At 41.1% G+C, this 144179-nt stretch overlaps 1 long non-coding RNA gene across 2 annotated transcripts; it reads left to right on the forward strand.

Annotated features, from left to right (window-relative positions):
• Positions 1–4479: 4479 nt before the first annotated feature.
• On the forward strand, positions 4480–86539 carry LOC139037838 (uncharacterized). Of its 2 annotated transcripts, none has more exons than XR_011490770.1 (4): positions 4480–4725; positions 68901–70205; positions 74380–84140; positions 85297–86539. It is a non-coding gene; the product is annotated as an uncharacterized lncRNA (long non-coding RNA). The 2 variants fall into 2 exon arrangements; XR_011490774.1 differs by lacking the exon at positions 85297–86539 and adding an exon at positions 73142–73261 and having other exon boundaries at positions 74380–80697.
• Positions 86540–144179: the final 57640 nt, after the last annotated feature.

A 144179-nucleotide genomic window follows, 5' to 3' on the forward strand; every position in this document is an offset into this window, starting at 1 on the left:
TAAAGCCACAAATGTTTGATGCTAATCACAGCAGTGAATCGTGTGACTGGGCAGTGAAGGGGGAGACTGGTACATTCAGATCCCCCCACCTCAGAAATGCTAAAATGGAGCGCATGGCTGGAAACAAATGGGAAGGAAGATTCGAAGGTTGCAAGTGGTGGTGGAAAATTCTAATGAGACATTTACGTCAGCTTGCAAAGCTCCTTGTTTTCCCAAATGTTGGAGTGTTTCAGGTTGTGTCAGTCTTTGCCTGAAAAGTCCTAACAGGGAAAGCTTCTGAAATGCTCGTGGAACCATCAGGATGGTGAATTTAAAAGGTGACCACAAATGCATTCGCTGGAGATTAACTACCCCATATCAGAGAACAAAATGAAAAAAAAGAAGAGAAGAGAAGGCAGTGAATGCGTGTGTGCTGATGGATGGCCCCTCCAGGGGCCCCCGACGTTTATCAGAAATTCTTGCCCCCCTTGGCTCCGGGGGCCCACTCCTGGCTACTCAGTGGGCACTTGCGCTGGCTTCGATTCCCCTCTGGGGGAGGTGTTCATGATGGCAAATTTGGCCAGAAGATTTTTTTCATTACCCTCCAACATCTCCTTTCACCTCCAACCTCAAGGCAGGGCCCTGGCTTTCACTTTCGAGCCGGGAGGATAAAGACGTGGGGCCATCCGGGCTGACCCCCAGGGCCCAGCTGTCAATCACGGCCTCCCCGTCTCTGCCCCCTTTCACACCAGGCAGCTGGACCCACGGCTGTCAACCAGGTAACAACCTCCAGACAATAGAGGCCTGAAAGCCTGGTCTAGACACTCTTTTAGCCACTTATTTGCTGCTCTTGGCAGCTGTTGAAGCATAAATAAGCAGTTTGTAATCAGAAAGCTGACATCATCGCCGCTCGGCTGAGAGGGGAGATTGTTCCTGAGGTCTGAACGGCTTTTTTTTTTTTTTTTTTTTTTGTGAGTGTGACAACAGATTCTGGGGTGGAGAATGCAGATTTGTGCCATGCTAAGCTGGTCTTTCTTTGATTTACAGAAGACAATTGGATCAGGTCCCCGGCTCCAGGACACACCAGAATTTTTTTTTATTATGTTCAGTTACTGATGACCAGTAAAATTGGATAATAAATTGTGTGGCCATGGGCCATGGGCCGGTCCTAAGAAAGAAGAAAGCAGGATGCATGGAAGTTTGGACTTGGGACCTTCTCTGGGCCACCGGACATACATCCCATCCTCCCCTTGAATGAGAGACTGGGGCATAGTTTGGGCGGGACGCACAAAATGGAGTTTTGGTGTTGGAAGTATATTGTCTGTATGTTTCGTTTCTCAGGAGGCAGCAGAGAAATGGGGGTGTTTCTTGCCACTTCCCAAGTGTGGTTCCTTGTTTTTGTTGTTTTTTCTTCCAAGACCAAGTTTGCCTTTCAAAGTGACTGGCAGTTATCCTGGTGAAAGAGAAGAGACTTGAGCCCTTCTCCTGAAATGTGGACTCTCCAGCATCTCCACCGCTGAGAAAACTGCCCCCTCTCTGAGGTTCTATCCCCCAAAACTGAGGTCGTTATCAGAAGGAGCCTAGCTAGCAAGATGGCAGATGTTATTTATATATAATAATTGTTTCTTATAGTTCTTTTGAGGATGTTCCCCAAAGGAGGGAGAGCTTCTCCAGTTTCTTTTAGCAATATGGTCTTGACGGCTCTCATGTCTGCCTGGAAACCTGCTTAGGGTCTGTTGGTAGATGCCCGGCCCAGATGAATTCCAAGGTGCCAGGGAGCCTGTTACCTGAAACCCATTCAGGTGGTGTTACCCATCTCCAGTTTCACTGACCAAAAAAGAAAAAGACAGTTTCACAAAAATATTGACTTCCTATCTCCCCGAGGGTCCCTGGTATTAGTTTGCTATAAGTAGCTCATGATTTAGAATACAAAGGCATTTCCAGAATGCATGTTGAACAAAATGACATAGCAGATAATTGAAATTTATTTGCAATTTTCAAACTACAATAAACACAATTCTCCTTTTCTTTCATTAATAATCGCACGGCTAATGCATAGCAATTCCTTCTGCAGCTTTTACAAGCAAACTTGAGCTGCTGTGTTGTAATAGCTGGAAAAGTTAATGTAGCTTGAACAAGGTTCCTAATTGTCCCTGTCTCTGTCATATTTGTCTACTTGAATGGTCCTAAATACCACAGCGATTAATTACTCCAGAGCAGGTATTACAAGATGTTATCATCTTTCCCCGACTGTCTGGGTGAATGGAGAGAAGCGGGAGACTGCGCCAGTGTTTCATCTCTGCTCTTCCTGTAAGGCACTTTAACCAGAAGATTTAACGTGTCAAAGTTAACTGCGTTCTCTAGCAGATATTCACATTCTAATTAAAGATTAAGAACGCAGTACATTACACTGTGATTTGTCATACATGGCTTGTTAAATAGGAAACCTACCGGGATTCCCTAACATTTTATAAACATTATTCAGGGCTTTTAATGTGGGCAAAGAAAAAAATGATTTGACTATACTGCAGTCTGGAAAGCGGGTCGCCCTCCGCCCAGCCCCCTGCCAGCCCCCAGTAAATCACAAAATCAGACGACAGCTCGGGCAGTTGGGAAACTCTCTTGCTGCAGATATTTTGTTCAAACCCTGAATCAACTCTGGTTTGTCTTGGGTGGTGCAGCGGAGATCTTGGTTATTATGCCGCGGTAATTTTTTTTCTTTTTCTTTTTTTTTTTTTTGACTTTTGCTTTTTGCTGTCTCCTAAGTAGAGGAAGAGTCTTTGTTTGAATATGAGTGCCAAAGGACGGCAGGAACATGAAACAGTGTTTTTACCGAAGCCTCTCATCCCCTTGGCCAGAGCAGCACTAGTGGCCCAGGACTGGTTCATGTTCTCTGATTGCCTGAGGAGTAAATTAATGAGGTTACTGAGACACTGCACATTTGCATATCCACAGATGCTTATTAGGTATGAATGCCAGGTGCACTGAATTTGGGGGATGCAGGATTTGTTAAGCATTAACCGTCTTTCCGCTCCTCGGAAAAGAGGTGTTTTGTCACTAAAAATAAGATGCAGGCAAAACTCCTGCTTAATAACTCTCTGAATAATTATGATCAAATAGAAAGCCAAGGAAAAGGATGGTCTTTCCTGAAAGCAACAGAGAACCCACTGGGCTTGCCCTCTTTGCGGGGAGGCCTGGACGTGGTGGTCCCAGAGCATAAAGGAAGTTGGATGCGACGCTCTGCTCGGAATATGGGCTTTAATGATGCTAGTGGCAGGCGCAGCAGACCATGATGCCGTCATCCCGAATGCAAAATTATCAATTGAAGGAGACCTTACATCTGTAAATATTATTGACTGGTCGCCAATCCAAGCTGGAGCAGGAGAGACCTTTGCTGAGAAAATGATTCTCAAGCCTGAATCACAGAATCAGTCCTGCCTGTGTCTCTGAGGGGTGTGGGCGCATGGTTCCACCCTTGGGTGATTTCTGCTGTGTGCAAGCACATTGTGTATATCTTGTTACTGGGAGAAGTTTCATGGTGCCTTAGTGGTGGCTTGGAGACTCCGTCCTCAGAGCTTCAAGGGTCAGGTTTCCTGTTCCTCCTATTCTTAGGAACACTTGGCAAAACAGAATCAGGACTATCCATGATTTTCAGAGCCCTGTACAGGGTGGGAAAGCCTGCCTGGCCTTTTTGCTCTCATTTTATACAGGTAGGTTTTCTTACTTTCAATTTCTTTTTTCCTCTCTCTTTTTTTTTTCCTCTTTAAAGAAAATGATTGGCAGCACTCAACCTCAAGGAACTGATCTATCAAAATCAAGCTGGGATAAGTATTTCTTTGAGAAATAATATATATTTACCAACAGACTCTGTTCTGCCCCCTTGTTACCCTGTACCTGGCACACCACTCCCCGCCCCCACAATCAGACCAGTGATAACCCTGTATTAAGAACATAGTCACCGTGTCTGTATGCAAATAAATATATTTTTTTACAAAGATTCCCTGATACATATTTTCTATTTTACAATCTGTTTTCTTGATTGTAAAAATATTTCCAACATCTAAAGAGCGTTTTGAAAGATCCTCCCCCCCATTTAAAAAAATAGCCCTCTAAATATGAATGACTTAAGCATCTTCCCAGAGAAAAGTCAGAGCCTTTATTTCAATCTTGCATCAGACTTAAGCTTTTCATTTATTCTGTTGAGATTCAGAGGTAGAGTAATTGTCAGAACACTACCCCCTCACCCCGCCTCCAATGATCTGCACATGTTTTAAAATTTGATTTATTTTCTCACACAAATTTCTGAAGCATTCATAAACATACTGAGAAATCACAATTATTCCAATGTGGCAGACTTGTAACGAGGCCCCTATATATTTTCATAAACTGGAGTATTACAGATTTACTACTATTTGTTAATAACATTATATAAGACATTAAAAAAAAAAACCCTGCATTTCACCCCAAAAGGGCCTGCCTGCAAACATACACTGCAGTACAATCACTGGAGTCCAGGGTTTTTGTCACACAGGCAGAGCACAGATTTTTTTGATTATGTAGATTTCTTTTCCTGCCGTAGTTTCATATGCAAAGCATGCAGAGCCCCATCCGTGCTATCTCCTAAAGCAGTCATTCTGAAACCCAATCTGGGGACAGTGCAGACTAAATAAAATTTCATTTTGATTTGGCCTCCTGCTGCGAATGGGACTGCTTTGTCTCAGCCGACAGAACGAGCGAGCCAGAAAGGTATGTCCTGTTTTGCATGGCTGATGGTGTGTCTTGCGGCTCCCAGGCAGGCCCTCCTGCAGCCCGCTCCTGCTCAGGCGGGCTCCCAGCTCCTAGACTCTGTGTTTCTCTTCCCCCTTCCATTGCTTCCGGGACTGCCTGCCTTTACCTGCAAGGCAGAGCCGGGACAAACCCACACCGATGGTTTACTTTGGCAGATGCTTAATAGCTTGTGTGGCTGTGTTCATTTTTTTTCTCCCTGTCTTTGTTGTTGGTTTTTCTCTTCTTCTTCTTTTTCTTCTGATTTGGTTTTTGTTTTGTTCTGCTTCCCTGCACCACATTGGCTGTCCCTGTTTCTCAAGGTGTTGAATGCCAAAATCTGAACTTAAAGAAAAATTGTGTATTGCGGCTGGGATGCTCCTGAGATTTTCCTGGGAGATTTTTGTCATGCTGAATTTTATTGTAAATTGGAAGCTGCAGTGGACAGCTTTGAAAGACTTTCGTTTGCACGGCCCTTTTGAGCCTCCTTGGCAGAAAAGCAATCGCCCATTTTAAAGAAAGGGGGAAAACAGAAAATAACAACTCTTCCAATAGAACTGAACTGTTTTGCCACCTTGGTATGTTTTTTGTAAAATGTATTGTGGTGTCTGCCTGAAGAGCTGCAAAAAGTGACTCTTTTTTAAATGGTGACCTTGATCACAAGAGGCTGGATGGTGTCAGAGACTGTCGTTCCCCCTTTTGGAGAATGGATAGTGATCAGGAAACGACCTGCTCTGATGTTCTCAGAAGAGGCTACAGATAACCATGGAGATGTGCCAGGGAGGCTGACAGTGGGGGAAGTCAGTTTTTAAGCCCAAATTTCTCCTTGGAATTGTCATTGCCCTTGATCGATTCTTATGGCTCCATAAGGGAAGGAAGTTCTTCCCTATTTAATATGCTGAGATACTATTAATATAAACTAGATAATAGCAAATTGTTAAAGGTGGGTATAAAGTAAATAAAAAATAAATTAAGAGAAGAGCAGGGAGGGGCTGCTCTCTGACTCTGGGTTTGATGTAAGTAATTCCTCAGAGGAGACAGAGGAGTAGAAAAAATGCTAATTATTTCATAGGGATCTCATCTACCCCCACCACCGGAAGTAGAAACAAAACGTCACAGAAATGTGTAAAGGGTCGGAAATTAACTTCGTAGCTCCACACTTTGCACTGTGGCAGTCACTCCTGTGTGCTGTGGTGCGTGCACCTCTAGGGGTCATTCTTGATGCCATTTCTCAGACTCAGTGGGTGAGGTCTTTGCTATTGCGATGAACTGTCCTTTTGTCACTAAATCTCCAAGTTCACTATGTTGCATCATTTGGCCAAGAGCCATCAAAAATTTTCCTAATGTGTTGAGAGACCCCTGCTTGTCAAGTACAATAGGTTAAAGAACAAAGTAAAAGCTGAAGAAGACATTGAGGAAACTGTAGCCTGAAAATAGCACATGTCTGATAAAGATGGCACCATCTTTATAAGGAAAAGGAAGACGGTGGGGTCAGATGGGACTGGCAGTGTTTGGTTGGACAGAGGCGTAGTTTCTCCATCATCCAACAGCATGTCTTTTTAGTCTAGCCTCAGTAGCAGAGTCAACTCAGTTATTTTACAACTGCTAGTTGATTATATTAAAAAGCCCAAATCTGTGTTTTGTCTAATTTGTAAATGTTTTCACAGGACCATTTATTGGCATTATAGGGACTTTTTTGCTGACTAAGTGAACACATCAAAAAATAAAATCCACTGCATTGCCTCACTGACTTTTTCAAAATTATGATTATTTAGCCACGATAAAATACTTTTTAAAAATCTATAATATGAACACTGGTTTTGAATAACAAGATTTTATATATATACATACACACATTTGTATACATGTATATGCATGGTTTCCCAGGTGACTCAGTGGTAAAGAATTGGCCTGCCAAGCAGGAGATGAGGGTTCCATCCCTGGGTTGGGAAGATCCCCTGGAGGAGAAAATGGCAATCCACTCCAGTATTCTTGCCTGGAAAATCTCATGAACAGAGGAGCCTGGCAGGCCTACAGTCCATAGGGTTGCAAAGAGTTGGACACAACTTAGCCACTACACCACCACCACCATATATGCATGGAGAGAGAGAATGAACCAATTATGCTGTTAAAAAGAGCCACAAAGTTTATCTCGAGGGAAAAAACAACAAGTATATCTAGCAGAGAAAATTCTATACTATGTTTTGCTATATCATACACATGTAATTATCACCAAAGTTTACTGTGAAAGCATGGGATATTTTAATTAGTTCATGTCTTCATCTCAAAGCCTGTCTGCAGGAATCAGATTATTATAGGAAGATTTAACCTCTTTTGTGGTTTAGGGAAATGACCTCAAAAAAGAATGGATGCTGCCTTAGCATCAACTTCTTCATTCCAGTATTCTGGTGTCTGCCATGCCTGTTGGCCTTCAGGTTTCAATTCATGTGCTCCATAAACTTGATAGTTCAGTATGTCTGCAAGCCTTGACTGTAACTAGCAGAAGTATTGCAGGTATAGTGACTGCAGTGGCTGTTGGCACATGAACTTAGTTTTTTCTTGGCACGTGAACTTAGTAAGTTGAATCCAACTCTTTGTGTCTCCATAGATTGCAGCACACCAGACTCCTCTGTCCTTCACTGTTTCTCCAAGTTTGCTCAAATTCATCTCCATTGAGTTGGTGGTGTTATCTAACCATCTCATCCTCTGCCACCCTCTTCTCCTCCTGCCTCCAATCTTTCCCAGCATCAGGGTCTTTTCCAATGAGTCAGCTCTTAGCATCAAGTGGCTAAATTATTGGAGCTTCAGCTGGGGCACTATTCAGCTCTGAATATTCAATATTCATCCCTGAATATTCAGGGTTGCTTTCCTTTAGGATTCACTGTCTTGACCTCCTTGCAGCCCAAGTGACTCTCAAGAGTCTTCTCCTGTATTTTATTTGCCAATATTTGTGATGAGCATGGTCTGACCTTCCATAATTCCTTATCTGGATTCCTTTACAAGTAAGGGAAAGATAGAACACTGACTGGAGTTAAGGCGAATTGTGGCCAAAGCCACAATTTTTTGTTCTGACCCCTCCTAACTCTTGATAAACAGCAGATACACAAGAAATCCTCCTTGAAAGAATAAACGAGTGAATAAGTGACCCTGGTTGAGGGCAGGAGGAGAGCAACAGGAGAGCTTTCCATCCTTGGAGCCCACCTCCTGTACATCCAGTGATCATCACACATGAGGAAGGAAGAAGACTTGAAAGTCATGGATTCTCCACCTGGGGCCCACAATCTTCTGAGGCATGCGAATCCATTGAAAATCCATGCACATCTTTTTCAAAAAAAAAAAAAAAAACTGCATGACATGGTCAAAAAGATTTAACTAGAAACCTCTGAATGTTAGGGCTCTAGGATTTTAAGAATATCCAGCCAGAAAACAGTCACATGTGGCAGGCAATGGAAATCTTAACATTCTCTGAAAAGCTCGGTAAGAGAAGTCTAATTTATTTACTCTCTGCAACTATTTCCTGGCTACAAAGAAAACATGCAACATACAGAGGCTAAAAAAGAGCAGTGCTGAAAAAAAAAATTACAGGGAAATTTTGTTTTACATTTCAGCAGGTGTGATAATAGACAATAGAAAACCATAACAATAAAGAGAATGCAAGTTAGAATCCAGACTTTGGTCTCTGGTGAGGTACCACTGAAAAAATACCTTTGGCTTTATTTTTCAGAGAATCACACTGGACTTGGAAATAAACTGCTTATGTTGTTTTCATAAAAATAGCTACATTTAACAGAAACGCCATTTACTTTATCAGTCTTAATATGCATAACTCTCTCTGCTCTTTCAACGTATATGATAATAATAAAGAACATTTCTAATCCAGAAACAACATGAGGAACTGTGAACATTTAGGTTTTCTATAATAAGTTAGGTAACCTGGAAAATCCCCACAAAGCAGCAGATCAGGGAGGCGATTACAGCAAGGTTAGTCCTTGGACAATGTGACATCCAACTGTACTGTTGGAGAGATTTCTACTTGACCTGTGACATCAAAGGTTGTATTGTCAGAGAAAGTCTGTAAACTGGCTTTCACGTACATGGAAATAATACTAGACTTCAATATTTATCTCCTGAAACTTCAGTAGGTTTTAGCATCCAGATTAAAGAACTTGAATGTTAAATGTAGAGCAATGGATGTTCTCCATACAATGGTCATCCTCAGAAAAAATGACATAATGTTTCTTAGAAAGCCCACGTTGCAATGATCACTGACTTGTCAAGTGATTAACCAGAGGGTAGCCCTGTGGTTGCGCTTCCGTGGCTGCTCATGATTACTTGATGGGTGGGAGCTGCTGTCACAGCAAAGACTGGGAACTAGCCACTGGCCACGGAGCTGGACTGAGCGCAGGGCAGGGAGATGGGGTTCTCTGGATGGAGAAGGAAACTGGGGTCATACCCACAGGAGGAGGCCTATGCACTTCCCCCATCATTCTGCTCAAGACAAAATAAAGCATCACGAGTTCCTCAGCTCCAGACTGCTTGCAGGAAAACAAGTAGCCATCTAAAGACCATGGAGACAATCATCTCAGTCAGGAGAGGACCAGAAGACATTGATTCCTGCTCTGTCCCCAAGGCCACCAGGATGCATGAACTGGACCCACCTTTCCCCACACACTAGAATGTCATCTTAGGGGAAGAAGCAGAGAAGGGGGTAAACAAGAGACTGGGTGTTTTATTCAAATGAAAGAATGAACACCAACTGAGAAAGACAGCTTAGATGATCAGGCCTGACAGCTCCAAACTTGATTGGACTTTTAATTAATTTTTCTCCTGTACCCTCACTTGCTACTGTCTGAGGGCTCAGGAAGAAGCTGAGATGAGCTGCAAGCAAAATAAACTAAATTAAACTTTCACTTCATATACAAGTCAAATTGTCACAGAAATTTTGCAACAGTTACACTCAAAAGATTCTAGGTTTTCACATAAAACTTCCCGTCGATGACCCAAGAAATGCTAGAAAGTCTATATGCCAGTCTCAAAAAGGAGGGGCAATAACATTGAACAAGTATTGGTTGCAATATGTCAGATTAATCTTCTTCCATACCTGCTTTGGAAGGACTGATGCTGAAGCTGAAGCTCCAATGCTCTGGCCACCTGATGGGAAGAGCCAACTCATTGGAAAAGACCCTGATGCTGGGAAAGATTGAGGACAGGGGGAGAAGGGAACAACAGAGGATGAGACAGTTGGATGGCATCACCAACATAATGGACATGGATCTGAGCAAACTCCAGGAAATAGTGAAGGACAGAGAGCCTGATGTGCTGCAGTTCATGGGATTACAGAGAGTTGGACATGATTCAGTGACTGAATAACAACAAATATTTACCATGCTTTAACTCCAGAGGGCTCGACCTCACCTCTGCATGGATTTCTCAGAGCAATTTCTCCATCTGTGGGAGGAATCCTTGATGTAGAAGGGTGAGCCCTTAACTCATCTGCAAATTTCCTGAGTCCTGACCTAGTTCATGGGCTAGACTCTATAGGAGCTCAGATATAGGAGCCACTGTATTCCTCCCAAGAATTTAATGTTTGAAACAAGAATGCCCACTTTCCAGGAGGTGTTGAAAGTTGAAGACATCAATGTGGACATGGCAGAAGACAAATGATTTTATACCTCCTCCCCAAGACCTAGGTGCTGTCATCTTTCTGCTGCTTCTGCAGACTGGATCCATCAACTCTATGTCTGATGTCATGAAATGCCACAGTATTATCTCCATCAGTCCCCCTCTTCTGCCTAAGTTTTCTAGAATTTATTTCTCTTGTTTCCAACTTAAAGGAATCTCATGTGGTGCCAACAAATATGTGAACAGGAAATTCTTAGAAACCAGTGAAACGTCCTAGGCATTCAACCATGTGGCCTCATGGAGGAAGTATAGCGACCGAGAACGAAGTCTTGGACTCAGATCCACGTAGTGAAACTGAAGTGTGTTGTTGAATCTGATAATACTCACAAATGTTGGAAATGTTCATGATGTCAACCAGAAGTTTTCTAGAAAGGTACATAAATGTCTTCAGGAATGCTAATACTTCACATCAGGAAGATGCCATCTTTGAGGATTAAACGTTCCAGGGTACAGCACGTAGAATAACTTTCCAAAAGTTATGCCATCTTCCTTCTGTTTCATTGGCTTGTTTATTCATGTAAAACATGCACCAGGCTTCGTGAATGTAAGAAGAAAACTATCTTAAAATTCAAGAGGAAAGTCAAAAGAATTGAGAAGTATCATAGCATTCAAGGACAGAGGCAGAACCAAGCTGCTACTATAGGGATGGAGGATACAATAGGGATCTAATTATTTCTCTAAACAGAGACCAGGGGGCTGGAATTTTCAAACAGTGCAGGAAAGTAAATGGAAATCTCAATTTTTAAAAACATGCATTATTTTGAAGGTTTGCTACTAAAACACCATCTTTGACTTCACCAGTAAATCAAACTAGTGAAGTGGTCTAGATGTAAAAAAGAACAGCTGTGTTATGAATGAGACAAAAATTAAGGCTGGTTTTCACCTGTAGAATTTCTCCCTTATAATATTTTATATAAGCATTCAGTAACTCAGACTATTAGTATTAATGTCAATGGTTTTATTAAATTAATGACTGTTGATGGATAATTCCCTGGTGGCCCAGACAGTAAAGAATCTGCCGGCAATGCAGGAAACCTCAGTTCGATCCCTGGGTCAGGAAGATCCCCCGAAGAAAGAAATTGCTACCCACTCCAGTACTCTTGCCTAGAGAGTTTCCTGAACAGAAGAGTCTGGTGAGCTATAGTCCATGGAGTTGTAAAGAATCTGACATAACTGAGTGACTAACAGCGTATTATCAATTGATGTTTTTGTCACCCAAGAAAATACTCTTTCAGTTCACAATATGCAAAGATACTATTATAAAAGAACTAGTATAGAAATAGATAATCTTGGGGAAACGTCTTCACCCCATCATTTTAGTGGTGGTCTGTGTCTGTGTAAAGGGCAAAGGAAGGTGAATTTAGCTATACCATTACCACCCACCCACATTAAGAATGCATTTATTCCCATCTAGTCCATTACAGACTGCTGTGTTTTTCACTTATAGACTCTTTTTTTTTCTTTGTTTATTAAAAAAATACTTGAATCTTTTACCATTAAAGAATGCTTTTAAGGAGAACAGTGTATATGGAAACTGACATGCTTTTCAAAAAAGAAGGGACTATCTGTGGTGTAGCTAAATGGTAACCAAGAGTGTTTTTATTTTTTTACCAGTAATCTATGAGTATTTGGAGAGCATAAACATTAATGAGGGTGAAGGGCTCCGTGGAACGAGGGGATAGGGTTTGGAGTAATGGGATGAAATTAAGAAAAGGGAAAATTAGGTTGATTACCAATTGAAAATCTTGTTAATGTTGAGGTCTATTAGACTGTAGGGTAATCTTCCAAGGGAAGTGGTGGGACTCCCATTGCTTCGATGTTTTAAAATTAGAGTGGACAGAACACTATCAAGGACACCCTGTGGTGAATGATCCACCCTGTTGTGTGGAATGAGCCAGTTCACCTTGGTTGTCTTTAGAGGCTCAAGCTTCCACATGACATAGGGAGAGACAGGAACTGATTGGAAAATCATTTTTAAATATTTCATCTGCTTTTCATCTAGAACAGTCTTTCTGACGTCCAAAAGGCAGTTTTGTTTTTTTTTTTTTTGGCCACAAAGGCCTTCCCAAGGTGTCCTTTCTACCTAGGAAGTGGATATCTTTCTGAGATCCAGAAAACCAGCATCTTATGTCTCATGGTACTTTGCTTTTCAGGAAAGTAAAAATTGGGGTGACCAGGTAAACAATAGTTTAATAATATGGCTATCACAAGAATGTTCCCTCATTCTTGAAAGATAAAGAGATGGACTGAATGAGAGGGAAAGGTAGCAACTGAGAAAGAACAAAGCTGATTAGCAATCAGTGAGCATTGCACTGTGTTCCAGCATCATATAAAAATAGGTAGCACCAATCACATGAAAAAAATGGATATTTCCTCCTCGTCCCTGGGAGTCCATCAATGTACCTGGAAGTTCATTTCAGAAAAAAACAATCTTTATCTTAATGAGAACATTTCTTGAAATTAATATGTTAGAAAAGATAGTTACAGCTTCTAATTTTAATGAGATAGTACTTTATACTTTTTGGAGGTTCTGTCAATCATTATAAAAAAAGAAGGAATACCATACCTACATGGCGTCTGTCTCTTTGCACAATATCTCTTTATTCTGACTTAAATAAGTATGCCCAGCCTCATAAATCCCAAAAAGAAAACAGATCATAAGCATGTCTAGTAAACTGCTGAGCTGAGTGGACAGTGGGAGTCAGAGTGTCCATCAGAACAATGGAAATCAGACATCCAAATCCTAATATCCCCTCATTACTGGAGGTAGACCAGAGGAGGCTAAAGGCTGTAGGATGGTGAAGGCAGAGAGGGCGTGCACCCTGAAAGTCTGTATTAGGCAAAACCAGTGTGTTGAACCAAGTAGGAGGTCAACGCATGCCACCCCTCCTCTTCTGAAGATTTTGTTTGTTTGGTTTTGGCCGCGCTGAGGCTTTGCTGGCTGCACAGGCTTTGCTCTGGTTGTGTGAGCGGGGGCTGCTCCGAGCTATGGGGCTCAGGCTTCTCGCTGCAGAGGCCTCTCTTGTGGAGACGAGCTCTAGGCACCCGGCTTCAGTCCTTGGGGCACACGGGCTCCGCAGTTGCCGCTCCTGGGCTGTGGCGCACAGACTCAATAGCTGCGGCACATGGACCTTGTTGCTCCAGGGCGTGTGGGATCTTCTCAGACCAGAGATCAAACCAGTGTTCCCTGTGTTGGCAGGCGGATTCTTTACCACTGAGCCACCAAGGAGTCCGTCACTCTTCTTTCATCTTTACTCTTTGCCTTTCTAGTGACTAATACTTAAAAAGTCACCCTTGGTCTTCAGTAAAGAAAATTTAGGATGGTAGAAGATACGTATAATGCAGGATTTCAATTTGTCTTCCAAAAATGGTGCCTGGAAGAAGTGAGAAAGTCAGAGAAAAAGATTAAAATGGTACCCTTGATATTACATGCCCTATCTTAGTTTCCCATCCCTTCCTTCTGGTAAATTCCTTCCCTGTTAATGAGTTTAATGTTTTAACTGATAGCAAAATCACTGTAGTTGAAGATGGTCAATAGAAATCTCTCACTCCTACCAATTGGTTTCATACATGAAATGAACATTTTCCAGGGCGGGGGAGGGGGAAAGATCTTTCCTTTTGGTCTACCACGGGGAACATCTTTGGAAACTTGTGACTGTACAAGATGAAGAATATGTTTCTGAATTCAGACACTTCCATGCAATCCATCGCTGTGATTGTTCTTGAAATCATATTCATGCCGATGCTTATTTAACAGGAATGGCATTTGGAGAGAATCTGGGTCCAGTGTTATGAGCGCAAGTGTTGGGTTCTTGGCAAATGTGTGCTGAGCCCTTGGCTGAGGTCAAGGTCAGAGAGCTGGGCTGATGACAGCGGCTCCCTCTGGAGCCGAGCTGGCGGTACCATCTTTACACCATAAGCCAAAGAAAGGTGGTACCAACTTAAGAGGGGAGGTACAAAAACACCACGTCCATTTTCTTTTCTCACTTTCTGGCCAAGCTGACAAGAGATAGGTGACAAACTAAATTTTCTAGATAAAGAAACAAATGAAGTGCTTTCATGAAAGCAATTGTTTCCGGTCAAGAGTCTAGCCAAGAAAGGAACAAGTGTGCGCATATTCTGTTTTTGTTCAGTTGCTAAGTTGTGTCTGGCTCTTTGCACCCCCATGGACTGCAGCACACCAGGCTTCCCTATCCTTCACCATCTGCCAGAGTTTGCTCAGACTCATGCCCAATGAGTCAGTGATGTCATCCAACCATCTCATTCTCTCTTGCCCCCTTTTCCTCCTGTTCTCAATCTTTCCCAGCATCAGGGTCTTCTCCAATGAGTTAGCTGTTCATATCAGGTGGCCATAGTATTGGAGCTTTAGCATCCGTCCATTTAAAGAGTATTCAGGGTTGATTTTCTTCAGAACTGACTGGTTTGATCTCCTTCCAGTCCAAGGGACTCTAGAGAGTCTTCTCTAGCACCACAGTTCGAAAGCATCAGTTCTTCAGTGCTCAGCCTTCTTTACAGTCCAACTCTCACATCCACACATAACTACTGGAAAAACCATAGCTCTGACCATATGAAGCTTTGTCAAAACGGTGATGTCTCTGTTTTTTAATACGCTATATAGATTTGGCATAGCCCTTTTTCCAAGGAGCAAGCATCTTAGAAATCCCCAAATCACCAGTTGCTGTTGTTCAGTCATGTCCAACCCTTTACAACCCCATGGACTGCAGCACTGCAGGCCTCCCTGTCCTTCACCATCTCCCAGGGTTTACCAGTTAGGGTACCTTAAAGTCAAAATAAATACCATCAGAAATAAATACCAAAATTTTTCCTTATAGAAAACTCTTACTGAGAAAGGTACACAGTCACTTACATTTACTGTCAAAATTTAGTGTATTTAAATATCTACATACTCACTTCTTATGTTCAATTTGGAGATACTTTTTTTTCCTGTAGACCCCAACATTACAATTTATTTTTAAAATGATACTACTTTACATGTAAATAAAATTTAAAACACTTTCAAGCATATTATTTCATTTTATCTGTTAAGAAATGTTCAATTTTTATTATCAGTAACAATTTAATTATAGCTTTATTTTATTTAACCAACTGGTAGAAGAAATGTAGATTTGAAGTTATGCATCAACAAAATTCATATCCAATAATAAATGTATTCATAATAATAGACTGTAGCAAATTACCAAATTATAATCACATAACACATTTTCCAGGCAGCTTCCCTGGTGACTCAATGGTAAAGAACCTGCTTGCTAATGCAGGAGATGTGGATCTGATCCCTGAGTCAGGAAGATACCCTGGAGAAGGAAATGGCAACCCTCTCCAGTATTCTTGCCTGGAGCATTCCACAGAAAGAGGAGCCTGGTGGGCTACAGTCCATAGGGTCATAAAAGAATCAGACACAACTGAGCGACTAAACAAAACTAATCAACTGATCATTTGTGGGACCAGGTAAAATGAACCTGTGGGGGCCCTTGTTAAAAATAGTTAAAAGAGACTTGCCTGGTGGTCCAGTGGTTAAGACTTCACCTTCCAACATACGGGATGTGGGTCCGACCCCTGATCCAGAAGCTAACACCCCACATGCTTCACAGTCAAAAAACCAAAGCATAAAACAGAAGTAACATTGCTACAAATTCAATAAAGTTTTTTTTTTTTTTTAATTGCTGTTGTTGGTCAGTTGCTCAGTCATGTCCAACTCTTTGCAACCCCTTGGACTGCAGCATGCCAGACTTCCCTGTCCTTCACCATCTCCCGGAGTTTGCTCAAACTCATGTCCATTGAATTAGTGATGCCATTCAGCCATCTCATCCTCTGTTGTCCCCTTCTTTTCCTGCCTTCAATCTTTCCCAGCATCAGAGTCTTTTCTAACGAGTCGGTTCTTCGAATCAGGTGAACAAAGTATTGCAGCTTCAGTTTCAGCATCAGTCCTTCTAATGAATATTCAGGACTAATTTCCTTTAGGATTGATTGGTTTGATCTCCTTGCAGTCCAAGGGACTCCCAAGAGTCTGCCCAAAACCACAGTTTAAACGCATAAATTCTTCGGCCCTCGGCCTTCTTTCTGGTCCAACCCTCACATCCATACCTGACTACTGGAAAAACCATAGCTTTGATTAGATGGACCTTTGTTGGCAAAGTAATGTCTCTGCTTTTTAAATGGTCCACATTAAAAAAAGAAAAAACTGGTTTAAAATTTTGAGAGGATGATGGCAAAGTGTTAAACCTTACATGCAAGAATGGGGCCTCTGTCATCACTGGCTTTTCTGTGTCATTTGATTCTGCTTCCAAAGGCCCAGATTTCAGTTCAAGGGAAAAGGAAACTATATAACAATTCGTTGTTGCTCAGTAGCTCAGTTGGATCCAACTCTTTGCAACCCCATGGACCACAGCACACTAAGCTTCCCTGTCCTTCAGCATCTCCTGGAGCTCCCTCAAACTCCCTCATTGAGTTGGTGATGTAACAATTAGGGCTGTTTACAAATAGAGCAGCCAGCTTTGTTATACACCCCTTACCCTTCCATGGAAAGTTCACACAGAACCTGGAAGATGATCTGTCAGAGATGCTGAAGGAGAGATTTGATTAATCCCCATGCTACATTAGGACAGAGCCAGACGTGGCTTTAGAGGTCCTGTTTCATGCTGCAATTCTATGAGTCTGACAATTTTCATCATCTTCAAATTTTTTAAGGTAATCACCTTATACAATTCATTAATACGACCTAGGAGGCATACCGACATTCTCGACACTGTCACTTTAAAGGGATCATCTCCCTGCCATAAAATCTTGGCAATGTCATTGTTTGACATAAATAAAGATGGCCAAAGATACACAGGCTTCATGAGCATTTATATGACTCCACTCAGCATGAAGAAGCTTGTTAACAAACATGCAAGATAGTCAAGGGGGTTTGGGTATTTCACTTCTTGAAAATCCATGAGTCCGTCAGCACTATGCAAAGCTTACAGTCCCCTAATCCACAACTATCACAACCAACCCTTTGTGATCACTGTAAGTCTTCATATAATTGTGGCATCATTATACAGAGAGGCTAAGGTAAGAAGCTACTAAGGATGAATTCGAAATGTTGAAGCCATAATATTGAAACGCACATTAAGAAGATGCTACAGAGATAAAAAGCAGCCAAGAATCCCATGCCTCCCTGAGTTGATCAACAAAGAAACCAGCCCACAGGTAGAGTCAGAGCAGAAAAACTATTGAGATTCTCAGTTCGCACTGCATCCAAGGACCAAAACAAGGGAAACATGGAACTACCCGGGTCTTATTGTTTTGCCTGAGTAACATAATCATTAATGATATTAATATAGTGTTATTTTCATTGAGTCCCTTCAGGCTGTTCAACTACTTTGAATCTACTTAATGTTGGTTAAATGGCGTCTGGCTGGTAGTCAGATGGACGGGCTCTTGTTTTCTTCCAGAGCTCACATTCGGGAGCATTCACCATGGCCATTATGCTAATAAAATAAGGATGGGGCTGGTTTCTAGCATCCTGGATTTTTGTTGAGCACAGCAGCGTGGTGCATCAAAGGCGAGTCGAGAGATGTGACGTAAATGGAAATCGCGGAGTATCACAGTGCCGCACAACAGGTGCACAAAATAGATGTTCAAAATGGTTTCTATTATTTGGCTTTTTTGGAATCAAATCAGAATCAAGAACAATAGTGGCCATTTCAGATAAATTACTTCAGCACATTCTTGCAGATTGAGCAGCTGTAAAGGCGCGGGGTGGGGGAAGCTGGGGGTGCTTGCCGTTTGGAAGGTGGATGCAAATACATTTCTAGGGTGCATATAGTAGATGCAGGATATTGTATTATTTTTGCCTTTCATGTGTGATGATAAAAGTAGTTTCCTTTCCAGGGTTGCATGTTTCATTAGTACCGGCATTTTAATAATTAAGTAGTGCAACTCTAGAGCCAATAGCTACGATAAAAGTTTGCAGACAATCCATTATTTTTCTCAGACAGCCCGTTTGAAGAGCCCGTGGAGCTGCAGGTTAATGATTTAAGTTCTAAAACAGGTTGTTTCATAAAATCTTGGGTGTTTATGTAGTTCTGTTCTAGCGGATAGTGTCTTTTGTCAGGTGTGGTGTTATTAATGACAGGAGATGGGGTGAGGGGCCGCTGGTCCCCTCTGTACATCATTATCCACTTCAGCCCACTCTGGCTATTTCCGCTGTATTACAGTTACTATTTGTAATTTTTAATGTCGGGAAGGGAGAGGTTTGTTGTCTTTCTAATCCTCTCTGTTAGCATATTCTATTTTATTAGACATAATTCAGAGGAAGAGGGAGAAAAGGAGGCAGACACTGGTTAAGGGGGATATATAATTGGGTGTAGTGGGATTAAACTGTTATTAGTGTACACTCTTAATGGATGCCCCATAAAGAAGCCATGGCAAAGGCATTAATGAGCGATAAAGGAAGAGAAGGCAAGTTGAACAGCGTTTCCGATACTGAGATAATACTTAACCAACAAACTGTGTAGTAACCACTCAGAAAGCACACCAGACTCCTGATATATTTAAGCAGGAAGATTTTCCTCCAGAATTGTCTGTTGTTTTTAAATCTGTAACTTCCCATCGGCAGGATCTTTCTCACACCCCAATCCTAATATTTAGTTTTGCTCCAATGTCGAGCCTTGAATATAAAAAAATAAAAATAAAAATCCTGAAAATTTTAAATCGAATGGAGAAATACTTAGTGTATCTAAAAATATGGTTCTTCTTTGATTAAAAAAAAAAAAAAAGAGCAAAATATGTGAGCACTAATGCCCCCAGGTGATAGGAGTGGGAAATGGGGACATGATTTTTTAGATATAAATATTCAAATGTTGAAAAAGGTTAAAAGTGAAAATTGCAATGTACTTTTCTGTTAAACTTCTTTTTTAAAAAGTCAGGGCCAGCATCCTTTTGCTGTGGTCCTAGACGTTGCAGGTAAAAATCAAAGAGAAAGCGCAAGTGTAGATGGTTTCACAGATGATTTAGATAATGCACTGTAATCTAGTGGATGAATTACTCTTTGGGTTAAGTGTGTATCTGATGGATCACTTTCCACTTAAACTGTGTAAATGTAGACAGTAACTTTTTCTGCTTTATATTCTTTTCATTCTTTCCCTCTCTCACAATAAAGTAGGATTTTTTTCCCTCTCTTAAATAAACACATTATAGATTTAATGACCACAGCAGAGAAGCCAGAATACATTACTAAGAACATGATTTTTGTGTGATTATTTTTCAAACCTCAGAGATTTTTGATAAAACTTTTATTTAAGAATTATTACTACACTTAGATTGCACACTCATAACCGTGAATATTTGTAAATTGCATTCCCCAGAAAAAAATCATCACTCCACTTGTTGAGGACTTTTTTGGAGGCTTCTTTATTTTAAACTTTTATAAGAATTAATCCTTGAAGTTCTGTTCAATTGTGAAGTTCTGAATAATATTCTTTCCCATATGAATATATTTTTAAAAACAATCTAAATTCCGTGGCTGCCTATGTTCTCTATAAATCCTCTCTACCTCTCTTCTGTGGAAGACTGTCTAGCATTTGTGACTTGGAATGTGTTTGTAAAATATGAAGGAACCACGGATGGTGTCTAAGGAAAACTCAGCCACCTCCCACAATGGAATGTTTATGTGAGCAATTTCACAAGGTAAGGTTGACAGTCAAGGTGGCCCACCTCGAAGATCTAGGACTTAACCTTACAAAGATGCACAGTTTCTTTCTTTCTTTCTTTCTTTTTTTTTCTTGATGTATCTTTTTGCTTTTATAAAAATGGGTTTCGGTTCTCATACATAAACGACTCAGGCAGAGAAATGAAAAGTTCTTTGCATGAGAAATAGGATCTTAGGTATATGAAAACTTGGTGTTGGAAGTAGTTTTCGCTTTTTTCCATTCGTTTTTATTGCTTTCCAAAGTGAAAACTCCATAGAGTCAGAAGCCAAAGGGCCTTTTGAAAAATGCCACTTTCAGATTTCAGCCAACAGCCTCAGCTGACTCGACAAGAGAGGTTCTAACAAGACAGTTGCTCGCTGCCGGCTACAGTTCCCGCTTTTGTCTCCTATGGAAACTAACACGGGGCAAATTGAAAGAGTGATTATTTTAAGGCTCCACTGTCTCTCCTGATCCAGTGTCTACAGTATTTTCATAGAAAATGGGAGCAGGAAAAGCAGGGGGAGATGTCAGACCTTGTCAGTTTCAGCTGTGGTTGTTGGCAGAGAGCTGAAAGTTCTAGCTTTTCAAACAAGCTGCAGAAATCTCTGCTCCTTTTGCTTTTAAAACAAAAATGTTAGTTGAACACCAACTTCACCTTTACCTGCCCCTTCTATGCTTTCCCTTTGCATTGTGATTTTTTTAGGGAGAAAAAAAAAAAAGGCACAATAGTTCATTTGGGCAGTTCTGAGGGAAACTTGCGCTGCCAAAACTTTGTTCCAATAAATAAGCCATGAATAATGGATGCTCTCAAACCATGGGACACTGTATCTGTGAATGTAAGTAACTGGTTTATCCAATCGGCGATTTATTCAGACCCTTTGGTTTGCTCTGTTGTTCTTCCCCAGTGAACCTTTATTCACTTTGTAAATCTCACCGTTTATGGAGTGAGACAAAACAGTTGCTCAAAAAAAGCATATATTACAGATCAAATGAAGAATTAGTCTGTCTTTGCAATATAAACCTATCCTGTCCTATTAGCTACTTCTGTCCTATAAAATACTATTAATACTTATTAATAGTATCCTATTAGCTATTTCTTTAGTATGCTTTAATGATATTAAAAATCATTACAATTAATTTTACAAATTCAATGTATTTAACCAATTTTTGATCTCCCGATTCTTTTTTTTTAAATCACATAGTTTAATAACATTCTATTTTAAGACCTCAGAAAATAGAATTAAATAAAAGACTGTTTTTTAGTGCCTCAGACTATCATGACAGGCAGGTTCTTCTTATGACGATGTGTGATTGCATCTATTATTATTGGGTACTTACTGTGTACCAGGCACTTCACACGCATTGTCCCAATTAATTCTTCAAGAAACACTTTGAGGCAGCTGCTATTATCCTTATTTCACAGATGAGAAAGCTAAAGGAGAGCTTAAATAACTTTCCAACATGACACAGGAAGAGCTGGGAGGTGTGCAAACCCAGGCCTCTCTGACTCAGAACACATATTCTTAACAAATGGCGCTGCATCACAGTTTTTACCTCTGCTTGCTCACACGGGAGAGGGGAGGGTGGGGAGTGCTCTGTGATGATTGTCCATGTATTGCTTGCTGGTGTAGACAGATAGAAGGTCCCAGACTGCTAGTCTAACAAGTTGGAGGGCGTACTGTACCTACCCAGGATGATGCTGTGGGATAATTAGGAAGAAGGACAGCTGTTCACAGGCAAAGCTATACAAAGAGGTTTGGATTGTCCTCCCAGTTGGAAGCTCCCAGTGAGTCCAGCCAGCTTCAGTGCCAGTAGGTACCCAAGCTCCTGCCATGAGCACGTAGAAGGAAGTGGTTCTAGTCCCCACCGCTCTTTCCCAAAGCTGCCTGAGCACAGAGACTCATCTCAAAGCTGAGATGACAGAGAAATGCAGGAGGCATGTGACCTCAGAAATACATGCTCCCAGCCCCTGGCATCCGGGCATTTTGGACACAAAGGAGAGAGACGGTGTTGACATCAGCCAGAGGGCTGATCCAGACCTTCCCTCTCTTTTCCAAGGACACCACTCTCACCTGCCTCCATACACACACCCCTTGAAACAAACCACGTTTCCCTTTAACTTCCAAGTTAGGAGCATACCCTGTATTTAGGCTCCAGTTCAAAATTGACTTTCTTTTATGAGAAGAAAGAGAAGATATTTATTCTGCAAATCAGAGTTACTGCCATAAGGATTCAAATATCTGTGAGTTTAACAATTAATGTGCATGTTGTATTTAGAGTGTAGACAAAGACCTCAAATTATTTCCCAGGTGTAAAGCGATGGAGAGGCCCTCAGGTGTCACTAAGACCCTTACGGTCCAGAGGTTTGGGAGCCAGCGAGATGCAGCTGCCCCTAGGCGGAAGTGGGCAGAGCTAGGGAGTCAGGCCTGCTCCCTGGAATCTGGCTGTTACGTGTACTGTTAATTGTGCACCAGCGGTTTTGTCTACATTAGTTCATTTATAAAGTTGGAAAGGAAAGGTCTCAAAAGTATGCTCTCTGCTTGTTATTGAAGCAAGAGGGCTTTTTCCAACTTAATTACTGAGGTAAATTGCCAACTTTCTTTTCTTCAGTAACAAGAATCTTTTTAAGGACTGACTTCTCTTGGATTCCTATTAGATAACAGCATTTTTGAAAGAATTTGTGTATATTTTTTGATAGAATCATTTTCGATTGCTAGAAGCAAACCCCAGAAGTACTTTGAGTCATCCTACAAATTAAAAATACATAGCATTTTCAAAGGGCAAATATCCAAAATCTTCTAATTTAAAAAATCCTAATTATTCTATAAATTTGTACTAATCTTGCTGGCATATATTTGACGGTATATACTACACACACCACACACACACACACACACACACATAAATAAACACACACTCATACATATATACAATATACATACACCAATGTATATACATATGCATATACACATATATAATATGCATGCACATATACATAAGCACATACACATATACACATATGCAGTATACATGTGTGCATGTACACATGAATATACACATACATACACATATGCACACAGCATATACATACACACAATATGATATATATGCAGACACATATATACATATATATACATGATACATGCACATATATACAATATACATACACACATATATATACAGCATACATGCATAGTCACGTATACCATACACATTTCTGCAGACCTATACACACTATACATGCATATACACATATACACAAATATACATATATACTTATATACACATTCATATACACAATCTGCACCCTGTACACATATACACACACATACACATACACTTATATATCCACATACATATACATCCACAGACACCTATACATATATATGCATGCACATATTCATTTATATACATACATATACACTATATACATATACATACATATATATACACAATATGTATGCACTTATACCTACACGTTTGGGCTCAGTCATGTCTGAATCTTTATGACCCTATGGACCATAGCCCTCCAGACTCCTCTGTCCTTGGGATTCTCCAGGCAAGAATACTGGAGTGGGGTACCATGCCCTTCTACAGGGGATTTTCCTGACCCAAGGATCGAACCTGCATCTCTTGTGTCTCCTGTACTGGCAGGCGGATTCTTTACCTAGTGCCACCTGGAAAGCCCCACAGCTATTCTAATTCAAGCTTATTCTATCCCAGTGAGGTGGTATAGTTAATATGACATTGAACTGCAAGTCAACCTGACCCTAAAACCCTTATTCTTTCCAGTAAATCACATCACCGTCTTTTCCTAATTTACTCGTATCAATAGATCTTCTTCTTATATCTACTTATTATAAGGCTTATATTTTCTTACTTGAACTTATTCTTTATATATTATGGATGCTTATTCTTTAATAATTATGTAGCCATTTGTTTAAATTTGTTTTTTTTTAATTTTTTCATGTAGAAAAACCTTGTAGTGTGTTCTTTTTTCCTGTCATTTAAGAAATACTTAAACTCTGTATCAAAAGTATATTCTCATATTTTCCTCTGAAATGTTTAGTTTTGTTTTTCATATTGAAAACACTTTCCCATCTGGAATATATTTTTGTGAAAAGAGTGTGAGGTAGAGATCTAATTTTATCTTTTCAGTCTCTTCTTCCAGTTTTTTTGTGTTTATTTTTATTTATGTATGTATGTATGTATTAATATTTGGCTGCATTGGGTGTTAGTTGCAGCTTGAGAGATCTAGCTCCCTGACTAGGGATCGAATCCAGGCCCCTGCATTGGGTGTGCAGGGTCTTAGCCCCTAGACAGCTAGGGAAGTCCCTCCTTCTGTTTTTTTCTTTACCCGCTATTGACAAACCCATTATGCCTTTCTATATTTGCAATCCCAACTCAATATAGGGGCTCCTACGTGTATACACACATGTGTGTAGATGGCTGTTCATGAGCTCCTAATTCTGTTCTGACGGTCAATTTGTTTACCCTTCCACAAGCATCACAATGATTTAGTCTCTATGGCTTTATAATAAGCTTGAATACCTGTTTTCCTCCTTTCTATTAATGTTCTTTTATGAATGTATTTCTTTGGTCTACATGATTTTTAATTTCCTCTTGTACTTTTCTGCTGACTTGAGGGTTAATTATTTTTAAATGTTTGTTTTAGAGATTTATTTTGTGTTGGCAAAACTCAAAGTATGCATTCTGAGTATATATCTAAACAAGGATATATTGTCATAACTGTTTTTATTGAAGTATAGTTGATTTACAATGCTGCATAAGTTTCACATGTTCAGCAAAGTGATTCTGTTATACATACCTATTTATCTAATTTTTTTCAGATTCTTTTCCCTTATAAGTAATTATAAAATATTGGGCAGAGTTCCCTGTAGTATACAGTAGGCCCTTGTTGCTTGTCTATTTTATATACAGTAGAGTGTATATGTTAATTGCAATCTCCTAATTTATCCTTCCCCCGCACATCCCCTTCGGTAACCGTAAATTAGTTTTCTATGGGGGTGTGTTTCTGTTTTGTATATAAATTCATTGTATCATTTTTTTCAGATTCCACCTATAAACAGGATCACATTGTGTTTGTCTCTGTTGGATTTACTTCACTTAATATGTTAATCTCTAGGTATGGCCATGTTGCCGCAAATGGCATTTCATTCTTTTCTATGGCTGAGTATTATTCCCTTGTATAAATTTTTAATTCCTTGAGTAACCCTTTTTCAATGATGCCTGTGAATGGTAGCCTCTGAATCTCTGTCTGAATATGTTTGAATTTCAGTTCTAGTTTCAGTGGTTATTTATCTGTACTCAGCAGTCTCTGCCGACAAATTGGTTTCATTCTTCCAGTTCACCTTGGATACCATCCCCCTTCCTGCCACCCGAGGAGTTTCCATGTCAGAACACCTAAAAAATCTTCATTAAGTTACATCCCACTTTCTGGTATTCAGACCCAGAGGACATTCATGGTATCTAATCTAGCACACTACTAGACCCAGAACTCTTAGGATCCCCTTATCAGATCTCAGCCAGCAGCCGTGTTTCCAAGGTGCACAGTGGAAAAAATGGTGAGATCTTCAAAGACTAAAGCAGTCTCCTCAATCTTATCTTTGTATATTCTAGATGAATATAGAATATATATTGCTATACTCGATACATTTCAGATATGTGTTTTTATTTCCATGTGGCTAATATTCCAGTTAGGGAACAGTATCTGAATAGTTAGTCAATAGCATCTGTTAGCTAGCCACAAAATTTAAAGTTCAGAAAGCAGAACACTTCAGGACATGAATCCCACCACCTTTGTCCTGGACCCTCTGTGCATATCTTCTTTGTAGCTCTCTGGGCATTGGTGTTATCCTTGTTTCTTGTCCCTTATTCCAAGTAGACCATTTTATCCTCAGAAGTGGCAACATATTCTACCCCACCTTGTGTCTTTACAACCCAAAACAGTGATTGGTGTATAAGAAGGCTATTTTGAATGCTTGCTGAATAGAGGAATTATACAGAGGCAGGTAGAAGCAACAGGGATAAATCAACACAAATCAAGCAAGATTTAAAAAGCAGTGCACTGGGACTTCCCTGATGGTCCAGTGGCTAAGACTCCAAGCTCCCAGTACGGGGGGCATGGGTTTGATCCCTACCCAGGGAACTAGATCCCACATGCTGTAACTAAGAGTTCACATGACACAACTAAAGATCCTACATGCCACAACTAAGACTCAGTGCAGCCAAATAAATAATTATTTTTAAAGCAGTGTACTTATATTTGTATATAAAAAGTTACTTCAGGTGGGGAATTTGGGACAGGGGGAAGGCTAGTGAAATGAAGATACTTGTTTTGCTAAGAAAGAAAATGTAGAATTGTCCATGGACAGAGTGACCTGAAGTGGAAAAGACAGCCTAGTTCAAAGAGAAGGAACAGAATCAGAAAAGAGAACGTGGGAAGAAGCACAGCTTTTCCCAGCTGTGGAGGATAACAAACCAGATTCCTACTTAGGAATTCTGATTCGATTCACCTAGAAATCCAAATCTGAGACATACTATCAGCATAACAATTATGGAATGGTTTAAATATTGCACATGCAATATCAATACACATTATTTGAGAACCACCCATAACAGGAGTGCTCACTCAGTCATGTCCGACTCTTTGCGACCCCATGCACTGTAGCCCACCAGGCTCCTCTGTCCATGGGATTCTCCAGGCAAGAAAACTGGTGTGGGTTGTCATTCCCTTCTCCAGGGGGTCTTCCCTACCCAGGGACTGAAGCCACATCTCTTGCATTTCCTGTATTGGCAGGCAGATTCTTTACCACTAGCAGGCTGACTACTAGTTCACTCTATAAATATATTACATTTTGCTTATCCACAAAACACTTTATGGATATTTGGGTTATTTCTAGTTTGAATAGTATTGATAAATATTCAATTATTTATTGTGTACACATTTTTAATGGATTTATATTTCTTGGGTCATTTTATTTCATAAATACCTAGCAGTGAGATGGTTAGAACATATGGCAGGGGATTGTCTACCATTTTAAGAAACATATCAAACATTTTTCAAAGATTGACACTATTTTATTTCTCCAGCAGCTGGGTGTCAATGCTCTAATTCATCCACACCCTCCTCACGTCATATGAGGACAAGTGTTCTTAATTCTAGCCAGTTGCCATTCTAATATGTATGTTGTAGTATCTCATTGTGGTTTTAATTTGCATTCCCTAACCACTAATGATGTTGAGCATCTTTTCATGTGCTCATTTGTCATCTGTATGTCTTCCCTCGTGAAGTGTCTGTTCAAATATTTGACCCATTTGTAACTGATTTGTTTTTGTTTTCTTATTACTGAGTTTTGAAAGTTCTTTATGTTCCAAACATGTCTCTTTTTTCAGATATTTGCTTTGAAAATGTTTTCTTCCATGTGTGGCTTGTCCTTGCTTCTTAATAAGTGTCTTTTGGAGAGAGGAAATTTTCACTTTTGATGAAGCTCAATTTAAATGTATTATTTTTTTTTCCTTTATGGATAGTGATTTTCTGTTGTATCTAATTCACAAAGATTTTTCTCTTGTGTTTTCTTCCAAGTGTTGTATAGTTTTATGTTTCACATTTAAGTCGATGATATACTCTTAAGTTAATTTTTTTCATATATTAGATTATACGGCTCAAAGTTCATTTGTTGGTTATAGATATCTAATTGTTTTTTCACCATGTGTTGACATATGTAGTGTTTTGACATATACAGTTTTTCTTTTAGCTTTTTGGTTCAGTTAAACATATCAATCTTTACATGTTTCCCTTTTGCTTTTTAATGCTTAGAAAAGGCTTCTCCAACCAGAGATCAAATAAATTACATTTTCCCCAGGAAGTTTTAGATATATAAAGTATTTAATTAATTAGAAAATTGCAAAACTCCTTAAGCCAAAATGATTCCTATTGCTTTTAAAGGTTGCATGGGAAAACTAAAACTGAAAGAACAAGGACACTTACATTTTTGTTAGGGTAAGCTGGGGCTGAAATGTGCACTATTACTCATAAACAAGATGTAACATTTGTAATATAATATCTAATGTATATGCAATACTAATACATTTGGAAACATTAAAGAATCTGAGAAAATATAAAATGACAACATTGGCTGAGAAAGTTGACAAACTTAATATAACAATAAACATGGAAGAAACTTGAATTGTTCTCAAAGAATTGTCTCAAATGAAATGTAGATCCAAATAGTGTTATGGGTGAATTCTTTCAAAAAATTCAAAGAAGTTCCATGGTATATAAACTGAATCAGAGCATAGAAAAAGATTGCAAGTTTTCTGGCTACATTTGCAAACCTTGTACCACACTCAAAAACAAAACTACAGTCAAATCTCAAATGTGCACATGAATGTAAAAATTCCCAAACAATGTTAGAGGACCAGATCAATCAAATCTAGAAACACAGAGAAAAAATTAACATGCCATACCCTTTCAATCGAGGTTCTCACAAGTGGTTCATTATGGGAAATGTAGGTATTAAATCAGTAGAATTTATGTATTAACATAAAACGTTACCAAAGATCTGTTTTTTAAAAACATATTGAGCGAATTGTAGTCCACACACAGTTATAAGAAATAAAGCAGAATAATAACATGGAATTAATACACCCAGTTTTCCCAGTGTAACATCTTACACAGCTATAGTACAGCATCACAATCAAGAAATTTATACTGATGAAATCTATCAATTCTATTTAAATTTGGCTAGTTTTACATGCACTGATTTACATCTGTTTAGTTCTATGCAATTTTATCACTAGCATGACCGCCACCAGTCAAGATGCAGATAACTTTCATCATAAGGACCTCTTATGCCGATAGCCTCAGACACAGCCTGTGACTACCTATGACCTGTTCACTATTTCTTGGATTCTGTCATTTTATTTCCAAGAATGTAGTGTAAATGAATCACGCAATATATAGTCTTTCTTCACTCAGCTTAATGCCATTGAGATTCATCCAAGTCGTTGCATATTCCAGTAGCTTATTCCCTTCATTGCTGAACTTTATTTCATGGTATGGATGAACCACAGTTGTTTTTGTTTTGTTTGTTTGTTTTTAAACATTCACCTGTTGGAGGACTTAGACGAGTTGTTCGGTATAGTTTGGTTACTATGTATAAAGCTGCTATGAAAATTTATCTGCAGGTTTTTCTGTGAACATAAGTTTTTATTTCTCTTGAATAAATGGCTCACTTCATCCCAAAATGTTTTTTTTAAGTGCAATGGCTGGGTCATATGGTACGCATATGTTTAGTTTTGTCATCAACTGCATACTCATTTTCATTTTACATCCCCACTAGCAATATCTGAGTGTTCCAGTTTCTCTGTATCCTCACTGGCATTTGGTGATATCACTATTTTTTTATTTTAGCCATTCTTTTAGGTGTGTAGTAATATCTCCTTGTGGTTTTAATTTGCATTTCCCTAATGGCTAATGATATTGAACATCTTTTCATGTGCTTATTTGCCATCTGTGTATCTTCTTCAGTAAAATGTCTCTTCATGTCTTTTGCCCATTTTCTAATTGGTTTGTTTGTTTGCAAATATTTTCTACCAGTATGTAGCTTGTCTTTTCATTATCTTCACAGAGTTTGGGCATAGCAAAAGTTTTATTTTTGACAAAGTCCAATTTATCAATTTGTCCTTTTATGATTTGTGCTTTTGGTGTCATGTTCAGAAACTCCTGGGCAAGCCCTAGATCCTGTATTTTTTCTAAGTCTTTTTTACTACATTTAAGTTTGTGATTCATTAAATTAACTTTTTGTGGAAGACTTAGGTAAAGATTTGTCCTTTTTGTATATGGATATCCAGTTTCTCCAGCATCATTTATTCAAAAAGCTATACTTCCTCTATCAATTTATTTTTATACCTTTGTCAAACATAAATTGGACTTATTTTTGTAGGACTATTTTAGGGTTCTTTATTCCATTCCACTCTTAGGTGTCTATCTTTCCATCAATAGTAGATTATCTTGAATTATTATATAGTGGACTTATTATTGGGCTTCCCTGGTAACTCAGACAGTAAAGGATCTGCTTGCAATGCAGGAGACCCGGGTTCAATCCTTGGGTTGGGAAGATTTCTGAGAAGGAAACAGCGACCCACTTCAGTATTCTTGTCTGGGAAATCCCATGGACAGAGGGTCCTGGTGGGCTACAGTCTATAGGGTTGTAAAGAGTGGGACATGACTGAGTGACTAAACAAGCACAGCCGTATTATTATAAAGTGAGATCTTTCACTTTATTTTTCTTCAATTTTTAAAATTATTTTAAAGCCTGTGCTTTTCCACATAAATTTAACTTGTCTAGGTCTACAAAAAATGTTGCTGGGAATTTGAAAGGAATTGCACTAAACCCGTAGATCAATTACTGATATCTTTACTATGTTGCGTCTTCCAATCAGTAAATGAGGTATGTCTCTTCATTTATTAGCAGTGTGTAGCTTCCAGCACAGAGATCATCTGTCTATCTCTTTATGAAATAGTTATAAATCTAATGTTATTCATCTATCGATTGATCGATCGTTAAATCAAACTTTAGATTTGTAACTATTTCATTTGCTTCGGCACAATTATAGCTTATATTTTGTCTTTAGTTTTGGTTTCTGCTGGTCTGTTGCTAGTTTATAGAAATACTATTGATTTTTCTGTGTTGATCTTGTATCTTGAAACTACCGAAGTCACTTATCAGTTCCAGGAGATAGCTGAGATATCTTGAGAATTTTCTATATAGACAATGCAGTCATAATGTGAACTACAAATAGGAACACGGTTTTTTGTTTCCTTTTAAACATGCATGCTCTTTATCTCTTACTGCCCAGTAAAACTTCCAGCACTACGTTGAATATGAATGATGAAGACAGACATTCTTTCTTGTTTCTGATTTTAAGGAGAAGGATTCAGTCTTTCAGCATTAAGTATTATAATAGATAATATCGTCTCTATCATATGAGTATATTTTTTGTATAGCTATCTTCATGGTTGCTCTATCAAAACCCAATTCTTAAAAATGTCATAGTAAAGTAAAATTGAAAGGTTAGTTTCCTAACATAATAAAAATATCTTAAAATAAGTAAAAATCAGGCATCAGAGCAAAACACAAAGTGTTTCATTGAAGTCATGGCAGTGCAAAAATGCATGTTAATATCATTAATAGTGGACTTTTTAATGAAACTTCTACCTCATGCAGGAAAGACAAGAAAATAAACAAAAGAATCAAACCTGGAATTGAAAAGTCAGATTTATCCTTTTCTTCTTATATTCTGATCCTTTGATTGACTTCCTAGAAAACCAAGGAAAGAAATTCAAATTTGTGAATTGATAAGATATTTCAGTTATGTGACTAGCTATAAAATAAATGTATGGAAGTAAACAGATTCCTACAGTGAAAAAATCTTGTAGAAAACATAAAATTCACAGTAGAAAAAAAATCCTAAGAATAAACTTTTTTTTTTTTTTAATTCTCAAAACTGGACTTTCTTGGCTGCGCTTCCAGTGCAGGAGGCATGGGTTCAATCCCTGGTCAAGGAATTAAGATCCCACATGTTGCACGGCTTCATCAAAGAAAAGAAAAGGAACAAGGAAATAAAAATCCTCAAAACTTCAATGACTTGAAATAAAAATCCATAAAAGCATACTATGATTTTGACTAAAAAACTAGATATTTGAAAATAATGTAATACTTTTAAAGTCAAATAACATATTTACTGTAATTTTAATAAAATTTGTAACCAGGCAAAATTATTTTAGAGTAAAAAAATGAGTAAGAAGGACTAATAAAATTTAGAAACAGGAAAGTGATGAAAGACTTGACCTACTTATCATTTAATTGTCTTTAAAAGTTGCAGTAACTAAAACAGTGCAATGCTGATCCCAGAAAAGTCAGTCAGATTAAAGGTATGGGGTAAAACTTCAGAAATAAAACACTTAAGTATTTGGTATATCACAAAAATTGTATTGCAAAATAGGGGAGAACGGACTGTTTAATCAGTGTTTTTTCTAAACAAAATAAAATAGTGTATTGTAATTTTCATAAATTTAATTTCCTTTGAATCTAGAAATATATGGGTTTTCTCATCTTTTTTTCTTAAAAAAGACTAGCTAGATGTTGAAAATAATATTTTTCTTAAAAAGAAAAACTCAGGTTTCTTTATCTAATCTGCTTTTATAGTAATAGATCCGTTCTCTTTTACTCCTGGTTTGTTTTTCTTTCATGCTTATTTTTCTAACCTTTATATGAATAATTGACTTGTGTTATTCATTCTTGTTTAGTATCAAAATTATTTTATCCTATAAATGTACTTGTAATTAAAACTGTGACAACATCCCATAGATATTTTTATATGTGCATTTTGATTATAATTGTTTATTAAATATTCCATAGCCATTTCTTCTGCCCCTTTGTTAAGCATTATTTATGTTCTTTTTATTTTTAAAAAAAGATATTTTATGAGTATTTCTTTATATTTTTGTTATTAACTTCTAGATTTTTTGCACTGATGTCATATATTGTATGAGAAAATTTGTTTTGTGGACTATATTGAGGGCGGCTCTGTAAACAATATAATCATATTTAAGTGATCCATGTGTGTTTTAGTTGGACAGTCATGTCTGACTTTTTGCGACACTTTGAACTATAACCCTCCAGGCTCCTCTGTCGATGGGAATCCTCTAGACAAGAATACTGGAGGGGGGTGCCATGCGTCCTCCAGGGGATCTTCCCAACCCAGGAATCGAACCCACATCTCCTGTGTCTCCTGCATTGCAGGCAGATTCTTTACCTGTTGAGCCAACAGAGAAGCCCTAAGTGATCCACAGACATTTGAAATGTACAGCATAATTGCATATTTATTTCATCATATCTAATTGTTTTCATGGTTTCGATCTTAAACATCCTTTTTTTTTTTTTTGCCTATTATCTGTTAAGCACTGAAAAAACGTCAAAATCTCTCACTTCTATTCTCTGTCAACTGACTTTCCTGTTTTTAACCACAGTTGTTTACATACTTTGTTGCTATGTAATTCTATATGTAAACTTTCATGAGAATTATTTTATTTGGTGATTATACTCTGAATTTTTAAAAGAAAGAAAATGCCCCTGTAGGTTTTGTCATAGGTTTTTTTGCCTTCAAATATGTGTTTCCAGATATTAATAGGGAGTATGATCTCATTTTTATTTATTGTCATTAAGTGATATATTTAGTCCCTTTTTGTTATTATACATTTTTGTGTGTGTGCTTGCATGCTCAGTCACTTCACTTGTGTCCGACTCTGTGATCCCGTCGACTCTGGCCCACCAGGCTCCTCTGTCCATGGGATTTTCCCAGGCAAGAATATTGGAGTGAGATGCCATTTCCTTCTCCAGGGGATCTTCCCAACCCAGGGATTGAAACTGCATCTCCTGCATCTCCTTCATTGCAGGCAGATTCTTTACCCACTGAGCCACCTGGCAAACCCATAATGTTTTTTACTTCTTTCTATTATTTTGTTTCATTCTTTTTAGCAGTGTGCACTGTGATCTATTTGATCAATTTTCTCTAGTAATTTTGAAGCGATAAATCTTATTTTAACATTGCTACCAGATGCCTTTAAAACAGAGGCCGTACCGTCCTGCTATTGGCTCCATCTGCTGCCCTGCTGCTCAATGCAGCCACGCCTGATCTCCATTTTCGATCCTGTTATTAAAAGCTAGAGAAACAGATTTGGAGTGGTGCTCCCTTTCTCGTTTGTGACCTCCTCTTGCCCCTCCAAACTGGTGCAACTGGGTTTCTCACAGATTCTCTGTTTACATCTTGTTGAAGCACACTTCTTTCTGTGGAAGGAAAACCAGGAGTTTTCTCCTGGTGTCTTCATCACATCTAGTCTGGCGGCATAATGTCTGACCTGAATTTCTAATGTTTCTGTATCACAACCTTAATTTTCAGCACTCGTATCCTCCCCTGGTGGCTCAGATGGTAAAGAATCCAACTGCAATGCAGGAGACAGGAGTTCGATCCCTGGGTGGGGAAGGTCCCCTGGAGAAGAGAATGACAACCCACTCCAGTATTCTTTTCTGGGGAATTCCAGGGACAGAGGAGCCTGACAGGCTACATAGTCCATGGGGTCCAAAAAGAGTTAGACACGACTGAGCAACTGACATTTTCACTCTCCTCCCCACCACGCTTCCTGTTTTTATATTGCTTTGCTCATCTGAATTGGAATCTGCAGAGGAACAGTTCACGTTTGTGCTAAGGGGCTCGTTGCTCAGCTAAGACTGAAGCTTGAAGCCACGTGCGGGATCTGTTGAGCAAGAAGTCAAACTACAGAAGCTTGGATAAAACAATAAATCCCATTTGAGCTTTCAAAAATATTAATTTCTCATATCTGAAACTCCTTATACTAAACTAAGTCAGACAAAGACAGTATCATATGATGTCATTTGATACTCCTTATATGTGGAATTTAAAGGAATGGTACACGTGAACCCATTTACAAAGCAGAAACGGACTCACAGATGTAGAAAGCAAACCTGTGGTTACCAGGTGGGAAGGGGAGGGATAAATGGGGAGTTTGGGGTTGACATATACACACTACCGTACAGAGAATAGACAGTAAGGACCTACTGTACCGCACAGGAAACTCAGCTCAATATTCTGTAATGACCTATGTGGGAAAAGAGTCTTAAAAGAGTGGTTATGTGTATATATAACTGATTCACTTTGCTGTACCGCAGAAGCTAACACAACATTGTAAATCAGCTATACGCCAACAAAAAATTTTAAATTAAAATATTAAGCTAAAAAGTATATCTCCATATATAATTAATATAAGAACAACTTAAGAATATGAATTCCATATCCCAAATGGAAATACGATTGTTTGATCTTCACACTTTCAAGCTTAATGTTGAAATCCATGAAGAAATTCTTCTTTACTTCATATCCTTCCATGGGAGGATTTTTGAAAGGTAAAATAAACTATGATAAAAATATTGTTTCATAGTAGAATCAAGAATCATAGTCTTAAATCAACACAATTACAATTTAATCTATGTATTTTTACATATTCTCTTGGATTTCCCTAGAATAATTTAAATGATCAGATCTCATAACCCTATTTGTTAGTGACTTTCAGGTTTCTTTTAAAGGGGATAAACATATCTTAGACTGAGAACTTTTGTAACTCAGAATCTGTGTATTTTATAAAGGCCATGCATTTTGTATCTTTAAAAAACTCTGCTAAAGTTAAATGTCTTCAACATAATAATGCTTTCATAAAGAGCTTTATCATTCTGACAGTTTCTTTCATGCAGGTCAAAATGAAGCACACAACTTTTTCTCTGGTCTGCAAATAAAGCTGTTTGAACTCTTTTTTTTTTTTTTAAGGCAACTTGCACCTCTTCTCTTACCTTGCACTGTTTTCAAACCCAAAGTAACAAAACTTCAAAACAGCACCTAAACAAAGTAGTTTGTGTTCCTATCTTTATCCCTCTAATTGAAGTCTTATTTACAGTTTTACTATAATGTTTTTGAATTGTAATGGTTAGAAGTTTGTTTGAAATCTTCAGTACAAGTAAAAGTTTATTTTCCTATGATTAATTCACTCTAAAAGGCATACACAAAATAATACAATCATAGTAAACTTTGGAAAGAAACTTAGAGATCATTTGTCAAACTATCTTATTTATAGAGGAGAAAGTTTGGCCCAGAGAAGTTCTTTGATTTGTGTAATGAAAGAGTCATAATGTCAGTAGCATTTGTGTTTTCCAAGCAAAACAGAACTGAGGCAGAAAGTTGAATTTGTTCCCTGAATAACTCAGATCAAAAGAAGCTGAGGTATCTGAACTCAAAAGCCAGATGATAGGTTTGCCCTCAAACATCAGGACACATTTTGTTTGTAATTTCGCTTATCCACGGTATTCGTGTGCTTTCTGATTAAACATTTAATCAGTGATGATTAAGATGGGCACGATGAAGGACAGAAACAGTACAGACCTAAATAAGCAGAAGATATTAAGAAGAAGTGGCAAGAATACACAGAAGAACTATACAAAAAGATCTTCATAACCCAGAGAATCACGATGGTGTGATCACCCACCTAGAGTCAGGCCTCCTGGAGTGTGAAGTCAAGTGGCCCTTAGGAAGTACCACTACGAACAAAGCTAGTGGAGGTCATGGAATTCCAGTTGAGCTATTTCAAACCCTAAAAGGTAATGCTGTGAAAGTGCTGCATTCAATATGCCAGCAAATTTAGAAAACTCAGTAGTGGCCACAGGACTGGAAAAGGTCAGTTTTCATTCCAAACCCAAAGAAAGGCAATGCCAAAGAAAGCTCAAACATTCTTTGGTGATGGACAGGGAAGCCTGGCATGCTGAAGTCTATGGGGTTGCTAAGAGTCAGACACGACTGAGAGACTGAACTCTATGTTCTGCCTTTTTTGGCCGGGAGGCATGTGGGATTTTAACTCACTGACCAGGGATCGAACCCACATCCCCTGCATTGGAAGGGAAAGTCCTAACCTAGACAACCAGGGAAGTCCCCAGCACGTGTCTTAACTCAGTGAGCTATGCTTCCCTTAGCCCTCTCTCTGTGCGTTCCCCCTCATCTCCTCCACTCCCTGCCTTGTGTTCAACCTTCCTTCCTGTCCGTCACTCATCATGACATCACTCTGGCTTCCAGGGAATCCAGCTACAGCTGTCATCACATAGGTTGAGTCTGTTTTCCAGAATTCCACAGGAGACACATCTCCCCTCCTGACAGACTTGAGGCAGGAGTCCTTACCGTCATTGCAGCCACGTGGCTGAGCATCATTTAAAACTGGCCAGTCCGTTGGGCAACGATCGAGGAAACCTGGGTGGCTGACGCCTTTTAAAATAAGCATCTTTTTTTTTTTTTAATGTCTTTTTTTTTTTTTACATCTTTAGTCAGGGACCTCAGGACCCATTGCCGTGAAGCCACACTTATCCCTTCTAGGGAGGAAATGTGTCACTCCACCAAGAGAATTACATTCTCCAATTAGAATATGTGTGTTTGTAAGCTCCATGACTGCAGAGATGCACTGTGATGGTCAGAAGGGAACTTACACAATCATCACCGGGTCCAGCTCCCAGCTTCACAGAGGAGCAAACAGACTCAGGGAAGTGAAGGGGCCCCCCCACCCCCACACAGCTACTTACATCTTATGATAACACGTTGAACTGAGACACCGAGAAAAGAAACTGCCACAGCGGAGAAGACACTTCCATAGCTTTGCTTCACTGTGGTGGTCAGTCTGAGGCAAGAGGTAGATGTACCCACTCCCCCGCTGTAAAGCAATGGGAGATTCATGCCATTTGGACAGAAACTCCAAGATGAGAGCAGCATGACCATCAAGGGAGGCGGCTGGGCCCTGTCCAGACCACATATCTCTCATTCCTGAAGTCAGGAGACCTCCCCAATCACACTGCACAGAAAAGGCTCCTTGGAGGTCAAAGGGGAGTTATGTCAAGGGATGCTCTCCCCATAGTCTGCTTTGGTAGAATCCATCTTGGCTACGAGGTGAGTGCACACACACATGGAAGGAGCCTGAGATACACCAAAGACAGAGTGTGAACCAGGCAAATCAGAATGATTGGCCAGAGGAAACTGGCAGAAATGCCCCATATATATAATTCAGACTCCCATAAGAGTGCAGCTCAGCGATTATCCTTCTGAGTCTACCTGGGCCTATCCACATGCACTGTACTCTTTTTTTTCCTAATAAATATTTTACTTGCTTCACTACTTTCCATCTGTGTTGAAATTCTTTTCTGCAAAGCCAAAATGCCAGGGCCATTGGTCTAGTGGCTAGGATCTGGTGTTTTCATGGCACCAGAGACTCAGCCTGTCTCTGGTTAGAAACCCAAGCCCTGCTTGAAGCTACTGCAAACCAAGGCCACCCAAGACCAAGTCACACAAGGGGATCAGTACAGCTGTGTCGAAGAGCTGTGATCTGTCAAAGAATCTGTGGTCAGATTCTGAGTCACAAGACAAAATATCTCCCTTCATGGTTGTGTTACATGCACATGAGTTTCAGAAGAAATTACTTAATCATGTCTCATATAGAAGCTCAATTTAAATACCAATTCTCCTGTCTTACCTGTTGGTTCAGTTAGTAAAGAATCTGCCTGCAATTCAGGAGACCCAGGTTTCATCCCTTGAAGAAGGGATTGGCCACCCACTCCAGTATTCTTGCCTGGAGAATTCCATGGACAGAGGGGCCTGGAGGGCTAAAGGGTCAGAAAATGTCAGACATGACTAAGGAGCTAACACACCCTTTCTCCTGACTTAACACATTTAATTCAAACTATGGGAAAGAGGATTTATACCCAAGACTGCTTTGTCACTAAATCAGTGCATCACAAAAAAATAGTAAATGGGTAATTCAAGTGCACCACTCAGATAATTAGAGTTAAAAATCCATAAATGTATTTTCTCCTGGAGATAGACAACAGCCATCTACAAACAGCGACCCTGGAATGTAATGGTTAAGTGGGAGGTGACCAGTGGAGCTACAGAGCCAGCTCAGAGGAGAAAGGAATGACTGGGTCAGTAGGATCAGACCTTCCTTGTCCAGGTCAAGATTTCACTGGATGTGTCAAATCAGGGATGCTCTGCAGATTCTAAACCAGGGTTATTTGGCCCCAGTCTTTTGTAAAAAAACAGTTGCGGCTGCCAGGTGTTAAGTATCTTTTATTTTTCTAGAACGATAATCTGTTGATAATCTAGGACACGTCTGAAATTCTGAGTCTATGTGAAGATTTGTAGATTCTAGAATGGTATATGCCATTCAGTAAATCCCCTGGTTAAGAATCGGCTAGGTGGACACCATCCTGATGCGGAGACAGACTGGTCAGTAAGATACACAAGATGCTTTTCTCTGTCCAACACTGCAGCCTTGCAGGGAGACAGGTCCATGAACAAGCCCTGTGTAACTGGACACACAGGGGCAAGCAATGCAAGGCCAGGGAGGGGTCTCGGCAGCAGAGGCAAGGAGGGGAGAAGCTGGGAGAGGAGGAGAATGCTCTGCTGGGGAATCAGCCAGGCTCTGAGAGCAGGTGTTTTAATCACCTCTTCAGCATCCATGGAGGAAGTGCTGCTGATTCAGAAGGAACGTTCGCACAAAGACCCAGATGAAAATATGTAAAATAGCCAGTGTTAGTACCCCGGCCCTATGACCATAAAACTTGCATCTTTTTGCTTTTCAGTTGAAGTATAGTTGATTTACAGTGTCATACTAGTTTCAAGTGTACAGAACAGTGAGTTTTATATATACATATATATAATTTTTCAGATTCTTTTCCCTTATTTGTTGTTGTTATTGTTTAGTGGCCAAGTCATGCCTGACTCTTTGTGATCCCATGGACTGTAGCCCACCAGGTTGCTCTGTCCATGGGATTCTCCAGGCAAGAATACTTGAGTGGTTTTCCATGCCCTCCTCCAAGGGACCTTCCCCACCCAGGGATTGAACACACATCTCCTGCATTGGCAGGTGGGTTCTTTACCACTGAGCCACCTGGGAAACCCCCTTTTCCCTTATAGGTTGTTACAAAATATTTTAATGCTTTGTCAAACTTGCTTCTTGAGGTTACACATGCACCCCAGCATGTGAACAAAATAATTTCATGTCTGGGGAGCATGTTCAGTTCAGTTCAGTCACTCAGTCGTGTCTGAATCTTTGCAACCCCATGGACTGCAGGACACCCGGCTTCCCTGTCCATCACCAACTCCCCGAGCTTACTCAAACTAATGTCCATCGAGTTGGTGATGCCATCCAACCATCTCATCCTCTGTTATCCCCTTCTCCTCCTGTCTTCAATCTTGCCCAGCATCAGGGTCTTTTCTAATGAATCAGTTCCTCTTTCTCCTCAGGTGGCCAATGTATTGAAGTTTCAGCTTCAGCATCAGTCCTTTCAATGAACACTCAGGATTGATTTCCTTTAGGATTGTCTGGTTTGATCTCCTTGCTGTCAAGGGACTCTCAAGAGTCTTCTCCAACACCACAGTTCAAAAGCATCAATTCTTCAGCACTCAGCTTTCTTTATAGTCCAACACTTGCATCCATGAATGACTACTGAAAAAACCATAGCTTTGACAGATGGAGCTTTGTTGGAAAAGTAATGTCTCTGATTTTTAATATGCTGTCTAGGTTGGTCATAGCTTTTCTTCCAAGGAGCAAGCATCTTTTAATTTCATGGCTGCAGTCACCATCTGCAGTGCTTTTGGAGCCCCCAAAAATAAAATCTCTCACTGTTTCCATTGTTTCCCCATCTATTTGCTATGAAGTGATGGGACTGGATGCCATGATCTTAGTTTTCTGAATGTTAGGTTTTAAGCCAGCTTTTTCACTCCCCTCTTTCACTTTCATCAAGAGGCTCTTTAGTTCTTCTTCACTTTCTGCCATAAGGGTGGTGTCATCTGCATATCTGAGGTTATTGATATTTCTTCTGGCAATCTTGATTCCAGCTTGTGCCTCATCCAGCCTGGCACTTTGTATGATATACACTGCATATAAGTTAAATAAGCAGGGTGACAATATACAGCCTTGACATACTGCTTTCCCAATTTGGAACCAGTCTGTTGTTCCATATCTGGTTCTAACTGTTTCTTCTTGACCTGCATACAGATTTCTCAGGGGGCAGGTAAAGTGGTCTGGTATTTCCATCTTTTTAAGAATTTTCCATAGTTTGTTGTGATCCACAGAGTCAAAGGCTTTGGCATAGTCAGTAAAGCAGAAGTAGATGCTTTTCTGGAACTCTCTTGCTTTTTCAGTGATCCAGTGGATGTCAACAATTTGATCTCTGGTTCCTCTGCCTTTTCTAAATCCAGCCTGAACTTCTGGAAGTTCACAGTTCACGTATTATTGAAGCTTGACTTAGAGAATTTTGCTAGCATGTGAGATGAGTGCAATTGTGTGGTAGTTTGAACATTCTTTGGCATTGCCTTTCTTTGGGATTGGAATGCAAACTGACATTTTATAGTCCTGTGGTCACCTCTGAGTTTTCCAAATTTGCTGGTATATTAAGTGTAGTACTTTCACAGCATCATCTTTTAGGATTTGAAATAGCTCAACTGGAATTCCATCACCTCCACTAGCTTTGTTCAGAGTGATGCTTCCTAAGGCCCACTTGACTTCACATTCCAGGATATCTGGCTCTAGGTGAGTGATCAGTCACCTAGGGGAGCACAGATCCTTAGTAATTCTTGGCCTTACACATTTAGCGGCTCCCCTGACAGCTCAGTTGGTAAAGAACCTGCCTGCAATGCAGGAGACCTCAGCTCAATTCCTGGGTCAGGAAGATCCACTGGAGAAGGGAAAGCCTACCACTCCAGTATTCTGGCCTGGAGAATTTCATGGACTACAGTCCATGGCGTTGCAAAGAGTCGGACATGACTGAGCGACTTTCACTTTCATTTTACACATTTAGATATGTGACTGCGCCTTCTACTCAATTCGATTGCATCACTGAATAAGGCATATGGATTTACCAAAGTATACATTGTGAGTTTTAGATTCATTAGCCTGTAGACTTTAGGAAATCATTAAGCATGGGACTGCTTAGGCTCAATTCTTTTCAGCTTTGTAGGGAAATAGAAAATGCCTATTTCCAACAATGAAATAAAGGGAGCATCTTCTTGGTAAGCACCACGTCAACCTGTCAAACAGGGACCCACACAGAACCTCCCTCCTGCAGGTCTGGAACTTACGTGTCCTCGGTGAATACAAACGAGGGACAAAATCCCCCTTGTGTCAGGGCTCCACAAATGTGGAATCAGTCACCAGTCGATTTAAGAACAATTGGAAGCTTTTCCTGTTTTAAGACGGAGCTGAAACAATACCTCATGATGACTGGAAGTTGTCATAATTGTTTTAATTGATGTTATTCTTGTGTTATCTCAGTTTATTGTGTATTTATATGCATTGGCTTATCACAGGTCATGCTTGAAAATGGGCTTTCAGCTTCATTTACAGCCACAGTTAACAAATCAATCAAGACATGTATGTATGTTTCTCAACCCCACTTGTTTATATCAGATGGGGTTGCCATATGTACGCTCCATACATTTCATGCCCTCATGTTTACATCACACAGATAATCCATCTGAGATTGATTTCAACTTCACTTTTAAGTCCTTAGAACCGACACAGCAAATATGCATCTTGAAATACAAGCTGAAGTTATTTTACCGCAGAAGAACAAAAAGACCTAATGTTTTTTAACTCTTTCTCGTGGATCTATTTAAAGTAGTGTGCCTTTGGCTCGTGACAAGAATTTGCTGGAGAAGAAACTGGCCATCAGAATGCTGTAACTCTCTAATTTCACCCGCCACACACACGAGCACTGAAAGCAAAAAAAGATGGTGTAAACAAAACCACAGAGAAGATCACTTGGGGAGGAATGAATTCTAACACCGAGCACCGGTAACACAGCTGACGGAGAAACGGCATGTGTAACGCACACTCTGCTTATAGATGACAAACAGATATACACACATCCCTACCTGTCTGTCATTTCCTAGCATCCAAAACAAGTGAGCCAGCAAATACACAAGGAGAAAGGAGAGGGACAGGGTGTCATTGCTTCATCTAGTCCATTTATAAACTTACAAGCCACAAACACAACTCATCTGGGAAATGTGTTTTTCTCCAAACTTCGTAACATGGCTGTGTTCATTCAGACACCATCACAGCCATGCGGTCACCCTTGCCCCCTAAACCCTCACATTTGCAGCCTCCTAGGATGTATGCCTGGCAGGGAACAGAAGTGGGGGACAAATACAGACTTGAGTGACCTGATACCTGTGCATCATAAACCCCACCACCATCCAAAATGTAAAATAATCTCACATGTAGGCAGCATGTGGACTTGCAAAGGAAGAAACTGAAGAGCAAAATATCTTCCTTAAGGAAATGGCTCTTCAGAGCTACTGGGCTCTTGTATTTCACTCAATAAATATCCAAATCTGAACCCGGCCCAGGGTAGTAGTTTGTAAGCAAATATTCTGAGGGATGGGGTGTTCAAAGAGGATGAAAAACCTGAAATGGCTATTAGGATCCATTGTATCATTCCAGCTGCTACGCAGACATACTGCATCCATGTGTCGAAAATGCTTACTAAGTTTTTCTCTTGGAGGAAAATAAGCCATAAGCACACAATAGCCTTTGTCTCTTTCCAAGGCGGGATAACACGGGGCCTCTGCGCATCTCATTTGAAGGTACACTGGCTTGGCACCTGAAGCTCTAACCCATGCTTCCTGTGTTTGCCTCCACTCTCCAGGGGCCACGTAATTGGGTGACAGGGACCACAGAAAGCTCTGTGCTGGGACCCCAGGGTTCTCAGCGTATCAAGGGCCTTGAGAACTAATGCCCGTTGTTGATTCCACAGACATGTGCTCTCAGGGCTCTCCGGAGGCCCATGGTGCATTTCCATGAACAGATTAACTGGACCCTAAGGGCTCCCCTGGGGGCTCAGTGGTAAAGAATCCACCTGTCAATGCAGGAGACATGGGTTCAATCCCTGGTCCGGGAAGATGTCCTAGGAGGAGGAAATGGCAACCCACTCTAGTATTCTTGCCTGGAAAATTTCATGGACAGAGGAGCCTGGTAGGCTACAGTCCATGGGGTTTCAAAGAGTTGGACATGACTTAGCCACTAAACAATAACAACAAGGACTCAAAAATCTCCAAGGTGGTCCAGATGTTTACATCGAAGTTGTAGGCACCACTTCGATGATTCTCTGCAAACACTCAGGACAGGAACCCAATTGATAGAAAGATGTGAAATTCTCTTAAGAACAATAACTATCCCTGTAGGAGAACCATAGAAACCTTACAGTAAATAGATGCATGCAGTTGTAAAGCTGGAAGAGACCTCAAAGATAATACAGGGTAAGTAGGAGCTAGGAAGAACAGAATAGTAGAGCCATTTGTAGAAAACTGTGTACATCACAGCCCAGAGACCGTGTGGGACCCACAGCATGGCTTTCTCTGTACTTTCTCTGTACTTTCACTTCACTGCACACATGTGCACAAGGCCTTTCGAGAAACCAAAAGATGAGGTCCCTAAAAGAGAACAGTACACTGATTAAACTGTATGTTAACATGACTACAGACATTAAAACTCTTACAGCACATCTATCAGTGGAAAAGCATAGAAATGATTACACATGACCTAAGCCTCCTTTTCATTCTGAGCTTAACTCATGGTAATATTTCAAGACAGAGTCAAAACAACCAATCTATTGCCACAAGTGGTTTTGCAAGATTCCCAAATGATTTGCTCCCTTCCTTAATTTTGAACCTACCAGACCACATCACAATAATATTTCTCTAGATAACAGTCCTAGTCAAATATCAAAGCTTTCTACTGCAGACCTATGGTTGTCATCTAAAATTATGTATTTCTAATCATTCGTTTGCTGGAATTCTTTGAATTCGGAGAATCAATCTTGTCGTGGAACACAAGTATAGCATTGCAAATGAGAAATGCCAACTTCAAACTTTTTCATGTGAGAATTTATTACTGGCATATAAATGGATGCTGACCATGCCTGACTCCATAGAGAATGAACACAATGGCATTCCTCACGGAGTTTACAACAGATAAGCTCATCAAACTTAGTGAAAAATAGAATCAGTGCTTAGTAAAATTTTAAGGTGGGCAGGATGGTTTCACTGTCCATGTCTGACTCTTTGCAACCCCATGGACTGCAGCATGCCAGGCTTCCCCGTCCTTTACTGTCTCCCAGAGTTTGCTCAAACTCATGTCCATTGAGTCGGTGATGCCATCCAACCATCTCATCCTCTGTCTCCTTCTCCTCCCACCCTCAATCTTTCCCAGTATCAGTGTCTTTTCCAATGAATCAGCGCTTCTCATCAGGCAGCCAAAGTATTGGAGTTTCAGCTTCAGCATCAATCCTTCCAATGAATATCCAGGGTTGATTTCCTTTAGAACTGACTGGCTTGATCTCCTAGCTGTCCAAAGGACTCTCAAGAGTCTTCTCCAACACCACAATTTGAAAGCATCAAATCTTCAGCGCTCAGACCTCTCTTAACCAAAAGCAAAAAGAGCTAATCCTCAAGAAAGCAAAGAAAGATTGACAAGAGAGACATCTGGCATAGTCTGGGCATTTTTCTGGAGACAATGCAGAGTCAATAAGGTGTTTTTGTTTGTTTTTTGGGGGAGATTTTTAAAGTATAGTTGATTTTCAATGTTGTCCCAATCTATGCTGGATAACAAAGTGACTCAGTTTTACATATACACATATTCTTTTTTAATATTCTTTTCCATTATGGTTTATCCCAGGAAACTAGATATAGTTTACTGTGCTATACAGTAGGACCTTGCTGCTTATCCATACTAAATGTAATAATGTATAATAAGGGTTTTTGAACAGAAAACTTGGGTTGTCAGTTTTCAGTTTAGAAGGTGAACCTGGCAGCAATGAGAACAAGAGGTCGGAGGTGGAGGTAACTTTGAAAAAGTATAAAGGACTTGGAATTGGATAATTTTATGATCAAAAGTTTAGAAACATTTTATTTGTTTTTTAATGCCCACAGTAAGACTGCCTAAAAATTTTTTTTAAATTCAAATATCTGCTTATTTTGGTGTCAGAATTTCAAATATAGTTAAAAGGTTGAAATGTATGTTGATGTTAAATTTTAGCAAAATTTTGGAGTAAACATGATCAAGTAAAATCTGACTTCAATTTTTCTTAGGGACTTAATTTCTTTAAGAACAAAGCCCATTACTCTTAACGGATATTGGAAACATATTCAAAGCCAAGAAACAGAACATTGAATTGTTTCAAGTGCATCTCCTGGACACATTTCTCTACCTGATGAACTTGTGCTCAGTGCTGCTGAGATGATCTCCATCTGCAGGGCCGGGTGGTAATTTAAGTTCTATTTACCAGGAAATGTAGGCCTGGCATCTGCAGTCTCAACAGCTACAAATGAATGAAAGCTTGTCTTAATCCATTTAGAAATTCAGAATTATTTTGACGTATGCTATTTTCACAAAGACATCCTGGTAAGGTAGACATAGTATGTATTAAAGTGCTTTGATTTCTTATAAATGACTCCAGTGTAGTCGATTTAAATGAACAATTGGCAGCTGAAAGAGTCTGGGGTAAATATAAACATAGGAAAACCGCGGGAATCTCGAAAATTGTTTCACTGCTTTCACAATAAATGAGATAACACATATTTTAAAAGTCAAGATGACGGGACATTAAAGGAACATTTTGTAGCACCGGTGATTTCAAGAGAAGTTAAGTTTGTAATGGCAGCTAACCAGGGCTGCTCGTCTCTTGAATGGGATAGGTGAGCTGTTGCAGAAATAATATGCATCGTTTCCAATGGAATGAACTAAATGAGTCATTATGGAGACACTCATTACTGGCTGTTTCACTTAATGGCTCCATGAAAAGATGTATCAAGGGCTACAAACTTTGTGACCAATAAGAGAGTGGAGAAATAATGAGGTAAACTGGTCCAATCTGTATGCAGATAAAATCCCAATAAGCCACAGTGGGGGTGGGGGGGGGAGCGGTGCTTGCAGCCTTACAGTCCTCGATTCAGGTGCCCAGGGTTTTCTAAAGCCTGATTGAAACCAGAAAATGACAGAGAGGGAGAGAAAGAGAGGCAGAAAAAGAGAGAGACAAACAAAGATAGAGAGAGACAGGGAGGGGCAGAGAAAAGAGAGAGAGAGAGAAAGGGAGAGATTGAGGGAGGGAGAGACAGAAAGAGAGATACAGAGAGAGGCAGGGAGAGACAGGAAGAAAGGGACAGAAAGAGGAAGGAGAGAGCGAGATGGGCAAAGAGGAAGAAAGAGAAAAACAGAGGAAAAGAAAGAGGCAGAGAGAGAAAGAGAATCTACCCGTAATAAGATATTCTCCCTTATAGAAAGCACATTTCAATGTTCTTGTCACACACTTGTTTAGACATTATTGAGTGTTATGTTTCTGTAAAACATTTCAAAGGTTGATGGAAGTTGTACATTTCCCGAATTAGGAAATAGTACACTGTGCACTCTCTAATAACAGATGTAATAAATGTATTTTGACGCTCATTTAAGAATAGTGTTCCTTCTCTCCACACTATCATATACAGATGTAGGATGGGAAATCCTTAGACATAGATATCCATCCACATTCACACAGGTTCCAAGATCTATTATTCAAATGGAGGGATAAGATTAGATGACCCAGCATGCTGCACCTGCCAGAGAGGACTTGATTCAAAAACATCCAAACCCATCCCAGTGAATCACACTTTAAACTCATCCCCAGCCCTGTCAAAGGAAGACGAACCTACGCAGACCTTCCTTTATCTTCTCTAATTTCTGTTAATGTTAAAACCTATCCTGATATTTAACCTCAGTCTTCCCTGCCACTAGTATAAGCCTATTACTTCTTATTTTGTTCCATTGACTAATGAGAATAACTGGCCCCATCTCTTTATAATATCCTTTGATGTAGGAGTAAAATAGTTATTATGTCTCCCTTGGGAAACTGAATATGTCCAGTTCTCTTAACCTTTTCTCCTGGGTCATATTTCTAACCCTTTTATCATTTTGGATGTTCCCCTCAGAACCCAGGTTCCAAATGAAGCCTGTCCAAGTCAAGTCAAACAAATAATTGCCTAGCTGGCTCTAACTGTGAGCACCTCTTCACACAAACCGCCACCGTCCGACTTTTCCTGGCAGATAGTTGTATTTGCCGGCTCTTTACAGTATCCCCTGAACAGGTCACCTGGGGAGAGGGTATCGCTTTGCCTTTTCTCTGATGAATTCTCAGTCTTCCAAACAAGGATGTGCTTGCTGGAAGTTTTTCACTAACTGGATCCTTACTTTGCTACCATGCTTCTTGAAATAAAGCTCTTGTGCCGAGTATTGAACTTCCCCAAATTATGTGAAAGTAAATTTGCCTGATGGGACTTTTTATTGTTTACTATTTTAACTTAAATTTTATTTTACATTAGAGCAGATATTGGTTTACAGTGTTGCATTGGTTTTGGGTGTGCAGCAAAGTGAGTCAGTCACACACATACACATAGCCACTCTTTTTTCAGATTCTTCTCTCAGATAGACTCTTCTCCCATATACTCCCGTACAGAGTATCAAGTCCCCTGTGCTAGATTGTAGGTTCTTCTTGGTTACCTAATTTATCCATAACAGTGTGTTAATCCAAAGCTCCTAATTTTTCTAAATTATATGAAAGCAAATTCACCTGCTATGCCTTTTGTTTTTCTATTATTTTTATTGGAGTATAGTTGCCTTTTAATATGGTGTTAGTTTCTACTGTATAGCAAAGTGAATCGGCCACATGTATAGGTATATCCCCTCTTCCTTGGATTTCCTTCCCATCTAGGTCACCACAGAGCACCGACTAGAGTCCAAAGGAAACCATAATTCAAAAAGACACACGCACCCCAGTATTCACTGCAGCACTACTTACCATAGCCAGGACACGGAAGCAACCTAGATGAGAGAAAGTGATGCTTTCTGATTCTCAAAAACAGTAAATAAATAAATGCTCTCAGTAGTATTATCGATAGCTAGGGAAATGGGAAATAGGTTCAAATACAGAAAACGGCAGGTGTCTTTCCAGATTTTACCTCTGGTGGTCCCAGTTCCATATTCTCGGCAGGATTCCTGCTCAGTCTCCCCACCTATAACGCCAATGAGCGTCTCCAGAGCAAGGTCCCTTCACTGAATGTTTAACAAATTCCCTTCAAAGTCTTGGTGAAAATGGCAAATCCTCCATCATCAACCTTGTTATCTTATCATCTTTTCAATTTTATCATCTTTCAATAGTCGTCCTTGAATGTTAAAACAAAAGGGTCAAAATATATCTTACCTTCCTTTTCTATAAAAAAAAAGATGAAATATCTTTTAAAACTACAGGGAATTACAACAACAACGAAAAGCTGAAGATCACCCAGCTGAGGCCCAGACAAATGAAAGCAAGACAAGCGCATTCCCCACCCCGCATTGAATCCATTCTCAGTTTCTGACCCATGGAAACTCTGAGTATAATAAAGTGGCTATTTTTTAAGGACTGGGTTTGGGAATAAATAACTTGCTGTATGTGTGTGTGTGTCCAGTCTGACTCTTTGCAATCCCATGGACTGAAGCCCAACAGGCTCCTCTGCCCATGGAATTTTCCAAGCAAGAATGCTGGAATGGGTTGCCATTTCCTTCTTCAGCAAAACTTCCTGCAGGGATTGAACCTGCATCTCCTGTATTGGAAGGCAGATTCTTTATCACTGTGCCACCTGGGAAGCCCAGTCAGAGATAAATGGAAATTTTACGTTAACAGTTTTGAAGGGTGTCCATCTAGGGAAGATGATAAGACCCTGAAATCAGGATTTTGAGAGTGCTGGCAGGCTGGGACAACGTTGTCTAACAACACGGTATTAACCAAAAGGGCAGGATAAGACCGATCTAAGTGTGTAGCTACTTGACTCCCTGTTATACCTGCCAGTCTATTCCAAAGATCTGAAATGAAACCAAAACCCCAACCAACTTGCAGGACCCCTAAATACTGTTTCTTGTGGCATTTTTTGTTCTTTTCAACCATCAACACTTCAGGATGATTTAAACACATTTCTCTCTAATGGCACATTCTTCCATGAGTTTAAATGTTAGCAATTTGTTATAGCATTTCTCACTCTTCAAAGACATGTCGATTCAGACTATCATCGATAAATCACTGTTATGGTGTTTTTGTAGCAGAAATGGCTTCTGTTGACACAATGTAATTAGCAAGCAAGCAAAGCACGAAGTTCACATGTAAATACAACACTGATCCCGCAGCTGCCAGGCTCTGCCTCTGAAAACAGCCCATGTTGTGTTTCTACCTTGTTCCATGTCTTGTATGACAGAATAAAAGCTGGCAAATTGTAGGCTAAGGTAGTATTCATCAGTTACTTTTCTTTCTTTCTTACTCTTGGCTGCACCAGGTCATTGCTGCGATGCTGGCTTTCCTCTAGTTGCGGCAAGCAGGGCCTGCTCTCTTGCACTGCGTGAGCGTCTCTTTGCAGTGGCTTCCCTTGCTGGGAGCGTGGGCTCCAGGGCGTGCAGGCTTCAGTAGCTGCGGCTTCCGGGCTCCAGAGCACAGGCCCAGTAGTTCTGGGCCTGTGGGCTCAGCTGCTCCTCGGCACGTAGCATCTTCCCAGACCAGGGATCAAACCCATGCCTCTTGCATTGGCAGGCAGATTCTTTACCACTGAGCCACCAGGGAAGCCCCAGCAGTTATCCTTCTGAGTCCCTTCCTCCTTCCTTCTTAGAGATGCTGCGAACACAGGTGATTGCCTCTCCTCCGCAGAGATTCTTAGAAAGGGCTCCTGTTTCACTCTCTTGTCACATCAGATGATTCATCAGAATATTTCCTCTTTTCTTTCCTTTCTTTAAAGATGAAAACATGATTCAAACCAAGGTAAAGTGTACAAAGGACCCGTCCGTCTCTCTGTCTGATTTGGGTGTAGTGAGGCTTTGGTTTTCTAAGCAATGGAATCCCTCTGCCCCTCTCCTTGTCTTTTTTCTCTTTTCAGATGTTTATGTTCAGTGCATCCGTGGAATTGAGCTAAATGCCAGGCGAGCTCCCTGCTGTGCGGTGAGGGTCCACCCGCCACCCAGCCCCTGGCCACAGAGCTTCAAGCTATTTAATTTTGGAAATGACATTTCTTTACAGTTCTTCCAAGATAGCAATTTATGTCAATCATCTGAAAACTCCCTTTGCCAATCACAATGTCAATGGAACTTGAATTTCCTATTGACTTTGGGGTGAGAGGGCTATCTCTTTGACTCTTCTGAGTAGTACTTTTCACTACCATACAGAAAAGTTTCCCTCCCAGGGAATTTTCCTTGTGGTTGCAGACCTAATCTAACCTTCCTTTTATAGTGCCAGGAAATAGAAAAAGAGGAAAATTCTGTATAGTGTTTTATTGCCAGGAAGCATGGCTCTAGTTGACTCACTCTATCATGAACTCCTGTGATCTTATCCCAAAAAACTCAGATATAATTCAGGGGGAGATGAAAGTCCTGGAGCACCCAGACTTAGCCATGGCAGTGCACTGTTGCATCCTAGGAGCTGATGTGAATATAACTATAAAATCGTCTTGCATGCATGGGTTCTAAAAACCACTGTGTTTGTACAAACTAAACAATGTCTCTGTTTATTAGGATTATTAATGTTAATCTTAATAATTAAGTAACTAATTGGGTAGGATTAGATTTAATTCGTGTTTACCTTTATAAATGCATAAAGGAGGGTTTTATGTGTGTCGTTCACAGAAATCAAACATTCTTATCCAAAGGACACAGGTAAGATTAACACTTTTGCTGTTATTCAGTCAATAAGCAGTGTTCAGCTCTTTTCGACCCCATGGACACCATCTGTCCTTCACCATCTCCCAGAGTTTGCTCCGGTTCATGTCCATGGAGTCGGTGATGCTATCTAACCATCTCATCATCTGCTACCCTTTAGGTATTAAAAAAAAAATTTTTTTTTTACAATATTTATTTTCCTCTACTTTCTTGAAATAGGTGAATGACCTGAATATTTTTATTTTACTAAAAGTTCAAGGTTCGATTTTGAAAAGGTGAGAAAAATTGTCATGCAAATAAGGGTGATGATCTAGGATAAATGGAAGTGAGATTCAGGTGAGAAGGAAAATGATAAGATTCTGTTCAAAAAACTCACATTTTGCTTCCTAACTAAAAGGAGGTACGTCTTAGATGCAGTGTGTGTGTGTGTGAACATGCATGCACGCTCAGTCGCGTAGTCGTGATTGGCTCTCTGGGACTCTGTGGACTATAGTCCACCAGGCTCCTCTGTCCGTGGGGTTTCCCAGGCAGGAATACTGGAGTGGGTTGCCATGCCCTCTTCCAGGGGATCTTCCTGACTCAGGAATGGTACCTTTGTCTCTTGAGTCTCCTGCATTGGCAGGCTGGTTCTTCACCACTAGCACCACCAAAGCTTAAATTTATGTAAGTCTTGTGTCAGATTCTTTGGAGTTGATTGGCACCTGATAACGCTGGGATATTTGGAGAATAATAATGCTTTTAGAGCAAACTGACACAGTAACCCTGAGAAACTTGTTTTTGGAAGATGGTCACTTATCCCTGTAGAATAACTCTGATTTATTTAGGAACTCCTGATGCCAGCTTTGTGACTCTGAATCTGAATCTGATAGCCCCACTACTGGCTGTCCTTCAAGGCATCAGAAAGCAGAAGTTTCATAGCTTTAGTCTCCTACCCAGAATGTTGTGGGGAACTTCAGTAGCCAGGAAAGGATATAACTTATTTGCTAGTGGGGTGTGGGCATTTTCTGGGCATCATGGTTCTTTTGTAAAAGTGATTTGGGCAAGGAAAATCCCATGCAAATTCTGTTTCACATTCCCTTGGCGTCCACAGAAGCCATCAATTTAAGCTTCCTTCTGTCTGGATTTCCCCAGCCAACAATTTGCTGCTTGATTATTGTTTTCAATTGCTAAAGTGACCCTTAACTATGGTAGCTGGAGAATTCCCTGGTCCCCTCAAAGCAATGGAGAAATCCTAGACCAGTGGGTTGTTTTTTTTTTTTTTTCCATTAGTCTTGTGCCCTGTGCAAATACTTAGGTAGCTACATTTTCTCTCAGCTGAGTGCCTGAATAGGCACTCTTCAAAACACTGATGGTGTGCCTGACATCAAAGGGCAGGTGTGACTGTAAAGACAAGAGACTTCTAGAAAGACATACTTGTCCCACTGCTGGTTGTCCTTTAAGGCGTCAGAAAGCAAGAATTTTATAGCTTTAGTCTACTACCCAGAAGGTTGTGGAGTCCTTCAATAGCCAGGAAGGGCTGTAACCTATTTGCATGTGTATTAGTTTGGGTCTGGTGGTTTAGGCGCTAAGTCATGTCCAACGTTTGCGACCCCATGGACTGTAGCCTGCCAGGCTTCTCTGTCTATAGGATCTCTAGGCAAGAATACTGGAGTGGGTTGCCATTTCCTTCTCCAAGTTTGGGTCTAGTACCTGAAAAAACTAAACACGTTTTGTCATAGAATCAGCACGTCCAAGTTGAAGCTAAGCAAGAAAACTTTGACTCCTGTAGCAAGAAAGACAAAGAAATTCTAAGAGGGGACCACAGGGTTTGCTCATTTTCACTTCTGGGCTTGGTTGACTTTGACCTGTTCTCTTTTTTGAGTTTCTTGGGCTTCTTAGCAAGCCGTGGATGAATACCACAGATGCTCCCCCTTGCAAATCTGGGATTCTGCTTCACTGAAGGACAGGGGAGAAGCTGCTTTGGGGCTGTCATTGTTTTAACTTCTCAAGGTGAGAATTCAGATACAGCCTTTAAATATGTTACAGCCTATGGAAGAACATACTTTGGCCACCTGATGCGCAGAGCTGACTCATTTGAAAAGACCCTCATTCTGGGAACGATTGAAGGCAGGAGGAGAAGGGGACGACAGAGGATGAGATGGCTGGATGGCATCACCGACTCAATAGACACGAGTTTGGGTAAACTCCGGGAGTTGGTGATGGACACGGAGGCCTGGCGTGCTGCAGTCCATGGGGTCACAAAGAGTCAGACATGACTGAACTGAACTGATAGAAGAACTTACTCATTCATGGACAACTTCAGTCATTCAACATCTGCTGAACGTTTTTCATACTCCAGGAATCAGTCAGTCTCTAGGAACTAGGAAGTGGACAGACCGTGACTTTCTGCTCTCAGAAGCACCTGATAGCCCCAAGGGGACAGATGGGCAAGCACATAATTCAATACGATGTGATGATGCTTATAACTGAGGTGTAAACCAACCGCTATGACCGGGCCCCTCAATAAGCCACCCCCAGGGGAATCAGATCATGGAGTGTGATATTCAAGCTGGAGGTTTCTCATCCAGAGAAATCACTTTGGTAGAAAAAAGAAAAGGCATTGAAAATCAGTTTTTCTTTCAGTTGATAAATACACGGATATACAACCGGGGTTAATATACATTATTAATGCACTACAGAACGATAAGTTGTAGGTGAAAAATGTCATAGACAAGATCTTTCCTGTTATTTAAATTTTATATTTCCTAGAGAACTATGTAACCTGGATATTTAAAAGGCTTATTTCACTTTGCCAACCAAAGATTTTTACTTTTTAAGAGTCAATCATTCACAAACATGGGTCACTTATACACAGTAGATAACTTTTTATTCAGAATCCAAATTGAGGAGCTCAAAACAGTCATTTAAAACATGTCTTAGGGACTTCCCTGGCTGTCCAGTGGTTAAAACTTCACCTTCCGATGCATCGGGTATGGGTTCAATCCCTGGTCAGGGAACTAAGATCCCAAGTACCTCACAGTCAAAAAAATCAAAATGTAAAATAGAAGGACTATTGTAATAAATTCAGTAAAGACTTTAAAAACACATGTTCTACAGTTTCTTTAATAGAGAACCCTTACTAGCTCAAGTCAAGGATTTATTATTAAAATTAAGATCCTCATGGTCTGTCATAGGAACAGGACAACCGCATTAACGTTAAAAACCATGAAATTTTGAAAGACCTTAAACATTAAAACAAGGTTAAGTTTAGTAGACTATTATTGCTAAACATATCTGACTAAATGGTAATTCCCTGAAAACTTACTACTTTAGTATTTGACAAACAGTACCTAAGCAAACACAAGTATTAAGCAAATGGTCCCTGCCCCTACTGGTTTCACCCATTTCCTCCCCATCTTAGATAAGAGACTCCATCTTTGTAGTTTTTCAGGTCAAAAATGTGCAGCCTTAGTTGTTGCCTAAGATTAAGAGAGATAGGAGAACTGAGAATGAAAGCTAAAGAGGATAGATGTTTTGTTGTGGTGAAAATTTACCAAACTGATTTTAACAATGGTTGCACAATTCTGTGAACATCTAAATACCTATGTTACTTTGTTTCTGCTTTTATTGCTTGCCTTCTTCAGAATGTGAGCTTCATGGGAGTAGGTCTTAAAACTTTGTCCCGTTCACTGTTAATCCCAGAGAGCATAGAATATGTAGAATATATATACTAGACCCTCAGAAACAGATGTTAGATACACTCTCCTGCATGCTCAGTCATTTCGTGTCAGACTCTTTGTGACCCCATGGACTGTAGCCCACCAGGCTATTCTGTCCATGAGATTTTCCAGGCAGGAATACTGGAGTGGGTTGCCATTTCCTCCTCCAGGTGATCTTTCTGAACCAAGGACGGAACCTATGTCTTCTGCACTGGTAGGTGGATTCTTTATCACTGCACCACGTGAGCAGCCCAAACTCTCATGACCACATTACTATAAACACCGAAAAGCATTGATTGGAGGCAGAGCATCTAACAAGTGTCCAAGCCGACGTGTCCATGGCAGAGGGGCAGTATTTGGAGTTTTCCTGGACGACACAAATATTTTAGATTGAATAATTATATTCATTGGAAAGAATAGTTTTAAGAGATTCCTTAGATAACCCAGAGTTTACTACATTATTACATGTTTTAATGAAGTGTCCTCTCATAGAAACTGTTTCATCTAAACACACTGGAGTCCCATCTTAATTTTAACTTTGCTAATTAAGTTATGCAAAGGAAATGCAGAAGGGATTTCAATGAAGGCCAGACGCAGGTCCTGCTTCATATACAACATACATTTGAATCTTCTGACACATTTTAATGACTTTGTAGATAACCAGCCAGATCATCCTGATTATATCATCCAGTGTTAATAATTATCTTCCTGAATTTACAATCCATTTTCTAAGGAATCCAGCTATCAGAGAAGCATCTGTTTGTCCCTCATCTGTGATTTGTTTCTTGCTTTTAATTTCACTACTGAAATCAACATGCCATTTACACTATTTAATTCAAAATACAAAATTCCACATTGCTCATGCAATTGAGCATTGGATTCTTACCTAATGTAATGCTACAAAGTTATTTATAGAAGCTACAGTGTCTGAAAGATATAAAAAGCGTTACTCCCATGTGGCTGCCTCTGGAAAAAGAAGAAAAAAACTGAAGTAGCTGATAAAGTTTGGGCAAGGATCACAAGGTCAAATACAAATATATATTTACCACCTAACATATCCCACACAGGATATTAAGCTCAGGATTTTTTCGTAAAAATATGAATTTCTCAGTAATCCCAAAACTCAAATCACTTGAATAACACTTATTTACTTTACAGCAAATATTTGCACTGGCCCCCATTTTGTTCAAAGCAGTAGTAAATTTCTCCCTATTCCTCTGCAAAGGTACAAAGGTACTTTAAAAATATATATGTAAAATTATCACACAAAAGAGAAGCTACATTAAACTGTATCAATGGCTAATAACCAAATGGGTCATTATCGATTGGAAATAATCAGGAATTGCATGCAAAAATACTTTGCCAAGTAGCAAGGCTTTTTAAAAACCAGGCCATCAAGTAGAGACTAAGACAATAGAGAACAAATGTGTCGACACCAAGGGAGAGGAAGGAAATGGGAGATTGGGGTTGACAGATGCACACTACCGATACTGTGTATAAAATACATAACTAGTAAGAACACACCATAGAACTCAGGGAATTCCACTCAGTGCTCTATCCTGACCTAAGTGGGAAGGAAGTCAAAAAAAGGAGACACATATATGTACGCAAACCTGTGGCTGAGTCACTTGGCTGCAAAGCAGAAACTCACGCCACATTGTAAAGCAACTCTGCTCCAGGAAAAATTAGTTTAGAAACAAACAAACAAATAAAAGGCGGGTGGCCAAAGCCACTCTCATGGCTTTGAAGATTTCAAATAAAACGTTGTGCGAAAAACAAGTCGTGTTCGGTTCCCTCCTCCCCCTCCAGGGCTGCCATGGGAAAGAAAACGCATTTATCTGGGCTTTGGGGAGTGGTAGTCTGGCCCGAGATCCACGGGTGCCTGCAGACAAGAATAGTGTTCACAGGTTGGTGACGGCACCTCCTTAATCTCCAGGGCATAAACCCCTCACAATCCACCCCTCTCCACGATGGCTGTGGTTCTTCTGGAAAGAGGTGGAAAGAAACTTGAGGAAGAAGGAGGAAGCATAAAACAGAGCTGAGCATTAATCTGCCTGAAAGTGTTTAGAGTAATCGATATTTCAAAAATTAATGTAAAACAATGTGAGAATTCAAGGTCTTTTGAGGATTTTCTCGCAGTCAGCTTACTCTCTTATTTAAGCAAGATTCAAACAAGAGCTTGGGACACTCCAATGCAAAGCAGTGGGTCTCTGTAAATTCCAGGGCTGGAACAGAGAGAATACGGAGAACCACTAGTCTTCCTCCTCAACTTTACCAAAACCACGTGTTCTATGTGGCTAAGACAGAACTGTATTCTAGATTTTAAGCTTTTGCAAGGAAGTATCTCTTTAAAATATTAATAATCATTTCCTGTCTAGTGCATGCTTGCTGTAGTGCTTCAGATTGAATATGACTTACTTTAATTTGAAGGTGTATGTTAAGTCACCCCAAAGCATTTTTCCTTTACATGTAATAATATTTTACAGCCAAACCACGTCTCTTTCACTTGAAGCCCAAAATCCTCTAAAGTCTCATGAAGGAGTTCAGTTGACATCTTTCTGGCAACAGTGGGAAGAGTCCTCCAACTGTTTTCTACAAGGTTTACATCCACATTTCACATTTTAAAATGAAGGCAGGGATTTCCCTGGCCATTTCGAGTGGTGAAGACTTTACCTTTCAATGCAGGGGGATGCAGGTTCGATCCCTGGTCTGGGAGCTAGAGCCCTCATGGCCAAAAAAACTAAAACATGAAACAGAAGCAGGATTGTGACAAATTCAATAAAGACTTGAAAAATGGCCCACATCAAAAAAAAAAAAAAAATGAAGGCATTTTTAACCCTGTGTCTGATTTTCTTTTCCATCCTGGGTACGTTAAGGAGGAATGAATCTTTTGTCTTATCTTCCAAGACGACAACTCCTCTCTTCCACCACAGGAAATCCTTTCATGTGTCTCGTTCATTTTTCATTTCCATTGTACATGTTTTTCCCCGATTTCTCTGCCATGCCTGCAATGAAGAGTTAAACTATAACAATAAAAAACAAAATTGGAAAAAGAATTACTTCCTCCTTCAACTCATAGAAATTGAACATCAAAATAGCCAGGATTTCAGAAGGAAAATAATTTAATCTCATAAAATGCCTTGGTGTCAGGGGTGTGTGGTGGGGAGAGGGAGGACGGAGTCTCACCCACCTTCTGATGGTCAAGGTCATAGCTATTCCAAATTCTACAACTGCAGGTATGCTATGCTCACCTGGATAGCTCGCCTCTTCAATCATCACAATAAGACAATCTCCCTCTTTAACTATAATCATGACTTTTGCCATAAAGTTTTTTTGTCCCCAATTAATGGTACTTCACCAACATTTGGAAGTTACTGGATCTGTTTCTGTTCTTTTACTTTTAATATTTCTAGGATTTTGCCTCATATGAGCAGGATACAGTAACTTAAAAAAAAAAAAAACCACTGAGCTGTTGTCAATCTTGAAATATATGTGTTTAAGCTAATAACATTTATTGTAACTACCAAGACATTTAGAATTTGTTTTACTGCAATTCATTCTCATTGTCCCCCCTTTTTCTTCTCAATTTTTGTAATTTCTGTGTGTTTGACACAAAGTTTTCAGCATTCTTTTCATTCACTTGTCCCAGAAAATTAACTATTAAAGTCTTCTAAGCAAGATCTATAGGCTTCCCTAGTAGTTCAGACAGTAAAGCATCTTCCTGCAATGCAGGAGACCCAAGTTAGATACCTGAGTTGGGGAGATCCCCTGGAGAAGGGAATGGCAACCCACATGAGTGTTCTTGCCTGGAGAACCCCATGCACAGAGGAGCCTGGCGGGCTACAGTCCACGGGGTCACAAAGAGTCAGACACGACTGAGTGACTGACACACACAAGCAAGATCTATGGTGACTTCCAAGATCTCTGGAAGACTCTCATCTTCTGAAAGACAAGGGTCTTAGCTCACACTGTCTCCTGGTTAGGAGCCCTCCTCCCCCTCCTCCCGCTCTGCCACCGCCGTCTCTCTCGCTGCGTCTCTCATCATCCCCTCTGTCCTACTCTTGTTGCTTAATACACTTTTGTTGAGCTAGTCGCTCAGTCATGTCCCACTGTTCGTGACGCCATGGACGGTAGCCCACCAGGCTCCTCTGTCCATGGGATTTCCCAGGCAAGAATGCTGGAGTGGGTTGCCATTTCCTTCTCCAGGGGATCTTCCTGACCCAGGGATTGAACCTGTGTCTCCTGCGTTGTAGGCAGATTCTTCACCATCTGAGCCACCAGGGAAGCCCTTAATACACTTCTAAATTCCATCTTTAAAAACAAAAGAAAAAGTGATTTGTTTTTACAATTGCGCTGTCAGTTTTACTCTTATTTTTCAGTCCTACTCCTGTCCACATTTATTTTTCTTCCTTGTAAAGTACATCATAAGGAATTTTTTCAATAGGTTCTACAAATAGTAAACTCTATCTTTGCACTTCTGAATTTTTTTTTAAAAATCTTCATAATGAATAATAAGTTTCTGAATTCTCCTGGGTGTAAAATTCAAGTTCAATGGAACCCAAGGTATTGGTCCGTTGTCTACCAGCATTATCGTCAATGAGGAGTCTGCTGTCCAAGACTTTAACCTAAAAAACGTATGTAATATACCATGCTTTTGAAATGTGAGGTTTTTTTTACAGTCTAGTACATGAACAACCTTGGTGAGCATTCTGTGTACACTTGAAAAGACTGTGTATTATATAGTTGTTGAGTCTTTTATTCTGTATATGTCGGTTAGGTCAAGATGGTCCCATTCACATCTTCTGTATCTTTACTGACTTATGTTCTAGAAACAACTGATTTTTCTAGTTGTTCTGTCATTTACCGATGAAGTAGTGATGAATTTTCCATTGCAACTGTGATTATCTATTTCTCCTTTTAGTTCTGAGAGTTTTTGTTTTGAACCTCTCTTATGGGCTACATCATAATTATTATGTATACATTACAGGCAGATCTCAGAGATTTTACAGGCTCCGTTTCAGACCACTACAGTAAAACGAATATCTCAATAAAGCAAGTCGCAGAAAAGTTTTGGTTTCCCAGTGCATGTAAGAGTTAGGTTTACATTGTTCTGTAGTCTATTAAAGTGTGCAAAAGCATTGTGTCTTTTAAAGAATGTACATACCTCAATTAAAAATGCTTTGTTACTAAAAAGTGCTATCACCTGAGCCTTCAGTGAGTCCTAAATTTTTTGCAAAAGTAACATCAAAGACCAGTGCTCACAGAGACTTCCCTGGCATTCCAGTGGTTATGACTGCTTTTCAGCGCAGGGGGGTACAGATTTGATACCTGGTCGGAGAACTAGATTTCACATGCCTTGGAGCCAAAAACCAAAACATAAAACAGAAGCAGCAAGGTAGCAAATTCAATAACGACTTAAAAACAGACCAGTGATCACGGATCACCATGTATATAATAATGAAATATAATACAAGTGTAATACAATATGTAATACATATGTAATAATGTAAATATAATATAAATATAATGATGTAAATATACTATTGGTATAACAAATATAAACATAATAATAATGTTTGAAACCTTGAGAGAATTACCAAAATGTGACACAGATGTACTAAGTGAGACAATGTTGTTGCTGTTCAGTCACTAAGTCGGGTCCCACACTTTGGGACCCCACGGACTGTAGCCCACCAGGCTATCTATCCACGGATTCTCCAAGCAAGAATACTGGAAGGGTTGCCATGTCCTTCTCCAGGGGATCTAACTTCTGGCAATTTAACTAACCTCCCAGAATCGGTTTAACCAGAGACTTGCTGTAAGGATTAAATGAGATAGTGTTTATGACTAGTGCCCAGACTAAGAGCTTGCTAAATGGGTATCGCTCCTGCAGAGGCTGCTGACAGTAACGATAGTACTGTAGCGTCTACTACAGAAGCGAAAAGCTCCATGGACCAGGACCCAGAAGCCGAGAAGTGCAGAATGACAGTGGGTTTTTTTACAGCTTGTCACAAACCAGCAGCATTTGGTATCTACCGTGCTGGGTAGAGAGCTAAATTATGAAACTTGGCTGGGAGCCAGAAGGTGAGGATGGAGGCGGAGCAGGAGCAGGGGGCAGATCTGAGCAAGGGGAGCATCACCTGGGCTGGGATTAGCAGTGGCAGCAGACTTCCTTAGATAGAGCAGGCTCGTTGCTGGCAGGTGATAGCTCTGCTGACCTCCTGCTCCCCTGGAGTTTGTTCCAGTGCACAAGTTCCAGGCCTGGAATCTGCCTGGCAGTCAGTGGAGCTCAGGCCCTGCCCCTTCACCATTTGGGCCAAATGCAGAGAGTGCCTGCATGCATGCTAAATCGCTTCAGTTGTGTCTGTATCTTTGCAACCGTATGGACTGTAGCTCACCAAGCTCCTCTGTCCACGGGATTCTCCAGGCAAGAATACTGGAGTGGGTTGCTATGCCCTCCCCCAGGGGATCTTCCCTACCCAGGGATCAAACTTGCATCTCTTATGTCTCCTGCATTGACAGATGGGTTCTTTACCACGAATGCCACCTGGGAAGCCACAAATGCAGAGATGGATCTTTATTAGAGGTGAGACTCCAGGTGGTAGAGACGAACAGGACTGGAGATGCTTCCCATCCAGGTATAAAGACTATACAAATACACAGTGGTGGTGGTTTACCATACATTAAAGGTGGTTAAGTGATTCTAGGTCTTTCCATAGCTCTCATGTTGAGAGTCTCTCAGGTTCCCTGTGGCTGTTGGGTGTCTCTATAACCTTCCCCAAGCACAGATCTCAAGTCCATAGCGTTGTGGGCAAACAGGAGACAGGGAGCAGAAGAGATGTGTTAACCCACTCACCTCTGGTCTCACCATCTGCCCTCCGCACAGCTGACCTCTCCAAGGTCGCCACGAGCTCATCTTCCAAATCTTCCCATGACAAGTCTTTTCATAAATGCTTGAATTTCTAACTTTACTAGGCTGATGATAATAAAAGCAATTGTTCAGATGCTAGAAAAAACTAAATAAATAAGTCAAGAGGATGGTAAAGATTTAAACGTAAGTCATATTTAGATATTTTTAACCAAGTAATATGCTAGAAAAATATTTCTTATTATTCTTTAATTAGGCAAAGATGCATAAAGGCCATAGAATACTGTATCTCTATCTCGCAGTCTGCTTTGACTTGGGTAAACAAAATGCTCTTCTTTGCCAAGTTCCCCAACTCAAGAAGTAGAAGTGTCATGTCAATGAAGTTAACAGTTAAGAACAAAGTATTTTAACTTCAAATTGTTATTCAGGAAAGAATTTTGAGGACTCCTTTAAAAAAATTGGCAGTTGTCATTTAATATATGATGTGATCTAAAAGCGTATTATTTTTTAATGTTACCTAGGAGATTTCATCAGCTTCCTGACATTCTTAATCTTTGGTATAATTGTCTAAATTGATAGAACATCTTTTATTAAACGGATCAAGTCACACCCTGCCCTTTCATAAGTCAAGTAAACAGGTGTGATTATTCAGGGCTCGGAGTTCTTACTTCCTTTGTCTCGCTTTTTTTTCCCCCTCCAACCCTCTTAAAACTCTCTGATAATGATAAAAGTGACATTGTCTTAAATGATAAGAAGCACCAAAATTATTTTCCCCCTGACCTTTATTGCTTGCCGAACAAGTAGCTTCTGTTAGCAAAAGAGTTCAAGCTTTTTCTTACAAAGGATTCCTGGCATCGTGCCGCAAGAAAAAAACATTTATTGTTTCTGATAAGGAAAGTTATTAAGCCCTCATCTTTTCTCAGAAAACCATTTAAGCAAAATAAAATTGAACAGTATTTTAGGAACTAAGGAGGAAGCAATCGAAGGGAAGGACTTCCCTGGTGGCTCAGATGGTGAAGAATCTGCCTACAAGGCAGGAGACCCAGGTTCGAACCCTGAGTCAGGAAGATCCCCTGGAGAAGGAAATGGCTACCCACTTCAGTGTTCTTGCCTGGAGAATCCCATGGACAGGGGAGCCTGGCGGGCTACAGACCAGAGGGTTGCAAAGACTCAGGCATGACTAAGAGACTAACACACACGGGGCAAAAAAAAAATTCATAAGTTACATTTTCTGCAGATTCTCAGTGGAGTTTTAGAACTTGGACTGTGTTTCTTGAATCACATAAAATACATTTCCAGGATAATTGTTGGCTTCATTTTGATAAAGTGTGGCACATTTAAATCACTAAACTTGAATGTAGAAAAACTAAGTTTTGTAAAATGAAGTTGGGGAGAGCAAATAACAGAAAAAAAAGCACATGAAATTCACATAATGGGTTGATTACGCTTGAAACTCTGCAATTGGCTATTTCTTGGATTGAGGGGTTCAGAACCAATTTTCATCTCCTTTTAAACCTAAATGTGTGTGTGTTTGCATCAAAAGTGTTGCCAGAATTTGTTAAAAAGGCAGTGCATGTGCAAAGATTCATCACTTGGTAGTCAGCTGCCTTTACTGTTTGTTTTTTTTTCCTGGGGCTTTGAAACAAACTAGTGTGATCTGTGTATCCTATAGGCTGCAGAGTCCATGAGAACAGAATGACACTGTTGTCATTAATTCTGAAAAAACTGTGGACTAAATGGCTCTCAAATCAAAGTTATAACAAGATCTCTTCCTTTTGTTCCCAAAAAAGTGTGGGTTGATTTTACACTGTGTTCCATTCAGCTGTAGATATAGCATATAGTCAGAGAAAAGGCACCTAGTATATTAAAGCCACATAAAAGGAAGAATGCATTTACAAATAATAAGATTCATTAAGGAAAATAATAGAAGTGGCAGTAATACTCATTAAGTCGAGAATTCATAACTTGAGATTTCTCATTCACAGTAAGCTTCATGGTATGCCACAGTCTTTAATAGTCTAACTGCTTTTTGTAATCCTTTCCTTAAAAGGTGATTGGCTTTGCATGTTAGAATATGCAAAATACACATAAAAGACGGGCTTCCCTGACCATCTCTTTGTGTTTGGGTATAGATTTCTGTATGGCATAATATTTCCACTTGTGCTGGCTTCCTGGCATGAGAATGTTTATTGCGCTCATTAGCTAAGAGGGTATCGGCACTGGTCCAATGCACACAGATCTGCCTTCTGATTTCAGCCATTAAATTGCAATGGGGATTCACGGGCTTTAACATCATGGGTGTGAGAATAATAAAACGGAGCTCCATCTTTAGCCCAGTTACCATGGATGCAGTTAAAGGTCAGAGTGCCAGCTGCTAACTAGTTGCCTTTTGAGCTATGTCTCCCCACCTGCTCTGGGTTTTCAAGCACTCTGTCCCTCTAGGTCTGTCCTGGAATACCTTCACCCACTTTAGTGATACACTCACCTCTCCCCTCTAAGACAGAGGGCTCCCCCTTTCAAGACAATGGTGGCCATAGGTCTCATCTTCTATTTATGTTTTATAGATGGGTACAGAGTCAGAAGAAAGAGGCTATAATAAAAATACACACTGTTGTTGCTTCAGCATCCTCAATTCCCAGCTCATTTTCTGCACATCACTCTACATGCCTAACAAAAAAAAAAATAAAAAGAAGTGTAGTAAATTCCCATCTCTGTTAAAACTGGTAATGGGTTCAGGCGCTGATGCATTCACAACATGAAACATCAACTTCTTCATTCGGCCCAAAGTCCTAGGAGTTAATTCTCTGTACTGCATGAAGTGTCAAGGTAATTACAGAAGACCAGCCCTATTTCTCCATGCGCCGCCTGGCTTCCCGAGCCCCTCTGTTTACAGATGCACCAACGCAGAACCACAGTGCTTTCATTCAGCTGAGCTTCTTAATCGAAAAGGTTTGGACAATGTTGGATTTTCAAAAAGAAGAAGTGTGTCTGGTGGCGGGGGTGGGGGGGTTGGGGAGGGGGCTGTGCAGAATTAAAAGTAGCCAAGCAAAATCAAGTGCATGGTAAGAAAGCTGAAAGCTCTACAAAATATCACCTGATGTCAACACCTCATTTCAATAGATTTTAAAACTCCTATTCATTTCCGAAAGAAGGTACTATGAGCCTTTCCCCAAGTAACCTAACTGAGGATCTAACCTAACACGATCACATCTTGAGATATTCGGGGAACATGTAGCTAAAAAAAATTACTTTGGGAAAGTTTATTGTTTTTCATTCTGTGTAGCTATAAGTCCTAACTATGTGTAGCTATATAAACCAGAATACAAAGAAATTTAGGGGGAAAAAAAATGTTGTGCCCCTCTGTTTTAAACATACATTTATATAACTTGTCATTTCATAAAAATAAATTAAGTATTATATGAGCCAAATGTTTCAATTCCACACAAGAGTGGTTTCTGGGACTCTTGGCAGAATGCCACTATATTCATTTTTATTTCAAACACAATGTGAAGTCTTTAATTTTAATATACTTTGTAACTATAATGGTTATAAGGCATACACTGTATTAATTCATCCTCATCCTTTTCTGGTCCTGGGCAGATTCCACTGAGGAACAGAAAGGTGCTCTGATTTCATGTGTCTTACATACTTGAAAATATTGCTGAAGAGGCGGGTAGGGTGTAGACCAGAGAGAACAAGAATCTGAAGCTGAGACTTCAGGGCTCTGCGCCCTAAATGCTGACACTAGCTTTGACATCTTGTCCTTCCACATCCCTGGTCCCCAAGTTCAATGGCCAGGTGGAAAGGTGAGGGGTGCCACCTGGGGCGCGTCCCCAGCTCCTGAGTCCCGACACATCTCCCCAGGGAGCCATCTCTCAACCTCTCTGCTGTCTGAGACAGAGGAGCATCCGTTGGTCAGCTGATGGAAGCCTGCGTGTGGCGGCCCTGTGTGATGGCAATGTGTCCAAGGGCCCCTTTCTTCTCTGGAATGCCACTAGCCAGCAGTCAGAGAAACAGCAGAGAGACAACACCAGGAGAGTCTAGTCCCTGCTCTGCCGGGAAAAGGAAAGACTGATCCCAGGAAGAGGGAGCAGAGTGACAAGGACGGACACATATGCAAATCTACTAATCCCCAGTGATAGTCCTGGGGTTTCAGAATGACCTTCCGTAGCACAGTGGAATTTCTTCATTAAAGAGGCTGCTGAAGGGGGCGGAAGAGAGAAGTCATTTCCCTAAGCCGTGTAGCAGTATTCTTGGGGACACCAGGATAACACGTTTCCAGCGATCACGGAGACTTCGGCTCCACTCTTTCTCTGCCACACTTCCAATCAGAGAATTTCTTCCTGTGCCTTGTTTACTGTTGATATTTTCAGGCTGATTGGAGAGGAATGACATTTTGACAATTTACTATAGCAGTAAGCACTGTACAAACAAAAGGTGCTGATGAAAACGGGAACCCATTATTATGTAAATGACAGCTGAGTAACACAGACTCCATCTCCCAGTCACCATCATTGAGACCAGTTTTACTCAATGATAATAATTTTCATGATTGCAGACTTCAGAGTGATCAGAAATATGCTTTCGCTGTTGCATTTATCTACTGCTGGTACTTGACCCTTAATTAAATTCTGAAACTTTTTTATATAATAAAGTAAAATACAGCTGACACTTCTGCTCAAACAAAGAGGCTCCAACACAGAGCTACCAAATAAGATAAAGGTATTCCAGAGTTACCTCGCCGTATTTATAGTAAACATGGATGGTACAGTGTATTTTGAAAGCTAGCTTAAAGTTTAAAATGCAGATGTGTGCTATCAAGCAATTTCAATTCTGTGCTTCAGAGCCGCTTCTCTTAAATGGTGCTAAATATCTTGGACACGTCATAATAAAAAAAAAAAAATCTGTTTAAAAGACATGTAAATGTGCTCTGAAAATAAGTTCTGTGGATTCTTTAAATCTTCCATCTTAATATCTAGACTATTCAAATCAAGTCTTCAAAACTATGCCACTTATTAAGATACACACAGCATGGTAAGCTGGCATTGAGTTTTGTAAAGGAATATTTTCTTCATAAATTCGTTCTTGTCTTAAAAGGAGAAAAGCCGAGGCAAATCTGAAGACAGCATTTTGGCTTTAATGAAAAATTGATTGGCTAAAACAGATGTCAAAGTGAAAATACAAAGAAGTCAGGCATTATGCGGGTATCAGCTTTTCTTTTTAAGAGTTCCTGACGGAAGAATATACTTTGGCTAATGTGTTCTCATTCTCTTGAAATCTTTCTAATGCTCCAGAGCGTTTATTTACCTTGAAGTTTTCAGTCTCGGGATAGGTAAAAAGGTCTTCATTGAATATGTTAATAAGGAAAAGTCAGCTTGAAGGGGCAATTGTATGAGCCCATTTTTTAATTTTTTTTTTTTTTTATATAACCCTTTGTAACCAGGCAGCTCATGGAACCAATGAGCTCCGAAGGTAATTACTTAAGTGGGTTTCATGAAGAGTAGAGAGATGATTGGGCCACATTAAATAACAATTGTGTCCTTAATGATGTGTTGGGCTATAATGCAAACATCCCTCCACCATCACTCGCAGGATCTCCACTATACCTTTCTAACGACCCCCAGGCCCTCCATCCCCCTGCCTCAACTGGGGGCTTTCAGAGCCTGTGTAAACACCAAGTGAGCTGGTATATTTTTTTAGACCGCAGGGCCTACAGCTGCGTGGTCATTGATAAATTGGCTATGAATTGCTGAAATACTTCATATGAATATAAACATTGTTGTAGCTTTGTAACTGAAAAAAAAAAAGGAAGAAAGAAATGTGCTTGACTTGAGAGAGAAGACTACAGAGCACAGCCTTCAAGAGATTTCCTTCTTGGTGATGTGTAAAGGTCTCATTTACAGGGAAACCGGCACAACAAGTCCAAAAAGTACGGGGATGTAGTGGAAATTTTCTTTATTAAAGAGGGATGTTTTAAAGAAACTAATTCAAGTGTGGTTTTGAGTTTAGGTATTGGTGGTTAAAAAAAAAACAAAACACCTGCCAATACAGGAGACTTAGGTCAGGAGACCCAGGGTCAGGAAGATACCCTAGAGGAGGGCATGGCAACCCACTCCAGGATTCTTGCCTGGAGAATCCCATGGACAGAGGAGCCTGGTGGGCTACAGTCCACAGGGTTGCAAAGAGTCATACAGGACAGCAACTGAACAACATCGATGTGTATGGAGGCAGGAAATACTACTGCAGCATATTAGATTATATTCTTTTCGTACGTGTAGTATTCTGAGCGTTTGTGTCCACTACATTTGTGTAGAGATATCATACTAAATATACCCGATGTCTGAGTTAGGAGTTACATGACATGCTACCTAACCCTGAAAGCACTGTCACAGTGATGTAAACTTGTAGGATAAAAATAAAATGGAAAGGGTAATGGGCCCAGGGCCATAAATTTTCTTGACTGCTCTTGGATGTTATTATAATGACTATTTCCCTGGTAACCCCTAGTAGTATCTTTTTGTGGACATGCCTGTTGAATCTTTTAGAAGATCATGAAATCTCTAATGTTAAAATTAATAAATATATTTCTGAAAGACTTAATTCCAATAGAACGGACAAAATGCAATCACTGTCCAAATACTTTGCACTAAATTCTAACTCTTGGGATTAACTCTGTACCCATTTCAGAGAATGGGAAAATGAGGAACCTAAAATGAGAAAACTCTTCTGAAATTTCACTGTAAGTTAAATATATGGTGGGAATGGAAATGAACCAATCTCTCACCTCTTATCTTTTTTTTTTTTGTCATTCTGTTTGTTTGTTTTAGTTGAGTAATGAAGACATTGAGATAAGACCTGATACTGAAACAGACATATGCGCCACAGAAAAACCACAATCCAAGTTCATATTGAAAGATATGTTCCTAGACTGGACTTTGGAAATAAGTACCACCAAACCTCTCCACGTTAATTCTTGAAATTAAATGAGGGTAGTGTAACTATGGGGCTTCCCAAGTGGCCCAAGAGTAAAGAATCCGCCTGCAATGCAGGAGACAAGTTCAATGCAGTTCAATCCCTGAGTCGGGAAGATCCCCTAAAGTAGTAAATGGTAACCCACTTCAGTATGCTTGCCTGGAGAATTCTCTGGACAGTGGAGCCTGGCGGGCTACAGTCCACAGGGTCGCAAAGAGTCAGGCACAACTGAGCATGCATGCATTGCACCTGTATATCACAATTTCCAATTCTGTCTTCTTGGATGAAGCACCTGTGATACACCAAATGTGGAGCTTTGCAGATGTAAGAACATCAGCCCTGAACAGAGGAAAGAAGAGGAGAAGGCCACCAAGGCTGGGTCCTGTGTCGCTTCCTTTTTGTTCACAGCCATTGGTAAGCTGGGGTATCAGACCCCATAGGAGGTTTCCTGTCTCTCTGCTTTCTCAGAGCTTGAATTGAACCCCGGTCTGATGGACTCCAAAGCAAGACTCATTCACAGCCTAAGCTGGCCAGCGGGGAAAGGGATAATCAAGGCTCAAGTCCAGATGCCCCAGTAGCATGCTGCAGGCGCTGGAAAAGAAGCAATGCCACTGTACCGACTCTAAAGGAGACCATCCCTCATCCAGAATATTCTTTTAAAACCAAGGATGAGCCACCATACGAGATATTACCTGACCAGCTCCTACTGAGTCCTGAGCAGTCTGACATTTCAGCAAGTGTTTTGCCCTGAACTCTAGAGAGTTAAGTATTTTGTGCCCATTTTACAGATTTGAGAAATGAAATGCATAAAGTAAAATATTTCTCCAAGGCTAGGATGAATGCATTGCACAGCTGGAAATGGGAGAAAAGCCAGGGGCAGTTCCACTGGTGGTGCCGGTGGGCCTCAGTCTTCTCTGGTCACCGTGTTTGATTCCCGAAGAGCCTTCGTAAGTTTGTGTGCTATGATCCTCTCAGCGACATTTGCAAGTAGGAGGAACCAACTGTGACACACAATGCATGAACTCCTTCAAAATATCTCGGGCACACCCTTTTTTAAAGCAGAACTCCATGGGAGTGATAGCCAATTATTTGGAGCCTATTGGGTGCCAGGCAATGTTTTGCACTTGATGTATATGAACTCCTCAGAACCACCCTATAAGGTACGTATTACTGTTTTCAGGGCTTCCCAGGTAGCTTAGTGGGTAAAGAATCCACATGCAATAAAAGAGACAGAGGCTCAACCCCTGGGTTGGGAAGATCCCCTAAAAGAGGGCAGGGCAACCCACTCCAGTACTCTTGCCTGGAGAATCCCATGGACAGAGGAGTCTGGCGGGCTACAGCCCATGGGGTTGCAAAGAGTCAGACACAACTGAGCGACTGAGCACACACACATACACACAGCATGGCTTTCATCCCCATTTTACGGATGAGGAATCTGAACCACGAAGGCTAGGTGACTCACTCCAGGCTGTGCAGCTGGAGGAGGGAGCCAGGATCTGAACCCAGGGTGGGCTTCATGAGCCTGGACCACTGAGCCACTCTGCTTCCTGCAGAAGCAATGGTGGTTGGTTAGAGGGAGGCCCATCCCAAGCCACGGCAGCAAGAAACTAAGAAATACTGATTAAAAGCCTATGGTAAATGGACTCAACTAGTTACCCCTTTTTTCAAAATATTTTTGATGGGGACCATTCTTTCCTCTTTATTGAATTTGTTATGATGATGCTTCAGCTTTATGTTTTGGTTTTTTGGGCCACGAGACTTGTGAGATCTTAGCTCCCCGACCAGGGATCAAACCAGCATCCTCTGCAATGGAAGGGGGCGTCTACTAGACCACCAGGGAAGTCCCTATTTACTCTTTTTAATATAACCTATTTGGATGCTTTTGTTTTCTCTTGATTTTCATTTCATTTCATTTTTATTTCATATACAGGTTTCAAATAACAACAAATTTTGTTTCCTACCCTCAGACTGAAATGCAATAGCTATAGGTTTAGATTTAGCAATATCCATGCTTATACATATTGATACTTAATATTTCTGTATTGTAGCTAAATTAATTGTGTAACTTTTTTGTCAACACGCCGATTCATATGAAAGATACTTGCAAAAAAATTTATTCTTCAAACACTTTAGGAAGAGATATGAAAGGAATAATAAAATAGAGGAATAAATAAAATTATTTGGGATGAAGCTATAAATTATAGTAAGGCCTTCCCTGGTGGCTCAGACAGTAAAGAATCTGCCTGCAATGCAGGAGACCAAGGTTCGATCCCTGAATTAGGAAGATCCCTTGAAGAGGGGAATGGCAACGTACTTCAGTATTCTTGCCTGGGAAATCCCATAGACAGAGGAGCCTGGTGGGCTACAGTCCAAGGGGTCGCAAAGAGTTGGACACGACTGAGAAACTAACACTTAACTATAAACTATAGTACTTGCTCAAAATCCTTGAGAAAGGAAACTTCTCCATGTCTACATGGTCTCTGAATTTCTCTTGCTACTCTGTCTCATTTCTCTATGCTGTTCTGTTTTCTCACTTGACACTGGAAGATGGTCCAGGTCTCTGGCAGTTTACACAGCATGTCACAACATTCTTCCTCCTCGACACCAAGGAGGAACCACAGTCCTGACCTCTTTCCCACCTGGCCCCTCGTGGATGGGGGGTGGATAGCTCCCCCCTTGCCATCAGGAACTGCAGGTCATTCCAGCTCCAGTGCAGGCTACTCCTTAGAAGTCACCCCTGGAACCTTCCAAACCAGAGCACAGTGTTGGTTCGCGTGTGACTGGGGTAAAGGTTTGTGATGTGTGTTTATGCCTTTTAATACATGCTAGCTGAGCCACCACTGTGGACCCAACCCTGCATTCCCTGAGTAACCCTGGAGCAAGGGTAGAGACCCCTGTGTTCTTTCTGATCACAGCTTGAGAGACCCTGGTCAGCCAGAGGTGCCCCTAAGGTTCTGTGAAGATGCACATTCTCAAAATGCTCCCAGGAGCCCTGAGCTGCAAAGAGGCACTTTGCTTTCTCACACAGTGATGCTCTCCCAATAAGCAGAGGCAGAGCTGAAGCGTGGGCTGCAGGAGAGTCAGTGGGGACATGTATAGGGACCAACAAGGGTGAAGGAAGGGAACGGAGTGGGACTGGAAAGAGGGAAGCACCAGGCTGCAGGGTCAACAACGTCCCAGTGAACTCAAGGGGCTCTAGGCTTGGCACGGCCCTTCCAAGTCACCCCAGTATGGAGCAAACGGGGTCAGACCCTTAAAACCCCACATCAGGGGCGTGCTTATGTAGGCATGCTCAGTCGTGTCCAACTCTTTGCAACCCCTTGGACTGTAGCCTGCCAAGCTCCTCCATCCATGGGATTCTCCAGGCAAGAATACTGGAGTGGTTTCCCATGTCCTCCTCCAGTGATCTTCCTGACCCAGGAATCAAACCTGCATCTCCTGCCCTGGCAGGTGGATTCTTTACTGTCTAAGCCCTCTTTGTTTATTTATTTTTTGCTAACTTATTCTACAGGCTCTTCTCCACAGAGCAGTCAAAGGGATCTTCCTTTTTTAAAAAGTTGAAGTACAGTTGATATACCATGTTACTTAAGTTCAGCTTCCCTGGTGGCTCAGGGGTGAAGAATCCACCTGGGACGCAGGAGATTTGAGTTCAATCCCTAGGTTGGGAAGATTCCTTGGAAAGGAAAATGGCAACCCACTCCAGTATTCTTGCTTGGAAAATTCCGTGGACAGAGGAGCCTGGCGAGGTCGAGTCAGAGGGGTCTCTAAAGAGTCAGATATGACTTAACGCTAAACAACAGCAGCAGCATTATGAAAGTTACAGGTGTACAATACAGTGATTCACGGTTTTAAGGAAGATCAGGTTGAGTCTCTTCTAAGCTAAACCTCCTCCGCTTGGGATGTGGCCCCTCGGCCTTGATTCCTGGCCAACAAGTCCCTCAAGTCTGAAGCCTGATCGTGGCTCAGCCCTCACCTTCTGCCCACTGCTCTCATCTCAGCTGCTTGCCCTTTTCATCGTCATGCAGACCCTCTTCTTATGCTGTGACTCAGGCCTCTCCTTTTGCTGGGACTTCTGTTTCCTTTGCTTGCCCCCCAGACTTGTCGAGTCTCCATTAAGATGTCACCTTCTTGGGGAGTCCCCGCAACACCCTGATTCAGAAGGGCTCCTCACCTTTCCAGACTCTTTCTGTCTCTCTGAAGCCTGTATTCATTCCCGGTAAGGAGTGCGTGTGTGTGTGTGTGTGTGTGTGTGTGAGTACATGTTGTTTTGCTCACCACTATATCTAAGCTCCTAGAACAGTTCCTGACCTAGAGGAGCATTGAATAAATATTTGTTCAGTGAGGACGTAAATGAAGAGATCAGTGAGCAAATAGAAGCATGCCAAAAAGTTATGGATAATGGAGTTTGTAAGTTACCGAAAATTTTCAAGGAGAGGATCAGAGTAAATCTCAGCGAAAAGAAAACCCTCCAATAAATGGAAATAAAAATGTTTATTCTACTGAGTTATGATCAGAAGGAGAGGATTTATATCTCAGTTCATTTACAGGCACCATATTATAAATTCCTTGAGGCCACAAACCAGATTTCATTTTAGTTTTATTCCCCCAAAGCCCCTAGCATAGGTGCATGGTACTGTAAATGACTTAGTTGCCCCCTAAATGAATGTTGAACTCAATTAATTTAGCATATCAGTATACTTTGTCATTAAAACAAAGCCTTCGGTCACCTGAAGCCTTCATGAATGCAGAAGGTTGGCCCATTTCAAATATCATTATGTTTTTTCTTGATCATCTTTAATAGTGTTAGACTAGCACACCAATTTTCCTTAAAAATGCCTGTAGATGTCGAGTTAGGAAAAAACATTAAATATTGCATTGCTATTTGAGAGAATTTGCTAACTTTCATAGGAATGAAAGGCTCATTCACTGGGGCTCAGAAGGACTAGCCCATGAACAGCATTTATGGGGTGGGCTCCGTGCTTGGCCCCGCCATGGGCAAAGGTGCTGTCTTAATGATCCAGAGGAATGCCCGGGACACACGTGGCTGTTGGAGGGAGCTGGTGTGGGGACTTTGGCTGGGTTCCTTTATTTTAGCTTGGTAGACCAAGCCTGGAGTAGGAAACGGCAACCCACTCCAGTATTCCTGCCTGGGAAATCCCACGGACAGAGGATCCTGGTGGGTGTGACAGAGGAGCCAGGGGCGGATCAGTAGGCCACAGTCTGACCCAACTAAGTGACTGCGCACAGCAAACCAGCTACTCTGCCCGCTAATGAAAACCTGGTACGATGTGTTTTGAAGCAAGTAAGGGACTGACTGTGACTCTCCCCTCGCAGCAAACATACACCCCTGTGAACACCGGGAGAAGCAAAGCTGAGCCTGCCTTCAACACAACTGTCGAGAACCTCAACAACAACAACCAGCCCATCAGCAGTAGGTGGGGGTTCAGCTGAAAAGCCATGAGAAATCCAGATATCGCATTACAAAGCAGAGATATGACTCTGCTGGTTTTTCCAGTAGTCATGTATGGATATGAGGGCTGGATCTTAAAGAAAGCTGAGCACCGAAGAATTGATGCTTTTGAACTGCGGTGCTGGAGAAGACTTTTGAGTCCCTTGGACTGCAAGGAGATCCAACCAGTCAATCCTAAAGGAAGTCAACCCTGAACATTCACCTGAAGGACTAGTGCTGAAGCTGAAACTCTAAAACTTTGGCCACCTGATGTGAAGAGCTGACTCATTGGAAAAGACCATGATGCTGGGAAAGATTGAGAGCAGGAAGAGAATGGGGCAGCAGAGGATGAGATATTTTGACAGCATCACTGATTCAACAGACACGAGTTTGAGCAAACTCTAGGAGATAGTGAAGAACAGGGAAGCCTGGCATGCTGCAGTCCCTGTGGGCAAAAATAGTGGGACACATCTTAGCAACTAAGAAATAAAACAACAGCTCAGTAAAGAAATACTAGCGTGGACCATCATACTGATATTGGAAGCAGTCCACCCACATTCAAACCTGAGCCCAGTCTCCCCAGGTCAAGGCCAAATCTCCCATCACAGACACCATATAGGAAATAAGAAGCTGAGGGAGGCAGATGGGAAGAAGAGCCCAAGAGACTAGAGACCCAAGGGACACACAGGAGGCAGCAATGGGCCCTGTGTGCCCTGCCTCTTTGCAAAGTCATGAACCATGTTTAAGCAGACACAGCGTTTTTTCCATTATCTCAGTTTTTCTCATGATGAAAATAACCCAAGCTTTTTCAAAAAAAAAAAAATTAACGAAGACACTCATACCTATAACAGTCAAATAAAACCACTCATAATCCTACCACAAGGAGACCAGCATTATTCATCTTTTTATGTGAATGCTACACATACATTTTTCTCTATATAATGTAGTTCACGTCTACTAACTAATAACTGACTGTCAACCATCTGAGAATTCTGCAGCTCTACGGCATGCCTGAAAGAGGTGCTATCAACTGTATTGCTATCCATTCCTTGGTCCATTCATCCAGTGAATATTTTTAAGTACCTACTATGTTCCAAGAAGTAGTCTGCAAGCTCCTGATGCAAACTGAGAGACACCATCCTTGTTTTCAAGCAGGTCAAAAGGAGAAAAGAAAGTCATTACAGCTCCATGAATTATAATTTAGTGAGTAGGAGCATCTTACCTAGTTAGAGACTGAGAAGTTCCAGAGATGTGATAATGAACTCCGTATTGGTGAGTAGGAGGCAGTTAATAGGGAAGAAGTGAGGGGGAGGGGACCGGGAGAGTAAACACTGCGCGTTTGAGGAGTAGTCAGCAGGTCAGAAGAGCTGACTCCCAGGAAGGGGGACGAGAAGAGACGACGGGTGATGCTCACAGGGTGTGGGATTCAGGAGGGTTCTGCTGAAGCTGAGCTGGCTTTATTAAGGCTATTCCAATAATAGCAAAAGCATGAATGGGGGAGAATAGAAGCACGGACAGTAGCGAAAGTTAACCTGAGTCCAGGTGATAGGATCCGAAACAGAGGAAGTAACTGGGAGCCTTGGGGAGAGGAGGAGGTGGGGATGGGGGCTGAGGAGGGTCCGTATTGGGAGGAAGGCAGGGGGTGGGACAGAGCAGACAGACAGGGGCCAGCCTCCCAGGGGAAAGGACTAATGAGGGTTGCGGTGTCTGGGTACCAACTCCGTGGAGAGCCAGACAACAAAGTGGGAAAGAGGAGCTAGACTTTAGTCACAGGAACCAAACTCTACAGCAGGAATCTCTGCAAAAGCTGGGGCTTGGTGGCTTGGGGGTATTTGCAGCAGAATCAGAGACAAACGGGACACCAGGCACATGGTGGCCAGACTTTTCTCCCCACCCTTGACCTCTCCTCCAAGCGGCCACCTGCAAAAAATGACCGCCCATGTGCTATTCCCCAAGGTGACCTCTATGTCACTCTTCACATTTCACCTAGACCCATCAAAGGGACTGTTTCTTCTCTCTGTGTGTATGTGTGTGAGAGACAGAGAGAAAGAAAGCTAGTTTCTCCCTTCCTTCTTGCTGCCAGTTCGTACCTAGATTTCCTAAGGAACTATCTTTTTTCTACTTGCTCATTATCTGTTTCACTTATTGTCTGTACAGAACTCCGACTCCTTTTCCTGGAAAGAGATTTGCTGTGAAGTGTCTATAACGGGACACTGGGGTGGGAGAGGATGTTTAAAAGAGTAATTAGAAATAATGCAATTAGATAGTCACCTCAGAAGCTGCATACACACACACACACTCACATACACTCACAGACACACAAACATTCACACACACACACATATTTCAGTCTACGACCTCATCTTTTAAAACTAAACCTGTATTTCCTCAAGCATTAGCATTTTAGATCAAACCTTTACAAGGATTTCTTAGTTAATTTTGTCACCTTATGATTTTTCTACTTGGTTTAATTTACCAGCATGGCAACTGTACTGATATCTGGCTTATTACCATATGGAGCTTTTCAGCCATGCAGGTGCAGTGGATTAAACAGACTTTTATAGGTTAGATCTCAAACATAAACACGATTTGTAATACATTTCTTTTTGAAAGTGTATACTAAGCTCCCCAGCAGCATACTTCAAATTAGACTGTAGAAGTTACCCACTCATAATATGAAGTTTCCTGAATAGACACAGATATTGATGTATGTAAATATGTCTAGATAGAACTCTGGATGCACGATATAATTGTGTTGTAGCTAAGATAATGTTCCACAGCAGGGTAAATTAGCACATCCGTGAATTATCCATATGTTTAACATCAGTTGCAAAGATCTAATCATTAGTTGAAGAAAAACTTATACTCCATCAGAAAAAAAAAATTTCTCCATAAACACTGTTTGATGCAGTTAGATTCCTGCAGTGAATGGCAACGTCAGTCGAAGTACAACGGGCTTGTGAATTCCAAACACACTTATATTTGAGGATGGCCACTTGTCAGCAATAGGCTTCCCTGGTGGTTAAGACAGTAAATAATCTGCCTGCAATGCAGGAAACCCGGGTTCGATTCCTGGGTCAGGAAGATTCCCTGGAGAAGGAAACAGCAACCCACTCCAGTATTCTTGCCTGGAGAATTCCATGGACAGAGGAGCCTGGCAGGTTACAGTCAATAAGTTTGCAAAAGAGTCGGATATAGCTGAGTAACTAACACACACACTAGTCAAGAGCTGACTATCTTTAAGTTCAACCAAATCTTACAAACAAAAATTAAAAGAAAGAATAGTTAATCAAATCACAGACTGGTTCTTTCCTATCACAGATTAATCTAGAGGCAATAATATTACATGATTAGATTTAGAAAAAACTTGTCCCTAAAATATAGACTATAAAAGATGGATGCCCTGTGAGATGGGAACAGTTATTCCACTGATTGGAAAATCCACTGGATAGGCTGCTGAGTTAATCACAGTCGAAACAGGGATCTTTTTTCTAGAACTTCTCAGAGGCTTTCCTACACTGACAGGTACTGTGAATTTCTACAGTGAGACATTACTTCTCAAGCTAATCTGTGCCTTGTCAGTTGGCAGTGGCAGGGAGCAAGGTCTCAGGATGGGAAGACCTTTCAACATAGGTGAAAGTTCAACTGGTCCAAACTGTACCTGGGGCCTGAAACTGACCTCAGGATGTCAGCTGGAGATTTGCAGATTTCATCACAGGTGCAAGAACTTGGACTTCTCTATCGGTCCAGTGGATAAGAATAAGCCGATGCAGGATACACGGGTTCGATCCCTGGTCTGGGGAGAATCCACATGCTGTGGACCAGCTAAACCTGGGCACCACAACTACTGAGGCCCGAGCACTCTAGAGCGTGTGTTTGACAGCAAGAGAAGCCACCACAATAAGAAGCCCATGTTCCACAACATGGAAGAGAAGTCTCCACTTGCCACACCCAGAGAAAAGTCCTTGCAGCAACGAAGACCCAGTACAGCCAAAAATAAATTTTAAAAAATTATTTTAAATGCAGTTCTTTTTCTGGGTCACAAATGCAAGTCTGAGAAACAAGAGAACAAGCAGTCACTATATCCATGGCTTTCAAACAAATTTAAGGGAAATGAGAAAAAATAAGGAAAGTTCTTCAGTGCTGCCATTTTGTATAAAGTGTGGTGTTCTAGGAGGAGGTGGATGGGGATATGACAGTGGGGACGGAGGGGTCTCGAGTACACCAGAAGTCACCAAAGGGCCGAAGAGATGTGTTGAGTCACCTCCACCCAGCCCAGCTACTCTCTGTAGAGGAGCAGCAAGCACGAACAATCTCAAGTCCTCGGTGTCTTGGAGGGACGAGCGGACTTAACTACAGAGTCGAAATCCCCTGAGACAGTCAGTGTAAACCGTCACGGGGATTGGTCTCTGCCTCTGAAAGCTAAACCCTTATCGCTCCACAATGAGGGTGCTTTACACTTGGAATCAATATTTAATTCATCGACACTCAGCCTGAAAACTGAATGTACTGTCAGAGTTGGCAAGGGGACGCGAAATTTATGTTTTAATTAGTTGGCCATTTCATCAAACGGTAGACACGATGTCTGTGGTTTAGGACTCTGAAACAAACCCTATGTGAGGGGGAAATCACCAGGCACATAGAACCCATTCATCTGCATGTTTATGGTTTCTCTACCTGCGAAACGGAAAGAGTTTGTGAAGGTATATTTTGGGGGAAATTTACACAGGTTTCTTGTTCATCAAATTAAGCCAGTGCATATTTTACTCAGCAGAACATGAACTTGGGTGTGGCTTCTTAGATTGGGGTGGGTTTTTTCTTGGCCTGGGGATTTTTCTGAATTGTTCAGTGAAGATACCACACACATGGGGAAGAAAGCTTCCCAGTTAAATTGGGTAGAGGTCATTTTTTAAAGTTTTATGCATGTGTGTGTGTGCGTATGCATGTGTGATTATATATATTTTTGGCTGCCTCGAGCTTAGTTGCTTATGGGCATGTGGGATCTTCCCTTACCAGGGATCAAACCCATGTCCCCAGCATTGCAAGGAGGATTCTCAGTCACTGGACTACCAGAGAAGCCTCTAGAGATCATTTAAGTGTGTGAACTCAAGTATGAGTTACTATGAGTTAAAGCTTCACAGACAGGGTGTGTGAAAAGGAAGTCAGAAACCGTTGCTGAGGATGAGACACAAGCAGACCACTTTTGTCCGTCTTTACAGTAACAATTCAGTGAAACCAATGAGATAATTTGTATAACCAGAGCCTTGACTTCCTGTTACCAAAGCTGGGAGATAGAAGTCAACCAAAACACTGGTTCTTCTCAGTCGGACCCTTGGGAGGGTGAGCACCCAGGAAACAGCCCTGTCTAAACTGGTCGCATGCCCAGCCTACAATACAACGACCCTCCAGACAGATGCTCCAGGGAAGAGCGGAAGGTACTTAACTGCTTCTACCATCCTTGCAGACCCCAAGCCCATCCTCATGATGCACTTTGCTCTAAGAGGACTGGAAAACCAGTATCTTTCAGAGTAATGACTTCCAGTTTACAGCCTTCATTGGTTATATTTCCTCAATAGCTGTTGTGTTGAGATTAACTGCATAAATGGTCTGCAGCTGTCTGTTATGAATTAAGGGAGTTTAATCAAAGTATTTCTAATGTACAGCATAATGATAATACATGGGGGAAGTACTATTTAAGAGATAATGATGGCTTCAGAAGATCACTGTTGTAATGTTTAGTGCATATGCCTTCAGCATTGAATTTGTTGTTGTTCTGAATATGCTTAATGGATCGCTGAAAGGCGGCCTAATGCAGGATTGTTTGATGGGGCTGACAGAGCTGGAATTAGCCCATTGCTGTTTACTGCATACAGCCATTAAGATTAATTGCTGCCAGATAATTTTGACTGTTTTTATCTTCTGGAAAAAGTGTCACTAATGGGTTTATAAATTGGTTCACTATTACTAATAGTCAGGCCAGTGTAACAGGATAGAATGTCAGCTAATTCTAAAGATAAAGGTAAAAAAAATTCTAAAGTACTATATGGCTTGCTAGTTTTCAGGAATACTGTCATTTAATAACAGACATGCTGGTATACGATGCTCATTAATGCGATTTCCTGAGCTTTGCGTTGAACCTAATAGATGCTAATAAAGTCTTATTGAATGTCCCATTAAAAAAGTGCAATCTGTTTTCTACATTAGTGGCCAGTGTTGCTTATCCTCAATGAGTAAAAGCCAAATTCCAATCTGTTCCCAAACCAAGCTTTTCAGAGCATTTTTACACCTATTTTTGTTTTTATGAATGTGAACTGACTTCCCAGGTGGCTTAGATGGTAAGGAATCCACCTGCAGTGCAGGAAATCCAGATTTGGTTCCTAGGTTGGGTTCGATCCCTAGGTTAGGTTCAATCCCTGGATTGTGAATATCCCCTAGAGAAGGGAGTAGCAACCCACTCCAGTATTCTTGCCTGGAGAATTCCATGGACAGAGGAGCCTGGCAAGCTATAGTCCATGGGGTCGCAAAGAGCTGGACATGACCAAGTGACTAACACTTTCACACTTTCAAATGTGAACTGTATAGAGACAAACCCGAGAAAAAATTAATGAAGTTCGTGAATTTGCAGTCATAAGTGGTATGTAAATTACCCGTGAAGTTCACAATTTGGGCTTTTTTATATAATGTCCAGGCAAGCTTCTAAGAACTATTGTTTTGGGATTTTTTACAACTGAATACTATTTTAAACATAAAAGTAACTTAGTAGTATGGATTTACAAGAAAAACAAAAAGCTTCAGGAACTTCCCTAGTGGTCCAGTGGTTGAGGGTCTGCCTTCCAGTGCTGGGGATGCAGGTTCAACCCGCGGTCTGGGAACTAACATCCCACATGCCAAGGAGCAACTGGGCCTGCTCCTCTCAACGGCTGAGCCCGGGCATCAGAATTGGAAAAGCCCAAGCGCCACAGTGAAAGAGCCAAATAAATAAATGTTTAAAAAAAAATTCACACACCTAAATCTTAACAGATTATAAGACTAAAATGTTCTAAGTATATTTTTCCAAGAAAATTAAATGAATATAATTCTTTTTAAGTGATGTGATTCTAGTAGATTATCCATGGAGCAGTCAGTCATCTCCACGAGCTAACCAACCAAACTTCCCACACTGGCTGGCAGAAGTTAACACGAGTTTTGCCAGCTTACCACAATTTATAATAAAATCCCTTGTGCACGGAATTTCAAATGAACTCTTTATTTCTGAGTTCTAAAAAATCAATGGAAAAAATATGAACCAGACAGATAGACAGAGAGTGAATATTTAGCCATGAGAAGAAACCAGTAATTCATGAGTCGGTGAGGTTCTTCCTCAAGAAAGGATGGTGTAAACTATGAAGTGTTTCTTTCACAAAGTCAAAAACATATTTATATCTTTCAACTAATTTTTTATATTACACTTAAAACTTTTGCATTTAAAAATACCTGAACTCCTGAAGCGTGTAAAAGGTAAGATATGACAGTTTATTTTTCCTTCTTTTTTGACGGTGTTGTTGGATGTGCATGCTCAGTTGCTCCGTCATGTCTGACTCTGACTGTAGCCTGCCAGGTTCCTCTGTCCATGGAGTTTTCCAGGCGAGAATGCTAGAGTGGGTTGCCATGTGCTTCTCCAGGAGATCTTCCCAAACCAGGGATCGAACCCACGTCTCCTGCATCTCCTTTATCGACAGGCAGATTCTTTACCACTGAGCGGTTGGGGAAGTTGCTAATAGATTGTCACTGATGTCAGAGATCTGTACAGGTGATTCCCAAGCTCATTAAAGTAACACATACCTGCAGTGCTACTGGGCGTATTCTTCAGGTCTCCTTTCCCAAACTACTGACTCAGTTTAAGATTACATCCTCTGCTCCTCTGCTTGTATTGAATTTGCCTTGAAAGCTCATTCCTTTCAAGTGATAGGGTGTCTGGAGACACGAGGGGGGCATTCAACACCAGGCATGAGATTCATCCGATGCGATTTCTTTAACGTGACCCATTCTTCCTTTGATCTGTGAAGTTCCCCAGCATCCTATCAAGGTTATTGGGATCCAGGGATGGAGTGTTGGCGGTTGCTTCAGTATTAGTCGTCTGGTGTTAGATGATTTTTCTCTCAGCCACATTCTACCCGCTACCTTTGAAGTATGGCATTCAGTGCCTCACTGCATCACTGAGAAAAAAAATGGTAAATTAAGTAGATTTTAAAATTGTCCATTGAACACACATCATTCAATAATTCTATAAGAAATCCATAAGCAGAGACAAGTAGGAAGATTAAACTGCTACAAATTACTGGGTAGAGGTAGTAGAGAGTGTACACTTATTTTGCTCTTTGTTCTAGCCACAAAGCGTCCATGGCCAGGCATGGTTATGCCCATGGCTTAGCAATGAGTACCTTTAAGGAAGTGGGACCCCTGAGTGCCCCCAAAAGGGAGACTACTGTAGCAGCATTTAGTTCATATCTAGGAACTGGTAAAGAACAGGTCTGCCAATGCAGGAGATGCAAGAGACACAGATTCGATCCCTGGATTGGTAAGATCCCCTGGAGGAAGGCATGGAAACCCACTCCAGGATTCTTGACTGGAGGATCCTATGGATAGAGCAGCCTGGCGGGATACCCTGGGGTCTATAGGGTCGCTAAGAGTTGGACACGACAGAAGCAACTTAACACGCCCACACATACAGAAACTGGTTTAAAATGTCTTTGTGTTGCTCAAGTTACAGTTGTTCTCAGTGAGGCTCTAAGTTTGTCTCTTCCTTACTTTCTCTGTGTTGGTCCTTCTTAATTCCCATCCCACCAGCAGCAAGTAAGTGGGGAAAGGAGCAACCTCCTCTTCTTCACCCCCAAATGCCATAACAGTGTAGCCCCCAGTGGTCATTGGCATTCTTCCTGGTCATCCCATCCTATCTCTTTGACAGGTGTCGAGTCTACTTACCTGTTTCCTCTGTTTCTACCTGTTCTGTATCCTTCATGAGACCAAGGGCTGTTGTGTTTTCAAACAAATGAACCTCAGCACACAAAATGGCACCAGGTCCCCCAGTAGTGCATTAGCATCCAAGGCTGTGTAACAAACCACTCCAGAATGCAGCTGTGTAAGGCACAGCCTTCCCCTTGTCACCTGTCTTGTGGGGTCTAGGGCTCAGGAATGAGGGAGGGGCTAGTTCCTGACACACAGGCTTAGTGGTTCTGCCTCAGGATCTCCCAGGCAGTAGCAGCAGACATAACAGCTGGGGGCTTTCTGGGCATCTTTTTCTCTTCTGTAGTCTCGGGGCCTCTCCGTTTGGTCTCTCTTCACGGGATTAGTTGGGCTTCCTCACAAGCATAATTCAGTAAGTGATGATATCAGATCAGCTCTTCTATGGAGAAGCAGCTGAGCTGGTCCCTTTCTAGGTGTTTCAAGTAGAGGTTGTTTAATAAAGGAGATGACTATGCAAACATCAGAAGTACAGAAAATCATATGAGGGTCATGATCCCCTTCAGATATAGCAACATCATGAAGGACCAGAGGGATAAAAAAAGGGACAACTGTGAGGCATATTCGGAGAACCAAGTGGATTCGAAAGTTCATCTTACTGAACCAGTCAATTACAGCACACATTTCCCTCCAGGCATCATAGAAGGTGAGAGTTATTTACTTAATATGCTATGTTCATTTAATCTGCTGTGATGAGGGTTTTATTTTATCCATAAAGAATCCAAAAGGTTGTGTAAGCAAATTAACCTAAAATGTATACTGTACTTCATTTAATCATTTCTCTCCACTTATTTATTTATTTCTTGTCTGTTTTAGCAGCATGTGTGGTAGACTGTGTACTGAATGTGTGTGTGCTTCCTCATGTGTCATATACTATTCATCGTAGAATTAAGACTGTAAGGAGACAGGCTTCTAAAGATTTCATCTCTGCTTCCACTACTTTTTTAAAATTTTTTTGTTTTACATTGGAGTATAGCTGATTAAATTTCCTTGGAAGAAAAGCTATGACCAACCTAGAAAGCATATTAAAAAGCAGAGGCATTATTTTGCCAACAAAGTTCCATATAGTCAAAGCTATGGTTTTTCTAGCAGTCAGGTATAGATATGAGAGTTGGACCATAAAGAAAGCTGAGTGCTGAAGAATTGATGCTTTTGAACTGTGGTATTAGAGAAGACTCTTGAGAGTCCCTTGGACTGTAAGGAGATCAAACCAATCAATCCTAAAGGAAATCAGTCCTGAATATTCATTGGAAGGACTGATGTTGAAGCTGAAACTCCAATACCTTGGCCACCTGATGCAAAGAACTGACTCATTGGAAAAGACTCTGATGCTGGGAAAGATTGAAGGCAGGAGGAGAAGGGGACAACAGAGGATGAGATGGTTGGATGGCATTAACGACTCAACGGACGTGAGTTTGAGCAAGCTCTGGGAGATAGTGAAGGACAGAGAAGCCTGGCATGCTGCAGTCCATGGGGTCGTAAAGAGTCAGACACGACTGAGTGACTGAACTGAATAGCTGATTAATAATGTTGTAATAGCTTCAGGTGGACAGCAAAGGGACTCAACCATACGCATGCATGTATCCATTTTCCCCAAAACTCCCCTTGCATCGAGGCTGCTACATAACATTGAGCAGAGTGCCCTGTGCTATATAGCAGGTCTTTGTTGGTTATCCATTTTAAATATAGCAGTGTGTGCATGTCCTTCCCACACTCCCTAGGTATAACCCTTACCCTATTCTTCCCCCTTGGCAACCATAATTTCATTCCACTTCATTTTGAAACAAACTATTCTGTTCCAGGGCTGTGTCTTTCTTAAGCTCCAGTCACGTGTGTGCAAGAGCCAACACAAACCGCAGCGGCACACTTAGCTCTTGTCTCACATCAACTCACAGCCCACTGGCCAGTGCAAGTCACGCAGGCACAACCAACATGAATGAGGCTCAACAGCGTTTTTGCCCACAAAGGGAGGGGAAAGAGAGAACTGGAAAACACCTCTCTCACTTTCCCACGCGACATCCCCTGGAGGGTTTGTTAAGCCTGACTGTAGGGCCCCAGTGCCAGCGTTTCTGATATGTTAGCTTGGGGCCTGATGATTGGCTTTCTTAACAAATCCCCTAGTCCAGATGCTGCTTCATCCAGAGACGACACTTTGAAAACCACTGATCTAAACTCTCACTGGAGCTGAGATCTGGAGATGCCATGCGACGCTTGAGTGGAGAACAGGAAAGTGAGTGCAAGAGGAATGAAAATCCATCCAAAAGGATGAAAGTCTTGGGATAGTCTTTGTGGGGGAAAAAAAATGCAATAGGATCTGGGTTTAATTAGCCTAAAGCAAGGCAGCTAACAGAGAACTTAATGACAGTCTTCATGTCTGCAATGGAAGAACAGCTGTTTTTGGAGGATGGGACCAGTATGACAATGCAGCAGGAGAGATTCAAGGTAGCCGTGAGCAACAACAATCCATCTGCGAGGCTGCAGAGGTGACACATGCACTAAGGACTCTGAGAGAAGCAGAATTAGATCACTTAAGGCATGAACCGTATCCGCTCTACAACTATTTGACTTTTGTTCTTTTGCTGGAGCAATATGAGAATTATCTCAAAGGGTCACTTTTCACTCCATAATTCTGTAATGAGGATAAGAAAAACAATGAGGAAGAGGTAACGACCAGGGAAAAAAGTCTGCGTTCGTGAGTGCATTCCAAGATGCCACCAGTTGTTTCCTGTAAAAGCAAACCTTTCTCAATTTTGCTGTCAACCCTAACATGTGATGAACCTCATTCCACTGTGATGCTGACCTTTCGGGCTGAAAAAAGCATAACACAAGACAGAGGACCTGGCTCCAATTCTCAATTCTGGTCTTTTTGTTGTTGTTGTTGATTGGTTAATTACTTCAATCTTTCTGAGTTTCTTGTCCATAAATGAGGTTAATAATTTCAACAATATTAGTGTGCTGCAAGGATCCAAAAAGCTAATAAATGAGAAGCTGCTTTGCAAACCATAAAGCACTGTTGGCGTTTGTGGTGATTGGAGGCGGGGAGTGGGGAGTGGGAGGGGTGCCGTCTTAACAGGCGGCTGTGCTTCTCCGATAGGGATTTCAGCGTGAAAGTGAAAGTTGCTTTGGGACCCCATGGGCTACATGTAAGCTGCCAGGCTCCTCTGTCCATGGAATTCTCCAGGCCAGAATACTAGAGTGGTAGCCATTCCCTTCTCCAGGGGATCTTCCCGACCCAGCAATCAAATCAGAGTCTCCTGAGCACTCTGAAATTCTGAGGATGGTGTGTATTTTGGACCTCAGATGATGAAGACAGTTAAGTGAGTTCTCAGTTCAGGCATATTAAGAACATCAGGTATCACAAGGTCCTTCTCTTGTCTCATTTTATTATTTTCCCTTTAGCCCCATATTCAATCCTGTCCTCCCTGACCCCTCATATATATATATATATATGCTTATATAAATATATAAATCTTTTGATATGCATAAATCTTTGAAACACAATGCGTGCTCAGTCACTTCAGCTGTGTCCAACTCTCTGCGACCCCATGGATATGGCCCACCAGGCTCCTCTCTCCGTGGGATTTTCCCAGCAAGAATACTGGAGTGGGTTGCCATTTCCTTCTCCAGGGGATCTTCCCAACCCAGGGATCAAACCTGCATTTCCTGCATTGCAGGGGGAATCTTCACCACTGAGCCAGTTGTTGGGAAGTCCAACAATTAAATGTGTATGATTGTGTGATTTAGATCTTGCTCCATGTTTTACAGAGTCAATTTACTGAACACCTGAAATTAACACAGCATTGTAAATCAGTTACACTTCAATAATAAACAAAGCCCTGAATATTCTCCAAAATACATACATTTTTATATATATTGTCATTATGTATATATTGTTTACCTCTATATGCATTCACACATGCACACTTTTCTTACGTAAAATTTCAGGAGTTAAAGATCCCCCAAGGGCTGAGGAACAACTACCAAAGATCTATGAGAACAATATTAAGCATTCATCCCTGAGGGATATTCAAAGCTTTACTCACTGAGGTATCAGAATCATAAGTTGCATCCATGCTAGAGCATCCTGGAAGAAGAAGTACATTCTTAAAAGTGTGAATTAACCAACATGAATCCTAGAATCTTCAAGTCCTCTCAGGACAGGGATGACGAATGGGAGGCTTGGAGGGACGAAGTACCCCAGCCATCCTCAAGGAGCATTCTGCATCCCCAGTGAGGAGCTCTTTATGGCTGCTTCTTCCGCTTACTTTCAGGGAAGTGAGTTTTATTCAGAAAATGTGATTGATGGGGCCATGTCTCCACACACATATCATTAGCCCATGGCGGGTAAGCTCAGATGGTCAGAGCTTTGTATTAATGAGGCGGAGGTTAGGGGCTCAGTGCCCACGTGGACCACAGCTTTTGTATCATTCACATCCCCAGACTACTCCCAACACGGGCCACCTGTGTTGGAAATGTATTCAGAGGGAGGAGCCTTGTGGAAGTGTCTGGATGGACTGCTTGCACATGTATCATGACTCTGGGTAATCAACTCCTCTCAGAGCTCCTAAAGGTTGATGAGGATGGTCAGCTTTATTTTAAAAGGACAGCAAGCATAACACTCAAGATATTTATGCTCTGTGGATTTTGTGATGGTGTTAAATTGTCACTAGATTTTATATACTTGGGAAATACATATTTGAATGAGAGTGTATTAGATAAAATAGAGAGTATTTACTGACATAGAGATGAGTGAGCATTCAGTCTGCAGAAAACTCATCTGACTAAAAGCAACCTTGAATGTTCTGGAGTTCTTAATTGGCAAATCCTGGATGAAATGTTATTAAACAATTGTTGAACTGAACAAAACTTTTCAGTGTATTTCTCTCATAGAGCAAAGCCTATATTTGTGGAGCATCCTGTCCATGTTTGGGGGCACTTTAGACACTCTTCTCAATTTGGGTAAAAGCTGTACAATCCGAAACAAGCCAGAGGTCAGGAAGTGGTTCTCAGGTCTTCCCTGACCCATAGACTTCTCTTCAACCCATGCATGCATGCTAAGTCGCTTCATCGTGTCTAACTCTTTGAGACCCCATGGACTGCAGCCCACCAGGCTCCTCTGCCCATGTGATTCTCCAGGCAAGATACTGGAGTGGGTTGCCATACCCTTCACCAGAGGACCTTCACGACCCAGGAATTGAACCGCCATGTCTTATGTCTCCTGCATTGACGGGCAAGATCTTTACCACTAGCGCCACCTGGGAAGCCCTTCTCCAACCCATAAGAAGTCAAATGGCGTTGTTTTAGCTCCATCATGGTTTTTCTGTCTGCTCCTCCCCCACCCTCCTTACCACCACTTCAGCTCAAATCCTGGCTATTTCCCTACTGGACTGGCTAGAGCACACAGCTAACCAGTCTCTCATCCCTCACCAACACTGAGGATGAGTTATGCAGGGGAGCTCTAGAATTTGACTGCCTGGTTAAGCTTGAAATCCATAGACCTTCTCGTCCCTCTAAGCAAGCAAACTTTCAAATGTCCTTTGAGTCAACCAACCACAAAAGTCATTTGTATTTTTTCTGCTGGGTGATCATTTCAGACCTGAAAATTGATCCTACATCCTGAGAGCTTTTATCTTCTCCATGGGACCCTGGAGAGAGGCAGGTGCTGCTTGAATTGGAGAAAAGACATGGAAGTCACAAGCTGTGTATGGTGTATGATTTTATCACCTGCCCTCCAAGCTGTGTCTCACAAATACACAGAATAGAGAAGTGGCACTTAAATAATTAGTTCTTAATTAGAAAGATCAGGCTGGCTAGTTCTCAGTTCTTTTTTTGCCCCCTTCATTTTCTTTTATTTTTTCTTTAGAGAGATAGAAATAGCAGATAATAGATAGATAGATAGATAGGTGTGTGCTCAGTCGTTTCAGTCTTATCCAACTTTGCAGCCCCAGGGACTATAGCCCACCAGGCTCCTCTGTCCATGGTATTCTCCAGGCAAGAATACTGGAGCGGGTTGCCATTTCCCCCTCCAGGGACTCTTCCGTACCCAGATCAAATTCAGTCCCTGTGTCTCTTGCATTGCAGGTAGATTCTTTACCACTGAGCCACTGAGGAAGCCCCCAGATAGACAGATAGATATAGTAGATAAATACTTAGGATTGATAGATGGATACATAGATAGAAAGATAGATACATAAAGAAATAGACAAATATGATATGACAGATGATAGAAGAGTCAGTCTTGGCTCTAAACTAAAATGATCACAGCTATGCTTTCAAACTGATCCATGTCTAAAGTGCCCCAAAACGTGGACAGAATGCTCCAGAGTGAATTCCACAGTAGAGACACTCCTTGGAAAGGTGGGAGGGGGAGGTGTGGGGGGGTGGGGGGGTGAGATGGGAGGGCGGGTTTCTCTTTCTGATCACTCCAGTTAGAAGAAGATTGGCAGCTCTCAGTAGACCACAAGCCAGGAACTGAAAGCACACATTTAAAATAAAAAACTCTCCAAAATACAAACCACAAAATATTAGTTACCATCAGAAAAAAAGTGAAGGAGAAAAAGAAATGAGGGAAAAAAAATCTAATCCTCCCAATTCAGCCTCAGAACGCCACTTAGAGCTGGGCAGGAGTTCTTTATTACGCAGATAATTCAGAAGAAGAAATCTCCTTCCATGGCTAATTCATTTCAATGTATGACAAAAACCACTGGAATGATGTAAAGTAATTAGCCTCCAACTAATAAAAATAAATGGAAAAAAAATTTTTTTTAATTAAAAAAAAAAAAAGAAGAAGAAATCTCCTATCTGGACGGGCATCGCCTCTGGGCTGAGTAGGTTATCCATTTGAACTCCCTTCTGCAGCCTTGCTGCTCCACAGGTGAATGTGGCCTGAAATAAAGGTATAAATTATCAGCACGGTACATGGGGATTTAACCTTCCAAGGCCCCTTCATTAACCTCAAACCTCTTCTGCCTACAATCACCATGTGGAGAAAAGGTCCTATGTGTGGCCTGGCAGAAGCTAACGCAAATGTTTCACTGATTTTTGAATGAAGGAACAACAGCAACAAAAAATAACCCTAACTGCGACCTATAAAAGACAGAGCAATTTAGAGTTTGGTTGTTTCCTATGGAAGGTGTATGATTTTTTTCACCCCCTCCTCTGATTTTCCCTTAAAAAAAAAAATAATTGTTAAGTTTTTTCAACATTGTGGCCTTAGGAGGTAATTTGCTAAATAGGACAAAATTAGCTGATTTTTGGACCATTTAAAAGAACATTTCTTTTGAAAGCATATAAAATGTATTAAAGCAATCTTCGAAGTCTTTACCCCTGCTTGAGATTTTAATTTACTCCAAGCTAATAAATTATCCCCCTTCTCAGAAGCTATTGAAAAATTTCAGTTAAATCCTTTTTAAATTTTAATGTGTTCAATTGAATCCCAAGCAATTTAGACGCACACACTCCCAGCTTGGGGTGGTCAGCTCACCAAGGAAAGACTGAAAAGGGGTCAGATTAACGGGAGCCCCCTCCCGCCCCCTGGGATTACCAAGGTGGTATTAACGAATGTGATTTCCCCTGCACGTACAAGGTCCGATTGTTGGATAATTACTTTTCCACAACAGCATTTAACAAACGCTCCTGTTTGAAGGCTAGGACCATTTTCTCTACAGCTGGAGGATGTTCAGGAAAGGCGGGATGATGGGGAGTGGGGGTGGGGGGAGCAGGAAGCCGGGTGGCTCTAATCAGAGCCAAATCGGGTGCTAGGGTCACTTTGGTTGTAGCGTTCGCCCGAGCACAAAGGCCCACTTCATCTCCGGCAGGGCTCTGCGCACTTATCAGAAATATTTTTTCAGGCTATCAATTATTATATTTGAACATTGCATCCTGGCTCAGGGGAGCCCTCAGCAAGCTGTAGCAAAAATCAATCCAGTTTTACAACTTTTACCTTGGCAGAGCTCCAGCTCTGTCCGTTACCCGGTAATTTAAAGATGCCATAGCTCTTTCGGTGCCACAGATATATCCCCGAGTATGACATGTCCTTGATCACAGCAATCATTTTTTAAAGTTTGCCCAGTTATCCTGGGTAGGGTTAACTCTCACGGAGGTTGCAGGCATCACTTAGCAGTTCCGCTTTGTCCGTAATCATACCTGATGATTGTGGTTAACAAAGCACTTCCCCTTCCCACACTGTCTGCTCTATATGACAGCAGCCACACGAGCTCATTTTATTTGATCAGGTGGAAGAAGGCTGAGCAACAAAGAACTGATGCTTTCAAACTGTGGTGCTGGAGAAGACTCCTGAGAGTCCCTTGAACTACAAGGAGATCAAACCAGTCAGTCCTAAAGGAAATCAACCCTGAATGCTCATTGGCAGGTATGATGCTGAAGCTGAAACTCTAATACTTTGGCCACCTGATGTGAAGAGCTGACTCATTGGAAAAGACCCTGATGCTGGGAAAGACTATGGGCAGGAGGAGAAGGGGGCGACAGAGGATGAAATGATTGAATGGCTTTAGTGACTCAATGGATGTGAGTTTAAGCAAACTCCGGGAGATAGTGAAGGACAGGGAAGCCTAGTGTGTTGCAGTCCACGGGGTCACAGAGTCACATGTGACTTAGTGACTGAACAACAAAGGAGAATCTATCATGTTTTTGAAATCACAGATTAGGAATAGAGTCCGAGTCCTATTTGGAAAAACTTGAAGCCAACTAGGATGTGAACTGCACGAGCCTCTAGAACTTGGCTCTTTGACTGACACCTTTGGGGAGATGGTCCTGGCCCAGGGGGTAGCCTCCTGTTAGCTGAGTGCACATCTGTGCAGTTTAAGGGCCAGGCTATGAGGATTGGCACTCTAGAGCAGGCTGTGTGTCATAAGCCAGGGCAGTGTGATTTTAAGAGGATATGGTGCTGCTCCGGGAAACATTTACGACCTCTCAGAAGGTGGGAAATTTGGATTGCAGCTGCTGGTTTCATGTACGGATGAGTTGGTGTAGGTGGCAAGAAACGAGCCACCCATACCAGGCTTTGGAATATCTGTGAAGTAGTAGAAATAAAACAGGAAGGCTTGCCTTAGGGCTACGTTTCAAAAGAACTTTGTAAATTTAGTTTTATTTTTAATTGGAGGATAATGGCTTTACAACGTTGTGTGGTTTCTGCTATACAAAAGTGTGAGTCAGCCATAAGCAAACATATATTCCCCTCCCTCCTCGGCCTCCCTCCCACCTCCCTGTCTCATCCTCTATGTTATGCAGAGTGCAGTTAAGTCAGAAAGAGAAAAACAAATATCGTATTTTAATGCAGTTTTTGTGGAGTCTATTAATAGAAAAATGGTACAAAAATTCCTGCAGGGCAGGAATAGAGATGCAGACGTAGAGAACAGACAAGAGGAAGACACGGGGAAAAGGAGAGGGTGGGAACAATTGAGAGTGTAGCGTAGACATATATGCACTGCCAAGTGTGAAATAGATAGCTGGTGGGAAGTTGTTGAAAAGACTACTTTGGGGGAGGGTTGTTTTTTTTTTCATTTTGAAATTCCTTGTTTTTTTAACTAAAGGATAATTACTTTATAATACTGTGATGGTTTTTGCCATAAAACAACATGAATCTCATTGGGTATACAGAGATCTCCTCCCTCTTGAACCCCCTCCCACCTCCCTCCCCATCCCACCTCCCTCCCCATCCCACCTCCCTCTCCATCCCACCTCCCTCCCCATCCCATCCCTCTAGTTTGTCACAGAGCACTGGCTTTGGATTCCTTGCAACATACATCGAACTTCCACTGCTATCTATTTTGCATACGGTAATGTATATGTTTCCAAGTTATTCTCCCAACCATCTCACCCTCTCCTTCCTCCACTGTGTCCAAAATGTCTGTATCTCCTTTGCTGCCAGGCAAATAGGGTCACCAGTACCATCTTTCTAGATTCCATATATATATATACATTAATATATATTTGTCTTTCTCTTTCTGACTTCACTCTGAAAAGACTTTCTAAGCAGATATGCTTTAGAAGTCAGGACATCTCAATCTCTTTAGTGAATTTGCATTTGTAGATTAAAGCAGTGATTAGATGGGGCTTGTTTTTGGTGCATGGGGTGGGATGTGGAGCCCTTAGCATGGGGAAGGGAGTGTGTATGTGAAGAGTCATTCATTAACCACCCAGTGGGATGGCTAAGTTGGCTCAGAGAGTAAAGAATCCCACCTGCAATGCAGGAGACCTGGATTGGGAAAATCTCCTGGAGAAGGAACAGCTACCCACTCCAGTATTCTTGCCTGGGGAATCCATGGACAGAGGAGCCTGGCAGGCCACAGTCAATGGGGTCACAAAGAGTTGGACATGACTGAGCAAATTTCACTTTCACAGGATGAACAAACTGCTCCTGTCTACCTTGTCTGAAGCAACTAGGGTGAGCTTGGGACATCTTTTTTCAGCCCCGTAAGTGTGAAAGTCTAGATACCCTTCAGCTTAGGTGGCAGGAGGGTGTAGTCATATATGCTCTGTGATTTTTGTCAAGAGTAGGACATTAATTACATAAAAGGTTTGTGTTTGACTCAGCTGGACACCCCCTTCCCCAACCTGTAGCTTCTCCCGGGACTTTCATGGTTGAACACTTTGGCATTTTCGGGGGGGCCAGCTTCCCAGTATCTGGTCTGGGATTCATGTTGTCGTTAAGTCAGTAAGTCACGTCCAGCTCCTTGCGACCCAATGGACTGCAGCATGCCAGACCTCCCTGTCCTTCTCTATCTCCCAGAGTTTGCTCAGACCCGTGTCCATTGAGTCAGTGATGCCATCCAACCATCTCATCCTCTGTCCCCCTTCTCCTCCTGCCTTCAATCCCAGAGTCAGGGTCTTTTCCAATCAGTCAGGTCTTTGCATCAGGTAACCCAAGTGTTGGAGCTTTAGCTTCAGCATCATACCTGCCAATGAGTATTCAGGGTTGATTTCCTTTAGGATTGACTGGTTTGATCTCCTTGTAGTCCAAGGGACTCTCAGGAGTCTTCTCCAGCACCACAGTTCAAAAGCATCAATTCTTTGGCGATCAACCTTCTTCATGGTCAAACTCTCACATCCATACATGATTACCGGAAAAACCACAGCTTTGATTATATGGACCTTTGTCAGCAAAGTGATGTCTCTGCTTTTTAACACACTGTCTAGGTTTGCTACAGCTTTTCTTCCAAGGAACAAGCACCATGAGACACAAAGAAACCCCAGTACACACACTGACGTGTCCTTTCAGAGTCTGCAGGTGCCCGTCAGCTGCCTTCTCTCCACCTCCTAGTGTTTGTAAGCTTGTTTCATGTATAAGGTCCATGGGTTTCAATTGCTCTCAGCAGGAGGAGGAGGGGAAGGTACATTTACTCCATCTTCCCAGAAGCAGAAGTCTTTTTCTGACGTCTTCTCAAATTATGATTTAGTTCAAAAATAAGTTTTTCTCATGACAGTTCTATGGCTGGCTTCACGGATGGACAAATGAGCTATTTTTTCAGTTATTGAACTTTACCACATAAGTGGCATTTGTGTTCATTAAAACTTGAAAGTAAATAGAAACAACAAATAGTTCTGATGATAACTGTCTTATTTTAATATTTATGTGAGAGCTGCAGCATCATAAATATTGAGTTATGCTATTATCCCTGTCTGTCCTGGCTTTTAATAAATGTAAAATCTGGCAAATATTACTACATCTATGCTTTCTTTATCTTTGAACTTAAGAACAGAAAACATATCCCCTTATTAAAATTTGAAAAATGTCTGTTTGGTGAACAGGATGTCTCCAAATCTCATTTACCATCTCATTCCCACTTCCCAAATATTCTCCCAGAAGATTCTCTCCAATCTTCATCATTTTTGCAAATGCAGGTAAATACGAGATAATTCACATGCTATATAGTGATGAAAAAGCAGTGGAATGAGTTGTTTCTCACCTGCTCATGATTGCCTTCCTAGCTACACAGAAAAGGAAGCTGAGGGGAAGGGACAGAAAAGACAAGGGTAAAACTGGGCACAGGGGTGATAGAGGGAGGGAAGGAGAGGAAAGGGAGAAGGAAGCGTCCAGGGTATCCTGGGGGACCGACATGGCTCTGTGTCTGCAAGGCCAGATTAAGATACCTCTAGATGTTGGGACCTGGAATTTCTGTATCTGCTAACAGATAAATGGATAAAGAAGATGGAATGGTGGGAATTCCCTGGTGGTCCAGTTGTTAGGACTCCATACTCTCACTGCTGAGGACCCAAGTTCAATCCCTGGTTGGGGAACTAAAATCATACAAGCCGCTCAGTGGGATTTTAAAAAAAAAAAAGATATTATTCTTCTGTGTGTGTGTATGCTAAGTCTCATCAGTTGTGTCCAACCCTGCAACCTCCATGGACTGTAGCTGGCCATGTTTCCCTGTCCAAGGAATTCCCCAGGCAAGAATACTGGAATGGGTTGCCAATTCCTCTTCCAGGGGATCTTCCCGAATCAGGGATTGAACCCACGTCTCCTGTGTCGACAGGTAGAGTCTTTACCACCAAGGCACCTGGAAAGCCCCACCTTATGGGGAAAAAGTGTTATACCCATTTACACATGAGAATAAGAGGCTCAGGGAATTGGAGCCTGGGAAGAAGAGAATGATGAGCTACACAAAGCCACCAATGCCTGCTTCCCCTCTTGCCGGGATGTGAAGAGGTGATGGAGAGTGAACAGCACCACGGCCTAAAGTCAGAAGCCTTGGCTTCCAGGTGGCTCTGATTCATGACCTGGTGATCCCGGGCTACTCACAGAATGACCCGGCCTCTATCCAGGGTGTGTAAACAGTGGATTGGACAACCGGATGAAATGCCTCTAGAGGCTTTTGCTCAGCCTTCGAGATGTGTTGGATTAAAGGGAATCTGACTGCCGCAGCAGAGGTTCAGACACCCCTGTGTAGCGTGTCATCTGCCACATCTCACCTTGACTACCTCCCTGAAGCCGTTCAAGTCAGCCACCTCTGCACAGCCTAACTCTTTCCAGATCCTGCAATTAGCAGACTAACTCCAAATAACAGGGTTTTCCCCCCAGTACTTGTACCAAAAATTCATTTGCAGCTTTCAGGTCTTGAAACACTGGCTTTATTCTGAATGGAGCACCTGAAATAATTTAACACCTAGGTCCCTCCTAAGACGTAATCCTCTGCACTAACCCACCAAATACTCAACTCTTTTGAAGGAGCATATAAATTGGCCCAATTCTTTGTAACAGACATCCAAGACATCAGGTTAGATCAAAGGAAGGGTTTGAACAAAGGTGGGTATTTTTTATCTCAAGTTATGAAACTGGCCCAGAATTCCACCACTGGGTGTAGTGTACCGGCCAAAGCTTCCCATGGAATTCCCTAAAGGAATTCTGAGGGTGGCAATCATGCTACATTCCATCAGATGAGTTGGATCTGTGGCAGGTGAACATGGAGGTCTCCACATGGGTCTTCTGGGATTTTTATATGAATCTTCTGAAATGTTTATGACAAATGACTATGTCAACAGACAGAGACAAGTCAGTTCTCAGAACCACCTGTTCATTCCCTTTCCCCTTTCCCAAATTCCCCTTTGAGAAGTGAGAGGAGCCTCACTGTGGAGGGCAGCATCAGCAAAGAGGAAGCACCGTCTCTGAGACACACACTCTCCAGTGCCAACCCCGCCATCGGGCATGCCCACCCCTGCCAGGATCCTCAACCAGAGGGGGACCCCCAGCTGGAAGGGTGACCACAGGAGGCCCGGCCTGTCCCTCCTGGAGCCAGGTACCTGCCTGCCACACCTGGAGTGGTCCCAGTGGGGCGGGAGTGGGGAGGGGACTCCATGCTGGTGTTTTGACTGGAGATGGATGTGGCTGGGGGATGCCAACACAGGCACTGAGCACTTCAAAGAACTGAAGACCTTTTTCTTAAACTCAGGGCTCGGGGAGAAATGCCAGGAGACAAATAGACTACTGTGCACAGGAGCCAGTGCACGTGCTGGCAGCAAGGGATGCCCCCAAGGCAGAGAAGGGTGGGGCCAAGGCAGCCAGCGTGCTCCTCATCAGGCAGGAAGGCAGGCCGATCACATCAGCTGTCACTTAAGACACCAAATGCTTTAAGAAGAGGAAAAAGAGAAAATGAGGTGCTGGTCCCTCTTGTGGATAAGGATGCATAGCTCTGGCAGGAAGGGGAGCCCTGGAGGATTAGTGGCCAAGGTGAATGCTTGGGCTCTTTCACACTATTGTCAGGTCTGCCCAGGTGACTCAGAGGTAAAGAATCCGCCTGCCAATGCAGGAGATATAGGCTCCATCCCTGAGTCAGGAAGATCCCCCGGAGAAGGAAGCGGCGACCCACTCCAGTATCCTTGCCTGAGAAATCCCAAGGACAGAGGAGCCTGGTGGGATGCAATCTATGGGGCTGCAAAGAGTTGGACACGACTGAGAGCATGGTATACTTGGAAAGAAGGGGCCCAACCATTCCAAAAGCTCTAACATTCCTCAGAAATATTGTTTCTCAAGCTTGGAATTGAGTGTGAAATGCTAAGGAGAGGGAAGCTTTTAGCTGAGGATGAAGGCTCTGAGTTCTGCTCCTAGAGGTGAAATTCCCAGCATTCCACACTCCAAGCATGTTCTCGACCCCTGGACTACACATGGTAGGTGCAAATTCCTCCTGTATCTGATGCTGTCTGGGCGGGGGAGCTGTGTGTGTGCGTGCATACTACATAAGCAAATGCTCCTGTTTTGCTTTTTCCACTTCAGATGTCACGCTATGTTTTGGCAACCTTGACTCCCGTGGGGATGTGAAAACCTGTGGCCCCAGTTGGCGTCCACAGGTAGCAATAATACAGCAGGCCACTAAAACAGAAGCACCAGCTCTGAGGTAATCTCTTTTAACAATGCCCAAGGGATGGAAACGAGGCATTTCTTTAACCGGGCTTATGGCATTACTACTCATGAGTAAAATTTAAGGCTTTATTTGAAGATGTCAATGGATTTCAAGGCATTGTTTCTCTTTGGCAATTGCTTGTTTATCAGTGATTCTCTGAGAGCCAACAGCCTGCTAGGAAAATGCACTAGGCCTGGGAAGCCCATACATTCAGGATAAAAATTAATTTTGCCACTTTCCCATGCTACTAAAGCACTGGATCTGATTACTACCCTTTGGGTTTCAATTTCATTTATTCTTGCTAATTTCCTAATTTCTGAGGTGGAGAGCATGATAAACAAGGACAGAGCATCCACTGGAAATGCGCTGGTGATGCTTTGTTGAGTTAAACATAAATGGACCAGGGGCTCAGGGTCACATTTTCCTATAAATCACTATACATGGTCAAAAAAAAAAAAAAAAAAGAATAGTTAAAAACTTTACAGACAAAGCAGCTGGAATAATCAGTGAAGACATCTAATATTTACACTTTCTTCTCAGGAGCAGTGTTTAGGATCCAAAAATGCTTAAATTATAGCATTTTGCTAACTGAACCTGTGATTTATGAAAAGACATTTTAGACATATATAAGATTATTCAGTGGCATAATGGTTAAGTATTCACCTGCCAATGCAGGAGACACAGGACACTTGATTTCGATCCTGGGTCAGGAAGATCCCCTGGAGGAGGAAATGGTAACCCACTCCAGTATACTTGTCAGGAAAATCCCATGGACAGAGCAGCCTAGTGGGCTATAGTCCATGGGGTCGCAAAGAGTCGTACGCAAGTGATCGACTGAGCATGCATGCACAAGGTTTTTTTCACAGGATTTTTTGAGATATCCTTTGGTTTATTTGTATGACAGTTGGGTTCCATTTATTTGTTGGTTGGTTCAGAAAGGAAATGAAAACCCGAGTATAATTTCCAGATTTTATATTTGAAAGAAACCTTCTGAGTCATAGTGATTCTATTTTGTATCTTGACATGTGTAGTGATTTTTATTTATGGATCAAAGAAGCAAAAAATTTGGCAAACTAGTGCCATCATTAAAATTGAGTTAGAATAGGGTTATACTCATCATCAAAAAATGTTTTCATTTATGAGTCAAAGTGGACCACAGAGTGAACCCAGGCCCTTCCATTCCTGGATCAAAAACGCACACAGGCCAAGCAGAAGGAAGTCTTGGAATGCAAAACTCCCAAGGCCCTCCAGAACCTGTTTGGCTGTTTTCTTTTTTTTTTTTTTTTTTCCAATTCCGTGTTAGGACAACTACTTCGAAATGTGAGACCCAAAACCAAAAATGGATTTTGTATTTTCACCGATTTTAGATCAAACTGACAGGTGTCTAATCTATTTCTGAGCACAATTGGGCAATTTAAAATAAACTTCCAAGAATTGATTTGAATACAATAACTTGCCCAGTCTGGTTTGTGAGTAGAATCACATGTTATCAGTGCTCAGGGAGCAACAGCATGGAGGAAGAATAAGTATAGGTCTTCCTGGGTCCTGTCTCTTAACCTTGATTCCTGGTCCTTCAGAAATGCCCAGTTGGAATTATTTCTGGGGACTTTCGCTGCTTGCTTCTTTGGAAAATCAAGGCTCCAGAGTGGTACATTTGAAAAGTGCCAGCTTGTAGATGAGCAGGAAGCTAAAGCAGAGATGTCTATTGTGCTCTTGAAAATCAGAGTCTCTGAAATGGGCTTGGACTAGCTTAGTTTCACATGCTTTAAGAAGCATTTCTTTCATCTGCAATGGTCAAGTAAGTTGTACGTAAGTGCATGCTAAGTCATTTCAGTCATGTCCAACTCTTTCCGACCCTATGAACTGTAGCCCTCCAGGCTCCTCTGTCCATGGGATCCTCCAGGCAAGAATACTGGAGGGGTTTGCCATGCCCTCCTCCAGGAGATCTTCCCAACCCAGGAATCAAACCAATGTCTTTCACATCTCCTGCATTGCCAGGCGGGCTCTTTACCACTGGCATCACTTGGGAAGCCCCTCAGGTAAGTTACCATGACTTAAAAGATGCCAGTGACAGAGTTGGAGAACCAACAGAACTGAGCATGATCAAGCTACATTTTAAACAATTGTGTGCATCATGGTTTCAGCCTGAGGAGTCTTCTTATTGGTATTTTGGGGGCTTCCATAGTGGCCCAATGGCTCAGTGATAAAGAATCTGCCTGCCAGTTCAAGAGACACAAGATTGATCCCTGGGTCAGGAAGATCCCCTGGAGAAGGAAATGACAACCCACTTCAGTATTCTTGCCTGGGAAATCCCATGGACAGAGGAGCCTGGGGGGTCTACAGTCCATGGGGTTGCAGAAGAGTCAGACACGACTTAACAGCTAAATAACAACTTGTTGGTATTTACTTAGAAGGGATTCAAAATTTTGTAATGTAGCACGATATACTTTTAAGCCTATTTCAAGGCTGATGAAGCCTGAAATTTTACTCTTAATTACAAGCCTTTACATCTATAATTAGCAGAATAACTCTTCTTCCACTTGGGTATTTATTCACAGATATAATATTAGTTCCTAAATCACAATCACTAAAGCATAATTCCTTAAAACTAGGTGATCGGTTATTCCCAGTACCAAGTCCACATATGACCCAACTCTCGACACTGTCCCCAGTCCTCCAGATATTTTCCATAATTAAATACTCATTCATTCAGTCATCTTTGAATCTCTGTGACCCCATGGACTGTAGCCTGCTAGACTCCTGTGCCCATGGGATATCCCAGGCAAGAATATTGGAGTGGGTTGCCAGTTCCTTCTCCAGGCCATCTTCTTGACCCAGGGATTAAATCCGGGTCTCCCACCCCGGCAGACAGATTCTTTACCACTGAGCCACCTGGTAAGTACATAAATACTCAGTATCAAACATCCAGATCTATAAGTGTAAAACATTCCCTGTAGAAAAAATTCTAAAATGTCCACACTATTTCAATGGAGAACCTCATGTCCATTATGTATTCAATACATTTACTATTGCTAGAAGATGCCACCTGTAAAATCAAATCATTCACAGTAGCTGACATAACACATTTAATCACTTGAGTCTCTGGATAACAAACCCAGGCTGAAATCTGTTTTACAGTCATTTAAGATTTAAGTATAGTTAATTCTCACGCACAAACTCACCATTCTAATAATCCCCCCAAACATCCAGCTGGCCTCCTGTGCCTCTAGTCCAACACTTGAGTTTTCTCTCTCCATCACTACGACTCCATTAAGTACCGTCATCCTAATGTTTTGCACTCATCTTCCTCCTTCCACTCAACTGCTTTATGAGCATTATTCCATCAATCCTCACAAATGCCTCTTTTAACAGAATCTAACATTAGCGATGCATGATGAAGAATTATTGTAAATAATCAACATTAAATACCTTCCTGTCAAAATAAGTGGAAGAGGACGTTTTGCAGTGCAGGACTCCTGATTTTTATTGTTTTTTCATGTACTCGCTAATTTGCAAAATTCTACAATCCACAATGGGTCCTCCCGTCATTAGTGTTAATTAGCGGGATTGTACTGTACTAATAAATCAACATTACCCAGTGCAGCGCATGGAGATACATCCCTGCTTATGCATTTTTAAAAATTAGATAGTGTTCACCACTGCAGTCCTGGTCTTCACTGATAGCATCTGGATATACGTAGATCCCCTTCTACAGCAAGGTTTGCATGGAGACAACAGGTGTGTTTGTAATGACTGTGTTTGTGTACTGTCAGTCGTGTCTGACTCCTTGTGACCCCATGGACCATAGCCCACCCAGGCTCCTCTGTCCATGGGATTTCCCAGGCAAGAATATTGGAGTGGGTTGCCATTTCCTCCTCCAGAGGTTCTTTTCAACCCAGGGGTTGAATCTGCATCTGTTGCATCTCCTGCATTTTCAGGTAGATTCTTTACCACTGAGCCCCCAGGAAGCCCAATGATTGTGTATCTGTTCTAAATCTCACACACTCAGAGGGAGAAAGTGATCAGGGTGGGAAAGGACCACTGGTTTCACATCATCCAGCATCATCACATCACATCATCCAGCACATTAATATAGGAAAAAGAAGCTTGCTTAAAGTCCAGTTGGCACTCAGGTGTTCTCACACCCAGGCCCCAGTCCATCCAGCACAACAAACTGGTTACTCAAGTGAAAAACGTGAACACGAATCTCCACCAAAGACTTATTTCTCCCAAGCCCTAAAATATTTGCGACCCTCTTCCCAGCCCATCCATTTCCCAGTCTTCCAACCCCTACCATTAGTGGTACCCATCCTGCCAAACTTACCCTCTCTCTGCCCCTTAATTGCTTAGCCGTGAACTATGTGATTCCTGTGTGTAGCACGCTGTGTGTATTATTTTTTCTCAGGAGAACATTCAGTCGATTAAATTAGACTTACGGTTGGGATGTACTTCAGAATTTATCCGACCTGGGATCCACTGATTGAACGGCATACCTTTCTTCTAACCTCACATCATCATTTAATTATAATAGACGAAAGTGGTTTCCCTGGCCAGTCAGCACGAAGGAAGGTCATATGGCCACTGACCCACATCTGTACAGCTGTTCCTTGTCTCTTTTCACAGGCTCACTCTCTGGTTGGCCAGTAATGGCTCAGAGCCTGTCAGCGCAAATGCTTCCCAACTGTATTGTTATTCTACAATAAATAATGTCCAACAGTGCTCATGGAAGACCTCATATTTCTCTGCCTCTTGACAAGGGAAGAGTCTCTAGATCGCAACAAAAGCAAGTCATCCAACGTCACAGACACAGGAAAGAGGCCGGAGCATTGTCCTCGCTAGAGAATCTCTCCAGAAAGAGGACAGTTTTCCCTTTGAAATGGGAAGGGATCTTCCAAAGAACTTTTAAGTTCTATGGCTCTTTGATTCTCCCGGCAGTTGCTTTGAATTGTCATTTCTCCCAAAACTTTGTGATCTTGTCACCAAAGGCACATCTATATGCATGGATGAATATTCAGTGTATCTATGAACAGTATATTGGAAAAAAACTTGAGCATAATTTTAGTATCCCCGTCCTATACAAAGGGTACTCAGAATCTCGGTAATAAATACACTGGCACCCTCCGCTGCTCTGAAATCCAAGATGGAGAAACTGTCTGGTTTCTGTTAAAGCTGGATGAATTAAGAAAGACTGTAAGATTGCATTTGGACAAGAACCCTGAAATTTGGCTGCTTATTCAAATCTTGTGCAAATTTCTGTAGACTGCCGAATTGGTCTGAAGCAAGGGGTTAGCCTGTAAATATTATGGACCTTGACGTGCCTTTTCATCTGCTGTTTTTCCTATCAAATTGTAAAATAAACTTGGAGGTGGTTCAGGGAAGTGAGAAAGTGTTGGGAGACACACCCCAAAGCCAAGTGAAAGGAAAGAATGATACAAAATGGGCCATGTTAGGTTTCAAATTAAGCATATCACAGTGGGAATGCTAAATATCCTATTTTATCATAGGAAAAATAAGGGAAATAGAATATGTTTTTCCAACTGTTTAATATTGAAGAGATCGGGGCTGTGTTTGCAGAAGGAAGTCTTTGATATAAGAAAGGCTCTGGTTAGTTCTAATGTCTCATCTGAAACTTTTGAAATGTGACTTTTACTGAAGATCATGGCTGTGTGTATGTGTGTGTGTGTGTGTGTGTGTGTGTGTGTGTGTGTGTGTGTGCATGCATGTACACACAGGAGTGTGTGGACCACTGGGAGGACTGGAAAGCTAATTGTATTTATCCATCACATTGTTCTTGGTTAGTTGTTCAATCGTGTCCGACTCTTTGCAACCCTATGGACTGTAGCCCACCAGGCTCCTCTGTCCATGGGATTTCCCAGGCAAGAACACTAGAGTGGGTTGCCATTTCCTTCTCCAGGGCATCTTCCTGACCTAGGGATCAAACCCACGGTCTCCTGCATTGGCTGGCGGATTCTTTACCACTAAGCACCTGGGAAGCCCATTTATTTGTTATACTTTTTCACATGTCAATATTCCACTTTATGATAACTATTTTAGTAAAGTTAAAATAGAAAAACTGTATGAAAAAGAATCCATAGCATGCTTACAGTATATTTTTAGAGGCTATTGTATTAGATGGATTTGACTGTAGACTTAGCCCTTATTTACAGAAATAACTGGCAAGACTTGATTTTTGGCAACAGAAATGTACTAAATATAATATCCCAGGCATTTATCTACCACTGCACTTTCATTGACTCTCTTCTAGTTTCACAAAGTGACAATCTCATCATCCGATATCAATTATAAGTTATGCCATTATAAACTATGTCATACAGAAATCGTCTTGTCTTCTAAAGATGAATACACAGGTAAAGCAAACTTTCTCAGTGAATAATCAGCAATGAATTTTCCCAAGTGGTTCCTGCAAATTCCAAAAATGAGTATTGACTTCACCTGCTTCATGAACAACAAAAAGAGCAGACAGCTGGCGTAAAGATTCGGGACATAATTACGATTAGTAATTACTATGTTGTTTCTAAACAGGAAGTTCATGAGGAAGATCTTAGGATACTCTGTTTAGCTACATGATTCTTTTCATCGTTTTATGTCGTGAAAAGAGTCAGTGACGGACTGCCTCGTGAAAATCAAAACTGTTCTTCATGTTGCTGGAAAAGGCATCACTTTTGCTCCTAATTTCCTGCAGAAGGGAGCAAAGAGAGAGCACTGAAAATAGAAAACTGTGTGTACGAGTGTGCACTGGGGCCCAGATTTCTAAGAGGTGAATATGTTTAATTTCCTGAGGGTTTATCCCTTCTAACTCTTACATATAACATATGGTTCAATGGATGCAATTCAATGCCAATTGTTACCATACAGAAATATTAAAAGTGAGCCCTTAAGGCCCCATCTCTGTCCTTGGGCTACTGTAAATATTGTTTGTCCATCAGTTCATGATCCAGTGAAGGGCACTATGTTTCAGCGAGTTGAACTAAGGCAGTGATCCTCAACCAGGGTCAGTTTTGCTCCGCATGGGACACTTGGCAAAATCTGGGGATGTCTTTATTTTTAATGATTGGGGAGGAGGAGAGTGAGCACAGGCCTCTTAGTGGGCAGAGACCAGAGATGCTGCAAAACATCCCACAGTGCACAGAACAGCTTCCACAACAAGGAGTTATTCGGCCCCAAGTGACAAGAACGCCAAATCTGAGAAACCCTAAGTAAGGGTGAGCCGGGACGGTGACCGGGGTTGGAGGATAGATTTCTCAAATGTCAGTTGTCTAAGTCTATCACCTGGTCGCTCAAAGATAACGTTCTAAACGTCTTTCCCATGAAAGAACCTCGTGGGAACTCTGATGGCTCCTTGCAGTAGGGTGCAGCTGGATGCAAATTTGCCCGAAGCAGAAATCCCTTTTGTCTCTCTATTTATCATCATCATCATTACTTTTTTACTTTAGTTAGCAGATGTTTCTTCAGTGCTCTGACATCCTTTTTAATTTGCACGTTTATTAATTTGGCTGGCGGAGAGCAGAGTTCTTTACCTGCCGATCATCCCTGTGCCTTGGGGCTGGTGGCGCCGCACATAAAGAGTTGCTCTGGTCTGCCATCCATCACTGGGAAGCATTTTTTTAACCCACAGCGTCTTTAAATGGGATCATCGGCTGACCAGTGCGATTTGGGCTTTTGTCCTATCTCTGGCTCCAAGTGAAAGGAGCTGATTGCTCTGAAGTCCATTTACCCTCCACTCCAGGGGAATTGTTTGGATTCTCACGTGCACCCTCACAACATCCCATTTATAGCTGTGACAAAGAAGTAAGCAATTAATCAGACATCTCTCCTAACAATACTGACCTGCCAGCATTCAAATGCTTTAATTAAAATCGCAGCACAGTATATGCCAGGGGTAACAGCCTAGCAATGTCTCCACGAGGCAGGAAACTGCTCTGCTCACCAGCCCCGAAGCAAACACACATATTAGGGACGTCCTGGCATGAGACCCATAATGAGAAGGAAAACACTTCTCTGGGGAGGGTTTGCACACACTGATGCTCACCTACAGAAGTAGATTACATCCACATCATGCTCAGTCACAGACTGAGACATAAAAGGATGTGCTGGATAGAGTGCATTGTATTTTTCTGTCTTCTCTTTAAAAAAAAAAAAAATTTTTTTTTTTTTCTCCAGAAACTTACACAGACAAGGAGGAACCATAAACCTAACACAGCAGTGTTGGGCTTTATTCACCTCTGTGGCTTTAAAAATAAAATGTCAGTGCAATTTCAAGATTTACAAGGTTTAATTATCAGTAAGCACAGAAAAGGCTGGGTTGTTTTTTCTTCCAATGTCAAGTCATCCTAGTGACAGATTTTAGTTTCATGATATTCAAGCATGCTCCCCAATTGTTCTGCCTTTTGAGTACAGTCTTACAAAGATTTTTAAACTGCCAAGAGGCATTGCATTTAGAGTACTGTGGAGAGTTTGGAAAGATTGCCATCCACTTATTTTTACTACACTTACAGTTATTTTTTTTTCAAGGTCATATATAATCCATTGATACAGCTCAGCATTCTTTGAAATAAACACAGAATCCATTCATCTCTTCTTGAGGTACAGCACGCCCACAGTTAACAATTGCCTATGTTGCCTATATTTTAACTGGTGAGCTGGACATATTAACAGGTAATAGGTAACGTGGACAGGTTACTTTTCAACATAATCTAAGCTAACTTAAAATGCTTCTAATGCATATGGTCATTGCACTTACACTCCAGAGTTTAAGCATTATGTTGTCCTTTGCTTCTGGCTAAAATTCCCTAAAACATCCTCTATGCAAAGTATTTTATTTATTACTTATTTTCAATTTTTAAATTTGATATCAGAGTATGGTTGATTCACAATGTTGTGTTATTCATGTGAACAGCAAAGTGATTCAGTTATACATATTCATCTATCTATTCTTTTTCAGCTTCTTTTCCCATATATGTCCTTACAGAGTGTTATGTAGAGTTCCCAGTGCTATACTGTAGGCCCTTATTAATTACCTATTGTATATATAGTAGTGTTATATGTCAATCTCAGCCTCCCAATTTATCCCTCCCCGCCCTTATCCCCAGTAACCGTAAGTTTGTTTTCTAGGTCTGTACGTCTATCTGTTCTGTAAATAAGTTCACTTGTACCTTTTTTGGATTCTACATGTAAGCGATATCATATGCTAAAAATCTATTTCTTATTGAAGTATAGTTGATTCACAAAGTGTCAGGGATACAGCAAAGTAGTTCAATTATACATACAATATCTATTCTTTCTAAGGTTCTTTTTCACTATCGGTTATCACAGAGTATTGAGCAGAGTGCTCCGTGCTGTACCGTAGGTCTTTGTTGATTATCCATTTTATATATAGCAGTGGCTTGGGATTAACATGCAAAGTGCTCTTAAAGAGTTAGTCTCATTGGTCACTTTCCACCAGAACAGCTGTCCAATGGTGCTAAAACTGGTCCCCTGTCACCCAGGATTTCCAGGGGATTTTGAAAATTCCACGTGCCTTTTTCTAAGACTCCAAATCCTGAATGTCTTTACTCAGTTGCTCCTGCCAGCTGCCCTCAGAACTTGTGACCTATGTGGGTTCTACTCTAAGTGCTTTCAAGGCTTATCTTTCTTCCACATGTGGCTCATAGACGTTTGGGGCATCGGCAGGGAGTTACCCACACCCCTCGGTGCCTCAGGAGGGGTCTCTGTATCAGCTGCTCCCCCCTCAGCTCCCCGCGCTCCGGCCACTCCCGGAAGCCAGCGTCCTCTCTCTGTGTTTATCCACGCTCCCCTCAGGGCACCGCATGTGGCCGGCTTCCTCCTCCACTCAGCAGCCCATTACGCTCCCTCTTTCTCATATCCTGCCCCCTTTCAAGTTTGTATCCTTTTTCCTTTGAAGGACCTTGATCCTTCCCATGATGGTTTTCAAGTTGGAAATATGAAACTCCAAACGTCCTTCACTTCCCTTCTCCCCACACTTCCCTTCTGTGTTTATTAAAATAATCTCTCTCTTTTCCTCTCTCTCTCTTTCTCTCTCACACACACACACAATTTCTGAGATGAATTCAGGTTCAGAGAAAAGGACAACTATTCTTTCATCACCTCGTCTGATTGTCATGGAAGACAGTGGGCACCCTCAAGAGAGAAGACATAGATCCAGGCAATAGTAGTCAAGTACAATTTAACTATTTTTAAAGGAATTTAGAAAAGTTGTAATGACTGTTGGATGCAGAGAAAGCATTTTTTTTATCCGAAGTTTGATTTTCCTCTCACTGTCTTCATTATTTGCTCCTGATTCTCTTTAGCCTAATCTGATTCTTAAATTTTACCTAGATGGTTACTAGTCAGGATTCTCTACGGAAATACATCCAATAGGATATATATATATATATATATATAATATATATATATATAGAGAGAGAGAGAGAAATTTATTTTAAGGAACTTATGATTGTGGAGGTTTGGTAAATGTAAAATCTGCATGGATAGGGGGATTGGGGGCCTGAAAACTTGGGGAACAGCTGTAGTATGAATCCAGAGAAAATATTCTGGCAGAATTGTTTTTTGCTCAGAAGAAGTCAGGCTATGTTCTAGTAAATCCTTCCACTGATTTGGTGAGGCCCACCGACAATGACGGATGGTAATCTACTTCACTCAAAGTCCTCTGACTTAAACATTAATCTCTTCCAAGAAACACCCTCACAGAAACAACCAGAATAATGCTGATCAAATATCTGGACACTATGGCTCAGCCACACTGACACATAAAATTAACCATAGGAATTCCCAAATCACCATCTATGAAACACTAGTTCTCTGAATCAAACCCTGGGTTAAACTGCATCTTGTGTATTTCCTTTTATTATCTCTTATTATTAAAGGGAAGAAAAACAGCATTGCTATGTACTGAACACCTCCTAAATGTCAAATGCTCCAAATTCACTACATTTAATTCTTATTTAATAACAACTTTATGAAATAGTTATCATTATCAGAATTCTTGATGTGACAACCATCTTATAGAAAACAAGATACTGATTAAGAAATATTATGGTTTTTCAAACTCACACTTTACAAAAAATGATTCAAACTCTTCATTATAGTCTCCATCACTAGGCCGGCCACTTTAGAATCATCTAATCATTCTGCTCTCACATTACCTTTATTTACATCTAATTTGTTGAGCTATGGCATTCCTATCCCTTCATCCAAAGCCACAGACTATTAAAACAGGTTATTTATTTCATCTATGCCAGAGAAGTACATTGGTCGTGGATTTTACTAAAATCGTTTGAAATTTCTTAAACTCATGAGGTAACAAAGTCCTCAGCTTACCCCTATCAGAATGCAAAAGCCAAAATTGATCAAAATGGCTTCAGGGTATAAAGTTTTTCCTAAATGGGATTTGGTGGTTAAAAAAAAAAAAAAAAAGTGATTGAGAAAGCACCCAGAAGGGGGAGAAAAGGTTAGCAAAGAGTCAAATACAAGGCAGCTCTTGTTTGTTTTCTGAATGACGTTTGGTGCTGATGAGGAGGATGCAGGGACTTTGCCTTATAATCAGTCACCACCTATGGTGACAGATTTCAGCAAAATTACACAGCACTTTAGCTGCTACAAGGTCAGTACATCCTTTAAACTTGAGGGTCACCAGAGGTAAAGTCCTGCCCATACTTTTCAAGGCAGAAAAGCAAGAAGAAAAACAAGAGAAACCACTGATGAGGGAGAGGGACAGGGGGAAGATCATAGCAAAGTCCCCTCATATTGAGGAGGGCAAATGATAGATTCTTCAGGATCAAGTGTGTGTCTGCTACTTCAAATTCTCCAGAGCAGAGTTCTATCATCTAGAGCCGGAAGTCAAATCTGTCTCATTGTTTGTTTTACAAATAAAGTTTTATTGGAATACAGCCACGGCCATTCATCTATGTATTGTCTGTGACTGTTTTTCCTACATGGGCACAATTGAGTACCATCATTGACCGAGACCATATGAGTTTCATAGCCTAAAATATTTACTCTAGCCTTTGGCAGCGAGATCAGCCAGCCCCTGGCTAGTAAACCCAGCACACTAAGGGTGCCCATTTCTCCAGACAGGTCCCCACCTCTTGCCCTCTCTACAGGTTCTTGTAAAGACAGCCTTATCCACTTGGCAGTAATTTTTTAAAACATCCTGTGGACCTCTGTGGAGCAACACTTGCTTCTCCCTGTCTTAACCAGGATGACTACTGAGAAAATTAACTTTAAATTGCTTAGATACCCTCTGAAAGAAAAAATTACATTCACCAAGGTAAAAACAGGTTTGACCTACTGGAGGTTTTTTCTTTTTAAGTGAAAACACAATCATGTTCTGAAGAATATAGAAGAGAGAAGAAATTCCTAGTTTAGAGTCAGGCTGTCCTGGTGTGAAAGAGCCACTGACCAGGAATGCATAGGGAGCACATTCTGGTCTGTAAAATGGGGAGAAGAGTGTCCCCTTTCCTTTGTGTTTATGAGGATTAAAAGTCTGGCACAGAATAGGAGTGTAGCAAACCACATCAAAACTGAATGCTGGACATAGAAAATAGACATGTGGACACGGAGAGGGAAGGAGAAGGCAAGACAAACTGGAAGAGTAGCATTAAAGTATATACACGCCCAGGTGTAAAACAGATAGATGGTGGGAAGCTGTTGTATCTCGCAGGGAGCTCGGGAGAGGGTGGGAGGGCGGCTGCAAAGGGAGGGAATACGTGTACACATATCGCTGGTTCATGTTGCACAGCAGAAACCAGCACAGATTTGTAAAGCATCCTCCAATTCAAAAATAAAAAGTCAAGTTAAAAAAAATTTTAGAGCATGAAGAAAAAATGTCTACGGCACAGAAATATCACAATCACATGGACAGAAACCAGAATGAAATGCCCGCAGCCTCATGACTCCAATAAATCAACTTTTTAAATTTCGAAAAATAAAAACCGAGTGCTGACGAACAACGTGGAACTCCTCCCCACCGTGTGGTTTTCTGGGTGACTTTGCTGATCTCACCTGGGCTCCCAGGAGCTTCCTGAGTCACCTGCGGGGGGCTCAGGGCTGTGCCAGGCGGGACCGTGGGTCTCTCTCCAGGGCGACCCAGCCTGCACGTAGCCTCTGGGCGGGCATCTACCACCTGGCTTCTTGCTGTGCATTTGCTGAAGTCCCAAAGGCCCAGACAAGCCCACAGTCAAGCCCCATGGCCATGTGGTTGCAAGGCGGCCTCCATTCCTGATGGAGGGGGCGAGGAGGACTGCTACCACCAGCTCCACACGCCTGCTAAGGACGAGGCTGAGGGAAGGCCGTTCTGTGCCCCTCATTCTGTGTCTGTGCCTGTTCCATGGCACCCCGGACCCTTTGCATGTGCCAGGAATGTTCTAAAACGCCAGCGTTATTCCTTTCTTGGGAGTCAGACACTGCTCAGACACAAGCATCTGTTAATTTCGCAGCTGCAGTCACTGTCCTCAGTGATTCTGGAGCCCATGAAAATAAAATCTGCTGCTCTTTCCTCTTTTTCCTCATCTATTTGCCAAAAAGTGATTCCTCTGAGGCCACGTTTTCTCATCTGCAAAATGGATAGGACACAGCCCACCATTCGGAGCAGGGGTAAGAATTCAACACAGTTCCTGTCTCAATTACCCTCAGGGGAGCTCAGGGGTAATTATCCACAGGCTTCTTTTTGCCCTCAGACGCTTTCCTGTTTGCACAAAATACAATATGTCCACCTCATATCAAAAATACTTAGTTCCAGTATCTAAGACTCTGTGCTTCATTGCAGGGGGCCTGGGTTCAATGCCTGGTCAGGGAACTAGATCTCACATGCAGCTATTAAGACCCAGTGCAGCCAAATAAATAAATATTTTTCAAAAATACTTAGCTCTAGGCCTGACACACAGTGCACGCTCCACTAGGGACCATGGTTTAATATACTGAAATTCTCCCAAACTTTGCACTAACTTTTTTAAAATGTATTTATTTTTAATTGGAGGGCAATTGCTTAACAATATTGTACTGGTTTCTGCCATACATCAACATGAATCAGCCATAGGTATACATTTTGCCCCTCCCTCTCGAACCTCCTTCCCATCTCCCACCCTATTTCATCCTTCTACGTTGTCACAGAGCACCGGGTTTGTTACAAAGCTACTCTCAATTCGTCCCACCCTCTTCTTCCCTCACCATGTCTGCAAGTCTGTTCTCTAGTCTGTGTTTCCATTGCTGCCCTGCAAATGGGTTAATCAGTGGCCGTCTTTCTAGATTCCATACATATGTGTTAATATATTAACACACTTGTTTTTCTTTGTTTTTCTTTCTGACTTACTTCACTCTGTATGATAGGCTCTAGATTCATCCACTTCATTAGAAGTGACTCAAATGCATTCCTTTTTATGGCTGAGTAGTATTCCATTGTATATATGTACCACAACTTCTTTAACCATTCATCTGTCGATGGACATTTAAGTTGCTTCCATGTTTTAGCTATTGTAAATAGTGCTGCAATGAACATTGGGGTACATGTGTCTTTTCAACTATGATTTTCATTAACTTTCTAAAATGTTTGCATTTCAAAACTGTTTTTAGCAAAAAAAAGTATACTGAAGAAAAGTTCCAAAATGTGCAACATTGTCAGGCCTTGTGGGCGCCAGAGCCTATAAAGCAAAAAGGCATTTTGGAAAGAAGGAAACAGTAATACTGCCTTTGTTTGCACAGTGATATTAATAATACATCAATACTGCTAATGCATACAGACTTTCAATGTGGTGGAGCTGCTCAACGTGTGTTACATGGGTTGGCTCCTCCACATCTTCATCCGGCTCAGTCGTCATTCTCACTTTACGGAAGAGCAAATGGTCATCCTGGTCAGAAGCAGTGATGCTAGGTTTGGAGCCCAGCCTGTCTGTCTCCTGAGACTGTGCTCTGGTCTCTGCTGAATGTGCTCAGGATGGAAATCTCAACCTAGTGGTTGCCCTGTTGGTTGCCTGTCCAGGGCTGGGAACCCATGTATGATAGGAGACTCTTCTATGAGAAAATAGTTTCCAAGGCACTCAAATTTTCTGTCACCATTTTGGCCTCTTGGTATCTTCTTTAGCTTTTTCCCAAGTTCTCATCTGAGTTCCAAGATAGCTGAGGTTCTAGAGAGAGAGTCTGATTGTTTGAAAAACTCATGCACTTTTCCTCTTGAAAATCAACATATTTTACCCAAGGGATATTTCAGAATATACCTTGCCTCCCTATAATGCTAATCATTTTTTCTAATAACTACCTGATTTTTTTTCCTATCACACCTAGACAAGACATGAGCTCCACTCTAAGATAATAAGGATGGCTCAGCTTCCACTCATTAATGTAATGATTCCATAACACGGTGACAGATAAAAGAACTTTCTTTCTCTTCTACTCAAGGCTGGTTTTACATAAAAATAGACCATAACTCAGAGTCTGTAATGTCTCTGGAAAGGTTATATTCGTTTCCATCCAAATAAGCTAAGCTAATAAAAATTATATTTGTTACAATCCAAATAGATTAACCGGCCTTAAGGGCTTAGCTATGTATTACACTTTTCAATTTTCTTATAATTAAATTAACATAAAATAGTCTTCACAAATAAATGGCTGCTTCAGAAATAGTTAAGCTCTGTTTAACAAAAATGGCCATTCTGTTTACACATGCAGCCGCTCAGGTAGATCTAGGAGGTGGAAAGAGGCACTCCTCTGTGGAGTGGACACATGATAGAGAGATTAGCAGAAAGATCCCCTCTCGTGTGCCCTGCTGGGGCCTTCAGTGCCCCGGCCGCGGCTCGGAACAAAGCCAGGATCAACGCCACCTGCAACAACCTGCCGCTCTTCACCGGGTGCGGTCGGCCACTCGCCGGTCGACTTGACGGCAGGACCTCAGTCACCGTACCCAGGGTTCCTGCTGCTCTGAAACCCACTGATAAAGGTTCTGCTGCCCCTTCTCAGGTCATCTTCTCTGTCTTCTCCAGAAGCCTGACCTCTATGTATTCGCCTTTCTCCTACACATCCTGCTAAAATATTGCTTCTGTTTGTAAAATCCTTTATTCAGGACTCTGTGTGCCATGTTTTCACTCACGTTCTCACCCAGAGGGTTCACAACATCAAATCGTCAAGGAAGATTTACATCGCACAGCTGGAAAGATCTTGAACCAAGGAGAAGATGGTCGTAAACTGCTTGAATTCCTTCAGAGTTTGGATCCGCCCAAAGGGATTAACTTCAGATCAGCCTTTTGTTTTATTCTATGGATGTCTCCAGTGCTCCCCTGGTGACTCAGAGGTAAAGAACCTGCCTGCCAAGGAGAAGAGGAGACGGGGGTTCCATCCCAGGGTCAGGAAGATCCCCTTGGAGAAGGAAACAGCAACCCCCTCCAGCATGGCAAATGTGGTAAACCCACTCCAGCATGGCAAATATGGTAAACCCACTCCAGCATGGTAAATTTACCACTCTTGCCTGGTAAATCCCATGGACAGAAGAGCCTGGCAGGCTACAGTCCATGGGGTCGCAAAGAGTTGGACACAACAACTAAACAACAATGGATGTCTTCCTAAGAGGTACAGTGAAGTAGCTGTGGCCATTTGAAACCATCAGAAATAGAGATTTCTTGGTTCTGGAGGTCAAACGGGAGACCATTCAAAGTAAGGATGTGAGCAATAATGTGGGCTGGGTGCCATTAGAGCTACAACCCTTCCTCAAGTCTCTTATCCATACATCCTCCTGCATTTTAATGGACCCTACCCAATGTCAAAATGGGAAAACTGGTGGGAAACCAGAGAAGAGGTGTGTAAAAGCTCTGAGTTAGTCTTGATGAAAACCTGAAGCAGGATCCCTCCAAGGGCCAACCTTGTATAGAGGTTCTGGAGGAACTCTGACATGGACCAAATGGGAGCCATCCATCCTGGGAGCTCTTCTTTGAGCTCAGCGATCTGACAGCATGAACAGAAAATTACAGTCTAACAGGACAAATGATGGTAGGATGCAAATATTCACCCCAGCAGCCCTTTCTTTAGCGCTGTAATTATCTCCTGAAAAATAAACAGAAGTTGGGACTTCCCTGGTGGTCCAGTGGCTAAAACTCTGAGTTCCCAATGCAGGGCCAGGGTTCAATACCTGGTCAAGGAATTAAGTCCTACATGTCACAACTCAATATCCTGAGTGCCACAACTAAGACCCAGCACAGCCAAATAAATAAATATTTTAAAAATAAATTTAAAAGCAAACAGCACTTAGAAAATGCCTTGATTGTGTTGGGGCACAGTGCAGGCTCCTTCACTCTCCCTAAGCCCCTCACCACTGCCCACGTTTGGAGTGATAAGTCCTTGTTAGCACCTCTGCAAAAGACTCAGAAAAACAGAAAGGAGGCTCACATGAGTCCATTTTGCTGCACATCTGCAGTTTTTTGTCAAAGGTTGGTTGAGGAAAGAGGTCAAAACTGATGGTGCAATAAGAGGACTCAATCATCTGTGGGGCTTTTTTATTTATGGCACCCTGATTCCCTCTCTTCATGGACCAGCAAGACCTGGCCTCACACTTAAGATTAAAATCACTTTGAGTCAAGGGTCCCAGTGAGCTGAGCAGGTGAGAAACACTGTACTTTGCATTTTATCACATCTCCTCTTTTAGTGTGGGTGGTAGAGCAAGAGCCTCTTCATAAAACAACGCATTTGAGTATCTCCTTTCATCCCAACCATCCAGTGTGCAGAATAAAATCCCCCGCGAAATGACCCCAATTCATCTCATTCCTCTTCCAGCCTCCCCTGCAGGGCAGCAGCCCTTCCAACCGCACGTCGTGAAAGGTCACATCCCAACATTTCTCCCACTGATCCCTGGTCTTCAAAACCCTTTCCCTATTTGTGTTTTGGTCACTCGGTCGTGTCCGACTCTTTGCAACCCCATGCGCTGCAGCACGCCAGACTTCTCTCTCCTTCACCATTTCCTGGAGTTTGCTTAGGTTCATGTCCATTCAGTTAGTGATGCTATCTAACCATCCCTATGGCTGAGTAATATTCCATTGTCTATCTGTCCCATATCTTTTTTATCCATCTCTATCAATGGACTTTTTGCAGCAACATGGATAGAGCTAGAGATAATCGTAGTAAGTGAAGTAAGTCAGAGAAAGACAAATATATGATATCACTTGCATGTGAAATCTAATTTTAAAAAGGGTGCAAATGAGCTTATTTACAAGACAGGAACAGACCCACAGATATCAAAAACAAACTTATGGTTAGTCAGGCTTCCCTGGTGGCCTAGATGGTAAAGAATCTGCCTGGAATACAGGAGACACAGGTTTGATCCCTAGGTTGGGAAGCTCCTCTGGAGAAGAGAATGGCAACCCACTCCAGTATTCTTGCTTGGACCATGGAATTGAAAAGAGCTGGACATGGCTGAATGACTAACACACATCAAGACTGCAGTCCAGTGATCCTCAAGCTTGGACAGTCATCAGGAACACCTGGAGGGATTCTTAGCCTGTGGACCACTGAGTCCTCCCCCACGCCCACCCCCACAGTCCTGAGTCAGTGAGTAGGACTAGAGAATTTTCACATCCAACAGGTCTCCAGGGGGTGAAGGTATGCTAATGGTGCTGCCAGTCAGAACACACTTTGAGAACTACTGCTGTAGTCCCATGTTATGGAACTAGCACCCTTAAATTTCATCCTGAGGTTTAAGTGTGGAGCCTTCCTGATCTCCATGGAGATATCAGCTTCAGGATAGTGAGCATATCGACAGAAAGCTAAGGGCACCAATGAAAGTGACCCACAAATGAAAACAGGAAGGCGGCCGTGAGAACACTGCCCTGCTCTGCTAGAACTCACAGAGACTTAAAACCCAGCCCAGGCTCTCAAGATGTTATCGTCCCCAAAAAGGAAAGGAAAAAGCTTTATCAGACTGAATGTCTATACAAATAAGCAAAGCTGACCTCCTTCTTCCTTTCAATAAGTAGCTGACAGCTCAGGACCCCAGACAGAGGAAGGGAGAGTGGGGCCAGCCTGTGGGTCCTGAGAGCAAAGCCTGTAATTAATCTGGAGGGAAAAGAGGGAATTTGGAGCACAAATGCTGTGAAACAAGAGGAATGTGAAAGAAAGAGGGAGAGACAGAATGAAAGAAGGAAGGAAGAAAGGACTAGGGAGAGGAAGGAAGAGAGGGAAGAAGAGAGAAAGCAAATGAAAAAAGGAATGAAAAGTTAAGCAAAGGAAAAAAAAAAGGTTGAGAACTACTCTGCTCTTGGTGTCACTCTGAAATAGTTTATCTTCTGACTTACGGGGCCAGAGACCAGTTACAGCAGGTCTAAATGTGATTCCATTTCCCACAATCCCACAGGGCGGCCCCTACGAACAAAGATGTGGTTCTTTCTCTGAGGAGCGCAGGTGAGCCATCGGCAGCAGCCACCTGGACTGGGGGCCCGCTGATGGCTTTAAGAGAAAAGAACTTGATTAAAATTCAAAGGAAAAAAAAAATCAGCTGAGATGATTTAGAAAGCATTATGCATTTATTGAACAAACACTGCTAAAGACATTTCAGCAAACTATGTGCTTAAAAAGTAATAAATAGCTATTGTGCTTACTTCATAAACTTGTCAGACTGTCTTCATTTTATTTTCCTGAACAAACTGAATTTCTGTACTGCTCATCCCCAGCCAGTTAATAAATACATCACCCTAAAAAGTGCTGTGGTATTAAATTTACAGCAGATAAAATATGGATGAAGGTGCTATGCTTCAGGTACGTCAAGTGTGATTTAATATCTCACACTCCTCTCAGGAGGAGTAAAAGATTACTAGGGCTGCTTCACCCGCCAGGGAGCAACCTTTGCTCCCAGGTAACAGCCACTCAGCAAATAGAGCCAAATGAAGACAGAGAATAGCATATAGATTTGCCGTAAGAAAAAATTGATCTAAATCCACGTATCAAATCTGCTGATCAGAGCTCTGGAGCAAGCTGGAGAAGTGCCTTACAATCTTCATGTGCGATTGAAGAAACTTGGGGTAGAAGCGATGCCCTGAAAATGTGTGAGATGATTTGTGGTTCTTCGGAAAATTTTTACTTTATTACTATTATTATTGGGCTTCGCTGGTGACTCAGAGATCAAGACTCCTCCTGCCAAAGCAGGAGACTCAGGTTTGATCCCTGATCCCTGGATCAGGAAGATCCTCTGGAGAAGGAAATGGCAACCCACTCCAGTATTCTTGCCTGGGAAATCCCATGGACAGGGGAGCCTGATGTCTACAGTCCATGGGGTCAAGAACATGGACTTGACTTAGCAACTAAACAACTACTACCACTACTATTATTATTACTATTTGCCTGTTAGATCATTGGAATAAAATGTCCTTAGAAGAAAATACTCCTTGACTTCAGGTCTCAGCGAAGAGTGTTTTCTTCTCTCTGTAGGAACTCTAAGCTCTCACTGAGCATTTCAGAGATCAGGAGAGTCTTATAAAAGAAGGCGCTGCTCCCCAGGGAAGTTTCTCAACAAGCTGATTTAATTTATATCTTTTTTTAAAATTCTGTCTAAATGACAAAAAAAAAAAAATTCTCCAAGGAGAACATTTGTTAGCACAGAAAATAAATTCTTATGATTAACATTTTGCCATCCAAAAGGGCTGGTGACTAAGAGAGTCCTCTTCACTTCAAAGGTAGGAGAGAAATGAGTTTTAAAACAAGGGTAAGAAAGAAGCAAATTGCTGCTGAGCTATTTTTATTTCAAATGTATAAAAGTAGAGTTGGTAACTGCCATGTATAAATCTTCAAAGTGCAGATTGCCAAGGGTCTTCCTCTAAAGACTGCTGTGAAAAAATAAACTCGGGCAATTAAAGCAGCTTTTTCCTTTCGCCAGGGAGGTAAGGGAAGTGGCCTCGTGTCCCAGGGGCTCCTGGCTTCCTCTCTGTTCCCAGGGAGCAGTGTGTCTTTGCTCATTTAAAAAAAAAAAAAAAAAACCTCTCCAGCTCTGGGCCTTTGCAAATAAAAGCTTTTGTTGCTTCCCCCGAAGTGATGGCTCCACGGTTTGAGGTTTTTTTTTTGTTTGTTTATTTGTTTTTCACTGGGCATGTTTGTGCTCAACTGGTAATTGGTTTGAAGGAGCCAGAGGGGGCTGGGGACAAGGTTGTTTATTTCAGATTTCTTCAATGGTAAACAGTGAGACCTTGGCTCTACTGAATAGGTTTGCACAAAAGCGATGATTTTTGAAATAGATGGAAGTGGGGGAAATATTTCAAAACACGTGAGAGAAAGGATTGAGCGGGTGGTTTGAGAGGTGTGTGTGTGTCTGTGCGCGTGTGCCTGTGTGCCCATGTACATTTACCATAAACAGGAAAGTTCAAAACAAAAACTCTCTTTAAAGTCTGTTATTGAAAAAATTTTTTTTAAATGCAGCACATTCAAAAATATCCATTTAGCTCTCAGCAAGTGAAAATGAGTTTAAAATTTCTTGTTTGGAAACATTATCATGAAATCTAAATATTTGAAAATATGAGTACGTTTTAATTTATTGAGCTGTAACAATAAAGAAAGAAAACTTTAAAAATCAGACAAATGGAGACCCCTGCTTTTCTGAGTTTTTCTTTTCAGTTATAGACATTTCTGTGATAGAATTTTGTTAAAAGTCATTTTTGATACCAGAAAGGGCAATAGAAATTTTTTATGAAGTCAATTAGTGAGACAGCCCTCCCCACTTCCCACACCAGCCTCATCTCTCAGACAGTCAAATAAGGGTCCTTGTCACATCTTTCTGTTGTTGTTCAGGCGTTAAGCTGTGTCCGACTCTTTGTGGACCCCATGGACTGCAGCACACCATGCTTCCCTGTCCTTCACTATCTCCTAGAGTTTGCTCAAACTCATGATCATGGAGTCAGTGATACCAACCAACCATCTCATCCTCTGTCACCCTATTCTCCTCCTGCCCTCAGTCTTTCCCAGAATCAGGGTCTTTGCCAGTGATTCAGCTCTTCGCATCAGGTGGCCAAAGTATTGGAGTTTCAGGGTCAGCATCAGCCCTTCCAATGAATATTCAGGGTTTTTCCCTTTAGGAGTGACTGGTTCGATCTCCTTGCTGTCCAAGGGACTCTAAACAAACCCTTTGCCCATTCTGACGGTGCTGTGGATTGGCCAGGGCAGACTGACATCTCGTGACTGCCAGATGCACCCACCCTGGCATCAGTGACTCCAGAAGGAGCTGAGACTGTTCCCTTTGCATCCACGGGGAGGGCGGTGAGGTGGGTGGGCTAGGGAGGAGGAAGAGACAGTGACAGGGGAGAGAGAAGAGGGGACACTAACTCTGTCTGCTTGGGGTTATTTAATTTTTTAAATATATGTGTGTGTTTTGTGAACTCAGGGAGGAGAGCTGGAAGCAAGGGGACAAGGAGGGACTTACGGGCACAGTTTCAAACCCCATGAAAGCTTCCTTATAGGCGCCTCTTTCCCAAAATGACCAGATAGGGAAGGGTTAGTGTTTAGCTAACACTTGAAAGGAAAATAATGCCCCAGATTTAAGTACCATCATATTTTCCAAAGGCTAATTCCATCTTACCATGCCACCTCATATACTTTTTCTTTATTTCCCTTCTGACCCCAATTTATAGATCATTCTGTCAAATTACTTTTCAATATGGAATATGTTTTTTAAAAATGACTGGGAAACGTCTCCCACCCCGCTGAGGGAACCCTGCCTGAGGAGGAGGTGAGGAAGTCTCTTCAATCAAGACCCCTTTGTGGGGGGTGGTGGGGTTGGTGGTTTAGTTGCTCAATCATGACCGACTCTTGCGACCCCATGGACCGTAGCCCGCCAGGCTCCTCTGTCCATGGGGTTGTCCAGGCAAGAATACTGAAGTGGGCTGCCATTTCCTTCTCCCAAGACCCCTTTATTTCCATCTAATATCTGTTGAGAATGTCTACATGTGAGCAATGTCAATATGGGTTTTAAACAGGGTTTGCAAAACTGGAGAAATAAACTTGACTCACTGGAAAGGATCTGAAGGTAATTCATTAGCATTTCAAAACAACTACGAAGTGGCCATTTATTTTCAAATTTTTTAAAAAGCTAACAATACCATTAACGATCCCATTTATGAGACCTGGTAATAGCTGTTTACTTGCCATACACTAATATCACACCATCGGGGATGGAGCACCCCTGCGTCCTGCAGCACTTCTGCCTTCAACAGGCCACCAGGTAGACCCTGCAATTCTTTCATGAAAAAGGGGGTGACAGGTGTCACTCAAAATCTCACAGCTCCTGGTGTTTGAGTCACCAAGGTGAATTTCTATTTTCTGCTGTCCCCTCTGATGAACTCTCCTAGGATGTGCCCACTTGATGTCCCTGTATAAGTGAAAAGAAATAGTCTTGGCACTGACCTTTCTAACTCAAGCACTTATTAGTACCCCAAGTCCAGCGCCGAAGTTAAGTTGTAATCATTACTTTAAATTTAGTTAATTTTTTAATTTAAATTAAAACCCAGATCACATCCTGGTGCATTTTTTAGTAGACTTTATTTTTTTAGAACCATTTTAGATTCTTCCTGGATTTGTTTTTTAATATTGTCTTTATGTTTGTAATTCTCATTCAATGAACATCACTGAAAATACTGGGAAATTATAAGCCATGGCTTTTGAGCTGCATGGATTAGCATTTTTTATGCCCTTGAAACAATGCTAAAGAAGGAAATGTCATTCACAATTGTATTGGTGGTATGGCTAAAAATAAATTTACCTGAAATATTACAAAAAATAAAGACATAGAGGTAAAGGCCATTACTATTTATAAAAAAACTAGTTAACTAGTTCACTTTAATTTTTAGGAAAAAAATACTATAGATGAAGTTGCTGGATGAAAAAAATACATTCTTAGAGTACTTTTTCTATATGTACACACACACACACACACACACACATATTTACATCAGGATACTCCTAAAAACTTATACCAATTAATACTCCTCACATTCAATTAGGAGGGCCTGTCTTTTTTCCCAGACATGGAAAATGCTGATTACTCTATTTCTTTTAAATCTGTGATAAATTGTTCCATTTTTGTTTGCAATTCACTGATAGCCACAGTGTGAGATTTTCACATGTATTTTTCTCTGGCGGATCCTTTATGACTTTCTCATGGGTCTATTGGGAATGTTCAGCTTTTTTCTTATTGACATAGTAAAGCTCTTTATTACATTAAGCATGTTAGCTTTTACTGTTTAGTTGTAAGAACATTCTTCAGTTTTGTTGTTTGCTTTCTAACTATTTTTTAATGTTTTAGTTTGTTATAATGGTATAGAACCTGGGGGTGGGTTGCTTAATTTGTGTTTATTTTAATATAGTAAGGACTTCCTTGGTGGCTCAGTGGTAAAGAACTTGCCTGCCAATGCAGGAGACTCAAGTTCCATCCCTGGTGTGGGAAGATCCCCTGGAGAAGGAAATGGCAACCCACTGCAGTATTCTTGTCTAAATCCCATTGACAGAGGATCCTGGTAGGCTACACTCCATGGGGTCCCAAAATAGTTGGACATGACTTAGCAACCAAAGAACAACATCATATGGTAAATGTGCTGTGTTTCCCTTCACACTGTTTGCCTTCAATGTTCTGCTAAGGTAGACTTTGCACTCACCCCAAAACTGCGTATTTATCTATATTTTCTTTTAACAGTTTATCTGAATAATCTGACTATGGCTGCACCAGGCCCATACTATCTTCAGCTTTATAGTATATTTTAGTATCTGTTAAAGCAAATCTCTCCTCATTTTTATTTTCCAAATTCCCTTTGCATTCTGGAGTGTTAAGTCTTACTAGTGGATTATTTAGAATAATGGTAAATTCCAATCTCTGAGATTTTATTAAAATTTTATTCAATTTACTTTTTTTTTTTACTTTGGAAGGAGTTAATGTTTTTGTTATTACTGAGTCTTCCCATCTCCGAGCCCTGCAATCTTTTCATTTATGCAAGCCTTTTTTTATCATGTCGTGCAGTAGTTTTAGTCTTTCATGTCAGCCACTTACTTCTCTTTCCAAGCATATTTCTGGATACAAGATTATCATACCATTTTTAATACTTATTATAATTCTAGGAAAAGTTATCACATTTGATTTTTATTTTCTTACCTGCCAAAGCTTCTTACTAATCCTGATTGCTTGTTGTCCCTGACTAACCCCAAGTTTTACCAGTCCACAATCTTTCTTGTTGCTACTGGGTCGCTAAGTCACGTCTGACTCTTTGTGATCCCATGCACTGCAACATGCCAGGCTTCCCTGCCCTTCGCTATCTCTCAGTTTATCCAAGTTCACTTCCACTGAACTGGTGATGCCTTCGAACCACCTCATCCTCTGCCACACTCTTGTCCTTTTGGTATCAATTTTTCCCAGTATCAGGGTCCATAATCATATCATTGACAGATCATTTTCTCTCCCCTTTCTTAGTATTTGCACCCCATATTTTGATTTATTACCTAAGTGCACTGACTTTTTGTGAAAAATAAAGAACAATGGTACTGGTAGGTAGCCTTGCCTTCTCCTGCACTTAAAGAAATACTTTCAATTCTTCACCACAGAACACGATGCTGTTTTATAGTTTGAGACATTCTATGCGCATTTTTCTGCAGGATGTTACGATCAAGCATGGTTCACTGGACCTTCTAAGATAATGTTTCTTCTTCTTCTGTGTAGTTGTTATTGTTTAGTTGCTCAATCAAGTCCGACTCTGATACCCCAAGGACTGTAGCCCGCCAAGCTCCTCTGTCCATGGGATTCTCTAGGCAAGAATACTGGAGTAGGTTGCCATGTCCTCCCCCAGGGGATCTTCCTGACCCACTGATGGAACCCAAGTCTCCTGCCTTGGCAGGTGGGTTCATTATTGCAGAGCCATCAAAGAATCCCCTTTCTCCTTCTATAGACATGAGTTATGCTAACACATGTGAAGACATTTTTACATTCCCAGAATAAACCTTAACTGGTCAGGGTGGATATATTTTTTAAACACTGCTGAATTCCTTCTAGTAATAGTGTACTGAAGAATTTTTAATTTATACTCAAACGTGATATGGATATATCATTTACTCCTTTTTGTTCATTTTGGGCAATATTTGATTAAAAGGTTATGCTACCTTGATAAAAAGAATTAATGAAAACTTGTTTTATTTTTATTTTATTAATACATAACAGTGTATGTAAATTGAAAAATAATTGTTCTTTGAAGTTTTAGCAAGACCCCTTTGGGCCTAGAACCAACTTTTTTTCATTCTTTTCAGCTTGGTTACTGACTTTTTTAATATTGCTAATTCTTGCTGAATACTCTTTTATACTTTGAACCGTGAAAAAGATATCTACTTTGTTCAGTATTTAAAATATATTTGTATAAAGTTGAACAAGTATTCTCTTACAGTTCTTTAATCATCTATAGCCCTTGTTATGTACTGTCTATTCCAAAGAGCCAGCTATTGAGTTCATTTTTCACTTTTATTTTTATTCCATTGAGCTTATTTGTAATACTAATGTACGTGTAAGATGTTTATCATTTATTTACCATACTTTAACATTTTTACTTATGGAAAAGCATGAAAAACTATGAATTTTTACCTGAATACAATCATGGCTATGTTTTGTAAGAACTGATGTGATGTAATAATATTACCTCCATTATTTTAAGGTATTATGTACTTTGTTTGATTTTATTCCTCTGACTGCTTTAAAAAACTAAACAGGATAGTTTCCATAGTTTCATTTTTAATTACAAATTTTTATTGCACTGTTATCAGATATAATTAGCAACACTGTTATCTCAAAAATTATTTTTTATGCTGAAGTATTTTTTGTCTTTGTTTATTTACATTTTATACCTCTTTTGTAAGCTCTTTGTGTGAAAAGATAGAAAAATAAGTATACCAATATTCCTTGCTATTACAATATTTTCTCCATTTCTCCTTCAGTTGTTAATAATTTTTTCAACTATTTCAGTGCTATGTAACTTTACAAACAAAGGTTCATAATAGTTAACATTTCACATTAGATCATATCCAAATTATCATACTTTGTCTCATAACAAATGCATATTTTGGTATATCTTTAGCCATCTTGAACATAAAATTTTCTTTCATCACTTTGTATTAGATATAACTCATAAACAACATACAGTTAACAGTTTAACCTTTAATTAAGGCTTTATTTGTATTAAAATATGAGTTTTCCCACTCATATTAAAGTCATGACAGATAGACTTACCAACATATGCCTGTTACATATTTTGTGTCTTTGGTTTTTTAATGCTTTCCTGGTATTTTCCCGCTTCCTGCCTTTTTAAAATCTGGTCAGTATTTTCCTTAATTTCTTCCTCTTTATAATTTTAGATTTATGCATCTATCTTTAGTCACTGACACTGTAAAATTTTTAAAAACCCATGTCTGCTTCAGATGTCATTCTCCACGAAAATAAACGGAGCAGTACCCCAGGGCTTCCCACCTCCCCCAGATGCCTTCACGGGTTTCTTCCCCCGGAGATTTTTATCCAGACTTATTATGCTTCTATTGTTGCATCTTTCTTCTTTCAAGTTTCATCACATTTGTATTCCTCTGTCCCTGATATCAAAATGTGCTGTTTATTGATTTCTTTGGGTGGCCTTATGTTCACCACAGGTTTTTATGCGTTATAGCTTCTTAATTCACAAGTTTCAAAATGTATTATGTTTAATGTCTCAGTTGACTTTATTATATTTTAAATACTTTTTTCAGAAACGAAACATTATTGATAAACTTCCTCCTAGGTTCCTTCCTTATCTGAGAATGTCTTTCTGTTCTTTTCACACATAAGCACAGTCTGGTTTGTAAAGAGTTTAGAAGTCAGATCACTTTTTCCTCAAACTCTGCAGACAAAACCCTGTTGGTTTTCTGGCATTTAATATGTGTAGAATATTATGGCTAGACTGAGACTATTCACCTTTTTCCAAACCTCTTTTTATCATATTTTACAGTTTTTCCCTGCTTGAATGACTTCTATGGCCTTAAAATTCAATTGTTTCAGCAAAATGTTTCTAAGTTGTAGTGTTTGTTTGGTATTTCATTTAAGCCTTTTAAAATCAAGATTATTAAAGATTCAGGAGGATGAAATGCAGACCTTCAAAGCCTCCAATGCCTTTTTTCAGTCATCACGGTTCCATTTTTATCATTTGATTCCCTTTTAGGGTTCTGTGTGTTATTTCATTCGATGGAAAAATGTCAGCTGAGAAAAAACATTTTTACATCCAGTTTCTGATTAAAACTTTGAACAATGTTTCCCTTCCAATTCTTCTATTCATTCCATTTCATTTCTTGGCCACCCTTTTTATATATAAATTTGTTCTTCATTACCTTGCCTTCATTTGTATCGTATTATTTTCATATGGTTGTTCTTTACCTCTGTATCCTGAGGGATTTTCTCAAATTCATCTTCCATAAAACTGATCGATTTTCTGCAATATCAATGTTCTTAGCTGTCCCCCATTCTGCTATGGCTATGGCAGAAAATATTTTCTTCATCTCAATGAAATTAGTTTTTTATTCTATGTTTTCTTATTCTCTCATCTTTTACTTCCTATTTTACAGGCACTGTTATTTTTAAATTGTATTGTTATCCAAACTTTATCTCTATTTCTTGAAAGCATTTTTATTTTTTCCCAAAATATTCTCTCCCCCTACCTCTTGTATAGCCTGATGATCTTCCTTTTTAAGACTGCAGAGTTTGTTTAGAGAAAGTCTGATTAGTTATCTGTAATATCTTCTTTATGAAACTACTTCTGTCACCAGATGTGTGAGGTTTTTATCAGACATCAAATACTTGTCATTTTTTCACACCAATTCTCTGACACTAACTGGTGCTCATCCATTCAGTTCAGTTCCGACACTAACTACCCAGATCTCACAGGTTAAGGGCTCAACTCCATAAGACTGACCTCGCTTCAAAAGCCAGTAAAAAGTCCCTGGGGCCACCCACCCATACCTTTGATTGACTGGCTATGAATTTAAGCGTTTCCTCTACTCCTCCTCAGGCTCCATAGTTCACTAGAACAACTTATGAAACCTTAGGGAAGCATTTTATTTTACTATTAGTGATTTATTACAGAAGATTCAAGTCAGAAACAGTGAAACAGAAGAGATACATGGGTCAAGGTACAGAGTGGGGTGGGGTGGGGGTACAGAACTTTCGTGCCTCCATGTCCATTGAGTCACCATCCAACAATCTCATCCTCTGTCGCCCCCTTCTCTTCCTGCCCTCTGGCTATTCCAGCATCAGTGTCATTTCTAATGAGTCAGCTCTTCACATCAGTTGGCCAAAGTATTGGAGCTTCAGCATCAGTCCTTCCAATGAATATTCAGGGTTGATTTCCTTTTGGATTGACTGGTTTGCTCTCCTTGCTGTCCAAGGAACTCTCAAGAGTCTTCTTCAGCTCCACAATTTAAAAGCATTAATTCTTCAGTGCTCAGCCTCTTTTATGGTCCAACTCTCACATCCACACACAAGTATTGAATAAACAAAAAAAAACCCACAGCTTTGACCATATAGACCTTACCAGGCAAAATGATGTCTTAGCTTTTTAACACATCGTCCAGGTTGGTCATAGCTTTTCTTCCAAGGAGCAAGCATCTTTTAATTTCATGGTTGCAGTCACCATCCACAGTGATTTTGGAGCCCAAGAAAATAAGATCTGTTACTGTTTCCACTTTTTCCCCCAACTACTTGCCGTGAAGTGATGGGACAGGATGAGAAATGAGCATGAATGCTAATAATAACATAGGTAGTATTATAGAGCAATTATTGTGTATCAGACACTATGTTATGTACTTTAAAACCATTATCTCATTGAAACCTCTCAAGCTAAGATGTAGGTATTATTATCCCTATTTTTAAAATGAGGAAATGGAGGTTCAGAAATGCTCAGGGTCATCCCCACAGTAATGTAGCAAATTAGCAGAGAAACCAGGATTCAAACATGTTCACCTTAGCTTGGATCTGTGACATCTCTGTGTTTGAAAGAGAAAGACTACATCATTTCCACAAAAACAGAAGCCAGGGTGTGAACCACTGAGATACTGCCTGAGTCTAGTGAAGTGGAGTGGAATAGAAAGTTGGAAAGCAGACCCTGAGGCAGGGGCTCAAGGTCACAGTGTTTATTGGGAGGTGCAAGAAACGTGAGTTGTGGAATGAGGACATGAGACACAGAGGGCAAGGCAACTAACGAAATTGTAAATAACCAAGCAACCACCATTATGGCAAACGAAGCTTAATCCAGTAGGAAAGAGCTACACAGGTGGTTCAGTGGTAAAGAATCTGCCTGCCAATGCAGGGTGTGCAAGAGACACAGGTTCAGTTTCTGAGTTGGAAAGATCCCCTGGAGGAAGAAATGGCAATCCATTCCATTATTCTTGCTTGGAAAGTCCCATGGACAGAAGTGCCTGGTGGGCTACAGCCCATGGGATCTCAAATAGTCAGAATGACTCAGCATGCACACACACACACACACACACACACACACACACCAGTAGGAAAATTATGGAAAATGAAGTACCCTAGAGTTATTTCAACAGAGGAGTGAAGAAGATGGGATATGTATAGACCTATTCCAAGCTGGTAGTTGCGGGCTGTTTCTGTGAATTTTAGTTCCCTGGACCTCTGGGCAGGAAACTACTATGAGGTGGAAAAATCACCCAGACAGATGCAGATTCTCAGGCAGAACTCAGCAACAGCACCACAGAGTCATACAGCACCTTAGACGGGTATAAGTGGACTCCCAAAGGGGCTGCTGTGGAAAGGAACCCACCAGATGTGCTGACTCTAGTAACAAAACTGAGGAAAGGCCCTGGTAAATAGACCAGGCTTTTCCAGTGCAGTGGGTACAGGTTTAATCCCTGGTCAGCCCCCCCAAAAAAAAACTTTATGGAGACTTCCCTGGCAGTCCAGGGGTTAAGATGCCACACTTGTAATGTAGGAGGTGAGGTTCAGTTTGTGGTCGGGGAGCTAAGATCCCACATTCCACTTGGCATGGCCAAAAAATAAATTAAACATAAATGAATAAATAAGGAAAAACCTTAAAAAATCTGTTGACATGAAATCTCACTCTATGAAAGTTACAGGTTCTCAAACTTGAATGTACCTGGAAAGGTCTTGAAAAAATGCTAATGGGACTTCAATTCTGGAAAAATCTATTTGTGCTTGCTCAATAGTGTCCAACTCTTTGTGACCCCATGGACTGTGGCCTACCAGGCTTCTCTGTCCATGGGATTTCCTAGGAGATAGTACTGGAGTCAGTTGTGATTTCCTGCTCCAGAGATCTTTCTGACCCAGGGATCGAACCCACATCTCCTGCGTCTCCTGCATTGCTGGTAATATTTACCTCTAAACCACAAGAGAGGCCCAAGTTACTTATGTAAAATGTGTAATAAAATCAGCAAAATTTGTTGTTTTTCAGCTGCTAAATCATGCCCAAGTCTTTGTGACCCCATGGACTGCAGCACATCAGGCTTCCTTTGTAGGATGAAGCTAAAGCAATTCTCAGAATCTGCTCATTGGGAATATAAAAGACAAGAGATAAAATTCTTCACTGAAAGTCCTGATTTCCTCCTCTCACTGTCCACTGCCCTTTCTACCTTTCTTTAAACCCAACTTGTCTAGTCAGCTTCTAGAAGTCTGGTCTGAGTCCCACCAAAGGGAATCTCACCATTTTGGGTAGAAAGTCCAAGAGGGGACTAATTTTCCTCATTATCATTGCTAAGTATTCAAGTTCTCACTCATTTCCACTAAGCTCAGTGGAACAAGATCTGAGAGAACTCAAGTGGCGCCAGATAATCTCTAAGTGTATTTTAAAATCCTAAAATTAGTTGGCCTTGCATTTACCTGATTTAACAAATGAGCTCAACTGATTCTTGAAAATTAAGAAGTGTCTTGAGTGTCTGAGTATGCTACCCAAAGCAATCTATAGATTCAGTGCAATCTTTATCAAGCTACCAATGGTATTTTTCACAGAACTAGAACAAATAATTTCATAACTTATATGAAAATGCAAAAAAACCTCAAATAGTGAAAGCAGTCTTGAGAAAGAAGAATGAAACTGGAGGAATCAACCTGCCTGACTTCAGACTATACTACAAAGCTACAGTCCTCAAGACAGTATGGTACTGGCACGAAGACAGAAATATAGATCAACAGAACAAAATAGAAAGCCCAGAGATAAACCCATGAACCTATGGACATCTTATCTTTGACAAAGGAGACAAGAATATACAATGGAGAAAAAACTATCTCTTTAACAAGTGGTGCTGGGAAAACTGGTCAACCACTTATAAAAGAATGAAACTAGAACACTCTCTAACACCATACACAAAAATAAACTCAAAATAGGTTAAAGATCTAAATGAAAGACCAGAAACTGTAAAACTCCTAGAGGAAAACCTAGGCAGAACACATGATGACATAAATCAAAGCAAGATCCTTTATGACCCACCTCCCAGAGTAATGGAAATAAAAGCAAAAATAAATAAATGGGACCTAATTAAACTTAAAAGCTTTTGCACAATGAAGGAAACTATAAGCAAGGTGAAAAGACAGCCTTCAGAATGGGAGAAAATAATAGCAAATGAAGCAATTGACAAAGAATTAATCTCAAAAATATACAAGCAGCTCATGCAGCTCAATTCCAGAAAAATAAACAACTCAATCAAAAAATGGGCCAAAGAACTAAACAGACATTTCTCCAAAGAAGACATACAGATAGCTAACAAACACATGAAAAGATGCTCAACATCACTCATTATCAGAAAAATGCAAATCGAAACCACAATGAGGTACCATCTCACACCAGTCAGAATGGCTGTCATCAAAAATTCTACAAACAATAACGCTGGAGAGGATGCAGAGAAAAGGGAACCCTCTTACACTGTCAGTGGAAATGCAAACTAGTACAGTCACTATGGAGAACAGTGTGGAGATTCCTTAAAAAACTGGAAATAGAACCGCCATACAACGTAGCAATCCCACTGCTGTGCATACACACTGAGGAAACCAAAATTGAAAGAGACACATGTACCCCAATGTTCATCGCGGCACAGTTTACAATAACTAGGACATGGAAGCAACCTAGATGTCCATCAGCAGATGAATGGATAAGGAAGCTGTGGTACACATACACAATGGAATATTACTCAGCTATTAAAAAGAATTCATTTGAATCATTTCTAATGAGGTGGATGAAACTGGAACCTATTATACAGAGTGAAGTAAGTCGAAGGAAAACCACCAATACAGTATATTAATGCATATATATGGAATTTATAAAGATGGTAACAATGACTCTATATGCAAGACAGCAAAAGATGCACAGATGTAAAGAACAGACTTTTGGACTCTGGGAGAAGGCGAGGGTGGAATGATTTGAGAGAATAGCATTGAAACATGTATATTATCATATGTGAAATAGTTCACCAGTCCAGGTTGGATGCATGAGACAGGGTGCTCAGGGCTGGTGCACTGGGATGACCCTGAGGGATGGGATGGGGAGGGAGGTGGGAGGGGTGTTCAGGATGGGGAACACATGTACACCCATGGATGATTCATGTCAATGTATGGCAAAAACCAGAGAAGGAAATGGCAACCCACTCCAGTATTCTTGCCTGGAGAATCCCATGGACAGAGGAGCCTGGCGGGCCACAGTCCATAGGGTCACAAAAAGTCAGACACGACTGAGCACGCACACATGGTAAAAACCACTACAATATTGTAAAGTAGTTAGCCTCCAATTAAAATAAATTATTAATTAAAAATAAAGACACTGATGCTGGGAAATATTGAAGACAGAAGAATGGGACAACAGAGGATGAGACAGTTATATAGCATCACCAACTCAATGGACATGAGTCTGAGCAAACTGCAGGAGATAGTGAAGGACAGGGAAGTCTGGCGTGCTGCAGTCCATGGGGTTGCAAAGAGTCAACACAACTAAGCAACTACACAAACAACAACTGAACTTGCCTGCTCTCTGCTCCAGGGTAAACCACCTTCATTTTATTACCGGCATTTGTGAAATTCTGGTGGACTAATCAGTTAGCTTACAAATGAGGGGAAATCGTCTTTTCACTCCAGATGGAGATGCTGTTTGCTCTACAACATCCTTGAAGAAGTATTCCAGAAGGAAGGCAGTCAATGCTTTTGTTCACACCATTTCCCAAAACACAAGAGGCCCATGGAGAACTGGTGGCCAACCTAGATGCTCTGAAAACTATGACTCGGAGTTCTAAGCTTTCCATGTGTTCTGAAATTGTTCAGCTTATTTACCTTTTATGGATGAAAAGGGGAAATGTTCGTTTTGCCTGTTTGAAACTATATAGAATAGAAATTTGATGGCATTCTCAAAGGAAAATGGGAGACCTTGTTCACATCACTCTGCCAGTTATTGATGGCGATTTCCCAAGCTACCCACAACATAATGACTTAGTTTATTGTTGTCTTTCATGGCTCATCTGAATGTCATTCAGAACCTCTCTGGTGCTTGCTGCCACGTGGTGGCAAAGGCTGAGTTCTTTAGAGGCATCTTTACTTCCAAGTCTGACACATGAACTGGAATCAGCTTTTTCTCTTTGCATGTGGCCCCTTGATGAGGATCTGGACTTGCTCCTGGCACGGTGACCTTGGCATGGTCAAACTTCCTTCTAGGAGGCTGCCTCACTCCAGAGCGAGGGTACCATGACACTAATGCCAAAGCTGCAGGTCTTCCCAGGATCTCAGAGTGAATGTCCCCCTGCCATCACCCCCTCTCCTTCAATTAGTAACACAGGGAAGGCTATTCTTAGTGGGAGGGACTCACACTGGGTTTGAGAAACAGGATGTATGGCACTTGGGGGCCTTTTCATTTAAATCTGCTGCTTTCGTGATGGAGAAGATGCTGTGTGTCTATCGTTACACTAGTGTTTTCATGGGATCTATTATACACTCAGGAGGGAAGATCTATTTATCTGAAATCAGAAGCCCCAAGGTTGAATTCTGATTTTTGATACTTAGTGACTGTGAAATCTTTAAATAAGCCATTTGTCTTCTTGAAACTTGTTTCCCTCACTTAAAAGTAGAAATAACATTACCCCACACACAGGTAAACCATGAGGAATGCTTGAAAGCACTTTGAAAACCGAATAAAAATATACTGTTAATGCTGTAGCTTTATACAGACCACATTCCTCTCTTGACTTGCATAGTTTTGAAATTGTAACTTTTTCTTTTTATAAGATAGAACATTCCCTTCATTATGTGCTCAGTCGCTAAGTCATGTCTGGCTCTTTGTGACCCCACAGACTGTAGACCACCAGGCTCATACTCCCAGACAAGAATACTGGAGTGGATTGCCATTTCCTCATCCAAGGGATCTTCCTGATCCAGGGATCAAACCTGCATCTCCTGCATTGGCAGGCAGATTCTTTACCGCTGAGCCAGCAGGAAGCCCAAGAGGAATTCATACAGGGAATCAAAAGAGGGCAGAAAGGCTTTGGGGTTCACAGTAGCTGGAACAGTAACAGGTCAGGCTGAGATTTTAACAACATAACTTACCCCCTCTTCTGATAGCTCAATGGGTAAAGAATCTACCTGCAATGCAGGAGACACAGGAGACTTGAGGTTCAATCCCTGGATGGGGATGATCCCCTGGAGAATGAAATGGCTACCCACTCCAGTATTCTTGCCTGGAGAATCCCATGGACGGAGGAGCCTGGCGGGCTACAGTCCATGGGGTTGGATAGAGTCGGACACGACTGAGTGACCAAGCACACACACAGGTCATCACAGCAGTGTTCTCTGTTAATTCCAACATGCGGCTTCTTAACCGAAAGCTGCACAGCCCTAAGTTGTGTAATCTTTGTCTTTGCGATGGGACAAGCCGTTCTGCTGTCCCTTCTACTGGATGCGTCCAAAAGTAGTTCAGAAAGCATGAGTGAACGCGAAGACTGCTGTATTTCACAGAGCAGTGATTCTTCCCAGGCCTGAAGAGTCCAGACACAAGAAGGATACACTGCTTTCAAACTGCGGTGCTGGAGAAGACTCCTGAGAGTCCCTTGGACTGCAAGGAGATCCAACCAGTCCATCCTAAAGGAAATCAGTCCTGAATACTCATGAAAGGACTGGTGCTGAAGTTGAAGCTCCAAATGCTGTTGGCCACCTGATGCGAAGAGCTGACTCATTGGAAAAGACTCTGGTGCTGGGAAAGACTGAAGGCAAAAGAAGGGGATGGCAGAGGATGAGATGGTTGGATGGCATCACCTACTTAATGGACATGAGTTTGAGCAAACTCCAAGAGTTGGTGAAGGACAGGGAGGTGTGTCGTGCTGCAGTCCATGGGGTCGCGAAGAGTCGGACATGACTTAGTGACCGAACAACAACAACAACACAGGTTGAATGGGTGATGTGATGCTGAGCTTCCATGAATCCTCGGGTGATGAGTGGGCAGCAGAGTACAGACAGGGCGGCCAGCTCCACAGCTATGCGATCAAGTTACAGTCTGTCCTAGGAAAGTGGTCTCTTGTTTCAGCACAAATATGAGTCCCAGAAACTATAAAAAACCCCAAGCGTTCTAAAATAGGCTGTCACATACAACACCAGAAGCTACTGCAGCCAAATATTCCATCATCCACTCTCTGGAGAACTTCACGCTAGGAAGAGTGGTCTGCCTGTGGGCACAAAACACTAAACTGAAACCTCAATTTTGATTTCTTTTGATTCCCTCTCTTACCTGTTTCAGGAGAAGCTAGAAGACAGCCTTATTTAATTGTGTAACACCTTTTTGAGTTTCAGGTATTTAAAAGCTTCATGGAGCAGCTCAGGATGGAAAAGAAAAGAATCTGTTTTGGGAAAAAGAGGGAGACAACCATGCTTACAGATGACTGTGTCAAAATAGTGAGGAAATCATATAAAACAAAACACAGAGAGCAAAAGATATATTTCCACCTTGGTTTCTATTATAGTTTCAGGTTTGATTACTCCTGGGAAGTTGATCTAAATGCAATACATCGGGATGGGGAATACATGGAAAATCATGGCTGATTAATGTCAATGTATGACAAAACCCACTACAATATTGTAAAGTAATTAGCCTCCAACTAATAAAAATAAATGAAAAAAAATAAATGCAATACAAATCACTTCTTAGAATCTTTCCATCTATTCCAAGAACACCCTGACTTTACTGCCACTCCTTCTATGTGCATACAATTCAGCATCTCCTAATAGCTGACCAGATAAATAGTTGGCCAGGAGACCCTGACACACTCACTAATGTCACATATTTTACTTGGAGAACTGCCATTTGTTCAGAAGGTCTTAAACACTCTACCAGTCTTCAGTGCAGGAGCCAACAGGAGCCCCATCATTGTTCCTGGTATCCAACAAAATTCCAAAGCCCAGCTAGCCACCAGGAGGCTACTGTGGACTGAATGTGAACCAAACCACTTCATTTTCATCCCATGGTTATCAAAAGATCGGGGCAGAGTGAAAGAGTCCCATTATCTGTTTAGAAGGACTTCTTATCAGTGACTTCTTTAACAGCACCCATTAATATCAATGTTAACTAGAATAGCCATTCTAAGACGACAAACATACCTGAAAAATCATTTCTATAAGTTTGGCGAAAGTTTTCATTTATTTTCAACCAGAAAAAAAGACAACTATCATACTGACATACAATTTATGCATGGATAACTGATAAATAGATAGAAGATAGATATGTATATGGATAGATAACAGATAATGCATGATAGATGACAGATGATGATAGATGATGGATAGATAATAGATAGATAGATGTGTTTGGGTGGGGGTGGGTGTGTGTGCTCATTCATGTCCCATTCTTTGCAACCCCATGGACTGTAGCCCGCCAGGCTCCTCTGTCCATGGGGATTCTCCAAGCAAGAATACTGGAGTGGATTACCATTTCCTTTTCCAGGGGAATCTTCCGCACCCAGAGCTCAAACCCAAGCCTCCTGCACGTGGAATCTTCAGCCACCAAGGATGCAATAATAAATACAATAAAATAAATAAATATATATGGTAAGCCTTTTGCCATTCTTAAAGACTACTTGTGAATATGATGTTTTCTTTTTAATTTTTATGGCCTGCATTTTTATTATGATAAAGAACTCGGCAATGATGTCATCTGAAAGCTTAAAATGAGATAAAATTTCAAAGCACATGACTGTCCCAGGCTCAGTGTTTCACAGTTCTGTGGACTCCTGCTTTAACTGGCTAAATACAAAAACCATTAAAGCAATATCAGCCAGGTCAACAAACCTAGGCTAACTTTTATCTTCAAATTAAAGAATGCTGAGCTGATGAGCCGGGTTTTAAGTCCCAGAGATAACAACATTGATAACTTGGCACCCCCCCCCACCACCACCACAGTGAATTCAGCATTCACCACGCCAGGCACTGGGCCTGCACTCTGCAAGCATCTGTTCAATTACAATGTTTTTAGGTTGCCTTTTTCTGATTAAAGTAAAACAAATTGATTTGGAAATATTTGAACATATGTCATACATTAGTGTATAAAGATATAAGTAAAATCATTATTAATGCATCCATCAACTGGTGAAAAAAGTTAACTTTTGCATATTTTTATAATTACTTAAGGGTTAGATTCATGTTGCAGCTGCTATTATGCATAAGACTTTTTTGTTACACATAGTATCAAAGCCATTTTCTCTGACATCAGGAATGTATCAAGTTTTGCTCAGTGGCAGTTTTGTAGCCAATAAAGTTTATTCAAGGTGGGATTATAGCTAAAAGAACATATGAAAAACATATTTTTTAATCGTTGCTTCATATCCCATCACAAGCAACCATGTTCTGCTTAATTGTAGTCATTTATATTGTTTCCAATGTTTTTCATTATTTCCTACTAAAATTAACTTTCTTGTGCTGACATCCTTAGAAAAATGACCATCATCTCAAATAATTAATACTTTATCCAAATTACCCCAGATAATAAGAAGCCATGTTTTACCTGTTCAAGTCAGATGCTGTTACTCATTCCTAACCTCCAGGTAAGGACATTTTACCATGTCTCCTCCAAAATATATTTTTCTGAGTTTTCAAAATACCTACTAGTCCAGTTATCTATTGTTGCATAACAAACCAATGCAAAATTTGCATAAGGGCAGGAGGAGAAGGGGATAACAGAGGATGAGATGTTTGGGTGGCATCACCAACTCAATGGACATGAGTTTGAGCAAACTCCAGGAGATAGTGAAGGACAGAGAAGCCTGGCATGCTGCAGTCCATGGGTCACAAAGAGTTGGACATGACTTAGTGACTAAACAACAAATTTATATTTATAAACTAATCATTAATTGGTTTATATTTATGCATAAATCATCAATTATTTATAACTCTCCCAGTTAAAACAAAGAGAGTCTTTGAGGGTCTTCATACACTTACATGTAGATGTGGCTGTGGCTTGGTCTTCTGGAAACTTTAGCTCTCACATGTCTGGCATAGTCCCACACAACCTCTCCATGTGGCTGCCTTGGGCTCCCCCATACCATGGCAGTGTTGGGATAATCAGATTTTTGGAGACACAGGCTCCAAATATATTGCCCTCAGAGACCCAGGCAGAAATCCCAAGGCTTCTTATGACTTGGCCTCCGAAGTTCAGAAATGTCCTCTCTGCTGCATTCCTTGTGTCAATCAGGTCAGAATAGATTTAAGGGAACGGGAACAGACTAGACCTTGCCTCTCAATAAGAGGAGCATCTAAAAATGTTCACTTCTCTTTCATCCTTCACATCTTCTCTAAGGAAAAATAAAATGTCTTCAAAAGGCTGAACTTATCGTGATTGCCACTTACACACTAAGGGTAGATGCATAAAGTAGATAACTAATGAGAACGTACTGTATAGCTCAAGGAACCCTACTCAGTGCTGTTGGTGATCTAAATGTGAAGGAAGTTCCAAAAAGAGGAGATACAGGTATACTTTTGGCTGATTCACTTTGTTGTACAACAGAAACTAATACAACATTGTAAAGTAACTATATTCCAATAAAAATTAATTTTAAAAAATAAAGGTTTAACTTATACACCCAACTGAAATTTTCTTATTGTAATTTAAAGCCATTTGCTTATTCTGTCTTCTCAAAGATACTCCAGACATTAGTAGAAAGCTTTCCTTTGATATCAGTCATTTCTATAATGAAAGGTATTTACATCTTCGGGTAAGTTCAGTCGCTCAGTCATGTCCAATTCTTTGCGACCCCATGAATCGCAGCACGCCAGGCCTCCCTGCCCATCACCAACTCCCGGAGTTCACCCAAACCCATGTCCATCAAGTCATTGATGCCATCCAACCATCTCATCCTCTCGTCCCCTTCTCCTCCTGCCTTCAATCTTTCCCAGCATCAGGGTCTTTTCCAATGAGTCAGCTCTTTGCATCAGGTGGCCAAAGTACTGGAGTTTCAGCTTCAGCATCAGTCCTTCCAATGAACACCCAGGACTGATCTCCTTTAGGATGGACTGGTTGGATCTCCTTACAGTCCAAGGGACTTTCAAGAGTCTTCTCCAACACCACCACAGTTCAAAAGCATCAATTCTTCGGCACTCAGCTTTCTTTATAGTCCAACTCTCACATCCATACATGACCACTGGAAGAACCATAGCCTTGACTAGATGGATCTTTGTTGACAAAGTAATATCTCTGCTTTTTAATACGCTATCTAGGTTGGTCATAACTTTCCTTCCAAGGAGTAAGCGTCTTTTAATTTCATGGCTGCAATCACCATCTGCAGTGATTTTGGAGCCCAGAAAAAAGTCAGTCACTGTTTCCACTGTTTCCCCATCTATTTCCCATGAAGTGATGGGACCAGATGCCATGATCTTAGTTTTCTCAATGTTGAGCTTTAAGCCAAATTTTTCACTCTCCTCTTTCACGTTCATCAAGAGTAGTTCTTCTTCACTTTCTACCATCTTATCTGGATTAGAATTTCCCTAACCACAAAATGAGATGCCAGAACTTAGGTAGTGCTTTTCTACTCCAATGTTTAAGTTATTTGGGACTTGCTACTCATCTTTGTATGTAAAGTCTTGTAAAAAAAAAAAGTCTAAAGCTGTTTCCTAATAAATACTTATTTTCCATGACTGAACCCCAACCACTCAAATAACTGACAAAAATTCCTTTCCCTTAATATGAAGTACCCCTGAATTACTATTGTCCAGATAGAAACAGTTCTGAATTTACACATAAAAGATAAAGTTATTACAGCATTTGGAAGAAAATCTTTGAAGCTAATTATCTAAAGATTAGAGAAAGGATATCTTTTAATTAATTTCAAACCCTGGATTGAGTACTAAGCAGAAACAGGAAAGAAAGATTTCCAACAGTAAGCAGTGGTTATGGAAGAGACTACCTTCCCTTGAGGATTACCATTTAATTTTCAACATTGATTTGAAATAAATGCTGGTATGATCTCTAAGGGAAGACCCTCCGTTATAAACCTAATGAAGAAGCACACAGTGTAATGAGCAAAATATATGCTGAGTTCCTTGTTAAACTATCTTCCATAGTCTGTGCTGGTTTCAGTGAGAGTACTTAAGTTTACACCTTTGCTCTCCTCTCGGATAAATGACAAGGAGGCTGAGTCATTGAAAGCTGTGCCTCAGACCTTCACTAACCTTTTTATTTGCTTTCTCTCCACCCAGCGTCCATCATGGCACTTGGCACTTAAAGTTTTGATAAGTGAATTGCCACAGATATTTTGTTTTTTCTTATAACAATGGAAAATCTTAAAATTTTAAAGTATCCAAGTTAAATTATGGGAGTAAGGCACACTCTGTCAGTCTAAGCTTAAAATTATTATGTGTATGTACTCAGTTGCTCAGTCATCTTTTTGACCCCACGGACTGTAGCCCACCAGGTTCTTCTGTCCATGGGATTCTCCAGGCAGGAATACTGAAGTGAGTTGCCATTTTCTTCTCCAGGGCATTTTGTAGCTTAAAATTATCTACAGGTTATTGTTACAACTCAATAGCAACAACAACTAATAACCTGATTTGATTGAACCACTTCTCCAAAGACATACAAATGACCAACAGGTACATAAACATCATTAATCATCAGGGAAATGCAAATCAAGACCAGAATGAGCTATCTCCTCACACCTGTTAGAATGGCTGTTATCAAAAATACAAAGGTAAAGATGAGCAGAAATTGGAGCTCTCATGCAGTGTAGATGTGAATGAAAATTGGTGCAGTCATTACGAAAAACAGCATCAAGTTTCCTCAAAAAAGTTAAAAATTGAACTATCATATGATCCAGCAACTCCTCTCCTGAGTATTTATCCAAAAGAAATGAAATCAGAACTTCAAATGAATGTATACTACAATACATAGGTTTATAAACTCTACAGCAAGATTATGCACCATTACATCAAAAAATATAAAATATTTTTAAAAAAATAGCCACTGGAAGATAATTCCTCAATTGTCATATTTTGTATCACACAGCAGAGAGATTCCTTGGAAGTGCCCCTCATGTTTTGTCAACTTGATTTAAAGCAAAGCATTGGCCCAAAAAAGCAAGATCAAAGCTAATCCTTTCTTCACATCCCTCAATCTAATGCTGTAATTATTTATGTTTAAAAAAATATAGTCATTCGCACTTTCTCACTGGAGACAGCCTTGGCTAGTTTGGTATGTTGAGAGTCCAAAAAGCTGTCTTTCTCTCTTTCAACTTCTAAACTTAAAATCAGATCCAAACTCTTGTAGAGACATCTGAGGCCAGCAGCAACAAAGACTTCATCAACATGTGTGCAATCTCCTGAACTTTCCCCAACTTGGAAAGTTTAATACATAACATCGTTCTGACAATGGTTGTTGGCCAAGGTTTTGAGTTGGGGTTCGGCTCTTTCCTTTTGACCAGAAGTTTATGAAAAAGGAGACCAGTGAGAGTAGGCTCGTCTGAGTCCTGAGACATCCTTGTGAAAACTTCTCTCCCCAAGGAGGTTGGTCCATGCCCTTGAGTGTCCCAAAGTCTGCAACTTTCCATGGTTTCATGTGGCCCATTGACAATTAGCAGTTGTCAAATGGAAAGATCACACACCCCAGCTGGTCAACTGAGGCCATGTCTAGATGAAATTAATGGAGACAGCTCCTGGTCTCCATGTGGCCATTTTGCAGACCAGCCCGGGGCTCATAACCTCTCCAGAGATGGACATGGAGTTCATCAGAGTGGAGTTGACAGTCACCCCGTGGTGCCAGCTGCCCAGGGTGGGCTTCATGCAGAGTAATCCTTGTGAAAACCTCTCTCCCCAAGGAGGTTGGTCCATGCCCTTGAGTGTCCCAAAGTCTGCAACTTTCCATGGTTTCATGTGGCCCATTGACAATTAGCAGTTGTCAAATGGAAAGATCACACACCCCAGCTGGTCAACTGAGGCCATGTCTAGATGAAATTAATGGAGACAGCTCCTGGTCTCCATGTGGCCATTTTGCAGACCAGCCCGGGGCTCATAACCTCTCCAGAGATGGACATGGAGTTCATCAGAGTGGAGTTGACAGTCACCCCGTGGTGCCAGCTGCCCAGGGTGGGCTTCATGCAGAGTAATCCTTGTGAAAACCTCTCTCCCCAAGGAGGTTGGTCCATGCCCTTGAGTGTCCCAAAGTCTGCAACTTTCCATGGTTTCATGTGGCCCATTGACAATTAGCAGTTGTCAAATGGAAAGATCACACACCCCAGCTGGTCAACTGAGGCCATGTCTAGATGAAATTAATGGAGACAGCTCCTGGTCTCCATGTGGCCATTTTGCAGACCAGCCCGGGGCTCATAACCTCTCCAGAGATGGACATGGAGTTCATCAGAGTGGAGTTGACAGTCACCCCGTGGTGCCAGCTGCCCAGGGTGGGCTTCATGCAGAGTAATGACAAAGGAAAGACCTGAAACCGAACCCTGTTGTCCATGTCCACGCTGGTCAGTGACTCATTTTGGCCTCAGGCCCCATCACCAAATGGTCCACCTCCAAAAACATGCTCCTTAGGTGATCTCTGAAGGATGCTTTAGAAGAAGTTAGGAGAAACTAACTGAACGTTCCAAAGGCAAGAATCTCCTTATCGAAGATCAGCCATGATAGAAAAGGAATATTTTTATTTTATTAACTTATTTTTCTTGAAGTATTTTACAAGCTTTACAATATTGTACTAGCTTCTACTATACAGCAAAGTGAATCAGCTATATATATAAGTGAATGAACTTACATATATATATATCCCCTCCTTTCCATTCAGTTTACCACAGAGCATAGAATAGAGTTTCCTATTCTGTATAGTAGGTTCTCATTAGTTATCTATTTTATACACAATGTCAATAGTATATATATGTCAAAGGAATACTTTTTTAAAAGCAGGAAGTAATGAGTTTTCTCCCAACTGCCATCACATAATGTATACATATTTTTTAAGTTAAAGGACATGTTATTTATTGACAGATTAAAAACCATAACTCCAGGTAGTTATGGAGTTGTGCAAAATACCCCCCCCTGAGCCAACTGCAAAGAACAGATATTAATGTTGTTGTTGATCAGTTGTGTCTGATTCTTTGCAACCCCATGGATTGCAGCATACCGGACTCCCCTGTCCTCCACGATCTCCCAGGGTTTGCTCAAACTCATGTGCATTGAGTAGGTGATGCTGTCTAACTGGTGTTAATACACAAAGTTTAAGCAATGCTACACTTATCGTTGGACAAGAGCCTGATGCTGGGAAAGATTGAAGGTGGGAGGAGAAGGGGACAATAGAGAATAAGATGGTTGGATGGCATCTCTAACTTGATGGACATGAGTTTGAGCAAGCTCTGGGAGTTGGTGATAGACAGGGAAGCCTGGCATGCTGCAGTCCATGGGGTCACAAAGAGTTGGACACAACTGAGCGACTGAACTGAACTGACACTTATTTCTGACCAAGTGCTGTATTGCTTATTTTGGGTATAAAATTGACCATTTATGAACCAATCAATATAAAAATTTCCTGCAAAAGCAGAACAAAAATTAAGCTCAAGAAAACAAACAGCCATTTATGCATTTATTATGCATAGGTTGATGTATAGTATATAACCTAATCAAATGTCCCTTCTGAGTTTTCAAGTTGTCAAAAAGAAATTGTGTTCAGAAACACATCAGGAAGACACATAGCCCAACCTACAATACCCTTCAATCTCTAGAACTGATGCCCTGACCCTGAAAGCAAATGTGTTCATAATTTTACCTGAGGGGGGGAAAAAAAATGTCACTTAAAAAAAAAAAAAAAGATGCACAATTACTGATTAAGTTTCAAACCTCTGCAGGAAAACACAACCAAAAAGCAAGCAAAACCACTCCTACTCACCAAGCCTGAAAACACACACATCTAATCTCCTCAAATACTGGTTTGGTTTCTAGAAGTCTACCTAGAAAACAAAGGCTAAAACTTCAGGCAAGCACAGAGCAAAATTGGGCATTTAACACTAAATTTTTTAAAAATAAGGAAAATTCTCAGTGACACACAAAAGATTATCCACTCAATCTGCCCTCCTTGGAATAGTAATTTCTCCTACATAAAGGATACTGTTGCAAATAGAAAAAGATATCCTTATCTGTATACTTTCCAGGATCTGCTTTTCCACCCCAAACCACCTTATTCAGTTGCTAAGTTGTGTCCGACTCTTTGAGATCCCATGACCTGCAGCATGCCAGGCTTCCCTGTTTTTCACTATCTCTCTGAGTTTGCTCAAACCACTTTAATTGGTGTTCTATATTGAATTTAAAACTGCAAAGTGCAATACAGTCACAAACTTAA

This window comes from Odocoileus virginianus, chromosome 2, assembly GCF_023699985.2.
Source record: "Odocoileus virginianus isolate 20LAN1187 ecotype Illinois chromosome 2, Ovbor_1.2, whole genome shotgun sequence".
In the NCBI taxonomy this organism is placed as follows: domain Eukaryota; kingdom Metazoa; phylum Chordata; class Mammalia; order Artiodactyla; family Cervidae; genus Odocoileus; species Odocoileus virginianus.